At 52.7% G+C, this 137,052-nt stretch overlaps 1 pseudogene; it reads left to right on the forward strand.

The window, feature by feature from the left end:
- Positions 1-18,899: 18,899 nt before the first annotated feature.
- On the forward strand, positions 18,900-59,157 carry LOC141055878 (uncharacterized; annotated as a pseudogene).
- The last annotated feature ends 77,895 nt before the right edge of the window (positions 59,158-137,052 follow it).

Consider the following 137,052-nt stretch of genomic DNA (forward strand, 5'->3'; position numbering starts at 1 on the left):
AGCATTATATCATTAAATACTGGTTCAACAGGTATTTCACTGAATCAGCTGAGCATCAGCCAGGAATACGGTCACCCTCTGACTCATAGTAATAGCCCCTGAATTTGGTAACCTTGCCTTCCACAGTGAACAGTTGCTGATCTTGGTTTTGTCAGACATGAATTAGTTATGCAAGTAATTAGGAAAACACGGCACTTCGGGAATGGTGGTGCACAAGTAGGATAACTAAATCTGTCAGCTGCGATGTAGAATACTTTGCACTCATGTAGGTGTATTCAAGAACTTATATATTGAATGAAGAAATTCCAAAAAATTAAGAGACTTTTTGGTCAATGCCTGACCTTCATCAGTCATCTGGATAGAGGAGATCTGTGTGGAAGCGCTTCCTGTCTCGGTAGTGGACACTGCAGACTTTCACACAGCGCGCTTCAACACAGATCTCCTCTATCCAGATGACTGATGTTCTTCAATCAATAAATTAGTTCTTGATTACACCTATATGAGTGCCATGAATTAGTTGTGTAACCGGTACCTTTACAATGAGGCATACGAGGCCCAAAGGAGTCCCAAGGCATAGAAACACCGTGAGAGGCACCATAAGGAACTATGAAATACTGTGAGGCGCTAATGGTACCAAATTGAGAGGAGGACACATCCTAGAAGAGGCTGAAGAATCATCAACTTTACAGGAGCTCCGCTGACTAGACCTGCTAATCTTCGAAGTACTCAGTTTCTCACCGACACTGCCGCTCCTTGGGCTTCCCTTCAGGGTACAACTGCACATGCTGCTGTTCGGTGTCTAGCTCCCATCTTTTCTGGAGGGTACAACTGGAGCATGGAAGTGCTCACCCATTGGTCTTGCCGCACCTAAATGTGGAACCTGCACTACTGCACCAGAAGATCCGGGACACCTGGCTCCTGCGCATTATCTAGTCTGCCTCCTGGCATGTGCACATATCAAGCCGCTCCAGAGTTGGCTATCACTGCCCTGGAGATGCCGCTCATGTGCATCCTCACACAAGCGAAAGTTCCCCTGGACCACACTGTGGTGCTGCCAAGGACCCTATACCGACCGAGGCGTGGAAAGGACCGCTGACTGGCCAGGCCTGGGAAAGGATCAAATTCTTCCATCCTCTATCTTCAGGTGTGCTGACTCTTCTAAAAGCTTCCCCAAGGACCGGAAACTAGCTGAGGTCGTGGAGAGGCACCACCCTTTTATTCTGTAGGTTTTCTGTCCTGGAAGGGAAGATCCCTGTCTCAGCATGCTCATGTGCTAATAGAGTATCTTCGGCGTGCTTGAATACTGTGTTTGAGTCATCATAGCTGCATGTCTAGCAGCTCTTCGACAGCCATAACAGATGCAGGGTTTGCCTGTTTGTTAGGCAATCTCTGCATGTGTTGCGACTGTTGTACAGCCATGGCTACTCCAATATTATCTTTCGGTGTGCTTGAATATTGTCTATTAGCTCACGAGTGTGCTTGGATAACACCTTATCCGAGCATGTTCGCTCATCACTAACCAAATCCAAAGCCTTATAGAGGACCTTTCACTAAATGTTTCATGTTGAACTGAACAAATGATGTAATAGAGCCTGCAGAGCACAAAATACGTTAAATTTTGATAAGCCCAGTGGGTTTTAATTAAATAGCAACTCATACATAAAGTACACACCCTCAGTTGTAAGTATCTAATAACATTCACATGGACTACACTAAAGTTAACTCATTAGGTTTACATACCAAATACTTTGAATGCTAATATATTCACATAGTAGAGGCAAACATTTTTAAAGAAACCTTTTATTTCCCTCTTATGTCACTATTATTACCTCGTGTGTCGGGCTAAATGTGAAAAATTTGGTGAAAAGGTCCTCTTTAAACATCAGTCTCCCCAAAAATCAAACTTGCTTAAGCTTACTTTTGACTTCAGGTGAGCTTCTTTATTTCTTCCATATCCTTCTATGGATTCAGCTTATACATTTATGTTCAATCTGATGTTATTAGAATTAACAGCAAAAACAAGAACACACATTTGTAATACAAACTTAGAAAAAGAAAGCAAAAAGGCAAGATCAAATTGCAGCAGTGAAAATAAAAAGAGCTTAAAGTGGTTTAACCCTATATTCATGTACACCTCGCCTGACTATTTAGAAATATAGTGGATAACCTCCAATCACAAAATCATCTCGTGATATCAAAATCTAGCTGATGATAGCTCAAAATCTCTTGAAAATCCATTCAAGGTGCGAACAAATGCATGCTCTTTTGTTTAATCATCTGCCCTAAGTTCCTTCATCCACATTACTCCATTCAACTTGAGAGTCCACTCATAAATAGTTGGGATAGTCAATGATCTCCAATGATGTTGAATAACAGCTCGAGCAGCAGCCAATAAGAAACATAACACTGATTTTGAAATTTTTGTTATAGAATGATGGATAATGGAAAAAAATGTATTACTATTTATTTTAGAGCACCATTGATTCCATGATGTTGTACATGAGGTGGGGTTGTATATAAAATACAAATATAAATTACAATGAACAAAACAACTGACAGACTGGTACAGAAAGGAAAGTGCAGGCTACAGGGTAAAGAGGAAATAGACAGTAGTTTGGGGTATTTGGCAGTTCCGGAGGTGTTCCGATGGTGTTGAGCTGTTATTGCAGGCTTTAAGCTTTCTCAAGGAGACTGGTTTTCAAGTTCCATTTGAACATTTCAAATGTGGTGGATAATCGGACGTATTATGGCACAGAATTCCAAAGGATGGGGGATACTCGGGAGAAGTCTTGGAGGTGATTGGATGAGGAATGTATGAGTGTGGAGGAGAGAAGGGGGTGTTGGGACGACCGGAGATTACATGTGGGAAGATATCAGAAGATTATTTCACAGATATATGGAGGAGACCGATTATGGACGCCTTTGTAGGTCAATGTCTATAGTTTGAACGGGATACATTTGGGAACTGGGAGCCAATGAAGAAATTTGCAGAGGAAGAGCGAGGAGAGAGATGGATTAGTCGGGCAGCAGAGTTCAGGATGGACTGGAGAGCTATGAGACTGTTAGCAGGAAGGCCATAGAAGATGATATAGCAAGTAGTTGAGTTGGGAGATGATGAGGGCATGCACTTGCATTTTATTTGATTCAGGGTTGAGGAAAGGTTGGATTATGTTAATATTTTTGAGTTGGAGGTAGTAAGAGTTTAGATGTGTGGTGTTGTTAGGCGTCGGATTTCTGTCGCTGCACAGTGAGAATCCCGAGCCTTACTTCCAGCGGTCTCCCATTCCTCTCCAGCCGCAGAGGAGGTTGCTCAGTAAACTCGTCGGTCCAGGCGCTCTGCCCAGACCAGCTCCGTGGGTTTGCTTGCTGCTGCCACTTCTGGCGCAGCTATGACAATGCATGCTGCTCAGGAGCAAGATTCTCCAGGGACTAAGTCCCCATGTCGGGCCACTGAGCATGCCCGTGGAGTGATCTCCCATTGGAGATCAAAGGTCACGTGCTCAGGTCCTGCTCCTGTTCGGATTGGCCCATCCGAGAAGCCAGGAAGGTCCCTGACGCTCGCGGCTATAAAAGGTTCGCATGGCCGCTCGGCCATGCGCTAGGATAAGACTGTATTTACAGACTATGTGGAGTGAGTGATGTATGCACGTATGAATGTCTCTGGTGAATGACTCGCTAAGAAACCCCTACCCTTGGTACGCATGTGTTGTGGCCGTACACTGTGTGCTCTATTGGCCGAGCTCTGTGAGCTAAACAGGCTTCGGCATTTACGTTCAGCAGTTGTGCGACTCTGTGCATTAACAGAGTTCGCACTTGTTCACATTGGGTGATGTAACCCACGTGTGACTGTTTTTACACCACACTATTCTTCCGCCATTACTTAGCAGCAGTGTACCACCTCTGCACGGTGGACCCCGGGCTGCGAACGCACCTACTATTATTTTGTGCGTTCCACCAGCCCTAACAGGTGTGAAGGACAAAGCAGAATCGAGGGTTACTCTAAGACAGTGGACTTCTGGTACAGTGGATAGCGTGATGTCATTTATTGTGATAATCAGGTAGAGAAGTTAGGTGAGCTGGAGGAAAGATGGTGATGGTGAGAGGAGAAGAAGAAGGATATGGCTGATATGACACTCTGGGATTCTGGACAGCAGAGAGGTGACATCTGGGCCAGAGAGGCATTAGTGTATTGGTGGCACTGGAAGCCATGGGATTTTTTTATGAGTTGTCCCAGGCCAAAGGTATAGATGGAGAAGATTAGGGGTTCCAAGACATAGCTTTGAGGGACACTGACAGAGAAGACTGGATCAAGAGATCATATGAGAATGAAAAATGCTATATGTGCGGTTAGAAAAGTACAATGGGTACCGAAAGTATTCAAACCCCTTTAAATTTTTCACTCTGTTTCATTGCAGCCATTTGGGCCGGGATAAGCGTGTTAGTCAGGATGGGGAGGAGCTGGAGTCAAGTGCATTTGTGGTGAGGTGCAAGGAGATGGGTAAGTTCTCTTTCAATGATGGTGGGTTGGAAGGTTATGGGGAAAGGCAGTAGTCTATCATATATAAGAGTTGTGGTGGTTGAGTAATAAAGACTTGTCTGATTTGGTTAGTCTTATTTTTGAAATGTGTGGCAAAGTTTTCTGCAGAGATGAGGGAGGTTGGAGGGGGCAGTAGTTGTTGGAGGAGGGAATTTAAAGTGTTGAATCACTGTTTGGGGTTGTGGAATAACAAAGTGAGGTAGTCTTGCTTACAAGAGGTGAGGGAAGACTTGAATGTGAATGTTGCTTGCTTGAATGTGGTGAATTTTTTCAGCAAGTGCATTCTCTTCCAGCACAGATCAGCAGCCCTGATCAGGTGCTGAAGTTTTAGTGAGGTCTGTGTGCCAGGGTTGTCTATTGATTGGTCACACTGTACCATGTAGAGAGGGACCAAATCAATATCTGATGGGAGTGTGGAGTTGTAGAAAACAGTGGTACTGTCAGTGTAATGGAATGAAGAGATGGATGACAACAGTAGAAGAAAGAGTGTGTGAATGTCTAGATGTGCAAGGTTTCTGCAAAGGTGTACTAGTTGCTGATCCTGTTGGGGTAGAGGACAGGGATGAGAATGTCAGTAGGTGGTGGTCAGATAGGGGGAGAGGTGAGGTTGTGAGGTTAAATAGGAAGCAGAAGTGGGTAAAGATAAGGTCTAATGTATGTCTTTCTGTGTGGGTGGCTAAGGAGGATCACTGATTAAGAGCAAGGAATGAAGCACGCAACAGGAATTTGTAGGCTGACGACTAATGGGTGTCAGTGGGGATATTGAAGTCATTAATGATGATGGTGGGAATGTCAGCAGAGAGAAAGTGCAGGAGCCAGGCAGAAAAATGGTTGATAAAGTCAGTGGCTGGGCCTGGGGGTCATTATATAATGGCCATTTGGAGGTTGTAGGGAGAGTGGATAGAGTTCACTTCAAAAGAAGGGAAGATAAGGGAGGGTAAAGGTGGGATTGTATTGAAGTGGTAGTTGTTAGAAAGGTGAAGACCAACATCTCCACGATGTCTATTGCCAGGCCAAAGAGTTTGGTTGAAGTGAAGGTCACCGTAACACAGCACAGCAGTTGATGCTGTATTGGAGGGTATCAACCATGCTTTAGTGAGACCCAGAAGGATAGTTGCGAGACGTAAAGGGATTGTGAATAACGTGGAGCTTATTGCAGATGGAACGGGCATTTCAAAGCACTCCAGAGAGAGGGAGCATCAAAGTGTGGGTCAAGGGACTGGGCTTTATGTTGGAGAGATTGCAATAGTTTCAGCAGTCAGGAAGTGATAGAAGGGAGAAATAATTAGGGGTATCAGCTGTTGAGGTCCAGGTTTGAGAGATACAGTGGGTGCGCAAAGTATTCAGACTCCTTTAAATTTTTCACTCTTTGTTTCATTGCAGCCATTTGCTAAACTCAAAAAAAGTTCATTTTTTTCTCATTAATATACACTCTGCACCCCATTTTGACTGAAAAAAACAGAAATGGAGAAATTTTTGCAAAATAATTAAAAAAGAAAAACTGAAATATCACATGGTCATAAGTATTCAGACCCTTTGCTGAGTATTTAGTAGAAGCACCCTTTTGAGCTAGTACAGTCATGAGTCTTCATTGGAATGATTCAACAAATTTTTCACACCTGGATTTGGGAATCCTCAGCCATTCTTCCTTGCAGATTCTCTCCAGCTACGTAAGGTTGGATGGTGAATGTTGGTGGACAGCCATTTTCAGGTCTCTCCAGAGATGCTCAGCTGGGTTTAGGTCAGGGCTTTGGTTGGGCCAGTCAAGAATGGTCACATAGTTGTTCTGAAGCCACTCCTTTGTTATTTTAGCTGTGTGCTTAGGGTCATTGTCTTGTTGGATGGAAGGTAAACCTTCGGCCAAGTCTGAGGTCCAGAGCACGCTGGAAGAGGTATTCATCCGGGATATTGCTATACTTGGCTGCATTCATGTTTCCTTCAGTTGCAACCAGTCATCCTGTCCCTGCAGCTGAAAAACACTCTCATAGCATGATGCTGCCACCACCATGTTTCACTGTTGGGATTGTATTGGGCAGGTGATGACCAGTGCCTGGTTTTCTCTACATATACTGTTTAGAAGTATCACCAAAAAGTTCTATCTTTGTCTCATCAGACCAGAGAATTTTATTTCTCATAGTCTGGGAGTCCTTCGTGTGTTTTTTAGCATACTCTGTGCAGGATTTCAATTCTGTCTCTGAGCTCCTTGGCCAGTTCCTTTGACCTCATGATTCTCATTTGGTCTGACATGCACTGTGAGCTGTGAGGTCTATATTTCTGTTTTTTTTTCAGTCAAGCTGCGGTGCAGAGTGTACACTCCCTGACAGAAGTTATGTCGCCTATTCTAGTTAAGTAAATAAAAGCTTATAACCTGACGTTAAATTCATCCATTGGTTGTATAAATTATTCTTTTGAAAGTTGAAACCCTCCGAAATGTGGTTTAGGTTAAGAAAATAAATTGGCATCAATGCAGAAATATTGATCATTTAATGGACACATTAAATCCACATCCATCTCTACAACAAAGTTCCTCCAGGCAAAAAAGATCAAGGTGCTCAAGGACTGGCCAGCCCAGTAACCAGACATGAACATCATTGAGCATGTTTGGGGTAGGATGAAAGAGGAAGCTTGGAAGACAAAACCAAAGAATCTAGGTGAACTCTGGGAGGCATGTAAGACTGCATTCTTGGCTATTCCTGATGACTTCATTAATAAATTGTATGAATCATTGTTGAACCGCATGGATGCAGTCCTTCAAGCTCATGGAAGTCACACAAAATATTAAATATGACTCTAATAGCACCACAACTTCATTCACCAATGTTATGCAACGTATATTTGTATTTTAAGTTAATTATTTGTTTGAATATCACATTACTTTCTGTGGGTGACAAAACTTCTGTCTTGCCAAAATCTGACCATTCTGTGTCCATGAAATGATCAATATTTCTGCATTGATGGCAATTTATTTTCTTAACCTAAACCACATTTCGGAGGGTTTCAGCTTTCAAAAGAATAATTTATACAACCAATGGATGAATTTAACGTCAGGTTATTAGCTTGGGACGTGGGAGAAGGAGAGCATCCGGCTTATTTTGTGTTTTAGCAGGAATGTTATGAGGTTAAGGAGCAGGTCTGTGGATGTGGTCAGGTGAAATAATTATTTGGAGCGTGCTGAGGTTTGGGGGAAGTGAAGGTAGTGTGAGCAATAGTGGGAATAGTGGGAAGCTAAAGAGGTAGAGGCATCCAGCAAACAATTGTAGCTCCTACCTTCTTGTCCATTTATGTTAGATTTCTAATCGGCACTTAATAAGCTGCACTTAAAACTGCACAGACCACAGTCATCAAATTTATACACCTTTAATTGCACATGAAAGATACCAGGTTTGAGTAGAAGGGAAGAGCCACAGAGAGAGAGGTCAGAGATTCAAAGGAGGGGATGAATTAGGAGCTACATGAATAGTTTGTTAGTTACACAGCACAGGATTAAAACACATACCAAAAAAGACAGATCTACTGGTGTGAACTGGAATCAAAAGGACACAATCAGATTTGAGAAAAATTCTAATCAGGAAGCAGGAGACATACAAAAAAGACAGATATACAATGTCCACCGAATATGTAACATGGCGCCTTTATCAGACCAGCATCTCCAGCAAAAAGGATCCAGCTTATAAATGGGGCAGTACGGTGGCTTAGAGGTTAGCACTACAGCCTTGTAGTGATGGGGTCCTGGGCTCAAATCCCACCAAGGACAACATCTGCAAGGAGTTTGTATGTTCTCCCCGTGTTTGCGTGGGTTTCCTCCGGGTTCTCCGGTTTCCTCCCACATTCCAAAGATAGGGATTCTAGAGTGTGAGCCCCATCGGGGACAGCGATGATAATGTGTGCAAACTGTAAAGCGCTGCGGAATATGTTGGCGCTATATGAAAATAACGATTATTATTATTAAATGTAATTATTTTCCTGGTGGAAGACATCCAGTCACGGGCTACATACCAAACCTCCCGAACTGGTCTACTGACTCTTTTGATTAAAATCATTTATCTTTTCAGGACCTTTACATCACAGATCCGAAAAGAAAGCTTTGTTCACTGCAGTCTCAACTCCTAAAATTTATCTGGCAGGGTGAAATGACGCCTCCCCTCCATGTGACCCTGACTCCTCCCCTCCTGTGACCTCATCTCAGGTCCTGTGCGCACAGAGCAGCCATATATATGGTGAGCGGCGCAGCCGGTGGAGGTAGGTGCTGGAGGTTCTCATGTTCGTGTCCATTTCCGCTCACATAAATATTGGGTCACTTTTCCTTTCCTCCTCGTCATTGTCCGGTTTTCATCCATTTGCGTTCCATGATCTGGGTCCTTACTATTCAGGTGTAATTATTCCTCACCTACATAAATCCGTATTGTATGGAGGCCCAAAAAGAAGTTTCCGAAGTGTCTTCTAGCAACCAGTTTATAAATAATGGATATCACACAGAAAATCCATGTGCTGCCATTTTGTTTGTGGATCCATTCAAAAGATACATTTAATTAAGAATGAAATATAACGCAGTATTTTTGTAGTTCACAATTATTTAAAATTACGTTTTATTCAAAATATTGCAAACTTCCATCTTCTATACATCAGTAATGTTGCTTAAATGTCACATATTTGATGCAAAACATGCAAAACACAAGCCCCGGAGACACCATCACATGTTTCTCAACGCAAGCAATGACTAGCCAGGTCTTTCACCGGGAAGGAACAACCACGGGAAGGGCAGTCTCCAATGAAGGAAACCACCTATGCCAAAACATGGTATCCATCCACAGACAGCTGTTTCGGGGTATTGCCCCTCATCAGTGTGGAGTAGGAAACTGGCTAGTAGGAGCAATGCCTAGTAGAAGACTGTGAAAAATGAGGAGACACAGCGCTAACGTGCCTTTCTAACCAGCGCGTCCTCTCCTCCCGTGGCACACATACCTGGGCAGGACATACTTCCTCAAACAGTACCTGTCCCATATCAGGGACACAAGCCTACTATGCACAACATGTGGCATATTCTCTAATTAAATCTCAGATCATTTTACCAGGACCTTTGTCAGTCTCTTGAAAACAAGGTTATTACCTTCAGTCTCCGCTGCTTACCAGAAGCCTCTTATTCCAGACTTTTAGACCAGATATTCAGTACTGAATATTACCACACAGGCCAGCTGTGTCTTTAATGATATATGGAATTTTCCATTACAGCTCCTTTCAGTTAAATCAACTGTGAATTTCCTTTTCTGATGAAGGTCGATGGTACGGCCGAAAACGTTCAAAGAATTTTCGAACTGGATGCTTTGTACAATAAAAGAACTGTTAAATTCCACATTAGACGACCAGGTGTTGGGCAAAGCTAAAAATTAGACTCATCAGAGAAGATTACCTTACTCTAGTCCCTACGGTCCAATCCTTATGGTCTTTGGCAAACTTCAGCCTGGCTCTCCTTTGCTTCTCATTAATGAAAGGCTTTTTTCTACCTTTACATAACTTGAGACCTGCTTCTAGGAGCCTGTTACGAACTGTTCTTGCTGTGCACTTCACCCCAGCTGCCATTTGCCATTCAGTTTATAGGTCACTTGATGTCATCCTGTGGTTGCTGAGTGACATTCGAATAAGGTGACTGTCATCCTGGTCAGTGAAGAGTCTTTTCACCCTCTGATGGTCTGTAGCTTTGTTGTCCCCAATGTCTGCTGCTTGACCCTGCTGTAATGGACTGCCGTCTTAGAAATTTTAAGGATGGAGGCAACATGACGCTCACTGTATCCCTCTGCTAGTAATGCCAGAATGGAGCTCTTCTTTTCCTCACTCAAGATTTTTCTTTTCAACTCCTTTGACATGGTTAAAAGTTATTTTTTCATTCCTATTACTTTTGGGATATTACTAGCACTTGTTTTGCCATCCAGCTTGTCCTATTGCAAGAGGATTGTGAACACCACGCCAGGGTTTTTTATACTTTCCTTCATTAAATAAGATTTGGTTCAGGTGATCATTGTTGGCGCGGGTGGTCAGGAGCGGGAACTCTGAGAGTGGACCCTCTGGACCGTGGCACCGAGGGACCCCGGGCGAGCTGCCAGGTGGAACCGACCCCTATACAGGGACCTTTTAGGAGCAGGCCCAGGGGTTCGAGTACCACAGGCTTCAGGAGAGAGACGTGAAAGGTGTTCGGGATCCGGAGTGAAGCAGGCAACCTCAATTTGTAGGCAACTTCGTTAATACGTCCCAGAATTTCAAACGGACCGATGTAGCGTGGACCCAACTTGTAGGAGGGCAGTTTTAGTCGGACGAATTAGGAGGAGAGCCAGACCTTGTCGCCAACACGATACGGAGGAGAATCCAACCTCTTTTTGTCTGCATAGTTCTTCATCTGATCAGCGGATCTCTTGAGTGATGTGTTGGTCTCAGCCCAAATCTTAGAAAATTCCGAGGACAAGGCATTGGCCGCGGGTACCTCAGAGGCAGGGGTTATCGGAAGAGGAACACCAGGATGTCTGCCAAAAACAATGAAAAACGGAGACTTGGCCGAAGACTCACCAGCATGGTTGTTATAAGCGAACTCCGCCCAGGGGAGTAAGTTGACCCAATCGTTCTGGTGGGCGTTAGAGAAGTGGCGTAAGTATCCCGTAAGCGTCTGGTTGGTACACTCTACTTGTCCGTTGGACTGTGGATGGTAGGCCGAGGAGAAGTCGAGGGAAACGTTCATGAGCTTACAAAGCGAAAGCCAGAACTTGGAGGTAAACTGAACCCCTCGGTCAGACACAATGCGTCGAGGTAGTCCATGAAGCCTGAAGACTTGATGAATGAAGATTTCGGCCAGCTCTGGCGCTGAGGGAAGACCGGGCAGAGGGATGAAGTGAGCCATCTTGGAAAAATGATCCACCACCACCAGGATGACTGTGCAGCCCGCAGAGCAGGGTAGGTCGGTGATGAAATCCATGGCGATGTTCTCCCAAGGAACCGTAGGGACAGGCAACGGAAGCAACAAGCCGGACGGAGATCTCCGTGGCACCTTGTTTTTTGCACAGGATGGACAAGAAGCCACAAAGTCGAGTACATCTTGGCGAAGAGAGGGCCACCAGTAGTGACGTTTGATAAGGTCAAGAGTCTTCTTAGTTCCGGCATGGCCGGCCAGTTTGGAGGAGTGCCCCCATAGAAGAACCTTTTGCTTGAGATTCTCTGGCACAAGCGTCTTGCCAGGCGGAGGAGTAAGCCAGTTCACTGGAGCCACGGTGATGATCCTAGTGGGATCAATGATATGTGACGGTTCCTCCGTGGATTCGTGTGGTTGGAAGACCCTGGACAGGGCGTCGGCTTTGGAATTCTTGTTGCCGGCATGGAATCGGAGCTCGAAATCAAATCGGGCAAAAAATAAAGACCATCTGGCCTGGCGAGGGTTTAGTCTCTGGGCAGACTGGAGATAGGCCAGATTCTTGTGGTCTGAGAAGATGACAAAAGGATGGACAGCTCCTTCCAGGAGGTGGCGCCATTCCTCCAAGGCCAACTTGATGGCCAAAAGTTCCCGGTCACCGATCGAGTAGTTACACTCGGATGGAGAAAAGGCCTTCGAGAAGAAGCCACAAGGGTGCAGGCGACCGGAGGCAGTTCTCTGGGACAGCACCGCCCCGGCACCAGTCGAGGAAGCGTCCACCTCGATTACAAAAGGTCGATCGCTCTCAGGGCGATGCAGGACCGGAGCCGTGGAGAAAGCCCGTTTTAGGGTCAGAAAGGCCTCCTCTGCCTCAGGGGACCAATCCTTGGAAGTAGACCCTTTACGGGTGAGCACAGAAATGGGTCTTGTGATCGCGGAGAAGTGGGAGACAAATTGCCGGTAATAGTTGGCGAACCCGAGGAATCGTTGTATCGCCTTTAATCCGACGGGGCGAGGCCATTTGAGGATGGCAGACAACTTCTCGGGATCCATCCTTAGACCAGCTTCGGAGATAATGTATCCCAGAAATGGCAGAGAGGTCTGTTCGAAGAGACATTTCTCGATCTTTGCATACAGACGGTTCTCCCGAAGACGCTGAAACACCAGGCGGACACTCTTTCTGTGGGACGAGAGGTCCGGCGAGAAGACGAGGATGTCGTCTAAGTACACGACCACACAGGAGTACAAGAGATCCCGGAAGATCTCATTGACGAACTCTTGAAAGACTGCAGGAGCATTGCAAAGACAGAAGGGCATGACCAGGTACTCGTAATGGCCATCTTGAGTGTTGAAAGCGGTCTTCCACTCGTCACCTGCACGGATACGGACCAGATTGTAGGCTCCTCTGAGGTCCAGCTTGGTAAAGACCCGAGCCCCTCTGAGACGGTCAAACAGTTCCGGAATGTGTGGAAGAGGGCACCTGTTCTTGATGGTAAGCTCATTCAAGCCCCTATAGTCAATGCATGGCCGTAGAGTCCCGTCCTTCTTTTTGACGAAGAAGAACCCGGCTCCCGCGGGCGAAGAGGATTTCCGTATAAAGCCTTTGGCGAGGTTCTCTCGGACGTACTCGGACATGTCGGTGGTCTCCGCGGGAGACAGAGGGTAGATTCTGCCCCTTGGGGGGGTTGAACCAGGAACAAGTTCAATTGGGCAGTCAAACGGCCGGTGTGGAGGGAGGACCTCCGCTTCCTTCTTATCAAAAACATCGGCGTAGGAGCTGTAAGCTGGAGGAAGACCCGGGAGGTCTGGAGGTGACCGTGGAGCGGCCGCCAGGCAGACAGGAGTCAGACAGCGAGCTTGGCACGGGTACCCCCAGCAGATTATCTCCCCAAAAGACCAGTCGAGAACAGGATGATGAGTCCTTAACCATGGAAGACCGAGTAGAATGGCGTGAGAGAGCTTAGGTAAAACGTAAAAGGCTATCTTCTCTCGATGTAAGGCTCCGATTTGCAATTCCACCTCTTCAGTGACCAAGGTGACGGTCACCTGTAGCGGTTTGCCATCCATGGTGGCAATCTGAATTGGGTTAGATAGAGTGACTACAGGAATTTGGTATTTGTCTACCTCTTCCGGCCGAATGAAGTTACCCGCTGAGCCCGAATCCACGTAGGCCACCTCGGAACCACGCCTCCCTCCTGAAACCAAAAGCACAGAAATCGTAAGGGGTTGAGAGGAATCATCATCATCACCTAGGAAGGCCTCTCTTACCTGACCTAGGTGGAGTCGTTTCCCTGTCTCTTAGGACAGGTGCGGATATAGTGTGACGAATGACCGCAATAGAGGCACAGACCTTGTGCCCGTCTCTCTCTCTGACGTAACTCGGCCAACCTGAGATGATCTATCTGCATGGGCTCACCCGAAGAGAGGGAAGAAGATCCGACTGAACGTGAGCTGGCCGACTGAGTGAAAGGAGAAACTGACCTGGAGGAGCGCCTGTCTCTCACTGACTCCCGAGCGCGCTCCAGGAAGCGCAGGTCAATGCGGGTAGCCAGCGAGATAAGGTCCTCTAAAGTGGATGGGGTATCTCGACCTGCGAGTTCATCCTTTATTTTACTAGAAAGACCGCGCCAGAATGCCCCCACCAAAGCTGCGTTATTCCAGCCGAGCTCGGAGGAAATAGTGCGAAAGCAAATAGCGTACTGTCCGGCCGTGAGAGAGCCCTGGTGTAAGTTAAAGAGTGACTCAGTGAGAGAGGCTAACCGGCCCGGCTCATCGAAAACCTTACGAAACGTATCCAGGAAAACCGGGAGACTCGAAACGACCGGGTCGTCACGTTCCCAGAGCGGGTTTACCCAAGAAAGGGCCTCTCCCTCCAGATGGGACATGATGAAGGCCACTTTGGCCCGGTCCGAGGGATATTGCTGCGACAGCCATTCAAAGTGGAGACTACACTGATTTAAGAACCCCCTACAGAGCTTGGGATCCCCGGTGAAACGAGGCGGCTTGGCGAGGCGGGGCGTCGGAGCAGTAGAGGCAGGGGGAGGAGTCGGCACTGCAGCGGCAGCCTGGAGGGCCGACAAGCGACTATCAAAGGAGGCCATGTAGGACAAAATGTGGGTTTGAGTATCTTTCTGCTGACCCAGCTCCTGTTGGAGACTGGCCAGCTGAGTGGCATTTCCAGGATCGGCCACCTGTAAGGCCGACAAACGGGTGTCCATCGACTTCATGATTGACATAATGCGCCCCTGATTCTCCCGTAGGAATAGCAACTCTTTCTGGGTAGCAGCCGTAGTACCGGCGGAGTCCATGGCCTGATCGTACTGTTGGCGCGGGAGGTCAGGAGCGGGAACTCCGAGAGTGGACCCTCTGGACCGTGGCACCGAGGGACCCCGGGCGAGCTGCCAGGTGGAACCGACCCCTATACAGGGACCGTTAGGAGCAGGCCCAGGGGTTCGAGTACCACGGTAGCCGATACCGAGAGGGGCGGCTCAGGATGGACCGGAGTAAGACTGAGACTGGAGTAGGACGGCAGGAGCACTGAAGACAGGACTGGAGTAGGACGACAGGAACACTGAAGGCAGGACTGGAGTAGGACGGCAGGAACACTGAAGGCAGGACTGGAGTAGGACGGCAGGAACACAAGGCAGGACTGGAGTAGGATGGCAGGAACACAAGGCAGGACTGGAGTAGGACGGCAGGAACACTGAAGGCAGGACTGGAGTAGGTAACCAGGAACACGGGTAGCAGGACTGAGAAGCTGCTGTGAGGAGCAGCCGAGACAGGAACTGCAGGAGCAGAGTGTGCACGATGGAGCGAGGCCAGAGTGTCAGGAAACACAACGATCAGGCGCCTCCCTCAGGGGGAAGCGGCCTGATATGGCCCCGTCTGGTCAGCCATTGGTCCAAAGGTGCTTCCGGGTCAGGGCACAGCCGGAGCATAAGAAGCAGGGAGGAGGCGCGGCCGCGGCCTATGGCGCATGCGCATAGCATGCAGGGAAGGCATCGGTCGCGGCCCTGTCTCAGGTGACCGCCGCGGCCGTCGGGTGGAGAGAGGCTGCGGCGTGGGAGCGGAGGCCGGGTGAGTATGGCGGAGCGGTGTAACCAGCGTCGGACTGGAGCACCTTGGGCCCACCAGAGAAAATCATTCTTGGGGCCCACTATGTAGCTACATAGAAAGAAATACAAGACCACCAATTGTGCGGTAAAACGCGCTAATATCAGGGTATAATATAAGGCAGTACAGGTCTTAGTTATGTAGCAGGAGTTGGGGTAGCCTCCCTAATAGAATATAAAGCAGCCCCCTCATAGAATATAATGCAGCCATCTCATAGAATATAATGTAGCCCCCTCATAGGGTATAATGCACCCCCTCTTAGGGTATAATGCTGCCCCCCTCATAGGGTATAATGCTTCCCCCACTCATAGGGTATAATGCACCCCCACATAGGGTATAACGCTGCCCCCTCATAGGGAATAATGTACCTCCTCATAGAATATAATGCTGCCCCCTCATAGGGTATAACACTAGATAGATAGATAGATAGATAGATAGAAGATAGATAATGGATAAATAGATAGATATAGAGATAGATATATAGAAATAGATAGCTATAAATAGATACAGATAGATAGATAGAGATAGATAGAGAGATTGCTATAGGGATAGATATAGAGATAGATAGATATAGAGATAGACAGACAGACAGAGATAGATAGATAGATAGATAGACACAGATAGATAGATATAGAGAGAGATATAGATAGCTAGAGATAGAAATAGATAGAGATAGATAGATATAGATAGATAGATAGATAGATAGATATAGCGATAGATAGATAGATAGATAGATAGATAGATAGATAGATAGATATAGAGATAGATATAGAGATAGACAGATAGATAGAGAGATAGATATAGAGATTAATAGATATAGGGATAGAGATAGATAGATATACAGATAGAGATAGATAGAGATAGATAGATATAGAGATAGATAGATATAGAGATAGATAGAGCTAGATAGAGCTAGATAGATTGCTATAGGGATAGATATAGAGATAGATAGATATAGAGATAGACAGACAGACAGATAGATATAGAGAGAGATAGATAGATAGAGATAGATAGATATAGAGATAGATATAGATAGATATACAGATAGAGATAGATAGATATAGAGAGAGATATAGATAGATAGCGATAGATAGATAGATAGATATAGAGATAGATATAGAGATAGATAGATAGATATAGAGATGAGATAGATAGATAGATAGATACATATAGAGATAGACAGATAGATAGATAGAGAGATAGATAGAGATAGGTAGATATAGAGATAGATAGATATAGATAGATATACAGATAGAGATAGATAGATATAGAGAGAGATATAGATAGATAGAGATAGATATAAGATAGATATAGAGATAGATAGATATAGAGATAGATAGAGAGAGAGATAGATAGATAGACAGATATAGAGATAGATAGATAGATATAGATAGCTAGAGAGATAGATATAGAGATAGATAAATAGAGATAGATAGATATAGAGATAGATATACAGATAGAAATAGATAGATAGATATAGAGAGAGATATAGCTAGATAGAGATAGATATAGAGATAGAGAGATAGATAGATAGATAGATAGATAGAGAGATAGATATAGATATAGAGATACTGTAGATATAGAGATAGACAGATATAGAGATAGATAGATAGAGAGATAGATATAGAGATAGATAGATATAGAGATAGATATACAGATAGAAATAGATAGATAGATAGATAGATATAGAGAGAGATATAGAGATAGATAGAGAGATAGACAGATATAGAGATAGATAGATAGATATAGAGATAGATAGACATATAGAGATAGACAGATATAGAGATAGATAGATAGATGGATATAGAGATAGATAGATAGATAGATAGATAGATAAAAAAAATCACAATACTCACCTCTCCTCCTAACTCCCATGCTGATGCCGGCTTCAGACTCAGGAGCTGTCCCATCTGCCAGACACACAGCGGGTGCACGATGGTGACGTCATCGCGCACCGGCTGTGAGTCAGGAGCAGAGGGGACTGATGGGAGAGAGACGCTCTCTCTTCCCTTGCAATTGAGGGCGGGGCCGGCTGCCTAGGCTGGGGGGCGGGGCCCCGGGGAGTGGAGACCGAGAGTGAAATGATATTCACTGCTTCGCAGTGAATATTCATTTCTCTTTAGTAGCGGGGACAGGGGCTCCTGCCTCCTGTCACCCGCTGCTGCTCCTCTGGCACGGGCCCCCATAGCAGCTGTGTGGCACTGGCTGGGAGCCCCTGGAGCAGTGGGGGCCCAAGGCAACTGCTGGCCCTGTATGCCAGCAGGTGCCAGGGGCCAGGGCCCACCAGATGCCAGGGCCCACCGGAGAATCCTCCGGCTCCCCGGTGGGCCAGTCCGACGCTGGGTGTAACAATCATCTAATCAGACGCACATTAAGTAGAATGAGGTGTACTCTGGTTAGAATTCAACTGACACTGGAATGGAATGGCTGTCAGAGATGTAGAGAAGTTGATTCTTATAAAACTGTGCAGTGGTCTCTTAATTTTTGCCAGAGCTGTATATTTGATGGAGCTGTGTTGTGCAGCTCCAAAACTGATCCCATCCATCCACTGTTGGAGCCATGAACAGCTAATTGTCAGAGGTGGCCCAAGGATAGTCTATCAATGTAAAAACGCCGAAAAACCCCTCAGTTGAACTTTGAAGGTACGATTTGATTACGTGGGAATGTCTGAATAGTTAAGTTGTAGATTCAGCAATTATAGTCTTTTTTTTACATCTGTGCATTATATAATGAGCTACATGACTTCTTTGCTATATAGGCTTGTGTAACTCTAAAGTTTTGCGAACCCTTTATATTTACACCTGACTCTCATGTGTGGGGGTATTGTTTCCTCTAATTGCACCATTCTCTAGTTACACAGAATAGACTGCTGTAAAACGGGAAAGGCAACTCTGACAACAGCATCTTAGAATCATAGTGGAGACAAACTGAAAATAATACCCAACCGGTTTCACTTTTTCGCTTTATCGGGTCATTTGTACTAATTGAAGTTTGGCTTGAGCAGTGCAGCCATAGTTTACAACAACCAAAAAGAAAAAGTGTAGTTTTATTATGCTGTAACGGGGAGAACCAGCTGGAGTTATAAGCCTTCATCAGAATTCATCATGGACTGATGAGATGTTTGCAAATGAACCATTTTATTTGCTGTAGAAAGACTGTTGTGCTGCGTGTTGAGTTCTTTATATTGTTAAATGTGAGCTCAAGTGATATTACTTGGGTATCTCTATCCAACCACCTTGATGTATAAAGTGCTCTACCACATTATTGCTTTATTCTGGCATCACAATTCTAGTTAATTGTATATACTATATGGTATTTTGTATGTTTTGACATTGACTCATCTTCTATTAATTCAGGTTCCTACACAATATAGGACATTAATAAGTGATCTGCACAAAATTCCTGACCCATCAAGGATGGATAGGGAAAGGGACAAGATGGCAGAGAGGATATTACACCTCACCCTAGAGATCCTCTTCCGGCTTACTGGAGAGGTGAGAGATTCTGATGACATCACATTACTTCATTCTTATCTATGGGAATAACAGATGGACAGAACTGGAGAGGTGAGGACTCTGGAAATGTCTGTAGTGAGATTTATTAATGTGTCTCTCCATAACCAGGATTACACAGTAGTGAAGAAGACCTCTAGTGAGCGCTGTCAGGCCCCTGTGTCTGAGGGATGGGGAAGACCCCTGAGCCCAATCACGGGGCCTCCACCTCACCCCCTGATACATGAGGACATCAATGATCAGAAGATACTAGAACTTACCTACAAGATGATTGAGCTGCTGACTGGAGAGGTGACACTGCTGGGAATGCTGGGACATTATACAGTAACACTATGAAGGGATCGGGGTGATGACGGTATCATTATATGTGTCAGGTTCCTATAAGGTGTCAGGATGTCACCATCTATTTCTCCATGGAGGAGTGGGAGTATTTAGAAAGCCACAAAGATCTGTACAAGGCCATCATGATGGAGGATCTCCAGCCCCTCACATCACCAGGTAATAGACAGGACTAAATACACACGGTCTGTAATTACCTGTGTGTAAAGAATGAATTCAGTCCCTGTATTTGTTTCCTCCAGATCTATCCAGTAAGAGGACAACACCAGAGAGATGTCCCCGTCCTCTTCTTCCACAGGACTGTAAACAAGAAGATCCCAATGTTCCTCAGGATCATCAGGTAGATGGAGAGAAGGTGTCATGAGATCTCCCCTATGATGTGTAGACGGCTGTGAAGGTCTTGTGCTCAGTCTTTTATCCACCAGTATTATATGTTTTATACTTGTGTAATGAGAACGGTGGAGATGGCAGGATTAGAGCTGATCATAGATGTGACTTCTCCATCTGTCTGTGACTTTTACAATATTGGTTTCAGGGTGAAGATCTGACCCATATTAATACTACAGAGACATATGTGAGGGATGATGAGCTGTGTAAAGAGGAGAATTTTACAGATTGCGATCTAGGTGAGTAATCTGTCACCAATTTTGTAAGTAAATCAACGTATCATTTTCTTCAGTTTCCTATAACCTACATGCCCATATAGTCGGCTTAGGCCTAATCTTACTGAGATTCCCTTTGAATGTTTTTCAAGATGTCATGGAGTGTAATCTTACAAGATTATACCAGGAGGTTTGATGGCAAGAAATGTAATGTTACCAGACAACAGAATAGAGCCAGAAAGAATTAAGAAACCATGATTACATTGTCGTCCAGCAAACCGACAAATGTGAGGTCGATTTATAGAAAACAGTATATGACTATGCTGTGTCTTAGGAAATTGTAAAGAAATTTTACCAGTGATTTCAGTAACACTCTACTTGGTTTGGTATGAAAAGTGATAGAGTGAGGTTCTCACTAAAATCATAAGTGAACTTATGCTACCAGACCAACCAATAAGTCTTGTTTTCCACTCATTTACAAAATTGCACAAGTCAGTCTACCTGCTTCCTATGCCAACAATAGTCACTGGAATTGGCTCTTTAAGTTATAATCTTAGTGGGTGTGTAGACCACTTTTTACAATCATCGATATATATCTAGTTACATAAGGAAACGCAAAACTTCTCTTCCAATTGTTGCAGGAAGTGAAATAGTTACCACTTTACAAGTAGATTACATGTGATGCATGTTTTACCAGAATGCGCATTACAAGCTTTTTAATGGGTTTTGGGCAAATATAGTACAAAGATTTGTTGTGGATTCATAAACCTCCCACAATTGACCCCATTTTATATACTAGGCCCCTGAAGGAATTAATTTATTGATGTAGTGAACATTTTGGACTCACAGGTCCTTCATAAATGTTTATAAAATTGGGACACGAAAACTGAAAAATTACATTTTTTTTTCCACTAAAATGCAGCTTTAGCCCCAAATTTTTCATTTTCACAATGGGTAATAGGAGAAAATGTATGCTGCCATTTGTAACTCCTGCCACAAAAGCAAAAAAACCTCCACACTTGACCCCATTTCAGAAACTACACTTCTCAAGAAATTCATCTAGCCGTGTGGTGAGAAATTTGAACCCTCAGTTGCTTCACAAAATTTTGTAATGAGAAAAGGAAAGATTCATTTTTTTTTTCACTGTGCTATTGTTTTAGACCCAAATTCTTCATTTTTACATTTGGGGTGCAAAACATTTTTTTAATCGCTTTTTATTCCAGTTTTTTTTAAATCAATGCCCTGTTAATATATTTTGTTATTTTTGCACTCTAAAAACAGTTTGTTTTTTTTAAAAATGTAGTTTTTGCATCACCGTATTCTTAGAGGTGAAACTGTTTAACTTTTCCGCAAAAAACTGCGCGGCTTCTTTTTTTCAAAGTTTTTATTAGTACCAGTTTGTACTATATAACATTTTTTTATGAATGTGAAAAAGGAGCAGCTCACCTGTCCGGGTGCACTGCAAAATACTCCAGTAGTAGCAACAGTCCAGGTGAAAGCTGGCACTCGTATCTTCTTAAAAGAATTGCTTATTTGATCCAGTGGTTTAAAAGGCACAAGCAATGGTTGAACACAACTACACAAAAACGAAAAAGGCAGAAAAGAGATCTCTGCTGTACTCTCAGGCAACATGTTTCAGACCTACCTATGACAAAGGACCATGTAGGGTTGGAACATGTTGTCTGGGAGCGCAGCGGATATCTCTTTTCTGCCTTTTTAATTTTCATGCTGTTGTGGTCAACCATTTTTTGTGCCTTTTATACTGTGGATCAAATAAGCAATTATTTTAAGAAGATGTGAGTGCTGGCTATTGTTTGGACTTTTAACATTTACTATTACCTTTTTTTTATTTTTTAGTGAACTAAAAAAAAACCCAGTAATTTGTGAATTGGTTTTATTTTTTCTTTTACGCCGCTCACCATGCGGTAAAAGTCATAACAATACTTTTTTCTTTGAATCAGTATATTCAGTGATACCACATTCATATTGTTTTTTACGTTTTGATACTTTTGCACGCTCAAAACTATTTGCTGCAAACAATAATTTGCTTCTTCTTCCCCATTTTCGGAGAGCTATGACTTGTTATATTTTCTCAGACAAAAGCATATGATGAGACGATGTTTTCAGTGATACCATTTTTTATACACCACTTTTTGATCACTTTTTCTTGTGTTTTTTTTGTGTCTGTGTGATTAAAAAAGCTATATTTTTGGCCTGTCTTTAATATATTTTCATTAGTGTACATCTTAGGGAATAATGGTATAGTTTTATAGATTGGATCGTTCCACACATGGTGATACCAACTCTGTGTACATTTTTTTCTTAATAACTGCAATTTTTATTACATTTTACAATTAGAAATAAGACTAAACAATCACAATTTGGTTTACAAATTAGAGGATCAGAAAGAATGGAGTATAATTAGAATGAACTCTTGGACGACGTTTCCCCCTAGTGGAATCAAAACATATTGTGTAATAGAACTGAAAAAGACAGAAAGTCCAACAGCAGTTCTAAATTATGCCTCGTTAAGATGACTCTATTCTCATACACCTACTGTATTACAATTCTTATAAAACCACAATACTAAATAAGAGAGACATACATATAGGGAAGGGAAGGGAAGAAGAAGAAACTTCAAAAACCAACATGCTCCTAACTGTTGTTTTGTGCCCTAAAGTAGTCCCAGGGAGCCCAGATGGTCTCAAATCTGTCCAAACTTGAATTCATTAAGGCTGTCATGTGCTCCATCCTCCATTCTATTCAAAACCTTCTGATAAGAGGGGGAGTAGTCTGTCTCCAATGAAGGGCAATCAAACATCTAGCTGCCGTCAACAGATGTAATAGCAGTCTGGTCGAATTCCTCCCCATCCCTGTAGTGAAAACATTTAGTAGGTATATAGCAGGGTCCAACTTAACCTTCACATATAGAACCTTTTGTATTGAGGTTTTCACCTTTTCCCAAAATCCAGCCAGCCCAGGGCAAGACCAGAAAATGTGGAACTGAGGATTCAGTGTTGAGCAACAACGCCAGCAAATATTTGGGAGCTGGTGGTTCAGTCTATGAAGAACTCCGGAGTGTGATACCAAAACATGAAAATGTTGTATTGGTTTTCCTTTTAATGGGTGCAGATAGAGGATTTGGCCACCTTTTCCTATATATTCTGCCAGCATTTGGGAGACGACGTCCTTCCCAGGAGAAACTCCCATCTAATCATATACGGATGTTTCAAGGGAGGGTCAGTCCAAGGAGAACCCAAGTTCCAGTAAATATCTGATACTAACCCTTTAATTGATGAGCCTTTCTTACAAGGCCTCTCAAATTTCGTTGGTTGAGAAAACGTCAATGAATCTTATAGTGAAGACTCCAGATGCTTAATTGCATGAACTGGGAGAACTCTCTATTAGTTATAGCAAATTTAGATTTTATAGTAACAAACAAGGCAACTTCCAATGTGTTTTCATCCATCAAATCCACAAATCTAAATAATCCTGCCGAAATTCACTGGTGGACCATTGTCGGTTCCAAACTATTTGGTATCAGAGGCTGCTATATAAAAGATATAATTGGGGGAGACCACCCCAAAACGCCTTGCACATGAGAGCCAAAGATTCTGTTAGGGTTGCGGATCGCGCTAAATATAAAATATAATAAAGTGCGATCGCAACCCGGAGTCCACCATGCAGAGATGGCAAACTGCTGCTCTGTAATGGCAGACGCTAACTGAACACTGGCGGAGTAACTGCTGACCCGGTGTGCACAGGAGCGAACTCTGTTACAGCACAGAGCCGCAGAAAGAGACGCCGAAGCCTGTTACCTCACAGACTACGGCTTAGGGAACCGCAACTGCGGCGCCAGGGATTAACCCTAGAGAAACGCTGTGCCCTGTTAGCAATCACAGGGTGCAGCCGACAGTTGTGTTACCGCACTGCATATGTACAGCGCCGCCTTGGCGGATGCCACTAACCAGCCTAAGCTTAGCGCTGGAAAGCGCAGTAACTGCGTACGGCACCGCTGAGATGGACACTGCGGCATATGCGGTACAGAGGTGTCTCGTGCAGATAACACTCTCTGGCTGAACGTGTGAGAGGTGCTGGAAGCACTGCGGTGCTATGCAGTCCCACCGCTTGGTGCTGACTCAGGACTCTAAACCCTACCAACATACGTATCAAAGGGACAGGGTTTCTTAATGAGTCATTCAGCGGTTCACAAGCATCGATTATCACACACAACACTATTCATTAGTGTCTATACTAGCGCATGGCCGTGCAGCCATGCGACTCTTTTATAGCAGCATCCTTCCGGGACCTTCCTAGTGGTCCAATGGGAGCAGCATTAGGACCTGAGCATGTGATTTCAGACCTCCAATGAGAGGACTTCCCACGGGCATGCTCAGTGGACCGAAAGAAGGACTTAGTTTCGGGAGCTGCTTGCTGCTGGCTATTGCAGGTTACCATAGCTGAACCTTGATTAGCAGCAGTAACCAAGCCAACAGTAGTAGGCTGAGCAAGACGCCAAGAACGACGTCTTTGCTGAGCAGGCTCCACTGCGGCCGGAGAGGAATGGGAGACCGCAGACAGCAACGCTCTGGATTCCTGTTGTGCATAGGCAGGAACCCGACACCTAACAGATTCCTTGTAAACTGCATAGGGCCGAACAAAGTAAATGGTATCTTAATAGACTTAATTGATCATAAAAGAGAGTTTGGGTGGATCGGAGCCAACCATATGTTTTCTATTTCCATCCAAATATCGTAAGCCCATAATAAAGCCAACAAGGGAATCCTCCCCAGGTGTGCTGCCCAATGTTATTTAACGATATCTGAAATAGACAAACCTCCTTGTGATCTATGAGATGTGAGAACACTTTTGAATATTCTATGGTGTCTTTCATTCCATATGAACTTCATTATAGCAGCTTGGAGAGACCTAAGTTCCCCAATGGGAACCTTAGTGGGGAGGGTCTCAAAATAAGAAAGTAGTTTAGGCAGCAGAGTCATCTTAACTGAAGCTATCTGGCCAATCAATGAGAGCGAAAGTGGCATCCATTTAGTCAATAGCCTCATCAACTCTCTAAAAAGAGACAGTTACAATTATATAAATTGTTATAAGAAGAGGACAGATTAACCCCCAAGTATTTAATAGCCTCGGTTTTCCATCTAAATTTAAAGTTTGTCTTTAAATAATCAAGGATATTAGAGGAAATGATCAAGGGTAAGGCCTCTGTTTTAGAGGTATTTAATTTATATCCCGACAGCTGTCCATACTCCTTCAAAGTGACTATGAGGCTGGGGAGTGTTATATGAAGTTTAGTGAGAGTCAGTAAAATGTCATCATCAAAAAATTAAATATTAAATACCTTATTATCAACTTCCACCCAAGATATTATGATTTTTTTAAACCAATATTTTTGCTGAATTTCAGAAAATGTTGAACATACAAAAGGTCAAACAAAACCCATAAACACATACAATAGCAAAATATAATAGGTACCTGTACTCATTTTACATATACTCATTATAACATAACATCTTCACCACCCAGCATCAATGTCACGGGAACTCCGAGGTTAAAGCATGATGTCTTAAACGCAGTAATATAAGTTTCAGAGGGCCTAGTAAGGTTTTTTAACTTCAGTGGAGAGCGGCTAACCTCTGGCTAACCAGCCATGGATCCCATATACCTTGATTTCTCTTTTTGGCTGAGATGGAATGAGCCAACGCCAGTTCATATTGGCAATGGATATTAACTTTATCGATCACCTCTTTTATGGAAGGCAAAACTGTCCCCTTCCACTTAGCCGCCAGTGCTAACCTGGCTGCAATCAGAATATGTGAGAGAGAGCCTCTAAGCACCTGCGGTACTTTATCTATGCCAATGTGTAAGACTCCCAGATTGGACTCCAAAACCAACTGCACCCCAAGGACCACTCATATCAGATCACCAATATCCCCCCAAAATTTAGCTACAGCCGGATATGACCACCACATATGACCTAATGTCCCCCTTTGCCCACAACCTCTTCAACACACCTGAGATTGATTAGGACCAAAATGAGCTAACTGCAGCGGACATTGGTACCACCTTAAGTGCACTTTTTTTAACTGTTTCTGGTAATTTAGGCAAGATGACACTCTTTGCACTTCTCTTAAACCCTCCCTCCATGTCTCCGGGTCCAGGGATGTGCCCAGCTCCCCCTCCCAATGAATCATGTATGGTAATTTAGTATCAACACCTGGGGTATTCAAAGCACTGTATAGGATGGAAATTCCTTTAGATTCCGACTCTGGTCTTAGAATATACCCATTAGCACTATGGTCCAAGGGAGTCTTAAAGAATGATGACTCTGGTGATGTGTGGATCAGGTGTCTAAGTTGCAAGTACTGATAGAATAAACGTGGTATACCTGGATGTTTTAAGGACAGTTGGTCAAAGGGGAGGATTAGAGCACCATCCATCAAGTTCTGAAGAGTTTTAACCCCTGCATTGATCCAATTATGAAGACTGATATAAGGGATATGTGGCTCAAGAGCTTTCAAAGACACATCGGTAAGAGGGATTTTTGATAACTTTGAGGCTATTTATCTCCAATAGTCTATAGTAGTCCCCATTGTCGGAAGACATGGGGTATACAAAGTTTTCATGACCGTCTCAATTTCTAGTGTAAGCCGGGTTGAGCCCCTACTAGCATAAAATGCTTCAATCTGTAGCCACTTATGAGCATTATCCAATAACCAACAGTCTCTTGCCCCAACAAGGACTGCCACCCTATGGTATGCAAGCAAGTTAGGGACTCCCATTTCTCCTGAGTCATATGGGTAATACATCAACTTACTGGCCACCCTCGTGATTATCCATGTTTTGAGGAGACGAGCAAAATCTAATAGGAACTTTGACTGGTATTCACCTAAAATAATATAAAATCTTAGGGAGCACCATCATTTTAAAAATATTGATCCTGGCTACCCATGACGCTGGAGTAGACTGAAGTTCTTCTAGTTCTAATTTGGTCTCTTTCAAGAGGTTAGAAAAGTTTCTCTCTCTAAGATGTTTAGAGTGTGTAAGAACTATACCTAAATATGAGATCTCATCATCTACCCATTTAAAAAGGGTATTTACATTCCAATAATCCTTGAGTCGTGGACGGAACCAAAACAATATGATTTTGATGTATGATTTTTATATTTTATTTTTTTCATACTTTTTTTGAAATGTCTTTAGACTTTTATTTTTTGCTTAAAACTTTCACTTGATTTCTGATTAAATACCCTGCAATACTTATAAATTGCAGGGTATAAGAGTTATCTTACACTAACAGAAGGTATTTTGGGCTTTGCTTATGATGGTGACTAACAGGCCACTGTAGTTGGCTGACCCCATGGCCATTACTCAGCCTGGGGTCATCATGGCTACCATCGGCACCTCAAGATAGCAATGACAAGGAGCTGATAGAGATAAAGACGAAGCCCCACACTCAAATAAGTATCTTCCGAAAAAAATATTCATCCTTTGCTCCTTTATAAAAGTATTTTCTACGACATGTCTTATATGCATAAATGAATGCTAATGGTTTTAACCAGTGTGTATATTTTCAGTGATTGATACAGCTCAGTTGGGCAGAATTTGTTATAAAGGGAGTTTGTGGTGTCATAAAAATTACAGCCATGACTGAGATCACTTGATTGACACGCATTGGTTTGTAATCCCGGAAATCACTCTCTTATACTGTATATCCATGTTGTGTATATAAAGACGCCAGTTTTTAAAATTTTAAATCTGAATGCTGGAATTTACCTTTGTCTACATGGTCAAAAAAAAATACAGTTTCATCTTAGACTGTCACTGCTCTTGCGATGATGGCACTGTGATTCCCAGCAGTCACATGACATTGAGGCTGCAGTCTATCGACAGCTACTACAGTCACATGACAAAATGTCATGTGACTGTAGTGGCTGTCGATTAACTGCAGCCTCATGGTTCCACCAGATTTTAAAAAAATGGTACGTGATCGCTAGGATTCGCAGCAGTGACTTTGCAGGAGTGGTTCCTTTCTGAGAGGTCAGTATATGTTTAATTTATTTTCAGGTAATATTATTAAAAAAGAATGAAATATGTTGTGTTCTTGACAGGTGATTATAACAGGAGCACAGAGGGACATCAGATTTCAGCACAATGTAAATCATTTCACTGTGGCAGAACAGGAGATGCATATGAAGAATTTGCCATTATTACAGATGTACCTTCTGCCCATCATGGTCAAGATCGATCATCAGATCCTTTTAAACAAGTCCTATATTCCAAATCATCAAAGATGGTTAAGAAAAAGAAATGTCACAGAAAGAGTATAATAAATCAAACAGTTCACAAAATGGAGAAGCCATATTCATGTTCAGAATGTAAAAAATGTTTTAACCAGAAATCGTGTTTTGTTAGACATCAGAAAATTCACACTGGTGTAAAGCCATTTTCATGTTTAGAATGTGGGAAATGTTTTGTCGATAAATCAGTTCTATTTAAACATCAAAGAAATCATACAGGGGAGAAGCCGTATTCATGTTCAGAATGTGGAAAATGTTTTCTCGAAAAATCATGTCTTATTAAACATGAGAGAAGTCACACAGGGGAGAAGCCATTTTCATGTTTAGAATGTGGGAAATGTTTTAACCAAAAATCATATCTTCTAGAACATGAGAGAATTCATACAGGGGAGAAGCCATATTCATGTTTAGAATGTGGGAAATGTTTTAACTGGAAATCAAATCTTGTTACACATCAAAATACTCACACCAGAGCAAAGTCATATTCATGTTCAGAATGTGGAAAATGTTATACTGCTAAATCAAATCTTGTTAGACATCGCAGAACTCACACAGGAGAAATAGTTTTCTCGTGTTCACAATGCGGGAAATGTTTTAAGCAGAAATCAAGTCTTATTAAACATAAAAAAAGTCACACAGGGGAGAAGCCGTTTGCTTGTGAAGAAAGTGGAAAATACTTTAGCCAGAAATCATCTCTTGTTAATCATCAAAATACTCACAAAAGAGTAAATTCATGATCCGAATGTGAAATGTTAATATTAAAACAAATCATGTTAGTCATCAGAGTGAAGCCAGTTTAATGTTTAGAATTGTGGGAAACTTAAGAGCAATACATTAATATTTCTTAACCCTTTAAACATGCAGTCAGATTTCATTTCCGTGTAGAAGGAAAAAAGACCAGCTATCTATGAAGTCACAACAAGGATTGTCTGAATCTGTGAAAATCACAGACCCTGACGCTATCATGACAGTTGGATCTGTTTGAAAAAATCTCCTTGTGACAGCTTGGCCCTTGAACATAATTTTTAAAGACTCTGTAGTGACTGGCCCTATGTGCCAAGAAACTGATGCAAAACTAATGTGGTGACCATTTTCAAAAAATGATCCAGACCTCTCCTGGGTTCTTCCTTGTCCCTGGCACTCATTAAAACCAAGTCTAAGAGCGCAGCTAGCACTCAAAACGCGTCTGGTGATGAGACCCCCCAAGTCCCCTCCTCTCACCTTAGATTGTGGTGTACAATTGTTCATCTTCTTGTCAAATATATATATATTTTTTGCAATAAAGGAATTTTTTTTTAAGTACTTGGATCGGATTTTGGATCCTTCCTTCTGCAGTTTTATTTCATGACACAACTGCATTTTTCAAACATGACATGTAATTTTATGTGGCAATAAGTTTGGATTGCTTCTACATCTCCCAGTGATTCTGAGATTACACCATGTGCAGAATTATTAGGCAAGTTGTATTTGAAAGGATTCTTTTTATTATTGAATAACAACTATGTTCTCAATCAACCCAAAAGACTCATAGATATCAAAGCTTAATATTTTTGGAAGTTGGAGTGGGGTTTTTTTTAGATTTGGCTATCTTAGGAGGATATCTGTTTGTGCAGGTAACGATTACAGTGCAGAATTATTAGGCAACTTAATAAAAACCAAATATATACCCATCTCACTTGTTTATTTTCACCAGGTAAACCAATAGAGCAACACAAAATTTAGAATTAAACATTTCTGACATTCAAAAACAACACAAAATCAGTGACCAATATAGCCACCTTTCTTTATGATGACACTCAAAAGCCTTCCATCCATAGATTCTGTCAGTTGCTTGATCTGTTTACGATCAACATTGCGTGCCGCAGCCACCACAGCCTCCCAGACACTGTTCGGAGAGGTGTAATGTTTTCACTCCCTGTAGATCTCACATTTTATGAGGGACCACAGGTTCTCTATGGGGTTCAGATCAGGTGAACAAGGGGGCCATGTCATTATTTTTTCTTTTTTTAGACCTTTACTGGCCAGCCATGCTGTGGAGTATTTGGATGCATGTGATGGAGCATTGTCCTGCATGAAAATCATGTTTTTCTTGAACGATACCGACTTCTTCCTGTACCACTGCTTCAAGAAGGTGTCTTCCAGAAACTGCCAGTAGGTCTGGGAGTTGAGCTTCACTCCATCCTCAACCCGAAAAGGTCCAACAAGTTCATCTTTAATGATACCAGCCAATACCAGTACCCCACCTCCACCTTGCTGGCGTCTGAGTCAGAGTGGAGCTCTCTGCCCTTTACTGATCCAGCCTTGGGCCCATCCATCTGGCCAATCAAGAGTCGCTCTCATTTCATCAGTCCATAAAACCTTAGAAAAATCAGTCTTAAGATATTTCTTGGCCCAGTCTTGATGTTTTATCTTATGTTTCTTGCTGAAAGGTGGTCGTTTTTCAGCCTTCCTTAGCTTGGCCATGTCCCTGAGTATGGCACACCTTGAGCTTTTTGATACTCCAGTAACGTTGCAGCTCTGAAATATGGCAAAACTGGTGGTAAATGGCATCTTGGCAGCTTCACGCTTGATTTTCTTCAATTCATGGGCGGTTATTTTGTGCCTTTTTTAATCAACACGCTTCTTGTGACCCTGTTGGATATTTGCCATGAAACACTTGATTGTTTGGTGATCACGCTTCGAAAGTTTGGCAATTTCAAGACTGCTGCATCCCTCTGCAAGACATCTCACAATTTTTGACATTTCAGAGTCCGTCAAATCTTTCTTCGGACTCATTTTGCCAAAGGAAAGGAAGTTGTCTAATAATTAAGCATACCTCATATAGGGTGTTGCTGTCATTAGACCACACCCCTCCTCATTACAGAGATGCAAATCACCTGATTTACATAATTGGCAGTTGGCTTTCAAGCCTATACAGCTTGCAGTAGGACAACATGTGTAAAAAGGATGATGTGATCAAAATACACATTTGCCTAATAATTCTGCTTCCAGTGTATATTTTCATGACAAATTTTACTTTGTCAGTGGTAATTTTAGTTAAATTTGTTTTACATTTACCCTATATACTCGTGTATAAGCCGAGTTTTTCAGCATATTTTTTTGTGCTGAAAACACCCCCCCCTTGACTTATTCATGAGTCATTGTGACTGAAGACAGTGGGGAGGGGGTGCAGTGGGTCACAGGAGGCAGGACCCAGCAGCTGCGGCTAAAGCCTATGCCCGCTGTTAAAAAGAGATATTAATATTCGCTCCACTGGCAATGAATATTCATTTTTCTTATAGTGCGCACAGTTACAGTTATGAATATTCACCTCTCTCCACTCCCATAGACGCCAGAACAAGATTCTGCGAGGGCATGCAGGGAAGGTAAGTCGGATGTTTTTTGAACATGCTTTTCTCATGGGGGCCACGCATGCAAGGTTAGGGATAATGAGCCACGCATACAAGGATGGGGATAAGGAGCCATGCGTACAAGGCCCATCCTTGTCTGTGTGGCTCCTTATCCCCATCCTTGTCTGCGTGGCTCCTTATTCCCACCCTTGTCTGCTTGGCTTCTTATTCCCACCCTTGTCTGCGTGGCTCCTTATTCCCATCCTTGTATGCATGGCTCCTAATCCCTATCTTTGCATGCGTGGCAAGCTTGGGAATAAAGAACCAAGCAGACAAGGATGGGGATGAGAAACCATGCATTCCAGGATGGGGATGAGGGGACAATGCATACCCAGCTTATACTCGAGTCAATAAGTTTTCCCATTTTTTTGTGACAGAATTAGGTGCCTCGACTTATACTCGGGTCGGCTTATACACAAGTATATATGTTGAAACATGTCTAATTTGGAAAATGTATACATTTTCTAACTTTTAATGACCATGTCGATCCAAAAGCTAGTGGGATCACTCACAATAGTTGATAAAGAACATTTAACAGATGTTTAGGGTGTTAGAAAACATGAACATTTTGCTGGTGTTCATTTTTTCAAAGAAACCTACAGAACGTATTTCTTTAGAGACCAATACACTTTTGAATTTATTTTTCGGGGTACTGATATTGGACACACAGGGGAGAAGCCATTTTCATGTTCAGAATGTGGAAAAAGTTTTATTTAGAAATCAAGTCTTGTTAAACATCAAAGAACTCACACAGGAGCAAAGCCATATTCATGTTCAGAATGTGGGAAATGTTATGCTAATAAATCACATCTTATGAAAGCTTTTGCTTCCTGACTGTAAAATCACATTTAATCTATATGTAAATGAGGCTTAAGTGCTGTAGACATATCAAAGCCCTTTTATCAGGAGGAAAAAAGAGATCAGTAGTGCTCACTTCTTCCGGATGTAAGCGACTTGTCCAAAGGCGGGTAAGGTAAAGCCAGTGCCAATTGGCTGCAAGGTTCGCATGACGTTACACTGTTATGCAATCGCTTCGATCGACATTGCCAACAGCGTCGAAATGGCGCTGGCACCGGAGGTGAATATAAGCATAGATTTTTCAAAAGATAAAAACGTATGGATTGAGAGGGGTTTTCCAAGTAGTGGACAACCCCTTTAACTTAATTCCCATTTGAACTAAATTGTATAAGTGAAGATATGAATGGCATTATTTTTCAGAGAACAACATGACCATACTGTAGGGAAAATAAGTATTTGCCACAGTGCCAATTTTACAAGTTTCCCCACCTACAAAGAATGGAGAGGTCAGTATTTTTTGTCTTAGGTACACTTAATCTGTGAGACTGAATCTGAAATAAATTCACATTGTATGATTTTTACATAATTAATTAGCATTTTATTGCATGAAATAAGTATTTGATACCATAGAAAAACAGAACTTAAGATTTGGTACAGAAACCTTTGTTTGCAATCACAGAGGTCTGAAGTCTCCTGTAGTTCTTGACCAAATTTGCACACACTGCAACAGGGATTTTAGCCCATTCCTCCTACAAAATACCGTATTTTTCGGATTATAAGGAGCTTCACCTGTAATGTATCTAAGAGAGATTTCTAATCATTTACTTACAATGATTCTTGCCCTCAAATCTGCCTGTCGTTAATATGGCCGCATTGATGCTGTGCGCATTGCTTCCTTCTGCTGATGGCGCATTCTCAGTCGGAGGCCTCGCCTGTGAAGTCATGGACGGCGCCATCGCGCCTTCTGGTGACGTGACCGCGAGACCTCCGGCGGGAGCGCCATGTATGCATCAGCTGGCAATGTGCCATATGGTGCCTATGATTGGCTTACAATTTAATCATGCCCATTATATAGGGCTGCTCTGCTCACCTACCTCATCACTCCCTGAAGAAGCAAACGTGTGAAACGCGCGTTGTAGTGAGAGGCCACAGCGTTCACATGCACAGCATGAATCCAGGTCGGTAGTTTATTTAACCCCTTATCTTTATGGCTTAAATTTACTTTCAAAACATGAAAAATGCACTTTATAGAGTCTCTAATATATAATGATAATATTGTGTAACTTGATATATTATATGATATCTCCATTAGTGTAGATGAAGTATATTAGCAATAGATTGCACATGAGCACTGCACTTTTTCACACTTTTTTTGTCCTCTAACCTCTTGGAGATATCATATAGCCTGGGTCATGATTTATTACATTCTTACAGTGTGTGTTGACCTGTTTCCTCTATTGTATTTTAACAATTTTTTTAAAAAAAATCTCTTGTTGGTGTCTATAATTAATAAAAATTGTCTATTTGAAGAGCATTATGAAAAAGTCTGATTTTTAAGTAGTTTCTTTTGGGTATATGAGATGAGAGGGTGTCCATGTGGTGCTGCGGGTGCCCGGCGGTGCTACGGGGGTGTCCGGCAGTGCTGCCTGATGATGCAGGTGCCTCCGGTGATGCGGGGGCGCTGCTAACATTTTGTGAAAGGCCAGATCCCCCGCAGTTCCACGATTTCCACCAGTGCGGTGGACTCCGGGAAAATGGCCGCCGGGGGCGCCACATGCGAAGATGGAGATCTTGGGAGATGAGATCTCAGAACACCCCTCATCCCAGCCTGCTGTACTCCTGCTTCCAACAGCAGCAGACCCTGGTACCCCGCTTTAACGCAGCCACCACCCCCTGTAAGCAATAAGACGTATGGATTATATGAATCACAAGCATTTTATTAAAAAAAAAATCCTATTTTTCTCCTCAAAATTTGGGGTGCATCTTATAATCCGGAGCATCTTATAATCTGAAAATTGCAGTACACCCCTTATTGAATTAATCAAGGCGTGTAGTTAGCATTTTGATCAAACAGTTGTAAAACATAACTTTTATAACATTGGGCCATGAAGGTTAAGAATGTATATTTTTCCATAAAAATGTTGTTTTCATTTTCTCAACTTGTAATAGGAGAAATTTAGTCTGACAATTTGATACGTAATTTCTACAGAATGCAGGAATACCCCAAACGTGGCCAGAAGCTATTGTGTTGGCACATTTTGGCTTGCAGAGTTTTTCTGGAATAGATTGTAGATAACATACAGTGGGTGAAATAAATATAGAACACGTCACCAATTTTTAAGTAAATATATTTCTAAAGGTGCTATTGTTACCGACATCTGGTGAGAATTTCATGTCAGTAGAAAATTGGTGACGTGTTCAATACTTTTTTCACCCTCTGTATAACATATGCAGAAATCCTGAGGTGCGAAACAGCAGAAACCCTAAAGTGATCCTATTTTATAACCTATACCCTTTCATGAATTCACCTATGCATGTATTGAAATGCATCATAGAATTTTATAACAATTGGTTGTGAAAATTTAAAAAAAAAAAAAAAAAAAATTAAAAAAATTCCACTTCACTGTTGGTTTTTATTTTCACTGAACCACAAGAGGAAAGAACCTCATAATTTGAAATGAAGTTTCTCCTGAGCATTCAATTTTGTAGTGCAGATTATGCTGAAATAGTTTGTGGGCATCAAGTAGCAGTAGCATTGCTCCCAAAGTGCCAAAATAGCAGAAACGTTCCTAAAGCAACCACATTTTGCAAACTCATTGATGTGCCAAGATCTCAGTCTGCGCATGCGCCGCCTTTAGCAACAATTTTCTAAAAGCCCACCTCTGGGAAATAAGCAGAGCGGAACCTCCCGTCCTGTCTCATCGCCAACATTTTCTTGAAGCCCAGGGCCTGCAGCCTCGCACCACCGGGACACCCTCTCCTTCCAGCCAACAGAATCGCCTCACTCCTGTTGCTGCCGGTTTCCTGCAGCATGCCGCCTTCCTGCAGCAGTGATCCTTACTCCTGTAACCCAGCTCTACCGCTCCCATAATCTACCATATATATGGACTATAAGACCCCCATTTCATTAAAAAACATTTTTTCCTATTTTCCTCCCAAAAATTTGGGGTCCATCTTATGGTTCGGTGTGTCTTATAGTCCGCAAAACACAGTTGTTTGGTCTTTTCTGTGGTGACATATGGATGCAAAACCTGGACGTTAAAGAAACAAGACAGAAGAATCCACACCTTTGAAATGTGGTGCTGGAGAAGGATGTTATCAATACCATAGATGGCAACAAGAACAAACAAATCAATTGTGGACCCAATCAAGCCAAACATGTCACTCAGTGCAAGGATCACCAAGCTATGACTTGCCTACTTTGGACACATCACATGAAAAAAAATCAATCACTGGAGAAAGACATCATGGTGGGAAAAATAGAGGAAGCAAGGCAAAGAGAAAGACCAGTAACCTGATGGCTTGATACTATGAAGATAACTGTGGAGAAGACACTGATAGACCAATCTAGGCACAAGATCAATCTTCCTACATATGGTTCATCCATCAAGTCATGGCTCAAGAACGAGCTGAAGGTCGTTAAAGACAAAAAACACCATTAACCATACATTACTACTCCTACCAATGGGATATTTTTACCAAAAACATTGATACCGCTGTTGAATAGAGCTGGAGTTAGAGAGACTTTAGCTCTACCATACCAATTTACAGTACATATACAGTACAGACCAAAAGTTTGGACACACCTTCTCATTCAAAGAGTTTTCTTTATTTTCATGACTATGAAAATTGTAGATTCACTCTGAAGGCAACAAAACTATGATTTAACACATGTGGAATTATATAATTAACAAAAAAAAGTGTGAAACAACTGAAAATATGTCTTATATTCTAGGTTCTTCAAAGTAGCCACCTTTTGCTTTGATTACTGTTTTGCACACTCTTGGCATTCTCTTAGACTCAGGAGGTACTGTATAATATCTATATTTTTGCCTATGGAAAAGCTATTTTTATGAAAATATTTTTTTATTAATAAACGGATAAACTTTCATCCACAATTTAATAAGAATTCTCCCTCTTTTCCTCGTCAAGGCTCAAAATCTTTCACAAATTATCTTCTTCAGCCCTTGTATCATATGGCGATACATGTTCAATATAAGGCTCGATTCATACTTCCGTGTTACCATCAGAGAAACTGATTGATTTTTTTCCTCAGGTGTCATCCTAGTTACATTAGTTTTTTTTCTTATCCCTTTTTTTCACTGAAGCAGATAGACTGCCTGAACGTTTTTAACTATTGACTTTTAACTAGAGTTGAACGAAACAGGTCGGTCAGATTCAAAAGTCGCCGACTTTCGCCAAAGTCAGGTTTCATGAAACGAAACCCGACCACAGTGTGAAGTTGGCCATGCGGTCGGCGACCCAAGCGTCAAAGTCGGGTTTCGCCGAATGCTTGCACGTGACTTTTTTCAGCCAATGAGAGAAGTGGAGCGTAGCGGGAGCGTAGCTGGAGTGGGAGAGAGAGAGGGAGAAGAGAGAGAGAATAGAGAGAGAGAGATTTTGCTGCCTCTGGGGTTAAAATTCATGCCAGGTGTGTTTACAGTCCTCCACTCCCTGCCGACTTTTCTCCCCATTGACTTGCATTGGGTTTCGTGTTTCCCGACTTTTCCCTATAGTCGGCCGATTTCGTTCGACTCGACCCTAAAAAAGGCAAAGTCGCTCATCTCTACTCTTAACAATGTTTCAGTCTTCCTACTTTCATTCATTTCTCAAGGATCCCAATAGACTTTAATGGCCAAGTCCGAAAAATCGGTGAGAAGATGGCATGCTCTGAGTGCCATGGGCCAAAACATTGACCCATTTTTAAAACTGATATATGTAATCAAAGTCTATAGACGGCACGCTGTACAAGAAAAAAAATAAGGACAGCACTAGGACGTCTCACAAAGATGTGTGAAGGCGCTGTCCTACACTCCACAGAACCAAACAATCAGAACCTGCTGCCCCACACTCCACAGAATCAAACACTCACAGCGTGCCGCCCCACACTCCACAGAACCAAACACTAACAACAAACTGCTCCACATGCCACAGAACCAAACACTATCAACGTGCTGTTCCACACTTCAATGAACCAAACACATTGCACTGCCCCACTCCACGTAGAACACTCAACGATCTGCCCCACATCACACAGAAGACTCACAACACACTGCCACACACTCCACAGAACAATCACAACACGCTACCCCATATTCCACAGAACCAAACACAACGCGGTGTGCCACAGCACACAAAATACCCGCAATTCACTGTAGTTGACATTGAGAAATGCTCATTCCAAATACATCACACACAGCTCCACACAACCAAACACCACAGAACCAAATAACGTGCTGCTCCACACTCCACAGGACCAAACCCTCAGAACAAGATTCAGCACACACCACAGAACCAAACCCTCACAACATGCTGCCCCACACCACAGAACTAAACACAACGTGCTGCCCCACACTCCACAGGACCAAACACAACGTGCTGCCCCACACTCCACAGAACCAAACCCTCAGAACGAGCTTTGGCACACACCACAGAACCAAACACTTACAATGTGGTGTCCCCACACTCCACAGAACCAAACCCTCACAACATGCTGCCCCACACCACAGAACTAAACACAACGTGCTGCCCCACACTCCACAGGACCAAACACAATGTGCTGCCCCACACTCCACAGAACCAAACCCTCAGAACGAGCTTTGGCACACACCACAGAACCAAACACTCACAACGTGCTGTCCCACACTCCACAGAACCAAACACTCACAACGTGCTGCCCCACACCACAGAACCAAACAACATGCTGCACCACACTCCACAGGACTAAACCCTCAGAACAAGATTCAGCACACACCACAGAACCAAACCCTCAGTATGAGCTTCGGCACACTCCACAGAACCAAACACTTAGGGTACCGTTACACATAGCGATGCACCAGCGATCCTGACAACGATATGGATGGCTGGTGCATCGCTAAGTGGTCGCTAGTGAGCTGCCACACAGGCAGATCTCACCAGCGACATCGCAGGGGTCGGGGGTCGCTACATACCTGTCAGACGCGGCGATCCTGACGTCTTCCCGCCCGCGTCCACGCGTCGCTCGTCGTCACAGCAGGAAGCTGACGACGAGAAATGGTCCAGGACCTTCTCGCGCGATCAGCTATAACCAGCGGGGGAGCCGGTAGGAGGTAAGTATCACATGTAGCGATATCGCTAGCAATATCGCTGCTACGTCACAAAATCGGTGACTTTACAGCGATATTGCTAGCGATATCGCAGTGTGTAACGGGGGCTTAACAACGTGCTGTCCCACACTTCAATGAACCTAACACATTGCACTGCCCCACTGTAGTTGACATTGAGAAATGCTCACTCCAAACACATCACAGAAACACACCTCCACACAACCAAAGACCACAGAACCAAACAACGTGCTGCTCCACACTCCACAGAACCAAACCCTCAGAGCAAGATTCAGCACACACTATAAAACCAAACCCTCACAACATGCTGCCCCACACCAAAGAACTAAACACAACATGCTGCCCCACGTAAGAAAATGTTCTTATCGGGAGAGTTGGAAGAGCCGGACAAAATTGCAGACAATTCTTCTCGAAGCTGAGGTTGAAGTTTATTCGGAGATACACGGCAAAACAGATACAGAATAACAGAGGAGTCGGAATATGCGGGCAAAAACAGGGATGCAGACGGGCAGAGATTCGCTAGGAAGTCTGGCGGTGATAAGGCCTCGTGCAAGATCATGCTGTGGCGCGACGGCATGATGGCGATGGAATGGCAACAAGCAACAAGAACAGGAGCTTCTTATACATTATGAGAACAAAGAAAGCTGCATTTTGCCGCAGAGGGCGTTAACATTATAATTCTAAGATGTTTACATGGTAATTCTAGAGAAACGTGGTTTAGAACAGAGAATACAATGACATAATACGAAGATATTAATTAACGTTTCTCCAAGCAACACTAAAACCCATAAGTCATTGGTATCTATGGCTACTGTCCTAAAATCTTATCACTGCTTTCAGACTTGATCCATAAATTCATGCATTTGACATTTTAATGATTCTCTCTACCAACAATATCACATAAACACACATTGACCATATATTTGGTGACTCTATTCCCCTATTGATCCAATCTTCCTCTATGCACATCTACTAAGGTTGGTAGGAGAAATGATCTCGTTTTCCATCCTCCATTTAGTACATTTTATTAGCTCTTTTGTAAAATTTGAATCTTCTCTAACTTTCGACAAGATGGCTGCTAGAGACAACATGGCCGCTCAGTATATTATGGCTGACCATTCTCTTACACCCCACACTCTACAGAACCAAACCCTCAAAACGTGCTGCTCCACACCACAGGACTACGGTAAACACTACGCACTGCCGCTGCCCCACACTCCACAGGACCAAACCCTCAGTATGAGCTTTGGCACACACCACAGAATCAAATCCTCACAACGTGCTGCCCCACACCACATAACTAAACACAACGTGCTGCCCCACACTCCACAGAACCAAAGACAACGTGGTGTGCCACACCACACAAAACATTCACCCACAATTCACTGTAGATGACATTGAGAAATGCATACTACAAATACATCACAAACAGTTCCGCACTGTGCACATCATACACATACTGCTCCAATCCATACACAAGGCGGCTCTGCTCCGTACACCTTGTACACACTGCTCCACTCCATACACATCGTACACACATGGCTCCTCTCCGTACACACATGGCTCTGCTCCATACACCTTGTACACACACGGCTCCTCTCCGTACACCTCGTACACACACGGCTCCTCTCCGTACACCTCGTACACACACGGCTCCGCTCCGTACACCTCGTACACACACGGCTCCGCTCCGTACAGCTCGTACACACACGGCTCCTCTCCGTACACCTCGTACACACATGGCTCCTCTCCGTACACACACGGCTCTGCTCCATACACCTTGTACATACACGGCTCCTCTCCGTACACCTCGTACACACACGGCTCCTCTCCGTACACCTCGTACACACACGGCTCCGCTCCGTACACCTCGTACACACGTGGCTCCTCTCCGTACACCTCGTACACACACGGCTCCTCTCCGTACACCTCGTACACACACGGCTCCGCTCCGTATACCTCGTACACACACGGCTCCGCTCCGTACACCTCGTACACACGCGGCTCTGCTCCGTACACCTTGTACACACGCGGCTCTGCTCCGTACACCTCGTACACACACTGCTCCGCTCTGTACACCTTATACACACACGGCTCTGCTCTGTACACCTCGCACACGCGGCTCCGCTCCGTACACCTCGTACACACGCGGCTCCGCTCCGTATACCTCGTACACACACGGCTCCGCTCCGTACACCTCGTACACACGCGGCTCCTCTCCGTACACCTCGTACACACACGGCTCCGCTCCGTACACCTCGTACACACACGGCTCCGCTCACCTCATACACACACGGCTCCTCTCCGTACACCTCGTACACACATGGCTCCTCTCCGTACACACACGGCTCTGCTCCATACACCTTGTACACACACGGCTCCTCTCCGTACACCTCGTACACACACGGCTCCTCTCCGTACACCTCGTACACACACGGCTCCGCTCCGTACACCTCGTACACACGTGGCTCCTCTCCGTACACCTCGTACACACACGGCTCCTCTCCGTACACCTCGTACACACACGGCTCCGCTCCGTATACCTCATACACACACGGCTCTGCTCCGTACACCTCGTACACACGCGGCTCTGCTCCGTACACCTCGTACACACACGGCTCCGCTCCGTACACCTCGTACACACGGCTCCGCTCCGTACACCTCGTACACACACGGCTCCTCTCCGTACACCTCGTACACACACGGCTCCGCTCCGTACACCTCGTACACACGTGGCTCCTCTCCGTACACCTCGTACACACACGGCTCCTCTCCGTACACCTCGTACACACACGGCTCCGCTCCGTATACCTCATACACACGCGGCTCTGCTCCGTACACCTCGTACACACGCGGCTCTGCTCCGTACACCTCGTACACACACGGCTCCGCTCCGTACACCTCGTACACACGCGGCTCTGCTCCGTACACCTTGTAAACACGCGGCTCCGCTCCGTACACCTCATACACACACAGCTCTGCTACATCCCCCCTGTAAACCCCTCCTGACCCAAACAGAAACTTCCCCTCATCCAGCACCATGACAACCAGCACAGCAGCGTCCTGCATACACTGAGGCCCCTGATCATGTGACCCCTGACTCCTCCCCTCCTGTGACCTCATCCCAGGTCCTGTGCGCACAGAGCAGCCATATATGTGGAGTGCGGCTCTGCAGGTGGAGGTAGGTGCTGGAGTGTCCTGTTATTCTCTCTCAGGATTATGTGATTTATATCGTACAGGCATGTTCTGTTTTTTTTTTACTAATCTTGACTTATACACTGTGCGGAGGCTGAAGAGGAAGTTTCCAGTGTCTCCAAGTAACCAGTCTGTGGATAATGGATGTCATTCTTGTGCTTCCATTTCTTTCAGGGCCATTCACATGTAGAGTAACGGTTAGCGATTAGCGGATGTGCTCGGACAATGTGTTATCAGAGCTCTTCCTGTGCTAACCACGTGTCTTTGGCGTGCTCGAATAGTATGTTCGCGTCCCCGCGGCTGCTTGTTAGCCAATCCCTGCGTGTGTTATGGCTGTTGGACAGCTGTGAGACATGCCGCCGCGGGGACCTGAACATATTTTTCAAGCACGCCAAAGACACTCGGTTAGCACACGAGCATGCTCAGATAACGCTCAGCACTAGTGCATACAGTGAGCTTTCAGAATAGTCTCCTGTGTGCTGGTGATGAATGCTACTCCATTTTTCTGGCCATTGTATCACTTATTTTCTGCCTTGCACCTATTTTTCCCTTAGGGAGACAATATGTGTTAGGGCTCAGGTTGGGCATTGATTTTGGCAGCGACACATGTCACTCAACCAAAGATCTCTATGGGTATCTGCCACTTTGCAGCATAATGGTCACCTTTATCAGAGACCACAGGGTTAAAAAGGCTACCTTGGACAGCCTGGGCATAAGGCACTCCGTCTGGCAGGTTCAAGAGGTTCTCCAGCCTTCACCCTGTAAACCCAAGGGTCTGGTCTTACAACAGGGCCCACTGGATTGCTTACTCTGAAGGAGAAAGCCGGAGGCAGGAAGGGTTACCAAGCCGAGTCAGAGCCAAGAAATCACATCTGGAACAGAAAAGTAAGACAAGAGGATGGTCAAAATTCACGCCAAGCTTAGAAAAAGGAGGAATAAGGAAACCAGCAGAAGCAAGGACAAGAGCATAGTCAGGTATCAAAGCTAACTGACTAGCAGTGGAAGTCAGAGACCCAGGGGTTTAAATAGCAGGCAGACTTAGGCTAGTTTCACACTAGCGTTTATTTCCTGCAGCGCACGGCGCCGCCTACTAGCGCACATGGGCGCTTGCGATCTGTGCACCCTATCTTTAGCATAGGGTGCGCAGATCATGCGCTGGCCGTGCGCTAGCAGGATTTTGCCGTGCGCTGCGCACTTTTGAAGGTGCGCCGAGCGCGGCGAGATGCAACATGCTGCGTTCGGCGCACATGGGCACACCTTCAAAAGTGCGCAGCGCACGCCAAAATCCTGCTAGCGCACGGCCAGCGCACGATCTGCGCACCCTATGCTAAAGATAGGGTGCGCAGATCGCAAGCGCCCATGTGCGCTAGTAGGCAGCGATGACCGGATGGGGCGAGCAGGGAGCCGGCAGGGGGCGGGGCTTAGCGGCGCCGCGTGCTGCAGGAAATAAACGCTAGTGTGAAATTAGCCTTAGGCAATATAAGAAAATCCTGAGAACATGACCTCTGGGGGCTGTGAGGCCTGGAGTTTGGAAAACACTTATCTACTGGCACCAAAACTTCCAGGAATGAAACAAAACCTTTTGCGTCACTTGCAACAAAGTAGCGCCACCTAGCGGCCGAAGCGGGAGTAAAAGGGACAGGAACTCGGCACAGGTGTTACAATACTGAAGAAGATTGGGGTCCCATTGACACTCCAGGCGTAACATAACAATGAAGATGTAGAAAAGTCAGGGTCAGTTTAATTTTGTTACCTGTTGTGATACCTTGTGGGTCACATTTTGACTTCATTACCTTACACGTAGCCGCTACATTGATATTTGGCCGCACAGCCTCTTTCCTGGTCAAAATAGCCATGTAGCCTAAACTAGTTTGCAGTTGACTCTGAGCTAGTGGAAAGAAATCATAGCAGATTGTATCTCCCATACAGAACACATACCTATATTACTAAGTCAGCACAGAGACAGTAAGAGGCGCACGAGTGAAATTATACAGCAGTTCTGGACAGATTTCTCACTATGCTCCTCATGCCTCCATCCCTCACCACGGAGTATAATAGGAGATGTAACCTGATGCCTCACTTTCCTGGCAGATGCCAAACATTTATAGGTTTTTTATATATATATATATATATATATATATATATATATATATATATATATATATAGTGAATCAGAAATCCAAATTTTGATTTTGTTAAAAAAAAAAAAAAAAGTGACAAAAGTTGTTGCCTTCTCACCAAGCTGCTTGCCTATTTTCCTGTAGCCCATCCCAGTTTTGTGCAGGTTTATAATTTTGTCCCTGACAGCTCTTTGGTCTTGGCCATGGTGGAGAGGTTGGCGTGTGATTAATTGAGTGTGTGGACAGGTGTCTTTTATACAGGTAACATGTTCAAACATGGGAATTTAATACAGGTAATGAGTGCAGAGTAGGAGGACGTCTTAAAGGAAAACTAACAGGTCTGTGAGAGCCAAAATTCTTGCTGGTTGGCAGGGGATCAAACACTTATTCCATACAATAAAATGCAATTTAATTATTTAAAAATCATACAATGTGATTTTCTGGTTTCTATTTGTAGATTCTGTCTCTCACAGGTGAAGTGTACCTACGATAAAAATTACAGACCTCTCCATTCTTTGTAGGTGGGAAAACGTGCAAAATTGGCAGTGTATCAAATACTTATTTTCCCCACTGTATCTGTATGAAACCGTGGTTACTTCTGGGAAAAGCTGAATTGTTCAATGTTGCCATTTTGGGACACATGTTATGTATTTTTAAAGGGGTGAGTTGTGTCTATAGTTATGGCATTCCTCCAAAAAGAAAATCGCCTAATTAAATGATAAAAGGTAATGAGGTGCCAACAAACTATCATGGACAAGTAGGGGGTTGAGTACATTGAAACTGCATCATATAAAGAAATATATACACGAGAACCAATGATTGACCCCTTTCTGCCATTGGACGTACTATCCCGTCCATGTGCCCCGGGACTTAATGCCCATGGATGGGATAGTACGTCATAGCGATCAGCGGCGCTCACGGGGGGGAGCGCCGCTGATCGCGGCCGGGTGTCAGCTGATTATCACAGCTGACACCCGGCACTATGTGTCAGGGGTGGTCACAGACCGCCCCGGCACGTTAACCCCTGGCACACTGCGATCATCCACGATCGCAATGTACTGGGGGTTTAGGGAAGCATCGGCAGCAGGCATGAGGAAGCCTTGTGCAGCGCCTGTCAGATCGCTGATCTGACACAGCACTGTGTAATGTGTCTTATCAGCGATCTCACACATGACAGTGATGTCCTCCCCTGGGACAATGTAAGAAAGTAAAAAAAAAAAAAAAAAAGTGTAAAAATAATTTATAAAAAATCGCTAAATAAAAGAAAAATAATATTCCCTAATAAATTCATTTTTTGGAAATAAAAAAACCCCAAAACAATAAAAGTAAACATATTTAGTATCGCCGCGTCCGTAATGATCCGCCCTGTAAAACTGTCCCATTAGTTAACCCCTTTAGCGAACCCCTTAAAAAATAAAATTAAAAAACAAAGCAAAAAAAACCAATGTTTTATTATCATACTGCCGAACAAAAAGTGCAATAAAGCGCGATCAAAAAGACGCATATAAATATCCATGGTACCACTTAAAACGTCATCTTGTCCCGCAAAAAACGAGCTGCCATACAGCATCATCAGTGAAAAATAAAAAAGTTATAGCTCGCAGAATAAAGCGATGCAAAAATAATTATAATTAATATAAATTATATTATTATAATGTGATTTAATCTATAATAATAAATGCCCTAAGCAACTTCCGGTTGTAACAACTTCCGTCCAGTTGTAACCGGTGACGTCACCGCACACCTCTTTCCATGTTAACCCTCAACACACACAGTCCTCTCACCTTTCACCATCTCCACTCACTCTTTCACTCCACATACGACCCTTTCTCTTACTCCGTCTCTCATACTCACGCCGTCATCGCCGCTGATCCACGATCCCCGACATCATCTTCCGCCGGCGCCATCCTGGATGCAGACGTCCTCCACGCCGGCGACATGTTCTTGCGGCGACGCCATTTTGGATCGGCAAAATCCCGCGATAGTCAAGATGGCGTCGCCGCAAGAACATGTCGCCGGTGTGGAGGACGTCGGGATCCAAAATGGCGTCGGCGAAATCTCGCGAGATTTCGCCGACGCCATTTTGGATCCCGACGTCGTCCACGTCGGCGACATGTTCCTGCGACGACGCTATTTTGGATCCGCGAAATCCCGCGATACTCAAGATGGCGTCGCCGCAAGAACATGTCGCCGGCGAGGACGACGTCGGGATCCAAAATGGCGTCGGCGAAAACTCGCGAGATTTCGCCGACGCCATTTTGGATCCCGACGTCGTCCACGCCGGCGACATGTTCTTCTGGCGATGCCATCTTGACTATCGCGGGATTTCACGATACTCAAGATGGCGTCGCCGCAAGAACATGTCGCCGGCGTGGACAACGTCTGGATCCAGGATGGCGCCGGCGGAAGAAGATGTCGGGGATCGTGGAGCAGCGGCGATGAAGGCGTGAGTATGAGAGACGGAGTGAGAGAAGGGGTCGTATGTGGAGTGAAAGAGTGAGTGGAGATGGTGAAAGGTGAGAGGAGTGTGTGTGTTGAGGGTTAACATGGCAAAGGGTTGTGATGCTATCGCATCCTCACGATGCGATAGCATCGGGCCATAATCTAGTATAATATAAATATAATATAGTAATAAAATAAAGATATAAAATATAAAAATATAAAATATAATATAAATTATAATATAAAAATAATTATTTTTTATAGAAAATTGTTTTCATTGCATAAAAGCGCCAAAACATAAAAAAATGACATAAATGAGGTATAACCGTATAACCGTACTGACCCGAATAATAAAACCGCTTTATCAATTTGACCACACGCGGAACAGTATAAACTCGCCCCCCAAAAGAATTTCATGAAACGCTGGTTTTTGTTCATTCTGCGTCCCAAAAATCGGAATAAAAAGCGATCAAAAAATGTCACGTGCCCGAAAATGGTACCAATAAACACGTCAACTCGTCCCGCAAAAAATAAGACCTCACATGACTCGGTGGGTCAAAATATGGAAAAATTATAGGTCTCAAAACGTGGTGATGCAAAAAGTATTTTTACAATAAAAAGTGTCTTTTAGCGTGTGACAGCTGCCAAATATAAAAACCGGCCATAAACAGTAAATCAAACCCCCATTTATCACCCCCTTAGTTAGGGAAAAATAATAAAATTAAAAAAATGTATTTATTTCCATTTTCCCATTAGGGTTAGGGGTGTGTTGGGGTTAGGGCTGAGATTACGTTTAGGGTGTGTTGGGGTTAGGGTTGGAGTTAGAATTGGGGGTTTCCACTGTTTGGGCACATCAGGGGCTCTCCAAACGCAACATGGCGTCTGATCTCAATTCCAGCCAATTCTGTGTTGAAAAAGTCAAACGGTGCTCCTTCCCTTCCAGGCTCTGCCATGCGCCCAAACAGTGTTTTACCCCCACATATAGGGTATCAGCCTACTCAGGACAAATTGCAAAACAACTTTAGGGGTCCAATGTCTCCTGTTACCCTTAGGAAAATAAAAAAATTGGGGGCAAAAATATCATTTTTGTGGAAAATAAATTATTTTTTATTTTCACGCCCGGGCGTTATAAACTTCTGTGAAGCACTTGGGGGTTCAAAGTGCTCACCACACATCTAGGTAAGTTCCTTGGGGGGTCTAGTTTCCAAAATGGGGTCACGTGTGGGGAGTTTCAACAGTTTAGGCACATCAGAGGCTCTCCAAACACGACAAGACACCCGCAGACCATTCCATCAAAGTCTGCATTCCAAAACGTCACTACTTCCCTTCCGAGCCCCGACGTGTGCCCATACAGTAGTTTTCTCCCACACATGGGGTATCAGCGTACTCGGGACAAATTGGACAACAACTTTTGGGGTCCAATTTCTCCTGTTACCCTTAGCAAAATAAAAAAATTGGGAGCAAAAATATCATTTTTGTGGAAAATAAATTATTTTTTATTTTCACGCCCGGGCGTTATAAACTTCTGTGAAGCCCTGGGAGGTTCAAAGTTCTCATCACCATCTAGATAAGTTCCTTGGGGGGTCTAGTTTCCAAAATGGTGTCATTTGTGGGGGTTTCCACTGTTTTGGCACATCAGTGGCTTTCCAAACGCGACATGGCGTCCAATCTCAATTCCAGCCATAAAAGTCAAATGGCGCTGTTTCCCTTCCAAGCTCTGCCATGTGCTCAAATAGTGGTTTACGCCCACATATGGGGTATTAGCGTACTCAGGACAAATTGCACAATAACTTTTGGGGTCATGTTACCCTTGGAAAAATAAGAATTGAGGGTGAAAAGATCATTTTTGTGGAAAAAATTTGATTTTTTAATTGTACGGCTGTACGTTATAAACTTCTGTGAAGCCCTTGGGGGTTCAAAGTTCTCACCACATATCTAGATAAGTTCCTTGGGGGGTCTAGTTTCCAAAATGCGGTCACTTATGGGGGGTTTCCACTGTTTAGGTACATCAGGGGCTCTACAAACATGACATGGCGTCCGATCTCAATTCTTGCCAATTTTGCATTGAAAAAGTCAAACGGCGCTCCTTCCTTTCTGAGCTCTGTCATGCACCCAAACAGTGGTTCCCTCCCACATATCAGGTATCAGCGTACTCAGGACAAATTGCACAATAACTTTTGGCATCCAATTTCTCCTGTTACCCTTGATAAAATAAAAAAAATTGGACCTGAAGTAATTTTTTTGTGAAAAAAGTTAAATGTTCATTTTTTTTAAAACATTCAAAAAATTCCTGTGAAGCACCTGAAGGGTTAATAAACTTCTTGAATGTGGTTTTAAGCACCTTGAGGGGTGCAGTTTTTAGAATGGTGTCAGTTTTGGGTATTTTCTGGGTATTTTCTATCATATAGACCCCTCAGAGTGACTTTAAATGTGATGTGGTCCGTAAAAAAAAAATGGTGTTGCAAAAATGAGGAATCGCTGGTCAACTTTTAACCCTTATAACTTTCTAACAAAAAAAAATATTGGTTCCAAAATTGTGCTGATGTAAAGTAAACGTGGGAAATGTTACTTATTAGGTTTTTTGTGTGCCGTATCGCTGTGATTTAAGGGCATAAAAATTCAAAGTTGGAAAATTGCAAAATTTTCGCCAAATTTCCATTTTTTTCACAAATAAACGCAAGTTATATCAATGAAATTTTATAACTAACATGAAATACAATATGTCACGAGAAAACATTGTCAGAATTACCGGGATCCATGGAAGCGTTCCAGAGTTATTACCTCATAAATGGACAGTGGTCAGAATTGTAAAAATTGGCCCTGTCATGAACGTGCAAACCACTCTTGGGGGTTAAAAGATACAAATTTTATCAACATAAAGAAAGTATAAAAAAAAAGTTGCTAAAATGTGGGAGACCACAAGATGGCACCATACACCCAACATAAAATCTACGTAGAGGCTGTCCAGTAGAGGTGTAATGTAAACTTCCTGAGTACTACAAATAGACAGTGTCTTTGAGTCAGAGAGAGGACTCTAGATGGGAAAGGAAACATTGTATTCGGTACATAAAAAACACAACCTCTTGTGGGTGGTGGTGTCTGCTCCAACGTACGTTTCGGCTACTGCCTTCTACTGGGGGTGTCATCACATGAACAAGAGCAAGGTTGCCCCAGAAGAAGGCAGTAGCCGAAACGTGTGTTGGAGCAGGCACCACCACCCACAAGAGGTAATGCCTTTAATGTACTGAATACTTACCGTATTTTGCGGATTATAAGACGCACCCCAAATTTTGAGGAGAAAAATAGGAATTTTTTTTTTTTAATAAAATGGTGGTGCTTCTTATAATCCATGCGTCTTATTGCTTTCCGGGGGTGGTGGCTGCGGTGAATCGGGGTCCCAGAGTCGCTGCTGGAGGAGGCAAGAGTGGAGCATTGCTGCAGGCCACAGGCTGGGATGAGGGGGCGTTCAGATGTGCGGTGCGCCGCTATGGGTGTCCGGTGCTGCTGCGGGTGTCCGGTGCTGTGGGAGCTCTGCCAACATTTTGTGAAAGACCAGAGCTCCCGCAGTTCCATGGTTTCCTATGCGGCGGACTCCGGGAAAATGGCTGCCGAGGGTGGTGCATTTGCAGATATTTCCGTGCTGTTTTGTGTATAAATATGTGATTCTTTAGATGTTGTATTAGTCTAGCCTGATGAAGAGACCTGAATAGTCTCGAAAGCTTGCAATTTGTTACCTTTTAATGGCTAACTGAAAAGATGGTATCAACCAATGAGGACTCTCAATTCTGAATATTTTTCTATCTACTGGCTAACACGGTACAAAAATATATTTCTTTCCTGTATCCAATTTTAATGAGGAGTCAAACATGAATAGAGATGCCAGAGAGGATATTATACCTCACCGGTGCTCTACAATATTGTTTTATACTGACATCACAACTGTATTTTTTACTTGGTATTTTGTATGTTTTTAAACTGGTTCATCTTCTTACCATTTAGGTTTCTACATTATTGAATTCTAGTGCTTGAGATCTTCAAAATTTTCCTAACTTTTCAAGGATGGATAGGGAAAGGGACAAGATGGCGGAGAGGATATTACACCTCACCCTAGAGATCCTCTTCCGGCTTACTGGAGAGGTGAGAGATTCTGATGACGTCACATTGCATCATTCTTATCTATGGGAATAACAGATGGACAGAACTGCAGAGGTGAGGACTCTGGAAAGGTCTGTAGTGAGATTTATTAATGTGTCTCTCCATAACCAGGATTACACAGTAGTGAAGAAGACCCCTAGTGAGCGCTGTCAGGACCCTGTGTCTGAGGGATGGGGAAGACCCCTGAGACCAATCATGGGGCCTCCACCTCACCTCCTGATACATGAGGACATCAATGACCAGAAGATCCTAGAACTCACCTACAAGATAATTGAGCTGCTGACTGGAGAGGTGACACTGCTGGGAATGCTGGGACATTATACAGTAACACTATGAAGGGATCGGGGGATGACGGTATCATTGTATGTGTCAGGTTCCTATAAGGTGTCAGGATGTTGCTGTCTATTTCTCCATGGAGGAGTGGGAGTATTTAGAAGGACACAAAGATATGTACAAGGACGTCATGATGGAGGATCCCCAGCCGCTCACATCACCAGGTAATAGACAGGACTAAATACACACGGCCTATAATTACCTGTATGTAAAGAATGAATTCAGTCCCTGTATGTGTTTCCTCCAGTTGTATCCAGTAAGAGGACAACACCAGAGAGATGTCCCCGTCCTCTTCTTCCACAGGACTGTAATCAAGAAGATCCCAATGTTCCTCAGGATCATCAGGTAGATGGGGAGAAGGTGTCATGAGATCTCCCCTATGATGTGCAGACGGCTGTGAAGGTCTTGTGTTCAGTCTTGTTTTATCCACAAGGATTATATGACACAAAACATGTTTAATACAATTCAAATTTTATTATTAAATTATTTCACAAATAGTCACATGATTTAGTCATGTGACTATTTGTGAAATAATTTAATAAAATTTGAATTGTATTACAGTGGGGAAAAAGAATTTAGTCAGCCACCAATTGTGCAAGTTCTCCCACTAAAAAAGATGAGAGGCCTGTAATTGACTTCATAGGTAGACCACAACTATGAGAGTCAAAATGAGAAAACAAATCCAGAAAATCACCTTGTCTGATTTGGCAAGATTTATTTTGCAAATTATGATGGAAAATAAGTATTTGGTCATTAACAAAAGTTCATCCATATTTTGTTATATATCCTTTGTTGGCAATAACAGAGGTCAATCGTTTTCTGTAAGTCTTCACAAGGTTGGTACACACTGTTGGTGGTATGTTGGCCCATTCCTCCATGCAGATCTCTAGAGCAGTGATGTTTTGGGCCTGTCGCTGGGCAACACGGACTTTCAAATCTCTCCGAAGGTTTTCTATGGGGTTGCGATCTGGAGACTGGCTAGGCAACTCCAGGACCTTCATATGCTACTTGCAAAGCCACTCCTTCGTTGCCTGGCAATGTGCTTGGGATCATTATCATGCTGAAAGACCCATACACGTTTCATCTTCAATGCCCTTGCTGATGGTAGGAGGTTTGCACTCAAAAGCTCATGATACATGGCCCCATTCATTCTTTCATCTATCAGTCATCCTGGTCCCTTTGCAAAAGAAGCCCCTAAGCATGATGTTGCCACTTCCATGCTTCACAGTAGGTATGGTGTTCTTTGGATGCAACTCAGCGTTCTGTCACCTCCAAACACGATGAGTTTTGTTTCTACCAAACAGTTCTACTTTGGTTTCATCAGACCATATGACATTCTCCCAATACTCGTCTGGATAATCCAAATGTTTTCTAACAAACTTTAGACGGGCCCAGACATGTACTGGCTGAAGCAGGGGGACACATCTGGCACTGCAGTATCTGAGTCCCTGACTGCGTAGTGTGTTACTGATGGTAGCCTTTGTTACGGTGGTCCCAGCTCTGTGCAGGTCATTCACTAGGTCCCCCCATGTGGTTGTGGGATTTTTGCTCACCTTTTTCGTGATCATTTTGACCCCACCGGGTGAGATCTTGCGTGGAGCCCCAGATCGAGGGAGATTATCAGTGGTCTTGTATGTCTTCCATTTTCTTATTATTGCTCCCACAGTTGATGTCATCACTCCAAACTGCTTGCCTATTGCAGATTCTGTCTTCCCAGCCTGGTGCAGGGCTACAATTTTGTTTCTGGTGTCCTTCGACAGCTCTTTAGTCTTCACCATAGTGGAGTTTGGAGTGTGACTGTTAGAGGTTGTGGACAGGTGTCTTTTATCCTGATAAGTTCAAACAGGTGCCATTACTACAGGTAATGAGTGGAGGACAGAGGAGCCTCTTAAAGAAGATTTTACAGGTCTGTGAGAGCCAGAAATCTTGCATGTTTTTAGGTGACCAAATACTTATTTTCCACCATAATTTGCAAAATAAATCTTGCCAAATCAGACAAGATGATTTTCTGGATTTGTTTTCTCATTTGACTCTCATAGTTGTGGTGTACCTATGATGTCAATTACCGGCCTCGCTCATCTTTTTAAGTGAGAGAACTTGCACAATTGGTGGCTGACTAAATACTTTCTTTCCCCACTGTATATGTTGTGTGTCATGCTATAGGTTTTATTCCATTGAGGTTACACAACAAATTCATTATTGTTTAATTATTGGTTTATATTGACCACCAGTATTATATGTTTTATACTTGTGTAATGAGAACGGTGGAGATGGCAGGATTAGAGCTGATCATAGATGTGACTTCTCCATCTATCTGTGACTTTTACAATATTTGTTTCAGGGTGAAGATCTGACCCATATTAATACTACAGAGACATATGTGAGGGGTGATGAGCGGTGTAAAGAAGAAATTCTTACAGATGTGGACTCAGGTGAGTAGTAACCACTAATTGCAGAGAAGTCACAGATTCTTCTCCTGGGAATATGTATGCCATGGCAGAAATAATTCTTAACATGTAAATAAACATTGGTGTCTTGTCATTCTTTAAAAAAAACATGATAAAAGGGTAAGACAAAATTACTCGGGATCTTCAGAAATGAAACACAGTAATTAGAAAACTGAAAGGAACCATATTATTTAAAAATTCCCATGTGTCCCTTATGATTATTTCTCGTGGGAGGCCATCATTCACTGACTGCTACAGTTTGTGGTTAATTGTTTTGAATTCTGTGCGCTGTTATTTTTTCCTCGTTCACCCAAAATACACAATGCAGAAGGATTAGGCTTGTGTTCAAGGTTTGGGAAATATTGAGTTCCAGTGGTTTCATTTCTTCTCATATTTATTAATGCAGCCATTGATCATAGCGAATTTGAGATCCATTTGAGATCCATTTGAGACGTGTAGTCTGTCGACAACGTCAGAGATTCGTGGGACGTCTGGTTGTTTCCAGCGGAAGTTGATCATGTTGTTGACTGTTAAGGCCCTGTCACACACAGTGAGATCGCTAGCGAGATCGCTGATTTTGTGACGCATCAGCGATCTCGCTGTGTGTGACAGGCATCAGCGACCGCCCCCCGGGTATCGCTGATCGTGCAGGAACGTCTTGGGCCATTTTTTGATCGTTGGCCTCCCGCTGGCCAGCGTACATCGCTGCGTGTGGCGGTGGGAGACCATCGATCAGCGAGCTCCCAGCGCTGTAAGCAGACACTGGGAGCTGGTATCCAAGGTAAATATCGGGTAACCAAGCGCGCTTAGTTACCTGATATTTACCTTGGATACCAGCGTCCTTGCTGGTCCTGATCGCTGGTGAGATCTGCCTGTTTGACAGCTCCCCAGCGATCATGTAGCGAGGCACCAGCGATCCTGACAAGGTCGTATCGTTTTCGGGATCGCTGGTGCATCGTTTAGTGTAACAGGACCCTTAGAAGGATATGTATTATAACTTATCTCAGTGAAGGATGAATGTTTTCTAATCCTACGGAGAGCAAGGCTGTTTGTGGGGTGAGAGGGTAGCCATTGTTAAGGAGATTATTGATAAATCGGGAAACCTGACTCCATAATGGTGCAATCTTTGGGCAAGTCCAGAAGATGTAGAGCAGGTCTGCTTTGAATCCACATCCTCTGCAATATAAGGATGAATAGTTGCTGTTGATGCGTGATAGTCTTGCTGGAGTGAATTACCATCTAGTTAGCATCTTATAAAAAGATCTGCAGGTCTGTTTCCCATCTGGACATATAGACAATTTTTGGAAGTTGTTGTCATTGTTGATAAGGTTATATAGTATTTGGTGCTCCAGAAGACCCTATGCCCTACAATACTGAGAAGTAAATGTACAGCTTCTGCCTTTGGAGGTACTTTATGGATGAAGGATCAATTTTCAAATGAGGCGCATGACTTTATAAAAAGAGCACATTAGAGAGGCAGAGTCTCTCAGAAGCAAATATGATTAAAGGTCACCAATCTATGAACGACTGCTTCTAAAAATTGAGGAACAATTTCAGAAAAATGTTCCGCAATGCAACACTTTAAATATCCCACCATCTACAAATATCATCAGAGATTTGGGGGAAATCCACATGCCCAGGGGCCAAGACTGACAATCAATATTAAAAGCTCATGAGCTACAGACCCTAAGACTCTGGTGCAATAAAGACGGGCATGATACAGTCATGCAAATCACTACATGGTATCAGGAAAACTTCCAGAAATCATTGTTTGCAAATGCAGTTCTCATTGTGCAATCCATAAATGCGAGTTAAAATTGTATCATGTATATTGTGTGCAGAATTATTAGCCAATTTGTATTTTTGATTAATTGTAGCATTGAACATCTATAGTGTTGTTGTCAGTCCGAAAGGTTAATTATTCTGAATATTTAGAAAGTACAAGTGTGGCTATGACTTTTTTTAGGAGAATATCTGTGTGCAGAATTATTTTGCAACTAAGTGAAAACCATAAGTTGTTTATTTTCTTATATTAAAGTGAGAATACTAACCAAACAGCTGAAAATGTAAAAAAAACTACATTTCTGACTTTTCCAAAATTCATTTTAGTAACAATCATAATCCATCTGTCCATAGAGTCTGTCACTTTCTTAATATATTGCTGATCAACTTTTTGGACAGCATCAACCACAGCCTGCCAGCCATTGATTAGAGAGGGGACTGTTTTCCTTCACCGTAAATCTCCCATGTAGGATGGGGAACACAAGTCCTCAGTAGGGTTTTGGTCTGGTGAGGAAGGGTCATTACATTATTCTTCATGTTTAAGTTCTTTCGTGGCATCAAGCAGTGGAGACTTCAATACCACGATGGATAATTGTTCTGCAGGTTTAATTATACCAGCCCATAGCAGTGCCCACCTCCACCTCGCTGACAACTGTGGAAGTGGAGATCTGTGCCCATTACTGATCCAGCCACGGCTCCATCCATCTGATCCATAAAGAGTCATTCTGATCTCATCAATCTATATAATTTGAATAATCTGTCTTCAGATATTTTTTGGCCCAGTTGCAACATTTCACCATTGTCTTGCACTGGGGTGGTCTGGGTTCAGCCTCCTCACCTCGACTGTGTTTGAACACCTTGTACTTCTCTGTCTTGCTATGTGGTGGTCGGGATCAGCCTCTTCAGCTCGGTCATGTCTCTGTGCACATTGTACTTCGGTGTCTCGCTCAGTAGTGGTCGAGTTCAGCCTCTTCACCTTGGCTGTGTCTCTGAGCACTGAGCACCTTGTACTTCAGGACCTCCTGGGGAGGTTGCAGTTCTGGAATATTACATCACTGGAGGATAATGGATTCCTGGTCGCTAGGCATTTGATTCTTCTCACAAATTTTCAGTTAATCTGCTTTTTTTCTAAACACATTTTTGTGACCCTGTTGACTATTTGCAAAAAAAAAACTTCTGATGGTTTTGTGATTGACCCAATAACTGAGCAAATTCAGGAGCTGCATCCCTGTGTCAGACATTTAACAATTTTAAAGTTAAGTTTTTGATCCATTTTTGCCTAAGGAAAACAAGCTGCTAATAATTCTGTACACCTTGATAAAAAGTGATGATATCCTTTGACCAAACCCTGCATTATTACACAAATGCTCATCACCTGATCTGCTTCATCCAATAAGCATTCAAGTTTATACTGGTTTGGAGAATCTGCATAAAATGATGATATAGTCAAAATACTCACTGCCTGATAATTATGCACTCGGTGTAGAGAAGAAGACATTAATCAACACAATCCAGGATCTCTGCTGTCTTCTCTGGGCCAAAACCCCTTTATAATGGACTGAGGCAAAATGGAAATTCATTCTGCGGATGGTTGGATGAATCAAAATGTGAAATTCTTTATGTAGGCCGTGTCCTTCAGACTCAAGCGGAGAGGGACCATTCAACTTATCAGCGCACAGTTCTCCATCTCTGATAATAGGGGGGCATTAATGCCTTACACATTGGGCACCTTACACTTGAAAGGCACTAACAATGCTGAGGATTTAGAACAATATATACTCCCATCCAGACAACATCTATTTTAGGGATGGCCTTGAATATTTCAGCAAGACCATGCTAAATCACAGACTGCATCTATCATAACATCATGACTTTCAGAAGAAGATTTCAGGGAATAAACTGGTCACCTGCAGTCCAGAACTTTCACCAATAGAAAACATTTTGCGCAATATGAAATTAAAAATCCAGCAAAGATGACCCCGGGCTGTGGAGCAGCAAGAATCCTACAGCTTGAGATCCTTGGTATAAGTTAATAATCAAATTTTGCATTTTACGGCATGACTTATAATTTGTATAGAAATGTTTGTTATAAAATATCAGTACAGTTTACAGGTGGTTATTAAAAAATGTTTTATTCTTGGCAGATAACTGCACCAGGTGCTCAGAGGGATCTCCAATATCTTTACATTGTAAATTAGATGATCCTAGTATTACACAAGATCCATATGAAGAGCATGTCATTATCCAAGTTATACCTCCATTCCTTGACAGCAATGAACTATCATCTTGTACTTTGAATGAGGTTCCAACATTTGATTCATCACAGACTGTTAAAAAAAATAAATCTCACAAAAGGATTTTTATAAATCAAAGCAGTCATACGATGGAGACACCATATTCATGTCCAGAATGTGGAAAGTGTTTTAATCAGAAGTCAAATCTTATGAAACATAATAAAGTTCACACAGGGGAGAAGCCATTTTCTTGCGGAGAATGTGGGAAATGTTTTAGCGAGAAATCGGATCTTTTTAGACATCAGAGAATTCACACAGGGGAGAAGCCATATTGTTGTTCAGAATGTGGAAAATGTTTTAACCAGAAATCTGGTCTTGATAGACATCAAAGTATACACACAGGTGCAAAGCCATATGCATGTTCAGAGTGTGGGAAATGTTACGCTGCTAAATCCAATCTTGTTAGACATTTGAGCACTCACAGAGAATCAAATATGTTCTCATGCTCTGAATGTGGAAAATGTTATATTGCTAAATCAGATCTTATTAGACATCTGGGAATTCACACAGAAGCAAAAATGTTCTCATGTTCACAATGTGGAAAATGTTGTAATACTAAATTAGATCTTGTTAGACATCTGGGAATCCATAAAGAAGCAAAGATATTAACATGTTCTGAATGTGGGAAATATTTTAATCAAAAATCATATCTTCTTAAACATGAGCGAAGTCACACTGGGGAGAGGCCATATTCATGTTCAGAATGTGGAAAATGTTTTAGGCAAACATCAGATCTTGTTAAACATAAGAAAATTCACACAGGGGAGAAGCCACATGTATGCTCGGAATGTGGGAAATGTTTTAACCGGAAATCAAACCTCATTAAACATAAAAACATTCATATAGGTATAAAGCCATTTTTTTGTGAAGAATGTGGGAAGTGGTTTAGCGAGAAATCAGTTCTACTTAGACATCAGAGAATCCACACGGGCACAAAACCATTTTCATGTTCAGAATGTGGAAAATGTTTTAACCAGAAATCAACTCTTGTTAAACATCAAAATACTTTTAAACATCAAATTACATTAAAATATTAATGTAAAATCTAATCTTGTTAGGCATAACGCCTCATTCGATTGTCTGTTTCTGACTCGTGGTTTTCACAGGACACGTATTCATTAAAGTCTACAGTGCTATCTACATGTCTGTGCTTTTTGTGGACTGTATGTCCACAAACAAATCAAGGAGACCTGTTCCATTTTGATCGGAATTAAGGAGTCAAAACTATCCATACAAGTCTATGAGTCTGTGAAAATCTGTGCTGTTTGTGAACAACATTGCAGTTGCATTAAAAATCAAAAAGTCATGAAACCGCTCATGGTGAAAATGGACCACTGACTAGAAACTGATGAAACTCCGAGCCAAATCTCTGATGAATGATGGCCCACGTTGTTATGTACCATAAAAATCATGGACATCTGACTGAAGCCTAGGAAGGTTCACATAGGCGTAAAGCTATTTTAATGTTTTGAATGTAAGAAACTTTATAGTGATAAATTAAGTATTGTTAACCTCTTAAGTTATGGACTTCATTATGCATATAAAATCAATAAACACATGTGAGAATAAGTTTCTTTAGTTAATAAAGTTGAACTTATCTGTGTTTTTTTTTTTTTTTTCTTTCAAATACCTTCATAGCTGTTTTTTCACCTTTCCATCTTTACATTTTTTGGTTAGGGGGCTTGTCGCAGGTCCGGGTCTGGTGCCTCCCATCTTCTTGCGCCACCGCCCTCCTGCTTGCTTCATCCCTCCCCGGCCTTGTGCTTCTGCGCAGGCGTACTTCTCTGCCCTGTTGAGGGCAGACCAAAGTACTGCAGTGCGCAGGCGCTGGGAAAGGTCAGAGGCCTATCACCTGCGCATTGCAGGAACTTGCTCTGCCCTCAACAAGGCAGAGAAGTACGCCTGCGCAGGAGCTTGATGCTGGGGAGCGATGAAGCAAGCAGGAGGACTTGGATCTGCGACACCCATCGGACCGGACCGCCCCCCCCCGGGTGAGTATAATAAAACTTATTTTTCTTCTCTTGCAGTTTGGACCGGGCTTATCTATAGCATTATAGAATGCTGTAGATAAGCCCTGAAAGGCTGTGGCCGCATCTTATAGGGGACAAAACAGGTGACAGGTTTCTTTTAAATATGAATGTCTGAGCTAAGGGTCTGAATACTTAAGACCATGTGATATTTCAGTTTTTATTTTTTCATAAATTTGCAAAAATGTCAATATTTCTGTTTTTTTCAGTCAAGATAGGGTGCAGAGTGTACATTATTGAGAAAAAAATGACGTTTTTTGAATTTACCAAGTGGCTCCAATGAAACAAAGAGGGAAAAATTTATAGGGGTCTGAATACTTTCCGTACCCACTGTATGTAACAGAGGAATGCACCAGGGAGTGAAGGTAGGGGAATAAATAAAAAAACAGCATAAGGAATTACCACGCATACACACCAAGCAATAGTCAATAATAATGTTTTCAACTCTCTTCATATGTGCTCCTTTCCCACCCTTAGCCATACAGCAAATGCTAGCTCTGACAAGGATTAGTAAAAGAGCCCACATTATAAAGGGAAAAGGAGTGGTTACCTAGCACAGCTGAGCATAGAAATTTCCAACATGGCTGATTAACCCCTGTACTGCCAGAAGAAATAAACCCATTTGAAATGAAGAAGTGCTTCTTCTCAGATCCGAAGTAGGAGCAATCAGACGCTGAGGCCTTCTGGCTCCACACTGTCGCGGTAACAACATGACACCCTCCTTTTATGTCTAATACAGAATGCATACCAGTCCCTCTTTTTCCATGAAATTTTTGGCACTTCTTGCTTCCTTCATAAATTACAGTGAAATTTCCAAATTTTTAATGATGATCTCAATTTTGGTTTAATTAAATTATTTTCTTTTTAATTTTGCCTGATATACAAGTCATTATACAGTCAAGAATGTTTCTTAATATTGTTTTTCCTGTAAACTCCCATTTCTCATTTATTTTGAATGTTTTACTGTTTGAATGTTTTACTGTCAGTCCTTAAAGTGGAGTAAAAGTGTGACATAATTGTCCTCAGCATCTGGGAGACAGAGAGGCTTCCAGGGGCCTTCCCCATCCTGTTCTTCCATTCAGCACTTTTTCCATCCATTTCAACGTTTTCACTCCCCCCCCCCCCCCCCCCAGACCTCCATGTAGGGTCTGTATAAAAATGCTTGGATTTCCCATTGACTCTCATTATACTCGATACTCGGAATAAGCATCCGAGCATTAGGAATTGCTTGCTCATCCCTATTAAATGCTTTGTGCATCTACATAGCTTTCCGGGAAGTATTGTCTCTGAGCGAGGAACTCAGCTTGTGTCCATATTCTGGAGTGCGTTCTATACTAAGAATAAAATAGAATTGTCCTTTTCTTCTGATTACCATTCAGACACCAACGGTCAGACTGAACATACCAATCGGTATTTTGACACTAACCATTAGCTCCGCTCTGTACACATCGTGCACACATGGCTCTGCTCTGCACACATTGCACACACTGATTTGCTCCTTGCACATTACACATACACGGCTTCACTCCATACCCATGGCTCCATTCTGCACACGTTCAGAGCTTTGTCCTGTACACTCATGGCTCCTCATATCATACATGCACATGGATTTGTAGCATAAACACACTGCTTAGCTCTATACACTTTACGTTGGAATACGTTATACACATGGCTCTAATGCATACATACCGACCACTCAGCTCTGTACACCTCCACAACACACGCGGCTCCGCTCCATACACCTCATACATAAATGGCTTTGCTCCATACACCATGTACACGCACAGCTCTGCTCCATACACTTATGGCTTCACTCCGTATACCTACGGCTCCATTCCGTACACCCCGTACGCATGCGGCTCTGCTCTGTACACCTTATACACACACTGCTCCGCTCCGTACACCTCGTACACACAGCTCTGCTCTGTACACCTCGTACACACCCATCTCCGCTCCGTACACCTCGTACACACACGGCTCCACTCTGTACACCTCGTACACACGCGGCTCTGCTCCGTACACCTCGTACACACACGGCTCTGCTCTGTACACCTTGTACACACCCAGCTCCGCTGCGTACACCTCGTACACACGCGGCTCCACTCCGTACACCTCGTACACACACGGCTCCGCTCCGTACACCTTGTACACACACGGCTCCGCTCCGTACACCTCGTACACAAACGGCTCCGCTCCGTACACCTCGTACACAAACCGCTCCGCTCTGTACACCTCGTACACACCCGGCTCTGCTCCGTACACCTCGTATACACACGGCTCCGCTATGTACACCTCGTACAAATGCAGCTCCGCTCCGTACACACACGGCTCTGCTCCGTACACCTCGTACACACGCGGATCTGCTCCGTACACCTCGTACACATGCGGCTCTGCTCCGTACACCTCGTACACACACGGCTCCGCTCCGTACACCTCATACACACGGCTCTGCTCCGTACACCTCGTACACACACGACTCCGCTCCGTACACCCCGTACACACGGCTCCGCTCCGTACACCGTACACACGCGGCTCTGCTCCGTACACATTGTACACACTCGGCTTCGCTCCGTACACCTCGTACGCACACGGCTCCGCACACCTCGTACACACGCGGCTCCGCTCCGTACACCTCGTACACACACGGATCCGCTCCGTACACCTCGTACACACACGGCTCTGCTCCGTACACCTCGTACACACGCGGCTCTGCTCCGTGCACATCGTACACACACAGCTCCGCTCCGTACACCTCGTACACACGGCTCCTCTCCGTACACCTCGTACACACACGGCTCCGCTCCGTACAGCCTGTACACACGGCTCCGCTCCGTACACCTCATACACACACGGCTCTGCCCCGTACACCTCGTACACACACGGCCCTGCTCCGTAAACCTCGTACACACACGGCTCCGCTCCGTACACCTCGTACACACGGCTCTGCTCCGTACACCTCGTACACACACGGCTCCGCTCCGTACACCCCGTACACACACGGCTCCGCTCCGTACACCCCGTACACACGGCTCCGCTCCGTACACCTCGTACACACGCGGCTCTGCTCCGTACACATTGTACACACTCGGCTCCGCTCCGTACACCTCGTACGCACATGGCTCCGCACACCTCGTACACACGCGGCTCCGTACACATTGTACACACTCGGCTTCGCTCCGTACACCTCGTACGCACACGGCTCCGCACACCTCGTACACACGCGGCTCCGCTCCGTACACCTCGTACACACACGGCTCCGCTCCGTACACCTCGTACACACACGGCTCTGCCCCGTACACCTTGTACACACGCGGCTCCGCTCCGTACACCTTGTACACACGCGGCTCCGCTCCGTACACCTCGTACACACGCGGCTCCGCTCCGTACACCTCGTACACACGCGGCTCCGCTCCGTACACCTCGTACACACGCGGCTCCGCTCCGTACACCTCGTACAGACGCGGCTCCGCTCCGTACACCTCGTACAGACGCGGCTCCGCTCCGTACACCTCGTACAGACGCGTCTACGCCCCGTACACCTCGTACAGACGCGGCTCCGCCCCGTACACCTCGTACACACGCGGCTCCGCCCCGTACACCTCGTACACACGCGGCTCCGCCCCGTACACCTCGTACACACGCGGCTCCGCCCCGTACACCTCGCACACACGCTGCTCCGCTCCGTACACCTCGCACACACGCGGCTCCGCTCCGTACACCTCGCACACACGCGGCTCCGCTCCGTACACCTCGCACACACGCGGCTCCGCTCCGTACACCTCGCACACACGCGGCTCCGCTCCGTACACCTCGCACACACGCGGCTCCGCTCCGTACACCTCGCACACACGCGGCTCTGCTCCGTACACCTCGCACACACGCGGCTCTGCTCCGTACACCTTGTACAGACACGGCTCTGCTCCGTACACCTCGTACACACGGCTCTGCTCTGTACACCTCGCACACACACGGCTCCCCTCCGTACACCTCGTACACACACGGCTCCGCTATGTACACCTCGAACAAATGCGGCTCTGCTCCGTACACATGCGCCTCTGCTCCGTACACCTAGTACACACACGGCTCCGCTCCGTACACCTCATACACGGTTCTGCTCCGTACACCTCGTACACACGCGGCTCTGCTCCGTACACCTCGTACACACACGGCTCCGCTCCGTACACCTCGTACACACGGCTCCGCTCCGTACACACACGGCTCCGCTCCGTACAGCCTGTACACACACGGCTCCGCTCCGTACACCTCATACACACACGGCTCTGCCCCGTACACCTCGTACACACACGGCTCTGCTCCGTACACCTCGTACACACACGGCTCCGCTCCGTACACCTCGTACACACACGGCTCTGCTCCGTACACCTCGTACACACGGCTCCGCTCCGTACACCTCGTACACACGGCTCCGCTCCGTACACACACGGCTCCGCTCCGTACAGCCTGTACACACACGGCTCCGCTCCGTACACCTCATACACACACGGCTCTGCCCCGTACACCTCGTACACACACGGCTCTGCTCCGTACACATTGTACACACTCGGCTCCGCTCCGTACACCTCGTACGCACACGGCTCCGCACACCTCGTACACACGCGGCTCCGCTCCGTACACATTGTACACACACGGCTCCGCTCCGTACACCTCGTACACACGCGGCTCTGCTCCGTACACATTGTACACACTCGGCTTCGCTCCGTACACCTCGTATGCACACGGCTTCGCACACCTCGTACACACGCGGCTCCGCTCCGTACACCTCGTACACACGCGGCTCCGCTCCGTACACCTCGTACACACGCGGCTCCGCTCCGTACACCTCGTACACACGCGGCTCCGCTCTGTACACCTCGTACACACACGGCTCCGCTCTGTACACCTCGTACACACACGGCTCCGCTATGTACACCTCGTACACACACGGCTCTGCCCCGTACACCTCGTACACACACGGCTCCGCTCCGTACACCTTGTACACACGCGGTTCTGCTCCGTACACCTCGTAAACACACGGCTCAGCTCCGTACACCTCGTACACACACGGCTCAGCTCCGTACACCTCGTACACACACGGCTCCGCTCTGTACACCTCGTACACACACGGCTCCGATCCGTACACCTCGTACACACACGGCTCCGCTACGTACACCTCGCACACACACTGCTCCGCTACGTACACCTCGCACACACACTGCTCCGCTCCGTACACCTCGCACACACACACGGCTCAGCTCCGTACACCTCGCGCACACACACGGCTCCGCTCCGTACACCTCGCACACACACGGCTCTGCTCCGTACACCTTGTACAGACACGGCTCTGCTCCGTACACCTCGTACACACGCGGCTCTGCTCTGTACACCTTGTACACACGCAGCTCTGCTCTTTACACCTTGTACACACACAGCTCTGCTCCGTACACCTCGTACACACACGGCTCTGCTCCGTACACCTCGCACACACACGGCTCTGCTCTCTACACCTTGTACACACACGGTTCTGCTCCGTACACACACGGCTCCGCTCCGTACACACACGGCTCTGCTCCGTACACCTCGTACACACACGGCTCCGCTCCGTACACCTCGTACACACACGGCTCCGCTCCGCACACCTCATACACACACGGCTCCGCTCCGTACACCTCGTACACACATGGCTCTGCTCCGTACACCTCGTACACACACGGCTCTGCTCCGTACACCTCGTACACACACGGCTCCGCTCCGTACACCTCGTACACACGGCTCTGCTCCGTACACCTCGAACACACACGGCTCCGCTCCGCACACCTCGTACACACACGGCTCCGCTCCGTACACCTCGTACTCATGGCTCTGCTCCGTACACCTCGTACACACACGGCTCCGCTCCGTACACCTCGTACACACACGGCTCTGCTCCGTACACACGCGGCTCTGCTCTGTACACCTTGTACACACGCAGCTCTGCTCTTTACACCTTGTACACACACAGCTCTGCTCCGTACACCTCGTACACACACGGCTCTGCTCCGTACACCTCGCACACACACGGCTCTGCTCTGTACACCTTGTACACACACGGTTCTGCTCCGTACACACACGGCTCCGCTCCGTACACACACGGCTCCGCTCCGTACACCTCGTACACACACGGCTCCGCTCCGTACACCTCGTACACACACGGCTCCGCTCCGTACACCTCGTACACACACGGCTCCGCTCCGCACACCTCATACACACACGGCTCCGCTCCGTACACCTCGTACACATGGCTCTGCTCCGTACACCTCGTACACACACGGCTCTGCTCCGTACACCTCGTACACACGGCTCTGCTCCGTACACCTCGTACACACACGGCTCCGCTCCGTACACCTCGTACACACGGCTCTGCTCCATACACCTCGTACACACACGGCTCCGCTCCGTACACCTCGTACACACGGCTCTGCTCCGTACACCTCGTACACACACGGCTCTGCTCCGTACACCTCGCTCACACACGGCTCTGCTCTGTACACCTTGTACACACACGGCTCCGCTCCATACACACACGGCTCTGCTCCGTACACCTCGTACACACGGCTCCGCTCCGTACACACACGGCTCTGCTCCGTACACCTCGTACACACACGGCTCCGCTCCGTACACCTCATACACACGCGTCTCCGCTCCGTACACCTCGTACACACGCGTCTCCGCTCCGTACACCTCGTACACACGCGTCTCCGCTCCGTACACCTCGTACACACGCGGCTCCGCTCCGTACACCTCGTACACACGCGGCTCCGCTCCGTACACCTCGTACACACGGCTCCGCTCCGTACACCTCGTACACACACGGCTGTGCTCCGTACACCTCGTACACACACGGCTGTGCTCCGTACACCTCGTACACACGGCTCTGCTCCGTACACCTCGCACACACACGGCTCTGTGCTCTGTACAACTTGTACACACACGGCTCTGCTCCGTACACACACGGCTCCGCTCCGTACACACGGCTCCGCTCCGTACACCTCGTACACACACGGCTCCGCTCCGTACACCTCGAACACACACGGCTCCACTCCGCACACCTCGTACACACACGGCTACGCTCCGTACACTTCGTACACACGGCTCTCCTCCGTACACCTCTTACACACACGGCTCCGCTCCGTACACCTCGTACACACGGCTCTGCTCCGTACACCTCGTACACACACGGCTCCGCTCCGTACACCTCGTACACACGGCTCTGCTCCGTACACCTCGTACACACACGGCTCTGCTCCGTACACCTCGCACACACACGGCTCTGCTCTGTACACCTTGTACACACACTTCTCTGATCCGTACACACACGGCTCCGCTCCGTACACACACGGCTCCGCTCCGTACACATTGTACACACTCGGCTTCGCTCCGTACACCTCGTACGCACACGGCTCCGCACACCTCGTACACACGCGGCTCCGCTCCGTACACCTCGTACAAACACGCGGCTCCGCTCCGTACACCTTGTACACACGGCTCCGCTCTGTACACCTCCTACACACGGCTCCGCTCTGTACACCTCGTACACACACGACTCTGCCCCGTACACCTCGTACACACACGGCTCCGCTCCGTACACCTTGTACACACGCGGTTCTGCTCCGTACACCTCGTAAACACACGGCTCAGCTCCGTATACCTCGTACACACACGGCTCCGCTCCGTACACCTCGCACACACACTGCTCCGCTCTGTACACCTCGCACACACACGGCTCAGCTCCGTACACCTCGCACACACACGGCTCCGCTCCGTACACCTCGCACACACACGGCTCTGCTCCGTACACCTTGTACAGACACGGCTCTGCTCCGTACACCTCGTACACACGCGGCTCTTCTCTGTACACCTTGTACACACGCAGCTCTGCTCTTTACACCTTGTACACACACAGCTCTGCTCCGTACACCTCATACACACACGGCTCTGCTCCTTACACCTCGCACACACACGGCTCTGCTCTGTACACCTTGTACACACACGGTTCTGCTCCGTACACACACGGCTCCGCTCCGTACACACACGGCTCCGCTCCGTACACCTCGTACACACACGGCTCCGCTCCGTACACCTCGTACACACACGGCTCCGCTCCGCACACCTCGTACACACACGGCTCCGCTCCGTACACCTCGTACACATGGCTCTGCTCCGTACACCTCGTACACACACGGCTCTGCTCCGTACACCTCGTACACACACGGCTCCGCTCCGTACACCTCGTACACACACGGCTCCGCTCCGTACACCTCGTACACACGGCTCTGCTCCGTACACCTCGTACACACACGGCTCCGCTCCGTACACCTCGTACACACGGCTCTGCTCCGTACACCTCGTACACACACGGCTCTGCTCCGTACACCTCGCACACACACGGATCTGCTCTGTACACCTTGTACACACACGGCTCTGCTCCGTACACACACGGCTCCGATCCGTACACACACGGCTCCGCTCCGTACACACACGGCTCCGCTCCGTACACCTCGTACACACACGGCTCCGCTCCGTACACCTCGAACACACACGGCTCCGCTCCGCACACCTCGTACACACACGGCTCCGCTCCGTACACCTCGTACTCATGGCTCTGCTCCGTACACCTCGTACACACACGGCTCCGCTCCGTACACCTCGTACACACGGCTCTGCTCCGTACACCTCGTACACACACGGCTCTGCTCCGTACACACGCGGCTCTGCTCTGTACACCTTGTACACACGCAGCTCTGCTCTTTACACCTTGTACACACACAGCTCTGCGCCGTACACCTCGTACACACACGGCTCTGCTCCGTACACCTCGCACACACACGGCTCTGCTCTGTACACCTTGTACACACACGGTTCTGCTCCGGACACACACGGCTCCGCTCCGTACACACACGGCTCCGCTCCGTACACCTCGTACACACACGGCTCCGCTCCGTACACCTCGTACACACACGGCTCCGCTCCGCACACCTCGTACACACACGGCTCCGCTCCGTACACCTCGTACACATGGCTCTGCTCCGTACACCTCGTACACACACGGCTCCGCTCCGTACACCTCGTACACACACGGCTCTGCTCCGTACACCTCGTACACACACGGCTCCGCTCCGTACACCTCGTACACACGGCTCTGCTCCGTACACCTCGTACACACACGGCTACGCTCCGTACACCTCGTACACACGGCTCTGCTCCGTACACCTCGTACACACACGGCTCTGCTCCGTACACCTCGCACACACACGGCTCTGCTCTGTACACCTTGTACACACACGGCTCCGCTCCGTACACACACGGCTCCGCTCCGTACACCTCGAACACACACGGCTCCGCACACCTCGTACACACACGGCTCCGCTCCGTACATCTTGTACTCATGGCTCCGCTCCGTACACCTCGTACACACACGGCTCCGCTCCGTACACCTCGCACACACACTGCTCCGCTCTGTACACCTCGCACACACACGGCTCAGCTCCGTACACCTCGCACACACACGGCTCCGCTCCGTACACCTCGCACACACACGGCTCTGCTCCGTACACCTTGTACAGACACGGCTCTGCTCCGTACACCTCGTACACACGCGGCTCTGCTCTGTACACCTTGTACGCACGCAGCTCTGCTCTTTACACCTTGTACACACACAGCTCTGCTCCGTACACCTCATACACACACGGCTCTACTCCTTACACCTCGCACACACACGGCTCTGCTCTGTACACCTTGTACACACACGGTTCTGCTCCGTACACACACGGCTCCGCTCCGTACACACACGGCTCCGCTCCGTACACCTCGTACACACACGGCTCCGCTCCGTACACCTCGTACACACACGGCTCCGCTCCGCACACCTCATACACACACGGCTCCGCTCCGTACACCTCGTACACATGGCTCTGCTCCGTACACCTCGTACACACACGGCTCTGCTCCGTACACCTCGTACACACACGGCTCCGCTCCGTACACCTCGTACACACGGCTCTGCTCCGTACACCTCGTACACACACGGCTCCGCTCCGTACACCTCGTACACACGGCTCTGCTCCGTACACCTCGTACACACACGGCTCTGCTCCGTACACCTCGCACACACACGGATCTGCTCTGTACACCTTGTACACACACGGCTCTGCTCCGTACACACACGGCTCCGCTCCGTACACACACGGCTCCGCTCCGTACACCTCGTACACACACGGCTCCGCTCCGTACACCTCGAACCCACACGCCTCCGCTCCGCACACCTCGTACACACACGGCTCCGCTCCGTACACCTCGTACTCATGGCTCTGCTCCGTACACCTCGTACACACACGGCTCCGCTCCGTACACCTCGTACACACGGCTCTGCTCCGTACACCTCGTACACACACGGCTCTGCTCCGTACACACGCGGCTCTGCTCTGTACACCTTGTACACACGCAGCTCTGCTCTTTACACCTTGAACACACACAGCTCTGCGCCGTACACCTCGTACACACACGGCTCTGCTCCGTACACCTCGCACACACACGGCTCTGCTCTGTACACCTTGTACACACACGGTTCTGCTCCGTACACACACGGCTCCGCTCCGTACACACACGGCTCCGCTCCGTACACCTCGTACACACACGGCTCCGCTCCGTACACCTCGTACACACACGGCTCCGCTCCGTACACCTCGTACACACGGCTCTGCACCGTACACCTCGTACACACACGGCTCTGCTCCGTACACCTCGCACACACGGCTCTGCTCTGTACACCTTGTACACACACGGCTCTGCTCCGTGGCTCCGCTCCGTACACACACGGCTCCGCTCCTTACACACACGGCTCCGCTCCGTACACCTCGTACACACACGGCTCCGCTCCGTACACCTCGAACACACACGGCTCCGCTCCGTACACCTCGTACACACGGCTCCGCTCTGTACACCTCGTACACACACGGCTCCGCTCCGTACACCTCGTACACACGGCTCTGCTCCGTACACCTCGTACACACACGGCTCCGCTCCGTACACCTCGTACACACGGCTCTTCTCCGTACACCTCGTACACACACGGCTCTGCTCCGTACACCTCGCACACACGGCTCTGCTCTGTACACCTTGTACACACACTTCTCTGCTCCGTACACACACGGCTCCGCTCCGTACACACACGGCTCCGCTCCGTACACACACGGCTCCGCTCCGTACACCTCATACACACACGGCTCCGCTGCGTACACCTCGAACACACACGGCTCCGCTCCGCACACCTCGTACACACACGGCTCCGCTCCGTACACCTCGTACACATGGCTCTGCTCCGTACACCTCGTACACACACGGCTCCGCTCCGTACACCTCGTACACACGGCTCTGCTCCGTACACCTCGTACACACACGGCTCTGCTCCGTACACACGCGGCTCTGCTCTGTACACCTTGTACACACGCAGCTCTGCTCTTTACACCTTGTACACACACAGCTCTGCTCCGTACACCTCGTACACACACGGCTCTGCTCCGTACACCTCGCACACACACGGCTCTGCTCTGTACACCTTGTACACACACGGTTCTGCTCCGTACACACACGGCTCCGCTCAGTACACACACGGCTCCGCTCCGTACACCTCGTACACACACGGCTCCGCTCCGTACACCTCGTACACACACGGCTCCGCTCCGCACACCTCATACGCACACGGCTCCGCTCCGTACACCTCGTACACATTGCTCTGCTCCGTACACCTCGTACACACACTGCTCTGCTCCGTACACCTCGTACACACACGGCTCTGCTCCGTACACCTCGTACACACACGGCTCTGCTCCGTACACCTCGTACACACACGGCTCTGCTCCGCACACCTCGTACACACGCGGCTCCGCTCCGTACACATTGTACACACATGGCTCCGCTCCGTACACCCCGTACACACACGGCTCCGCTCCGTACACCTCGTACACACGCGGCTCTGCTCCGTACACATTGTACACACTCGGCTTCGCTCCGTACACCTCGTACGCACACGGCTCCGCACACCTCGTACACACGCGGCTCCGCTCCGTACACCTCGTACACACGCGGCTCCGCTCCGTACACCTTGTACACACGGCTCCGCTCCGTACACCTCGTACACATGGCTCCGCTCTGTACACCTCGTACACACACGGCTCTGCCCCGTACACCTCGTACACACACGGCTCCGCTCCGTACACCTTGTACACACGCGGTTCTGCTCCGTACACCTCGTAAACACACGGCTCAGCTCCGTACACCTCGTACACACAGGGCTCCGCTCCGTACACCTCGTACACACACGGCTCCGCTCTGTACACCTCGCACACACACGGCTCCGCTCCGTACACCTAGTACACACACGTCTCCGCTCCGTACACCTCGCACACACACTGCTCCGCTCCGTACACCTCGCACACACACGGCTCAGCTCCGTACACCTCGCACACACACGGCTCCGCTCCGTACACCTCGCACACACACGGCTCCGCTCCGTACACCTTGTACAGACACGGCTCTGCTCCGTACACCTCGTACACACGCGGCTCTGCTCTGTACACCTTGTACACACGCAGCTCTGCTCTTTACACCTTGTACACACACAGCTCTTCTCCGTACACCTCGTACACACACGGCTATGCTCCGTACACCTCGCACACACACGGCTCTGCTCTGTACACCTTGTACACACACGGTTCTGCTCCGTACACACACGGCTCCGCTCCGTACACACACGGCTCCGCTCCGTACACCTCGTACACACACGGCTCCGCTCCGACCACCTCGTACACACACGGCTCCGCTCCGCACACCTCATACACACACGGCTCCGCCCCGTACACCTCGTACAGACAGCTCCGCCCCGTACACCTCGTACACACACGGCTCCGCCCCGTACACCTCGTACACACACGGCTCCGCCCCGTACACCTCGTACACACACGGCTCCGCTCCGTACACCTCGCACACACACTGCTCCGCTCCGTGCACCTCGCACACACGCGGCTCCGCTCCGTACACCTCGCACACACACGGCTCCGCTCCGTACACCTCGCACACACACACGGCTCTGCTCCGTACACCTCGCACACACACGCCTCTGCTCCGTACACCTTGTACAGACACGGCTCTGCTCCGTACACCTCGTACACACGCGGCTCTGCTCTGTACACCTTGTACACACGCAGCTCTGCTCTGTACACCTTGTACACACACGGCTCTGCTCCGTACACCTCGTACACACGGCTCTGCTCCGTACACCTCGCACACACACGGCTCTGCTCTGTACAACTTGTACACACGGCTCCGCTCCGCACACACACGGCTCCGCTCCGCACACACACGGCTCCGCTCCGTACACCTCGTACACACACGGCTCCGCTCCGTTCACCTCGTACACACAAGGCTCCGCTCCGCACACCTCGTACACACACGGCTCTGCTCCGTACACCTTGTACACATGGCTCCGCTCCGTACACCTCGTCCACACACGGCTCTGCTCCGTACACCTCGTACAAACACGGCTCCGCTCCGTACACCTCGTACACACGGCTCTGCTCCGTACACCTCGTACACACGGCTCCGCTCCGTACACCTCGTACACACGGCTCTGCTCCGTACACCTCTTACACACACGGCTCTGCTCCGTACACCTCGTACACACACGGCTCTGCTCCGTACACCTCGTACACACACGGCTCTGCTCCGTACACCTCGTACACACGGCTCTGCTCCGTACACCTCTTACACACACGGCTCTGCTCCGTACACCTCGTACACACACGGCTCTGCTCCGTACACCTCGTACACACACGGCTCTGCTCCGTACACCTCGTACACACACGGCTCTGCTCCGTACACCTCGTACACACACGGCTCTGCTCCGCACACCTCATACACACACGGCTCCGCCCCGTACACCTCGTACAGACAGCTCCGCCCCGTACACCTCGTACACACACGGCTCCGCCCCGTACACCTCGTACACACACGGCTCCGCCCCGTACACCTCGTACACACACGGCTCCACTCCGTACACCTCGCACACACACTGCTCCGCTCCGTGCACCTCGCACACACGCGGCTCCGCTCCGTACACCTCGCACACACACGGCTCCGCTCCGTACACCTTACACACACACGGCTCTGCTCCGTACACCTTACACACACACGGCTCTGCTCCGTACACCTTGTACAGACACGGCTCTGCTCCGTACACCTCGTACACACGCGGCTCTGCTCTGTACACCTTGTACACACGCAGCTCTGCTCTGTACACCTTGTACACACGCAGCTCTGCTCTGTACACCTTGTACACACACGGCTCTGCTCCGTACACCTCGTACACACGGCTCTGCTCCGTACACCTCGCACACACACGGCTCTGCTCTGTACAACTTGTACACACGGCTCCGCTCCGCACACACACGGCTCCGCTCCGCACACACACGGTTCCGCTCCGCACACACACGGCTCCGCTCCGTACACCTCGTACACACACGGCTCCGCTCCGTTCACCTCGTACACACAAGGCTCCGCTCCGCACACCTCGTACACACACGGCTCCGCTCCGTACACCTCGTACACATGGCTCCGCTCCGTACACCTCGTCCACACACGGCTCTGCTCCGTACACCTCGTACACACACGGCTCCGCTCCGTACACCTCGTACACACGGCTCTGCTCCGTACACCTCGTACACACGGCTCCGCTCCGTACACCTCGTACACACGGCTCTGCTCCGTACACCTCGTACACACACGGCTCTGCTCCGTACACCTCGTACACACACGGCTCTGCTCCGTACACCTCGTACACACACGGCTCTGCTCCGTACACCTCGTACACACACGGCTCTGCTCTGTACACCTCGCACACACACGGCTCCCCTCCATACACCTCGTACACACACGGCTCCGCTATGTACACCGTACAAATGCGGCTCTGCTCCGTACACATGCGGCTCTGCTCCGTACACCTCGTACACACACGGCTCCGCTCCGTACACCTCATACACACACGGCTCTGCTCCGTACACCTCGTACACACGCGGCTCTGCTCCGTACACCTCGTACACACACGGCTCCGCTCCGTACACCTCGAACACACACGGCTCCGCTCCGTACACCTCGTACACACGGCTCCGCTCTGTACACCTCGTACACACACGGCTCCGCTCCGTACACCTCGTACACACGGCTCTGCTCCGTACACCTCGTACACACACGGCTCCGCTCCGTACACCTCGTACACACGGCTCTTCTCCGTACACCTCGTACACACACGGCTCTGCTCCGTACACCTCGCACACACGGCTCTGCTCTGTACACCTTGTACACACACTTCTCTGCTCCGTACACACACGGCTCCGCTCCGTACACACACGGCTCCGCTCCGTACACACACGGCTCCGCTCCGTACACCTCATACACACACGGCTCCGCTGCGTACACCTCGAACACACACGGCTCCGCTCCGCACACCTCGTACACACACGGCTCCGCTCCGTACACCTCGTACACATGGCTCTGCTCCGTACACCTCGTACACACACGGCTCCGCTCCGTACACCTCGTACACACGGCTCTGCTCCGTACACCTCGTACACACACGGCTCTGCTCCGTACACACGCGGCTCTGCTCTGTACACCTTGTACACACGCAGCTCTGCTCTTTACACCTTGTACACACACAGCTCTGCTCCGTACACCTCGTACACACACGGCTCTGCTCCGTACACCTCGCACACACACGGCTCTGCTCTGTACACCTTGTACACACACGGTTCTGCTCCGTACACACACGGCTCCGCTCAGTACACACACGGCTCCGCTCCGTACACCTCGTACACACACGGCTCCGCTCCGTACACCTCGTACACACACGGCTCCGCTCCGCACACCTCATACGCACACGGCTCCGCTCCGTACACCTCGTACACATTGCTCTGCTCCGTACACCTCGTACACACACTGCTCTGCTCCGTACACCTCGTACACACACGGCTCTGCTCCGTACACCTCGTACACACACGGCTCTGCTCCGTACACCTCGTACACACACGGCTCTGCTCCGCACACCTCGTACACACGCGGCTCCGCTCCGTACACATTGTACACACATGGCTCCGCTCCGTACACCCCGTACACACACGGCTCCGCTCCGTACACCTCGTACACACGCGGCTCTGCTCCGTACACATTGTACACACTCGGCTTCGCTCCGTACACCTCGTACGCACACGGCTCCGCACACCTCGTACACACGCGGCTCCGCTCCGTACACCTCGTACACACGCGGCTCCGCTCCGTACACCTTGTACACACGGCTCCGCTCCGTACACCTCGTACACATGGCTCCACTCTGTACACCTCGTACACACACGGCTCTGCCCCGTACACCTCGTACACACACGGCTCCGCTCCGTACACCTTGTACACACGCGGTTCTGCTCCGTACACCTCGTAAACACACGGCTCAGCTCCGTACACCTCGTACACACAGGGCTCCGCTCCGTACACCTCGTACACACACGGCTCCGCTCTGTACACCTCGCACACACACGGCTCCGCTCCGTACACCTAGTACACACACGTCTCCGCTCCGTACACCTCGCACACACACTGCTCCGCTCCGTACACCTTGCACACACACGGCTCAGCTCCGTACACCTCGCACACACACGGCTCCGCTCCGTACACCTCGCACACACACGGCTCCGCTCCGTACACCTTGTACAGACACGGCTCTGCTCCGTACACCTCGTACACACGCGGCTCTGCTCTGTACACCTTGTACACACGCAGCTCTGCTCTTTACACCTTGTACACACACAGCTCTTCTCCGTACACCTCGTACACACACGGCTATGCTCCGTACACCTCGCACACACACGGCTCTGCTCTGTACACCTTGTACACACACGGTTCTGCTCCGTACACACACGGCTCCGCTCCGTACACACACGGCTCCGCTCCGTACACCTCGTACACACACGGCTCCGCTCCGACCACCTCGTACACACACGGCTCCGCTCCGCACACCTCATACACACACGGCTCCGCCCCGTACACCTCGTACAGACAGCTCCGCCCCGTACACCTCGTACACACACGGCTCCGCCCCGTACACCTCGTACACACACGGCTCCGCCCCGTACACCTCGTACACACACGGCTCCGCTCCGTACACCTCGCACACACACTGCTCCGCTCCGTGCACCTCGCACACACGCGGCTCCGCTCCGTACACCTCGCACACACACGGCTCCGCTCCGTACACCTCGCACACACACACGGCTCTGCTCCGTACACCTCGCACACACACGCCTCTGCTCCGTACACCTTGTACAGACACGGCTCTGCTCCGTACACCTCGTACACACGCGGCTCTGCTCTGTACACCTTGTACACACGCAGCTCTGCTCTGTACACCTTGTACACACACGGCTCTGCTCCGTACACCTCGTACACACGGCTCTGCTCCGTACACCTCGCACACACACGGCTCTGCTCTGTACAACTTGTACACACGGCTCCGCTCCGCACACACACGGCTCCGCTCCGCACACACACGGCTCCGCTCCGTACACCTCGTACACACACGGCTCCGCTCCGTTCACCTCGTACACACACGGCACCGCTCCGCACACCTCGTACACACACGGCTCTGCTCCGTACACCTTGTACACATGGCTCCGCTCCGTACACCTCGTCCACACACGGCTCTGCTCCGTACACCTCGTACACACATGGCTCCGCTCCGTACACCTCGTACACACGGCTCTGCTCCGTACACCTCGTACACACGGCTCCGCTCCGTACACCTCGTACACACGGCTCTGCTCCGTACACCTCTTACACACACGGCTCTGCTCCGTACACCTCGTACACACACGGCTCTGCTCCGTACACCTCGTACACACACGGCTCTGCTCCGTACACCTCGTACACACGGCTCTGCTCCGTACACCTCTTACACACACGGCTCTGCTCCGTACACCTCGTACACACACGGCTCTGCTCCGTACACCTCGTACACACACGGCTCTGCTCCGTACACCTCGTACACACACGGCTCTGCTCCGTACACCTCGTACACACACGGCTCTGCTCCGCACACCTCATACACACACGGCTCCGCCCCGTACACCTCGTACAGACAGCTCCGCCCCGTACACCTCGTACACACACGGCTCCGCCCCGTACACCTCGTACACACACGTCTCCGCCCCGTACACCTCGTACACACACGGCTCCACTCCGTACACCTCGCACACACACTGCTCCGCTCCGTGCACCTCGCACACACGCGGCTCCGCTCCGTACACCTCGCACACACACGGCTCCGCTCCGTACACCTTACACACACACGGCTCTGCTCCGTACACCTTACACACACACGGCTCTGCTCCGTACACCTTGTACAGACACGGCTCTGCTCCGTACACCTCGTACACACGCGGCTCTGCTCTGTACACCTTGTACACACGCAGCTCTGCTCTGTACACCTTGTACACACGCAGCTCTGCTCTGTACACCTTGTACACACACGGCTCTGCTCCGTACACCTCGTACACACGGCTCTGCTCCGTACACCTCGCACACACACGGCTCTGCTCTGTACAACTTGTACACACGGCTCCGCTCCGCACACACACGGCTCCGCTCCGCACACACACGGTTCCGCTCCGCACACACACGGCTCCGCTCCGTACACCTCGTACACACACGGCTCCGCTCCGTTCACCTCGTACACACAAGGCTCCGCTCCGCACACCTCGTACACACACGGCTCCGCTCCGTACACCTCGTACACATGGCTCCGCTCCGTACACCTCGTCCACACACGGCTCTGCTCCGTACACCTCGTACACACACGGCTCCGCTCCGTACACCTCGTACACACGGCTCTGCTCCGTACACCTCGTACACACGGCTCCGCTCCGTACACCTCGTACACACGGCTCTGCTCCGTACACCTCGTACACACACGGCTCTGCTCCGTACACCTCGTACACACACGGCTCTGCTCCGTACACCTCGTACACACACGGCTCTGCTCCGTACACCTCGTACACACACGGCTCTGCTCTGTACACCTCGCACACACACGGCTCCCCTCCATACACCTCGTACACACACGGCTCCGCTATGTACACCTCGTACAAATGCGGCTCTGCTCCGTACACATGCGGCTCTGCTCCGTACACCTCGTACACACACGGCTCCGCTCCGTACACCTCATACACACACGGCTCTGCTCCGTACACCTCGTACACACGCGGCTCTGCTCCGTACACCTCGTACACACACGGCTCCGCTCCGTACACCTCGTACACACGGCTCCGCTCCGTACACACACGGCTCCGCTCCGTACAGCCTGTACACACACGACTCCGCTCCGTACACCTCATACACACACGGCTCTGCCCCGTACACCTCGTACACACACGGCTCTGCTCAGTACACCTCGTACACACACGGCTCCGCTCCGTACACCTCGTACACACACTGCTCTGCTCCGTACATCTCGTACACACACGGCTCCGCTCCGTACACCCCGTACACACACGGCTCCGCTCCGTACACCCCGTACACACGGCTCTGCTCCGTACACCTCGTACACACGCGGCTCTGCTCCGTACACATTGTACACACTCGGCTCCGCTCCGTACACCTCGTACGCACACGGCTCCGCACACCTCGTACACACGCGGCTCCGCTCCGTACACATTGTACACACACGGCTCCGCTCCGTACACCCCGTACACACACGGCTCCGCTCCGTACACCTCGTACACACGCGGCTCTGCTCCGTACACATTGTACACACTCGGCTCCGCTCCGTACACCTCGTACACACGCGGCTCCACTCCGTACAGCTCGTACACACACGGCTCCGCTCCGTACACCTCGTACACACACGGCTCCGCTCCGTACACCTCGTACACACACGGCTCTGCCCCGTACACCTCGTACACACACGGCTCCGCTCCGTACACCTCGTACACACGCGGTTCTGCTCCGTACACCTCGTAAACACACGGCTCCGCTCCGTACACCTCGTACACACACGGCTCCGCTCCGTACACCTCGTACACACACGGCTCCGCTCCGTACACCTCGTACACACACTGCTCCGCTCCGTACACCTCGTACACACACGGCTCCGCTCCGTACACCTCGCACACACACTGCTCCGCTCCGTACACCTCGCACACACACACGGCTCAGCTCCGTACACCTCGCACACACACGGCTCCGCTCCGTACCCCTCGCACACACACGGCTCTGCTCCGTACACCTTGTACAGACACGGCTCTGCTCCGTACACCTCGTACACACGCGGCTCTGCTCTGTACACCTTGTACACACGCAGCTCTGCTCTTTACACCTTGTACACACAGCTCTGCTCCGTACACCTCGTACACACACGGCTCTGCTCCGTACACCTCGCACACACACGGCTCTGCTCTCTACACCTTGTACACACACGGTTCTGCTCCGTACACACACGGCTCCGCTCCGTACACAGACGGCTCCGCTCCGTACACCTCGTACACACACGGCTCCGCTCCGTACACCTCGTACACACACGGCTCCGCTCCGCACACCTCATACACACACGGCTCCGCTCCGTACACCTCGTACACATGGCTCTGCTCTGTACACCTCGTACACACACGGCTCTGCTCCGTACACCTCGTACACACGGCTCCGCTCCGTACACCTCGTACACACGGCTCTGCTCCGTACACCTCGTACACACACTGCTCCGCTCCGTACACCTCGTACACACGGCTCTGCACCGTACACCTCGTACACACACGGCTCTGCTCCGTACACCTCGCACACATGGATCTGCTCTGTACACCTTGTACACACACGGCTCTGCTCCGTGGCTCCGCTCCGTACACACACGGCTCTGCTCCGTACACACACGGCTCCGCTCCGTACACCTCGTACACACACGGCTCCGCTCCGTACACCTCGAACACACACGGCTCCGCTCCGTACACCTCGTACACACGGCTCCGCGCCGTACACCTCATACACACACGGCTCCGCTCCGTACACCTCGTACACACGGCTCTGCTCCGTACACCTCGTACACACACGGCTCCGCTCCGTACACCTCGTACACACGCGGCTCCGCTCCGTACACCTCGTACACACGGCTCCGCTCCGTACACCTCGTACACACACGGCTCCGCTCCGTACACCTCGTACACACGGCTCTGCTCCGTACACCTCGTACACACACGGCTCTGCTCCGTACACCTCGTACACACACGGCTCCGCTCCGTACACCTCGAACACACACGGCTCCGCTCCGTACACCTCGTACACACGGCTCCGCGCCGTACACCTCATACACACACGGCTCCGCTCCGTACACCTCGTACACACGGCTCTGCTCCGTACACCTCGTACACACACGGCTCCGCTCCGTACACCTCGTACACACGCGGCTCCGCTCCGTACACCTCGTACACACGGCTCCGCTCCGTACACCTCGTACACACACGGCTCCGCTCCGTACACCTCGTACACACGGCTCTGCTCCGTACACCTCGTACACACACGGCTCTGCTCCGTACACCTCGTACACACACGGCTCTGCTCCGTACACCTCGCACACACACGGCTCTGTGCTCTGTACACCTTGTACACACACGGCTCTGCTCCGTACACACACGGCTCCGCTCCGTACACACGGCTCCGCTCCGTACACCTCGTACACACACGGCTCCGCTCCGTACACCTCGAACACACACGGCTCCACTCCGCACACCTCGTACACACACGGCTCCGCTCCGTACACCTCGTACACACACGGCTCCGCTCCGTACACCTCGAACACATACGGCTCCGCTCCGCACACCTCGTACACACACGGCTCCGCTCCGTACACCTCGTACTCATGGCTCTGCTCCGTACACCTCGTACACACACGGCTCCGCTCCGTACACCTTGTACACACGGCTCTGCTCCGTACACCTCGTAGACACACGTCTCTGCTCCGTACACACGCGGCTCTGCTCTGTACACCTTGTACACACGCAGCTCTGCTCTTTACACCTTGTACACAGACAGCTCTGCGCCGTACACCTCGTACACACACGGCTCTGCTCCGTACACCTCGCACACACACGGCTCTGCTCTGTACACCTTGTACACACACGGTTCTGCTCCGTACACACACGGCTCCGCTCCGTACACACACGGCTCCGCTCCGTACACCTCGTACACACACGGCTCCGCTCCGTACACCTCATACACACACGGCTCCGCTCCGTACACCTCGTACACATGGCTCTGCTCCGTACACCTCGTACACACACGGCTCTGCTCCGTACACCTCGTACACTCACGGCTCTGTTCCGTACACCTCGTACACACACGGCTCCGCTCCGTACACCTCGTACACACGGCTCTGCTCCGTACACCTCGTACACACACGGCTCCGCTCCGTACACCTCGTACAAACGGCTCTGCTCCGTACACCTCGTACACACACGGCTCTGCTCCGTACACCTCGCACACACACGGCTCTGCTCTGTACACCTTGTACACACACGGCTCCGCTCCGCACACCTCGTACACACACGGCTCCGCTCCGTACACCTCGTACTCATGGCTCTGCTCAGTACACCTCGTACACACACGGCTCCGCTCCGTACACCTCGTACATAAGGCTCTGCTCCGTACATCTCGTACACACAAGGCTCTGCTCCGTACACCTCGTACACACGGCTCCGCTCCGTACACCTTGTTCACACACAGCTCTGCTCCGTACACCTCGTACACACACAGCTCCGCTCCGTACACCTCGTACACACACGGCTCTGCTCCGTACACACACGGCTCCGCTCCGTACACACACGGCTCCGCTCCGTACACACACGGCTCCGCTCCGTACACCTCGTGCACACACGGCTCCGCTCCGTACACCTCGAACACACACGGCTCCGCTCCGCACACCTCGTACACACACGGCTCCGCTCCGTACACCTCGTACTCATGGCTCTGCTCCGTACACCTCGTACACACGGCTCTGCTCTGTACACCTCGTACACACACGGCTCTGGTCCGTACACACGCGGCTCTGCTCTGTACACCTTGTACACGCAGCTCTGCTCTTTACACCTTGTACACACACAGCTCTGCTCCGTACACCTCGTACACACACGGCTCTGCTCCGTACACCTCGCACACACACGGCTCTGCTCTGTACACCTTGTACACACACGGTTCTGCTCCGTACACACACGGCTCCGCTCCGTACACACACGGCTCCGCTCCGTACACTTCGTACACACACGGCTCCGCTCCGTACACCTCGTACACACACGGCTCCGCTCCGCACACCTCATATACACACGGCTCCGCTCCGTACACCTCGTACACATGGCTCTGCTCCGTACACCTCGTACACACACGGCTCTGCTCCGTACACCTCGTACACACACGGCTGTGCTCCGTACACCTCGTACACACACGGCTCTGCTCCGCACACCTCATACACACACGGCTCTGCTCCGTACACCCCGTACACACACGGCTCCGCTCCGTACACCTCGTACACACGCGGCTCTGCTCCGTACACATTGTACACACTCGGCTTCGCTCTGTACACCTCGTACGCACACGGCTCCGCACACCTCGTACACACGCGGCTCCGCTCCGTACACCTCGTACACACGCGGCTCCGCTCCGTACACCTCGTACACACACGGCTCCGCTCCGTACACCTCGTACACACACGGCTCCGCTCTGTACACCTCGTACACACAGGGCTGTGCCCCGTACACCTCGTACACACACGGCTCCGCTGTGTACACCTTGTAAACACGCGGTTCTGCTCCGTACACCTAGTAAACACACGGCTCAGCTCCGTACACCTCGTACACACACGGCTCCGCTCCGTACACCTCGTACACACACGGCTCCGCTCCGTACACCTCGTACACACACGGCTCCGCTCCGTACACCTCGTACACACAAGGCTCCGCTCCGTACACCTCGCACACACACTGCTCCGCTCCGTACACCTCGCACACACACGGCTCAGCTCCGTACACCTTGCACACACACGGCTCCGCTCCGTACACCTCGCACACACACGGCTCTGCTCCGTACACCTTGTATAGACACGGCTCTGCTCCGTACACCTCGTACACACGCAGCTCTGCTCTGTACACCTTGTACACACGCAGCTCTGCTCTTTACACCTTGTAATCACACAGCTCTGCTCCGTACACCTCGTACACACACGGCTCTGCTCCGTACACCTCGCACACACACGGCTCTGCTCTGTACACCTTGTACACACACGGTTCTGCTCCGTACACACACGGCTCCGCTCCGTACACACACGGCTCCGCTCCGTACACCTCGTACACACACGGCTCCGCTCCGTACACCTCGTACACACGGCTCCGCTCCGTACACCTCATACACACACGGCTCCGCTCCGTACAGCCTGTACACACACGGCTCCGCTCCGTACACCTCATACACACACGGCTCTGCCCCGTACACCTCGTACACACACGGCTCTGCTCCGTACACCTCGTACACACGGCTCTGCTCCGTACACCTCGTACTCACACTGCTCTGCTCCGTACACCTCGTACACACACGGCTCCGCTCCGTACACCCCGTACACACATGGCTCCGCTCCGTACACACGGCTCCGCTCCGTACACCTCGTACACACGCGGCTCTGCTCCGTACACATTGTACACACTCGGCTCCGCTCCGTACACCTCGTACGCACACGGCTCCGCACACCTCGTACACACGCGGCTCCGCTCCGTACACATTGTACACACACGGCTCCGCTCCGTACACCCCGTACACACACGGCTCCGCTCCGTACACCTCGTACACACGCGGCTCTGCTCCGTACACATTGTACACACTCGGCTTCGCTCCGTACACCTCGTACGCACACGGCTCCGCACACCTCGTACACACGCGGCTCCGCTCCGTACACCTCGTACACATACGGCTCAGCTCCGCACACCTCGTACACACACGGCTCTGCCCCGTACACCTCGTACACACACGGCTCTGCCCCGTACACCTCGTACACACACGGCTCCGCTCCGTACACCTTGTACACACGCGGTTCTGCTCCGTACACCTCGTACACATGCGGCTCCGCCCCATACACCTCGTACACACACGGCTCCGCTCCGTACACCTCGTACACACACGGCTCCGCTCCGTACACCTCGCACACACACGGCTCCGCTCCGTACACCTCGCACACACACTACTCCACTCCGTACACCTCGCACACACACGGCTCCGCTCCGTACACCTCGCACACACACGGCTCTGCTCTGTACACCTGGTACACACACGGTTCTGCTCCGTACACACACGGCTCCGCTCCGTACACCTCGTACACACACGGCTCCGCTCCGTACACCTCGTACACACACGGCTCCGCTCCGCACACCTCGTACACACGGCTCCACTCCGTACACCTCGTACACATGGCTCTGCTCCGTACACCTCGTACACACACGGCTCTGCTCCGTACACCTCGTACACACGCGGCTCTGCTCCGTACACCTCGTACACACGGCTCTGCTCCGTACACCTCGTACACACACGGCTCCGCTCCGTACACCTCGTACACACGGCTCCGCTCCGTACACCTCGTACACACGCGGCTCTGCTCCGTATACCTCGCACACACAAGGCTCTGCTCTGTACACCTTGTACACACACGGCTCCGCTCCGTACACAAACGGCTCCGCTCCGTACACACGCGGCTCCGCTCCGTACACCTCGAACACACACGGCTCCGCTCCGTACACCTCGAACACACACGGCTCCGCTCCGCACACCTCGTACACACCTCGTACACATGACTCTGCTCCGTACACATGGCTCTGCTCCGTACACCTCGTACACACACGGCTCCGCTCCGTACACCTCGTACACACACGGCTCCGCTCCGTACACCTCGTACACACGGCTCTGCTCCGTACACCTCGTACACACACGGCTCCACTCCGTACACCTCGTACACATGGCTCTGCTCCGTACACCTCGTACACACACGGCTCTGCTCCGTACACCTCGTACACACACGGCTCTGCTCCGTACACCTCGCACACACACGGCTCTGCTCTGTACACCTTGTACACACACGGCTCTGCTCCGTACACACACGGCTCCGCTCCGTACACACACGGCTCCGCTCCGTACACCTCGAACACACACGGCTCCGCTTCGCACACCTCGTACACACATGGCTCCGCTCCGTACACCTCGTACACATGGCTCTGCTCCGTACACCTCGTTCACACACGGCTCCGCTCCGTACACCTCGTACACACACGGCTCCGCTCCGTACACCTCGTACACACGGCTCTGCTCCGTACATCTCGTACACACACGGCTCCGCTCCGTACACCTTGTACACACACGGCTCCGCTCCGTACACCTCGTACACACACGGCTCTGCTCCGTACATCTCGTACACACACGGCTCCGCTCCGTACACCTCGTACACACGGCTCTGCTCCGTACACCTCGTACACACGCGGCTCCGCTCCTTACACCTCGTACACACACGGCTCCGCTCCGTACACCTCGTACACACGGCTCTGCTCCGTACACCTCGTACACACACGGCTCTGCTCCGTACACCTCGTACACACACGGCTCTGCTCCGTACACCTCGCACACACGGCTCTGTGCTCTGTACACCTTGTACACACACGGCTCTGCTCCGTACACACACGGCTCCGCTCCGTACACACGGCTCCGCTCCGTACACCTCGTACACACACGGCTCCGCTCCGTACACCTCGAACACACACGGCTCCACTCCGCACACCTCGTACACACACGGCTCCGCTCCGTACACCTCGTACACACACGGCTCCGCTCCGTACACCTCGAACACATACGGCTCCGCTCCGCACACCTCGTACACACACGGCTCCGCTCCGTACACCTCGTACTCATGGCTCTGCTCCGTACACCTCGTACACACACGGCTCCGCTCCGTACACCTTGTACACACGGCTCTGCTCCGTACACCTCGTAGACACACGTCTCTGCTCCGTACACACGCGGCTCTGCTCTGTACACCTTGTACACACGCAGCTCTGCTCTTTACACCTTGTACACAGACAGCTCTGCGCCGTACACCTCGTACACACACGGCTCTGCTCCGTACACCTCGCACACACACGGCTCTGCTCTGTACACCTTGTACACACACGGTTCTGCTCCGTACACACACGGCTCCGCTCCGTACACACACGGCTCCGCTCCGTACACCTCGTACACACACGGCTCCGCTCCGTACACCTCATACACACACGGCTCCGCTCCGTACACCTCGTACACATGGCTCTGCTCCGTACACCTCGTACACACACGGCTCTGCTCCGTACACCTCGTACACTCACGGCTCTGTTCCGTACACCTCGTACACACACGGCTCCGCTCCGTACACCTCGTACACACACGGCTCCGCTCCGTACACCTCGTACACACGGCTCTGCTCCGTACACCTCGTACACACACGGCTCCACTCCGTACACCTCGTACACATGGCTCTGCTCCGTACACCTCGTACACACACGGCTCTGCTCCGTACACCTCGTACACACACGGCTCTGCTCCGTACACCTCGCACACACACGGCTCTGCTCTGTACACCTTGTACACACACGGCTCTGCTCCGTACACACACGGCTCCGCTCCGTACACACACGGCTCCGCTCCGTACACCTCGAACACACACGGCTCCGCTTCGCACACCTCGTACACACATGGCTCCGCTCCGTACACCTCGTACACATGGCTCTGCTCCGTACACCTCGTTCACACACGGCTCCGCTCCGTACACCTCGTACACACACGGCTCCGCTCCGTACACCTCGTACACACGGCTCTGCTCCGTACATCTCGTACACACACGGCTCCGCTCCGTACACCTTGTACACACACGGCTCCGCTCCGTACACCTCGTACACACACGGCTCTGCTCCGTACATCTCGTACACACACGGCTCCGCTCCGTACACCTCGTACACACGGCTCTGCTCCGTACACCTCGTACACACGCGGCTCCGCTCCTTACACCTCGTACACACACGGCTCCGCTCCGTACACCTCGTACACACGGCTCTGCTCCGTACACCTCGTACACACACGGCTCTGCTCCGTACACCTCGTACACACACGGCTCTGCTCCGTACACCTCGCACACACGGCTCTGTGCTCTGTACACCTTGTACACACACGGCTCTGCTCCGTACACACACGGCTCCGCTCCGTACACACGGCTCCGCTCCGTACACCTCGTACACACACGGCTCCGCTCCGTACACCTCGAACACACACGGCTCCACTCCGCACACCTCGTACACACACGGCTCCGCTCCGTACACCTCGTACACACACGGCTCCGCTCCGTACACCTCGAACACATACGGCTCCGCTCCGCACACCTCGTACACACACGGCTCCGCTCCGTACACCTCGTACTCATGGCTCTGCTCCGTACACCTCGTACACACACGGCTCCGCTCCGTACACCTTGTACACACGGCTCTGCTCCGTACACCTCGTAGACACACGTCTCTGCTCCGTACACACGCGGCTCTGCTCTGTACACCTTGTACACACGCAGCTCTGCTCTTTACACCTTGTACACAGACAGCTCTGCGCCGTACACCTCGTACACACACGGCTCTGCTCCGTACACCTCGCACACACACGGCTCTGCTCTGTACACCTTGTACACACACGGTTCTGCTCCGTACACACACGGCTCCGCTCCGTACACACACGGCTCCGCTCCGTACACCTCGTACACACACGGCTCCGCTCCGTACACCTCATACACACACGGCTCCGCTCCGTACACCTCGTACACATGGCTCTGCTCCGTACACCTCGTACACACACGGCTCTGCTCCGTACACCTCGTACACTCACGGCTCTGTTCCGTACACCTCGTACACACACGGCTCCGCTCCGTACACCTCGTACACACGGCTCTGCTCCGTACACCTCGTACACACACGGCTCCGCTCCGTACACCTCGTACAAACGGCTCTGCTCCGTACACCTCGTACACACACGGCTCTGCTCCGTACACCTCGCACACACACAGCTCTGCTCTGTACACCTTGTACACACACGGCTCCGCTCCGCACACCTCGTACACACACGGCTCCGCTCCGTACACCTCGTACTCATGGCTCTGCTCAGTACACCTCGTACACACACGGCTCCGCTCCGTACACCTCGTACATAAGGCTCTGCTCCGTACATCTCGTACACACACGGCTCTGCTCCGTACACCTCGTACACACGGCTCCGCTCCGTACACCTTGTTCACACACAGCTCTGCTCCGTACACCTCGTACACACACAGCTCCGCTCCGTACACCTCGTACACACACGGCTCCGCTCCGTACACCTCGTACACACGCGGCTCCGCTCCGTACACCTCGTACACACGCGTCTCCGCTCCGTACACCTCTTACACACGCGGCTCCGCTCCGTACACCTCGTACACACTCGGCTCCGCTCCGTACACCTCGTACACACGCGGGTCCGCTCCGTACACCTCGTACACACGGCTCCGCTCCGTACACCTCGTACACACACGGCTCCGCTCCGTACACCTCGTACACACGGCTCTGCTCCGTACACCTCGTACACACACGGCTCTGCTCCATACACCTCGTACACACACGGCTCTGCTCCGTACACCTCGCTCACACACGGCTCTGCTCTGTACACCTTGTACACACACGGCTCTGCTCCGTACACACACGGCTCCGCTCCGTACACACGGCTCCGCTCCGTACACCTCATACACACACGGCTCCGCTCCGTACACCTCGAACACACACGGCTCCACTCCGCACACCTCGTACACACACGGCTCCGCTCCGTACACCTCGTACACACTGCTCTGCTCCGTACACCTCGTACACACACGGCTCCGCTCCGTACACCTCGTACACACGGCTCTGCTCCGTACACCTCGTACACACACGGCTCCGCTCCGTACACCTCGTACACACGGCTCTGCTCCGTACACCTCGTACACACACGGCTCTGCTCCGTACACCTTGCACACACACGGCTCTGCTCTGTACACCTTGTACACACACGGCTCTGCTCCGTACACACACGGCTCCGCTCCGTACACACACGGCTCCGCTCCGTACACACACGGCTCCGCTCCGTACACCTCGTGCACACACGGCTCCGCTCCGTACACCTCGAACACACACGGCTCCGCTCCGCACACCTCGTACACACACGGCTCCGCTCCGTACACCTCGTACTCATGGCTCTGCTCCGTACACCTCGTACACACGGCTCTGCTCCGTACACCTCGTACACACACGGCTCTGGTCCGTACACACGCGGCTCTGCTCTGTACACCTTGTACACGCAGCTCTGCTCTTTACACCTTGTACACACACAGCTCTGCTCCGTACACCTCGTACACACACGGCTCTGCTCCGTACACCTCGCACACACACGGCTCTGCTCTGTACACCTTGTACACACACAGTTCTGCTCCGTACACACACGGCTCCGCTCCGTACACACACGGCTCCGCTCCGTACACTTCGTACACACACGGCTCCGCTCCGTACACCTCGTACACACACGGCTCCGCTCCGCACACCTCATATACACACGGCTCCGCTCCGTACACCTCGTACACATGGATCTGCTCCGTACACCTCGTACACACACGGCTCTGCTCCGTACACCTCGTACACACACGGCTGTGCTCCGTACACCTCGTACACACACGGCTCTGCTCCGCACACCTCATACACACACGGCTCTGCTCCGTACACCCCGTACACACACGGCTCCGCTCCGTACACCTCGTACACACGCGGCTCTGCTCCGTACACATTGTACACACTCGGCTTCGCTCTGTACACCTCGTACGCACACGGCTCCGCACACCTCGTACACACGCGGCTCCGCTCCGTACACCTCGTACACACGCGGCTCCGCTCCGTACACCTCGTACACACACGGCTCCGCTCCGTACACCTCGTACACACACGGCTCCGCTCTGTACACCTCGTACACACACGGCTGTGCCCCGTACACCTCGTACACACACGGCTCCGCTGTGTACACCTTGTAAACACGCGGTTCTGCTCCGTACACCTAGTAAACACACGGCTCAGCTCCGTACACCTCGTACACACACGGCTCCGCTCCGTACACCTCGTACACACACGGCTCCGCTCCGTACACCTCGTACACACACGGCTCCGCTCCGTACACCTCGTACACACACGGCTCCGCTCCGTACACCTCGCACACACACTGCTCCGCTCCGTACACCTCGCACACACACGGCTCAGCTCCGTACACCTTGCACACACACGGCTCCGCTCCGTACACCTCGCACACACACGGCTCTGCTCCGTACACCTTGTATAGACACGGCTCTGCTCCGTACACCTCGTACACACGCGGCTCTGCTCTGTACACCTTGTACACACGCAGCTCTGCTCTTTACACCTTGTAATCACACAGCTCTGCTCCGTACACCTCGTACACACACGGCTCTGCTCCGTACACCTCGCACACACACGGCTCTGCTCTGTACACCTTGTACACACACGGTTCTGCTCCGTACACACACGGCTCCGCTCCGTACACACACGGCTCCGCTCCGTACACCTCGTACACACACGGCTCCGCTCCGTACACCTCGTACACACGGCTCCGCTCCGTACACCTCATACACACACGGCTCCGCTCCGTACAGCCTGTACACACACGGCTCCGCTCCGTACACCTCATACACACACGGCTCTGCCCCGTACACCTCGTACACACACGGCTCTGCTCCGTACACCTCGTACACACGGCTCTGCTCCGTACACCTCGTACTCACACTGCTCTGCTCCGTACACCTCGTACACACACGGCTCCGCTCCGTACACCCCGTACACACATGGCTCCGCTCCGTACACACGGCTCCGCTCCGTACACCTCGTACACACGCGGCTCTGCTCCGTACACATTGTACACACTCGGCTCCGCTCCGTACACCTCGTACGCACACGGCTCCGCACACCTCGTACACACGCCGCTCCGCTCCGTACACATTGTACACACACGGCTCCGCTCCGTACACCCCGTACACACACGGCTCCGCTCCGTACACCTCGTACACACGCGGCTCTGCTCCGTACACATTGTACACACTCGGCTTCGCTCCGTACACCTCGTACGCACACGGCTCCGCACACCTCGTACACACGCGGCTCCGCTCCGTACACCTCGTACACATACGGCTCAGCTCCGCACACCTCGTACACACACGGCTCTGCCCCGTACACCTCGTACACACACGGCTCTGCCCCGTACACCTCGTACACACACGGCTCCGCTCCGTAAACCTTGTACACACGCGGTTCTGCTCCGTACACCTCGTACACATGCGGCTCCGCCCCATACACCTCGTACACACACGGCTCCGCTCCGTACACCTCGTACACACACGGCTCCGCTCCGTACACCTCGCACACACACGGCTCCGCTCCGTACACCTCGCACACACACTGCTCCACTCCGTACACCTCGCACACACACGGCTCCGCTCCGTACACCTCGCACACACACGGCTCTGCTCTGTACACCTGGTACACACACGGTTCTGCTCCGTACACACACGGCTCCGCTCCGTACACCTCGTACACACACGGCTCCGCTCCGTACACCTCGTACACACACGGCTCCGCTCCGCACACCTCGTACACACGGCTCCACTCCGTACACCTCGTACACATGGCTCTGCTCCGTACACCTCGTACACACACGGCTCTGCTCCGTACACCTCGTACACACACGGCTCTGCTCCGTACACCTCGTACACACGGCTCTGCTCCGTACACCTCGTGCACACACGGCTCCGCTCCGTACACCTCGTACACACGGCTCCGCTCCGTACACCTCGTACACACGCGGCTCTGCTCCGTATACCTCGCACACACAAGGCTCTGCTCTGTACACCTTGTACACACACGGCTCCGCTCCGTACACCTCGAACACACACGGCTACGCTCCGTACACCTCGAACACACACGGCTCCGCTCCGCACACCTCGTACACACCTCGTACACATGACTCTGCTCCGTAAACATGGCTCTGCTCCGTACACCTCGTACACACACGGCTCCGCTCCGTACACCTCGTACACACACGGCTCCGCTCCGTACACCTCGTACACACGGCTCTGCTCCGTACACCTCGTACACACACGGCTCCACTCCGTACACCTCGTACACATGGCTCTGCTCCGTACACCTCGTACACACACGGCTCTGCTCCGTACACCTCGTACACACACGGCTCTGCTCCGTACACCTCGCACACACACGGCTCTGCTCTGTACACCTTGTACACACACGGCTCTGCTCCGTACACACACGGCTCCGCTCCGTACACACACGGCTCCGCTCCGTACACCTCGAACACACACGGCTCCGCTTCGCACACCTCGTACACACATGGCTCCGCTCCGTACACCTCGTACACATGGCTCTGCTCCGTACACCTCGTTCACACACGGCTCCGCTCCGTACACCTCGTACACACACGGCTCCGCTCCGTACACCTCGTACACACGGCTCTGCTCCGTACATCTCGTACACACACGGCTCCGCTCCGTACACCTTGTACACACACGGCTCCGCTCCGTACACCTCGTACACACACGGCTCTGCTCCGTACATCTCGTACACACACGGCTCCGCTCCGTACACCTCGTACACACGGCTCTGCTCCGTACACCTCGTACACACGCGGCTCCGCTCCTTACACCTCGTACACACACGGCTCTGCTCCATACACCTCGTACACACAGCTTTGCTCCGTACACCTCGTACACACACGGCTCCGCTCCGTACACCTCGTACACACGGCTCCGCTCCGTACACCTCGTACACACACGGCTCTGCTCCGTACGCCTCGTACACACACGGCTCCGCTCCGTACACCTCGTACACACGGCTCTGCTCCGTACACCTCGTACACACGCGGCTCTGCTCCGTACACCTCGTACACACGCGGCTCTGCTCCGTACACCTCGTACACACACGGCTCCGCTCCGTACACCTCGTACACACGGCTCCGTTCCGTACACCTCGTACACACACGGCTCTGCTCCGTACACCTCGTACACACACGACTCCGCTCCGTACACCTCGTACACACACGACTCCGCTCCGTACACCTCGTACACACGCGGCTCTGCTCCGTACTCCTCGTACACACGCGGCTCCGCTCCTTACACCTCGTACACACACGGCTCTGCTCCATACACCTCGTACACACAGCTCTGCTCCGCACACCTCGTACACACACGGCTCCGCTCCGTACACCTCGTACACACGGCTCCGCTCCGTACACCTCGTACACACACGGCTCCGCTCCGTACACCTCGTACACACACGGCTCCGCTCCATACGCCTCGTACACACACGGCTCCGCTCCGTACACCTCGTACACACACGGCTCCGCTCCGTACACCTCGTACACACACGGCTCCGCTCCGTACACCTCGTACACACACGGCTCCGCTCCGTACACCTCGTACACACGCGGCTCTGCTCCGTACACCTCGTACACACACGGCTCCGCTCCGTACGCCTCGTACACATACGACTCCGCTCCGTACACCTCGTACACACGCGGCTCCGCTCCTTACACCTCGTACACACACGACTCCGCTCCGTACACCTCGTACACACGCGGCTCCGCTCCTTACACCTCGTACACATGGCTCTGCTCCGTACACCTCGTACACACACGGCTCTGTTCCGTACACCTCGTACACACGCGGCTCCGCTCCTTACACCTCGTACACACGCGGCTCTGCTCCTTACACCTCGTACACACACGGCTCCGCTCCGTACACCTCGTACACACGGCTCTGCTCCGTACACCTCGTACACACACGGCTCTGCCCCGTACACCTCGTACACACACGGCTCTGCCGCGTACACCTCGTACACACACGGCTCCGCTTCGTACACCTCGTACACACACGGCTCCGCTATGTACACCTCGTACACACACGGCTCCGCTATGTACACCTCGTACAAATGCGGCTCCGCTCCGTACACACACGGCTCTGCTCCGTACACCTCGCACACACGCGGCTCCGCTCCGTACACCTCGTACACATGCGGCTCTGCTCCGTACACCTCGTACACACACGGCTCCGCTCCGTACACCTCATACACACACGGCTCTGCTCCGTACACCTCGTACACACGCGGCTCTGCTCCGTGCACATCGTACACACACGGCTCCGCTCCGTACACCTCGTACACACACGGCTCCTCTCCGTACACCTCGTACACACACGGCTCCGCTCCGTACAGCCTGTACACACACGGCTCCGCTCCGTACACCTCATACACACACGGCTCTGCCCCGTACACCTCGTACACACACGGCCCTGCTCCGTAAACCTCGTACACACACGGCTCCGCTCCGTACACCTCGTACACACGGCTCTGCTCCGTACACCTCGTACACACACGGCTCCGCTCCGTACACCCCGTACACACACGGCTCCGCTCCGTACACCTCGTATACACGGCTCCGCTCCGTACACCTCGTACACACGCGGCTCTGCTCCGTACACATTGTACACACTCGGCTCCGCTCCGTACACCTCGTACGCACACGGCTCCGCACACCTCGTACACACGCGGCTCCGCTCCGTACACATTGTACACACTCGGCTTCGCTCCGTACACCTTGTACGCACACGGCTCCGCACACCTCGTACACACGCGGCTCCGCTCCGTACACCTCGTACACACGGCTCCGCTCCGTACACCTCGTACACACACGGCTCCGCTCTGTACACCTCGTACACACATGGCTCTGCCCCGTACACCTTGTACACACGCGGCTCCGCTCCGTACACCTTGTACACACGCGGCTCTGCTCCGTACACCTCGTACACACGCGGCTCCGCTCCGTACACCACACTAGGCTCCGCTCCGTACACCTCGTACACACACGGCTCAGCTCCGTACACCTCGTACACACACGGCTCCGCTCCGTACACCTCGTACACACACGGCTCTGCTCCGTACACCTCGTACACACACGGCTCCGCTCCGTACACCTCGTACAGACACGGCTCCGCTCCGTACACCTCGTACAGACACGGCTCCGCCCCGTACACCTCGTACAGACACGGCTCCGCCCCGTACACCTCGTACAGACACGGCTCCGCCCCGTACACCTCGTACAGACACGGCTCCGCCCCGTACACCTCGTACACACACGGCTCCGCCCCGTACACCTCGTACACACACTGCTCCGCTCCGTACACCTCGCACACACACTGCTCCGCTCCGTACACCTCGCACACACACGGCTCCGCTCCGTACACCTCGCACACACACGGCTCTGCTCCGTACACCTCGCACACACACGCCTCTGCTCCGTACACCTTGTACAGACACGGCTCTGCTCCGTACACCTCGTACACACGCGGCTCTGCTCTGTACACCTTGTACACACGCGGCTCTGCTCTGTACACCTTGTACACACACGGCTCTGCTCCGTACACCTCGTACACACACGGCTCTGCTCCGTACACCTCGCACACACACGGCTCTGCTCTGTACAACTTGTACACACGGCTCCGCTCCGCACACACACGGCTCCGCTCCGCACACACACGGCTCCGCTCCGTACACCTCGTACACACACGACTCCGCTCCGTTCACCTCGTACACACACGGCTCTGCTCCGCACACCTCGTACACACACGGCTCCGCTCCGTACACCTCGTACACATGGCTCTGCTCCGTACACCTCGTACACACACGGCTCTGCTCCGTACACCTCGTACACACACGGCTCCGCTCCGTACACCTCGTACACACGGCTCTGCTCCGTACACCTCGTACACACGGCTCCGCTCCGTACACCTTGTACACACGGCTCTGCTCCGTACACCTCGTACACACACGGCTCTGCTCCGTACACCTCGTACACACACGGCTCTGCTCCGTACACCTCGTACACACACGGCTCTGCTTCATACACCTCGTACACACACGGCTCTGCTCCGTACACCTCGTACACACACGGCTCTGCTCTGTACACCTCGCACACACACGGCTCCCCTCCGTACACCTCGTACACACACGGCTCCGCTCCGTACACCTCGTACACACACGGCTCCGCTCCGTACACCTCGTACACACACGGCTCCGCTCCGTACACCTCTTACACACACGGCTCCGCTCTGTACACCTCGTACACACGGCTCCGCTCCGTACACCTCGTACACACACGGCTCCGCTCCGTACACCTCGTACACACACGGCTCCGCTCCGTACACCTCGTACACACACGGCTCCGCCCCGTACACCTCGTACACACACGGCTCCGCCCCGTACACCTTGTACACACACGGCTCTGCCCCTTACACCTCGTACACACACGGCTCTGCCGCGTACACCTCGTACACACACGGCTCCGCTCCGTACACCTCGTACATACACGGCTCTGCCGCGTACACCTCGTACACACACGGCTCCGCTCCGTACACCTCGTACACACACGGCTCCGCTATGTACACCTCGTACACACACGGCTCCGCTATGTACACCTCGTACAAATGCGGCTCCGCTCCGTACACACACAGTTCTGCTCCGTACACCTCGCACACACGCGGCTCCGCTCCGTACACCTCGTACACATGCGGCTCTGCTCCGTACACCTCGCGGCTCCGCTCCGTACACCTCATACACACACGGCTCTGCTCCCTACACCTCGTACACACGCGGCTCTGCTCCGTGCACATCGTACACACACGGCTCCGCTCCGTACACCTCGTACACACGGCTCCTCTCCGTACACCTCGTACACACACGGCTCCGCTCCGTACAGCCTGTACACACACGGCTCTGCTCCGTACACCTCATACACACACGGCTCTGCCCCGTACACCTCGTACACACACGGCCCTGCTCCGTAAACCTCGTACACACACGGCTCCGCTCCGTACACCTCGTACACACGGCTCTGCTCCGTACACCTCGTACACACACGGCTCCGCTCCGTACACCCCGTACACACACGGCTCCGCTCCGTACACCCCGTATACACGGCTCCGCTCCGTACACCTCGTACACACGCGGCTCTGCTCCGTACACATTGTACACACTCGGCTCCGCTCCGTACACCTCGTACGCACACGGCTCCGCACACCTCGTACACACGCGGCTCCGCTCCGTACACATTGTACACACTCGGCTTCGCTCCGTACACCTCGTACGCACACGGCTCCGCACAACTCGTACACACGCGGCTCCGCTCCGTACACCTCGTACACACGGCTCCGCTCCGTACACCTCGTACACACACGGCTCCGCTCTGTACACCTCGTACACACACGGCTCTGCCCCGTACACCTTGTACACACGCAGCTCCGCTCCGTACACCTTGTACACACGCGGCTCTGCTCCGTACACCTCGTACACACGCGGCTCCGCTCCGTACACCACACGCGGCTCCGCTCCGTACACCTCGTACACACACGGCTCCGCTCCGTACACCTCGTACACACACGGCTCCGCTCCGTACACCTCGTACACACACGGCTCCGCTCCGTACACCTCGTACAGACACGGCTCCGCTCCGTACACCTCGTACAGACACGGCTCCGCTCCGTACACCTCGTACAGACACGGCTCCGCTCCGTACACCTCGTACAGACACGGCTCCGCCCCGTACACCTCGTACAGACACGGCTCCACCCCGTACACCTCGTACACACACGGCTCCGCCCCGTACACCTCGTACACACACGGCTCCGCCCCGTACACCTCGTACACACACTGCTCCGCTCCGTACACCTCGCACACACACTGCTCCGCTCCGTACACCTCGCACACACACGGCTCGTACACCTCGCACACACGCGGCTCCGCTCCGTACACCTCGCACACACACGGCTCCGCTCCGTACACCTCGCACACACGCGGCTCCGCTCCGTACACCTCGCACACACACGGCTCTGCTCCGTACACCTCGCACACACACGCCTCTGCTCCGTACACCTTGTACAGACACGGCTCTGCTCCGTACACCTCGTACACACGCGGCTCTGCTCTGTACACCTTGTACACACGCGGCTCTGCTCTGTACACCTTGTACACACACGGCTCTGCTCCGTACACCTCGTACACACACGGCTCTGCTCCGTACACCTCGCACACACACGGCTCTGCTCTGTTCAACTTGTACACACGGCTCCGCTCCGCACACACAAGGCTCCGCTCCGCACACACACGGCTCCGCTCCGCACACACACGGCTCCGCTCCGTACACCTCGTACACACACGGCTCCGCTCCGTTCACCTCGTACACACACGGCTCCGCTCCGCACACCTCGTACACACACGGCTCCGCTCCGTACACCTCGTACACATGGCTCCGCTCCGTACACCTCGTACACACACGGCTCTGCTCCGTACACCTCGTACACACACGGCTCCGCTCCGTACACCTCGTACACACGGCTCTGCTCCGTACACCTCGTACACACGGCTCCGCTCCGTACACCTCGTACACACGGCTCTGCTCCGTACACCTCGTACACACACGGCTCTGCTCCGTACACCTCGTACACACACGGCTCTGCTCCGTACACCTCGTACACACACGGCTCTGCTCCGTACACCTCGTACTCATGGCTCTGCTCCGTACACTTCGTACACACACGGCTCCGCTCCGTACACCTCGTACATACGGCTCTGCTCCGTACATCTCGTACACACACGGCTCTGCTCCGTACACGTCGTACACACGGCTCCGCTCCGTACACCTTGTACACACACGGCTCTGCTCCGTACACCTCGTACACACACAGCTCCGCTCTGTACACCTCGTACACACACGGCTCCGCTCCGTACACCTCGTACACACGCGGCTCCGCTCCGTACACCTCGTACACACGCGTCTCCGCTCCGTACACCTCTTACACACACGGCTCCGCTCTGTACACCTCGTACACACACGGCTCTGCCCCGTACACCTCGTACACACACGGCTCCGCTGTGTACACCTTGTACACACGCGGTTCTGCTCCGTACACCTAGTAAACACACGGCTCAGCTCCGTACACCTCGTACACACGGCTCCGCTCCGTACACCTCGTACACACACGGCTCTGCTCCGTACACCTCGCACACACACGGCTCTGCTCTGTACACCTTTTACATACACGGGTCTGCTCCGTACACACACGGCTCCGCTCCGTACACACACGGCTCCGCTCCATACACCTCGTACACACACGGCTCCGCTCCGTACACCTCGTACACACACGGCTCCGCTCCGCACACCTCATACACACACGGCTCCGCTCCGTACACCTCGTACACATGGCTCTGCTCCGTACACCTCGTACACACACGGCTCTGCTCCGTACACCTCGTACACACACGGCTCTGCTCCGTACACCTCGTACACACATGGCTCTGCTCCGCACACCTCATACACACGCGGCTCCGCTCCGTACACATTGTACACACACGGCTCTGCTCCGTACACCCCGTACATACACGGCTCCGCTCCGTACACCTCGTACACACGCGGCTCTGCTCCGTACACATTGTACACACTCGGCTTCGCTCTGTACACCTCGTACGCACACGGCTCCGCACACCTCGTACACACGCGGCTCCGCTCCGTACACCTCGTGCACACACGGCTCCGCTCCGTACACCTCGTACTCATGGCTCTGCTCCGTACACCTCGTACACACACGGCTCCGCTCCGTACACCTCGTACACACGCGGCTCCGCTCCGTACACCTCGTACACACGCGTCTCCGCTCCGTACACCTCTTACACACGCGGCTCCGCTCCGTACACCTCGTACACACGCGGCTCCGCTCCGTACACCTCGTACACACACGGCTCCGCTCCGTACACCCCGTACACACACGGCTCCGCTCCGTACACCCCGTATACACGGCTCCGCTCCGTACACCTCGTACACACGCGGCTCTGCTCCGTACACATTGTACACACTCGGCTCCGCTCCGTACACCTCGTACGCACACGGCTCCGCACACCTCGTACACACGCGGCTCCGCTCCGTACACATTGTACACACTCGGCTTCGCTCCGTACACCTCGTACGCACACGGCTCCGCACAACTCGTACACACGCGGCTCCGCTCCGTACACCTCGTACACACGGCTCCGCTCCGTACACCTCGTACACACACGGCTCCGCTCTGTACACCTCGTACACACACGGCTCTGCCCCGTACACCTTGTACACACGCAGCTCCGCTCCGTACACCTTGTACACACGCGGCTCTGCTCCGTACACCTCGTACACACGCGGCTCCGCTCCGTACACCACACGCGGCTCCGCTCCGTACACCTCGTACACACACGGCTCCGCTCCGTACACCTCGTACACACACGGCTCCGCTCCGTACACCTCGTACACACACGGCTCCGCTCCGTACACCTCGTACACACACGGCTCCGCCCCGTACACCTCGTACACACACGGCTCCGCCCCGTACACCTCGTACACACACTGCTCCACTCCGTACACCTCGCACACACACTGCTCCGCTCTGTACACCTCGCACACACACGGCTCGTACACCTCGCACACACGCGGCTCCGCTCCGTACACCTCGCACACACACGGCTCCGCTCCGTACACCGCGCACACACGCGGCTCCGCTCCGTACACCTCGCACACACACGGCTCTGCTCCGTACACCTCGCACACACACGCCTCTGCTCCGTACACCTTGTACAGACACGGCTCTGCTCCGTACACCTCGTACACACGCGGCTCTGCTCTGTACACCTTGTACACTCGCGGCTCTGCTCTGTACACCTTGTACACACACGGCTCTGCTCCGTACACCTCGTACACACACGGCTCTGCTCCGTACACCTCGCACACACACGGCTCTGCTCTGTTCAACTTGTACACACGGCTCCGCTCCGCACACACAAGGCTCCGCTCCGCACACACACGGCTCCGCTCCGCACACACACGGCTCCGCTCCGTACACCTCGTACACACACGGCTCCGCTCCGTTCACCTCGTACACACACGGCTCCGCTCCGCACACCTCGTACACACACGGCTCCGCTCCGTACACCTCGTACACATGGCTCCGCTCCGTACACCTCGTACACACACGGCTCTGCTCCGTACACCTCGTACACACACGGCTCCGCTCCGTACACCTCGTACACACGGCTCTGCTCCGTACACCTCGTACACACGGCTCCGCTCCGTACACCTCGTACACACGGCTCTGCTCCGTACACCTCGTACACACACGGCTCTGCTCCGTACACCTCGTACACACACGGCTCTGCTCCGTACACCTCGTACACACACGGCTCTGCTCCGTACACCTCGTACACACACGGCTCTGCTCCGTACACCTCATACACACACGGCTCTGCTCTGTACACCTTGCACACACACGGCTCCCCTCCGTACACCTCGTACACACACGGCTCCGCTATGTACACCTCGTACAAATGCGGCTCTGCTCCGTACACATGCGGCTCCGCTCCGTACACCTCGTACACACACGGCTCCGCTCCGTACACCTCATACACACACGGCTCTGCTCCGTACACCTCGTACACACGCGGCTCTGCTCCGTACACCTCGTACACACACGGCTCCGCTCCGTACACCTCGTACACACGGCTCCGCTCCGTACACACACGGCTCCACTCCGTACAGCCTGTACACACACGGCTCCGCTCCGTACACCTCATACACACACGGCTCTGCCCCGTACACCTCGTACACACACGGCTCTGCTCCGTACACCTCGTACACACACGGCTCCGCTCCGTACACCTCGTACACACACTGCTCTGCTCCGTACACCTCGTACACACACGGCTCCGCTTCGTACACCCCGTACACACACGGCTCCGCTCCGTACACCCCGTACACACGGCTCTGCTCCGTACACCTCGTACACACGCGGCTCTGCTCCGTACACATTGTACACACTCGGCTCCGCTCCGTACACCTCGTACGCACACGGCTCCGCACACCTCGTACACACGCGGCTCCGCTCCGTACACCTCGCACACACACGGCTCCCCTCCGTACACTTCGTACACACACGGCTCTGCTCCGTACACCTCGTACACACACGGCTCCGCTCCGTACACCTCGTACACACGGCTCTGCTCCGTACACCTCGTACACACGGCTCTGCTCCGTACACCTCGTACACACGGCTCCGCTCCGTACACCTTGTACACACGGCTCTGCTCCGTACACCTCGTACACACACGGCTCTGCTCCGTACACCTCGCACACACACACGGATCTGCTCTGTACACCTTGTACACACACGGCTCTGCTCCGTACACACACGGCTCCGCTCCGTACACACACGGCTCCGCTCCGTACACCTCGTACACACACGGCTCCGCTCCGTACACCTCGAACACACACGGCTCCGCTCCGCACACCTCGTACACACACGGCTCCGCTCCGTACACCTCGTACTCACGGCTCTGCTCCGTACACCTCGTACACACACGGCTCCGCTCCGTACACCTCGTACACACGGCTCTGCTCCGTACACCTCGTACACACACGTCTCTGCTCCGTACACACGCGGCTCTGCTCTGTACACCTTGTACACACGCAGCTCTGCTCTTTACACCTTGTACACAGACAGCTCTGCGCCGTACACCTCGTACACACACGGCTCTGCTCCGTACACCTCGCACACACACGGCTCTGCTCTGTACACCTTGTACACACACGGTTCTACTCCGTACACACACGGCTCCGCTCCGTACACACACGGCTCCGCTCCGTACACCTCGTACACACACGGCTCCGCTCCGTACACCTCGTACACACACGGCTCTGCTCCGCACACCTCATACACACACTGCTCCGCTCCGTACACCTCGTACACACGGCTCCGCTCCGTACACCTCGTACACACGGCTCTGCTCCGTACACCTCGTACACACGGCTCTGCTCCGTACACCTCGTACACACACGGCTCTGCTCCGTACACCTCGTACACACACGGCTCTGCTCCGTACACCTCGTACACACACGGCTCTGGTCTGTACACCTCGCACACACACGGCTCCCCTCCGTACACCTCGTACACACACGGCTCCGCTATGTACACCTCGTACAAATGCGGCTCTGCTCCGTACACATGCGGCTCTGCTCCGTACACCTCGTACACACACGGCTCCGCTCCGTACACCTCATACACACACGGCTCTGCTCCGTACACCTCGTACACGCGGCTCTGCTCCGTACACCTCGTACACACACGGCTCCGCTCCGTACACCTCGTACACACGGCTCCGCTCCGTACACACAAGGCTCCACTCCGTACAGCCTGTACACACACGGCTCCGCTCCGTACACCTCATACACACGCGGCTCTGCCCCGTACACCTCGTACACACACGGCTCTGCTCCGTACACCTCGTACACACACGGCTCCGCTCCGTACACCTCGTACACACACTGCTCTGCTCCGTACACCTCGTACACACATGGCTCCGCTCCGTACACCCCGTACACACACGGCTCCGCTCCGTACACCCCGTACACACGGCTCTGCTCCGTACACCTCGTACACACGCGGCTCGGCTCCGTACACATTGTACACACTCGGCTCCGCTCCGTACACCTCGTATGCACACGGCTCCGCACACCTCGTACACACGCGGCTCCGCTCCGTACACATTGTACACACACGGCTCCGCTCCGCACACACACGGCTCCGCTCCGCACACACACGGCTCCGCTCCGTACACCTCGTACACACACGGCTCCGCTCCGTTCACCTCGTACACACGGCTCCGCTCCGCACACCTCGTACACACACGGCTCCGCTCCGTACACCTCGTACACATGGCTCCGCTCCGTACACCTCGTACACACACGGCTCTGCTCCGTACACCTCGTACACACACGGCTCCGCTCCGTACACCTCGTACACACGGCTCTGCTCCGTACACCTCGTACACACGGCTCCGCTCCGTACACCTCGTACACACGGCTCTGCTCCGTACACCTCGTACACACACGGCTCTGCTCCGTACACCTCGTACACACACGGCTCTGCTCCGTACACCTCGTACACACACGGCTCTGCTCCGTACACCTCGTACACACACGGCTCTGCTCCGTACACCTCGTACACACACGGCTCTGCTCTGTACACCTCGCACACACACGGCTCCCCTCCGTACACCTCGTACACACACGGCTCCGCTATGTACACCTCGTACAAATGCGGCTCTGCTCCGTACACATGCGGCTCTGCTCCGTACACCTCGTACACACACGGCTCCGCTCCGTACACCTCATACACACACGGCTCTGCTCCGTACACCTCGTACACACGCGGCTCTGCTCCGTACACCTCGTACACACACGGCTCCACTCCGTACACCTCGTACACACGGCTCCGCTCCGTACACACACGGCTCCGCTCCGTACAGCCTGTACACACACGGCTCCGCTCCGTACACCTCATACACACACGGCTCTGCCCCGTACACCTCGTACACACACGGCTCTGCTCCGTACACCTCGTACACACACGGCTCCGCTCCGTACACCTCGTACACACACGGCTCCGCTCCGTACACCTCGTACACACACGGCTCCGCTCCGTACACCTCGTACACACACGGCTCCGCTCCGTACACCCCGTACACACACGGCTCCGCTCCGTACACCCCGTACACATGGCTCTGCTCCGTACACCTCGTACACACGCGGCTCTGCTCCGTACACATTGTACACACTCGGCTCCGCTCCGTACACCTCGTACGCACACGGCTCCGCACACCTCGTACACACGCGGCTCCGCTCCGTACACATTGTACACACACGGCTCCGCTCTGTACACCCCGTACACACACGCCTCCGCTCCGTACACCTCGTACACACGCGGCTCTGCTCCGTACACATTGTACACACTCGGCTCCGCTCCGTACACCTCGTACACACGCGGCTCCACTCCGTACACCTCGTACACACACGGCTCCGCTCCGTACACCTCGTACACACAGCTCTGCACCGTACACCTTGTACACACACGGCTCTGCTCCGTACACCTCGCACACAAGGCTCTGCTCTGTACACCTTGTACACACACGGCTCTGCTCCGTGGCTCCGCTCCGTACACACACGGCTCCGCTCCGTACACACACGGCTCTGCTCCGTACACCTCGTACACACACGGCTCCGCTCCGTACACCTCGTACACACGGCTCTGCTCCGTACACCTCGTACACACACGGCTCCGCTCCGTACACCTCGTACACACGGCTCTGCACCGTACACCTTGTACACACACGGCTCTGCTCCGTACACCTCGCACACACGGCTCTGCTCTGTACACCTTGTACACACACGGCTCTGCTCCGTGGCTCCGCTCCGTACACACACGGCTCCGCTCCGTACACACACGGCTCCGCTCCGTACACCTCGTACACACACGGCTCCGCTCCGTACACCTCGAACACACACGGCTCCGCTCCGTACACCTCGTACACACGGCTCCGCTCCGTACACCTCGTACACACACGGCTCCGCTCCGTACACCTCGTACACACGGCTCTGCTCCGTACACCTCGTACACACACGGCTCCGCTCCGTACACCTCGTACACACGCGGCTCCGCTCCGTACACCTTGTACACACGGCTCCGCTCCGTACACCTCGAACACACATGGCTCCGCTCCGTACACCTCGTACACACGGCTCTGCTCCGTACACCTCGTACACACACGGCTCTGCTCCGTACACCTCGTACACACACGGCTCTGCTCCGTACACCTCGCACACACACGGCTCTGTGCTCTGTACACCTTGTACACACACGGCTCTGCTCCGTACACACACGGCTCCGCTCCGTACACACGGCTCCGCTCCGTACACCTCGTACACACACGGCTCCGCTCCGTACACCTCGAACACACACGGCTCCACTCCGCACACCTCGTACACACACGGCTCCGCTCCGTACACCTCGTACACACGGCTCTCCTCCGTACACCTCGCACACACACGGCTCCGCTCCGTACACCTCGTACACACGGCTCTGCTCCGTACACCTCGTACACACACGGCTCCGCTCCGTACACCTCGTACACACGGCTCTGCTCCGTACACCTCGTACACACACGGCTCTGCTCCGTACACCTCGCACACACACGGCTCTGCTCTGTACACCTTGTACACACACTTCTCTGCTCCGTACACACACGGCTCCCCTCCGTACACACACGGCTCCGCTCCGTACACACACGGCTCCGCTCCGTACACCTCGTACACACACGGCTCCGCTCCGTACACCACGAACACACACGGCTCCGCTCCGCACACCTCGTACACACACGGCTCCGCTCCGTACACCTCGTACACATGGCTCTGCTCCGTACACCTCGTACACACACGGCTCCGCTCCGTACACCTCGTACACACGACTCTGCTCCGTACACCTCGTACACACACGGCTCTGCTCCGTACACACGCGGCTCTGCTCTGTACACCTTGTACACACGCAGCTCTGCTCTTTACACCTTGTACACACACAGCTCTGCTCCGTACACCTCGTACACACACGGCTCTGCTCTGTACACCTCGCATACACACGGCTCTGCTCTGTACACCTTGTACACACACGGTTCTGCTCCGTACACACACGGCTCCGCTCAGTACACACACGGCTCCGCTCAGTACACACACGGCTCCGCTCCGTACACCTCGTACACACACGGCTCCGCTCCGTACACCTCGTACACACACGGCTCCGCTCCGCACACCTCATACACACACGGCTCCGCTCCGTACACCTCGTACACATGGCTCTGCTCCGTACACCTCGTACACACACGGCTCTGCTCCGTACACCTCGTACACACACGGCTCTGCTCCGTACACCTCGTACACACACGGCTCTGCTCCGCACACCTCGTACACACGCGGCTCCGCTCCGTACACATTGTACACACACGGCTCCGCTCCGTACACCCCCGGCTCCGCTCCGTACACCTCGTACACACGCGGCTCTGCTCCGTACACATTGTACACACTCGGCTTCGCTCCGTACACCTCGTACGCACACGGCTCCGCACACCTCGTACACCCGCGGCTCCGCTCCGTACACCTTGTACACACGGCTCCGCTCCGTACACCTCGTACACATGGCTCCGCTCTGTACACCTTGTACACACACGGCTCTGCCCCGTACACCTCATACACACACGGCTCCGCTCCGTACACCTTGTACACACGCGGTTCTGCTCCGTACACCTCGTAAACACACGGCTCAGCTCCGTACACCTCGTACACACAGGGCTCCGCTCCGTACACCTCGTACACACACGGCTCCGCTCTGTACACCTCGCACACACACGGCTCCGCTCCGTACACCTCGTACACACACGGCTCCGCTCCGTACACCTCGCACACACACTGCTCCGCTCCGTACACCTCGCACACACACGGCTCAGCTCCGTACACCTCGCACACACACGGCTCCGCTCCGTACACCTCGCACACACACGGCTCCGCTCCGTACACCTTGTACAGACACGGCTCTGCTCCGTACACCTCGTACACACGCGGCTCTGCTCTGTACACCTTGTACACACGCAGCTCTGCTCTTTACACCTTGTACACACACAGCTCTGCTCCGTACACCTCGTACACACACGGCTCTGATCCGTACACTTCGCACTCACACGGCTCTGCTCTGTACACCTTGTACACACACGGTTCTGCTCCGTACACACACGGCTCCGCTCCGTACACACACGGCTCCGCTCCGTACACCTCGTACACACACGGCTCCGCTCCGTACACCTCGTACACACACGGCTCCGCTCCGCACACCTCATACACACACTGCTCCGCTTCGTACACCTCGTACACACGGCTCTGCTCCTTACACCTCGTACACACACGGCTCTGCTCCGTACACCTCGTACACACACGGCTCTGCTCCGTACACCTCGTACACACACGGCTCCGCTCCGTACACCTCATACACACGGCTCCGCTCCGTACACCTCGTACACACACGGCTCCGCTCCGTACACCTTGTACACACACGGCTCTGCTCCGTACACCTCGCACACACACGGATCTGCTCTGTACACCTTGTACACACACGGCTCTGCTCCGTACACACACGGCTCCGCTCCGTACACACACGGCTCCGCTCCGTACACCTCGTACACACAAGGCTCCGCTCCGTACACCTCGAACACACACGGCTCCGCTCCGCACACCTCGTACACACACGGCTCCGCTCCGTACACCTCGTACTCATGGCTCTGCTCCGTACACCTCGTACACACACGGCTCCGCTCCGTACACCTCGTACACACGGCTCTGCTCCGTACACCTCGTACACACACGTCTCTGCTCCGTACACACGCGGCTCTGCTCTGTACACCTTGTACACACGCAGCTCTGCTCTTTACACCTTGTACACAGACAGCTCTGCGCCGTACACCTCGTACACACATGGCTCTGCTCCGTACACCTCGCACACACACGGCTCTGCTCTGTACACCTTGTACACACACGGTTCTGCTCCGTACACACACGGCTCCGCTCCGTACACACACGGCTCCGCTCCGGTCACCTCGTACACACACGGCTCCGCTCCGTACACCTCGTACACACACGGCTCCGCTCCGCACACCTCATACACACACGGCTCCGCTCCGTACACCTCGTACACATGGCTCTGCTCCGTACACCTCGTACACACACGGCTCTGCTCCGTACACCTCGTACACTCACGGCTCTGCTCCGTACACCTCGTACACACACGGCTCTGCTCCGTACACCTCGTACACACGGCTCTGCTCCGTACACCTCGTACACACACGGCTCCGCTCCGTACACCTCGTACAAACGGCTCTGCTCCGTACACCTCGTACACACACGGCTCTGCTCCGTACACCTCGCACACACACGGCTCTGCTCTGTACACCTTGTACACACACGGCCCTGCTCCGTACACACACGGCTCCGCTCCGTACACCTCGAACACACACGGCTCCGCTCCGCACACCTCGTACACACACGGCTCCGCTCCGTACACCTCGTACTCATGGCTCTGCTCCGTACACTTCGTACACACACGGCTCCGCTCCGTACACCTCGTACATACGGCTCTGCTCCGTACATCTCGTACACACACGGCTCTGCTCCGTACACGTCGTACACACGGCTCCGCTCCGTACACCTTGTACACACACGGCTCTGCTCCGTACACCTCGTACACACACAGCTCCGCTCTGTACACCTCGTACACACACGGCTCCGCTCCGTACACCTCGTACACACGCGGCTCCGCTCCGTACACCTCGTACACACGCGTCTCCGCTCCGTACACCTCTTACACACGGCTCCGCTCTGTACACCTCGTACACACACGGCTCTGCCCCGTACACCTCGTACACACACGGCTCCGCTGTGTACACCTTGTACACACGCGGTTCTGCTCCGTACACCTAGTAAACACACGGCTCAGCTCCGTACACCTCGTACACACACGGCTCCGCTCCGTACACCTCGTACACACACGGCTCTGCTCCGTACACCTCGCACACACACGGCTCTGCTCTGTACACCTTTTACATACACGGGTCTGCTCCGTACACACACGGCTCCGCTCCGTACACACACGGCTCCGCTCCATACACCTCGTACACACACGGCTCCGCTCCGTACACCTCGTACACACACGGCTCCGCTCCGCACACCTCATACACACACGGCTCCGCTCCGTACACCTCGTACACATGGCTCTGCTCCGTACACCTCGTACACACACGGCTCTGCTCCGTACACCTCGTACACACACGGCTCTGCTCCGTACACCTCGTACACACATGGCTCTGCTCCGCACACCTCATACACACGCGGCTCCGCTCCGTACACATTGTACACACACGGCTCTGCTCCGTACACCCCGTACATACACGGCTCCGCTCCGTACACCTCGTACACACGCAGCTCTGCTCCGTACACATTGTACACACTCGGCTTCGCTCTGTACACCTCGTACGCACACGGCTCCGCACACCTCGTACACACGCGGCTCCGCTCCGTACACCTCGTGCACACACGGCTCCGCTCCGTACACCTCGTACTCATGGCTCTGCTCCGTACACTTCGTACACACACGGCTCCGCTCCGTACACCTCGTACATACGGCTCTGCTCCGTACATCTCGTACACACACGGCTCTGCTCCGTACACCTCGTACACACGGCTCCGCTCCGTACACCTTGTACACACACGGCTCTGCTCCGTACACCTCGTACATACACAGCTCCGCTCCGTACACCTCGTACACACACGGCTCCGCTCCGTACACCTCGTACACACGCGGCTCCTCTCCGTACACCTCGTACACACGCGTCTCCGCTCCGTACACCTCTTACACACGCGGCTCCGCTCCGTACACCTCGTACACACGCGGCTCCGCTCCGTACACCTCGTACACACGCGGCTCCGCTCCGTACACCTCGTACACACGGCTCCGCTCCGTACACCTCGTACACACACGGCTCCGCTCCGTACACCTCGTACACACGGCTCTGCTCCGTACACCTCGTACACACACGGCTCTGCTCCATACACCTCGTACACACACGGCTCTGCTCCGTACACCTCGCACACACACGGCTCTGCTCTGTACACCTTGTACACACACGGCTCTGCTCCATACACACACGGCTCCGCTCCGTACACACGGCTCCGCTCCGTACACCTCATACACACACGGCTCCGCTCCGTACACCTCGAACACACACGGCTCCACTCCGCACACCTCGTACACACACGGCTCCGCTCCGTACACCTCGTACACACGGCTCTGCTCCGTACACCTCGTACACACACGGCTCCGCTCCGTACACCTCGTACACACGGCTCTGCTCCGTACACCTCGTACACACACGGCTCCGCTCCGTACACGTCGTACACACGGCTCTGCTCCGTACACCTCGTACACACACGGCTCTGCTCCGTACACCTTGCACACACACGGCTCTGCTCTGTACACCTTGTACACACACGGCTCCGCTCCGTACACCCCGTACACACATGGCTCCGCTCCGTACACCCCGTACACACGGCTCCGCTCCGTACACCTCGTACACACGCGGCTCTGCTCCGTACACATTGTACACACTCGGCTCCGCTCCGTACACCTCGTACGCACACGGCTCCGCACACCTCGTACACACGCGGCTCCGCTCCGTACACATTGTACACACACGGCTCCGCTCCGTACACCCCGTACACACACGGCTCCGCTCCGTACATCTCGTACACACGCGGCTCTGCTCCGTACACATTGTACACACTCGGCTTCGCTCCGTACACCTCGTACGCACACGGCTCCGCACACCTCGTACACACGCGGCTCCGCTCCGTACACCTCGTACACATACGGCTCCGCTCCGCACACCTCGTACACACACGGCTCTGCCCCGTACACCTCGTACACACACGGCTCTGCCCCGTACACCTCGTACACACAAGGCTCCGCTCCGTACACCTTGTACACACGCGGTTCTGCTCCGTACACCTCGTACACATGCGGCTCCGCCCCATACACCTCGTACACACACGGCTCCGCTCCGTACACCTCGTACACACAGGGCTCCGCTCCGTACACCTCGCACACACACGGCTCCGCTCCGTACACCTCGCACACACACTGCTCCACTCCGTACACCTCGCACACACACGGCTCCGCTCCGTACACCTCGCACACACACGGCTCTGCTCTGTACACCTTGTACACACACGGTTCTGCTCTGTACACACACGGCTCCGCTCCGTACACCTCGTACACACACGGCTCCGCTCCGTACACCTCGTACACACACGGCTCCGCTCCGCACACCTCGTACACACGGCTCCGCTCCGTACACCTCGTACACACACGGCTCTGCTCCGTACACCTCGTACACACGGCTCTGCTCCGTACACCTCGTACACACACGGCTCCGCTCCGTACACCTCGTACACACGGCTCCGCTCCGTACACCTCGTACACACACGGCTCTGCTCCGTACACCTCGTACACACGCGGCTCTGCTCCGTACACCTCGCACACACACGGCTCTGTTCTGTACACCTTGTACACACACGGCTCCGCTCCGTACACACACGGCTCCGCTCCGTACACCTCGTACACACACGGCTCCGCTCCGTACACCTCGAACACACACGGCTCCGCTCCGCACACCTCGTACACACCTCGTACACATGGCTCTGCTCCGTACACATGGCTCTGCTCCGTACACCTCGTACACACACGGCTCCGCTCCGTACACCTCGTACACACACGGCTCCACTCCGCACACCTCGTACACACGGCTCTGCTCCGTACACCTCGTACACACACGGCTCTGCTCCGTACACCTCGTACACACACGGCTCTGCTCCGTACACCTCGCACACACACGGCTCTGCTCTGTACACCTTGTACACACACGGCTCTGCTCCGTACACACACGGCTCCGCTCCGTACACACACGGCTCCGCTCCGTACACCTCGAACACACACGGCTCCGCTTCGCACACCTCGTACACACACGGCTCCGCTCCGTACACCTCGTACACATGGCTCTGCTCCGTACACCTCGTACACACACGACTCCGCTCCGTACACCTCGTACACACACGGCTCCGCTCCGTACACCTCGTACACACGGCTCTGCTCCGTACATCTCGTACACACACGGCTCTGCTCCGTACACCTTGTACACACACGGCTCCGCTCCGTACACCTCGTACACACACGGCTCCGCTCCGTACATCTCGTACACACACGGCTCCGCTCCGTACACCTCGTACACACGGCTCTGCTCCGTACACCTCGTACACACGCGGCTCCGCTCCTTACACCTCGTACACACACGGCTCTGCTCCATACACCTCGTACACACAGCTTTGCTCCGTACACCTCGTACACACGGCTCCGCTCCGTACACCTCGTACACACGGCTCCTCTCCGTACACCTCGTACACACACGGCTCTGCTCTGTACGCCTCGTACACACACGGCTCCGCTCCGTACACCTCGTACACACGGCTCTGCTCCGTACACCTCGTACACACGCGGCTCTGCTCCGTACACCTCGTACACACACGGCTCTGCTCCGTACACCTCGTACACACACGGCTCCGCTCCGTACACCTCGTACACACACGGCTCTGCTCCATACACCTCGTACACACACGGCTCCGCTCCGTACACCTCGTACACACACGGCTCCACTCCGCACACCTCGTACACACACGGCTCCGCTCCGTACACCTCGTACACACACGGCTCCACTCCGCACACCTCGTACACACGGCTCTGCTCCGTACACCTCGTACACACACGGCTCTGCTCCGTACACCTCGTACACACACGGCTCTGCTCCGTACACCTCGCACACACACGGCTCTGCTCTGTACACCTTGTACACACACGGCTCTGCTCCGTACACACACGGCTCCGCTCCGTACACACACGGCTCCGCTCCGTACACCTCGAACACACACGGCTCCGCTTCGCACACCTCGTACACACACGGCTCCGCTCCGTACACCTCGTACACATGGCTCTGCTCCGTACACCTCGTACACACACGACTCCGCTCCGTACACCTCGTACACACACGGCTCCGCTCCGTACACCTCGTACACACGGCTCTGCTCCGTACATCTCGTACACACACGGCTCTGCTCCGTACACCTTGTACACACACGGCTCCGCTCCGTACACCTCGTACACACACGGCTCCGCTCCGTACATCTCGTACACACACGGCTCCGCTCCGTACACCTCGTACACACGGCTCTGCTCCGTACACCTCGTACACACGCGGCTCCGCTCCTTACACCTCGTACACACACGGCTCTGCTCCATACACCTCGTACACACAGCTTTGCTCCGTACACCTCGTACACACACGGCTCCGCTCCGTACACCTCGTACACACGGCTCCTCTCCGTACACCTCGTACACACATGGCTCTGCTCTGTACGCCTCGTACACACACGGCTCCGCTCCGTACACCTCGTACACACGGCTCTGCTCCGTACACCTCGTACACACGCGGCTCTGCTCCGTACACCTCGTACACACACGGCTCTGCTCCGTACACCTCGTACACACGGCTCTGCTCCGTACACCTCGTACACACGCGGCTCTGCTCCGTACACCTCGTACACACACGGCTCTGCTCCGTACACCTCGTACACACGGCTCCGCTCCGTACACCTCGTACACACACGGCTCCGCTCCGTACACCTCGTACACACACGGCTCCGCTCCATACGCCTCGTACACACACGGCTCCGCTCCGTACACCTCGTACACACACGGCTCCGCTCCGTACACCTCGTACACACACGGCTCCGCTCCGTACACCTCGTACACACACGGCTCCGCTCCGTACACCTCGTACACACACGGCTCCGCTCCGTACACCTCGTACACACGCGGCTCTGCTCCGTACACCTCGTACACACACGGCTCCGCTCCATACGCCTCGTACACACACGACTCCTCTCCGTACACCTCGTACACACGCGGCTCCGCTCCTTACACCTCGTACACACACGACTCCGCTCCGTACACCTCGTACACACGCGGCTCCGCTCCTTACACCTCTTACACATGGCTCTGCTCCGTACACCTCGTACACACACGGCTCTGTTCCGTACACCTCGTACACACGCGGCTCCGCTCCTTACACCTCGTACACACGCGGCTCTGCTCCGTACACCTCGTACACACGGCTCCGCTCCGTACACCTCGTAAACACACGGCTCCGCTCCGTACACCTCGTACACACGCTGCTCTGCTCCGTACACCTCGTACACACGGCTCCGCTCCGTACACCTCGTAAACACACGGCTCTGCTCCGTACACCTCGTACACACACGGCTCCGCTCCGTACACCTCGTACACATGGCTCTGCTCCGTACACCTCGTACACACACGGCTCCGCTCCGTACACCTCGTACAAACGGCTCTGCTCTGTACACCTCGTACACACACGGCTCTGCTCCGTACACCTCGCACACACACGGCTCTGCTCTGTACACCTTGTACACACACGGCTCTGCTCCGTACACACACGGCTCCGCTCCGTACACCTCGAACACACACGGCTCCGCTCCGCACACCTCGTACACACACGGCTCCGCTCCGTACACCTCGTACTCATGGCTCTGCTCCGTACACTTCGTACACACACGGCTCCGCTCCGTACACCTCGTACACACACAGCTCCGCTCCGTACACCTCGTACACACACGGCTCCGCTCCGTACACCTCGTACACACGCGGCTCCGCTCCGTACACCTCGTACACACGCGTCTCCGCTCCGTACACCTCTTACACACGCGGCTCCGCTCCGTACACCTCGTACACACGCGGCTCCGCTCCGTACACCTCGTACACACGCGGCTCCGCTCCGTACACCTCGTACACACGGCTCTGCTCCGTACACCTCGTACACACACGGCCCCGCTCCGTACACCTCGTACACACACGGCTCCGCTCCGTACACCTCGTACACACGGCTCTGCTCCGTACACCTCGTACACACACGGCTCTGCTCCATACACCTCGTACACACACGGCTCTGCTCCGTACACCTCGCACACACACGGCTCTGCTCTGTACACCTTGTACACACACGGCTCTGCTCCGTACACACACGGCTCCGCTCCGTACACCTCATACACACACGGCTCCGCTCCGTACACCTCGAACACACACGGCTCCACTACGCACACCTCGTACACACACGGCTCCGCTCCGTACACCTCGTACACACGGCTCTGCTCCGTACACCTCGTACACACACGGCTCCGCTCCGTACACCTCGTACACACGGCTCTGCTCCGTACACCTCGTACACACACGGCTCTGCTCCGTACACCTTGCACACACACGGCTCTGCTCTGTACACCTTGTACACACACGGCTCTGCTCCGTACACACACGGCTCCGCTCCGTACACACACGGCTCCGCTCCGTACACACACGGCTCCGCTCCGTACACCTCGTGCACACACGGCTCCGCTCCGTACACCTCGAACACACACGGCTCCGCTCCGCACACCTCGTACACACACGGCTCCGCTCCGTACACCTCGTACTCATGGCTCTGCTCCGTACACCTCGTACACACGGCTCTGCTCCGTACACCTCGTACATACACGGCTCTGGTCCGTACACACGCGGCTCTGCTCTGTACACCTTGTACACGCAGCTCTGCTCTTTACACCTTGTACACACACAGCTCTGCTCCGTACACCTCGTACACACACGGCTCTGCTCCGTACACCTCGTACACACACGGCTCTGCTCCGTACACCTCGCACACACACGGCTCTGCTCTGTACACCTTGTACACACACGGTTCTGCTCCGTACACACACGGCTCCGCTCCGTACACACACGGCTCCGCTCCGTACACCTCGTACACACACGGCTCCGCTCCGTACACCTCGTACACACACGGCTCCGCTCCGCACACCTCATACACACATGGCTCCGCTCCGTACACCTCGTACACATGGCTCTGCTCCGTACACCTCGTACACACACGGCTCTGCTCCGTACACCTCGTACACACACGGCTCTGCTCCGTACACCTCGTACACACACGGCTCTGCTCCGCACACCTCATACACACGCGGCTCCGCTCCGTACACATTGTACACACACGGCTCTGCTCCGTACACCCCGTACATACACGGCTCCGCTCCGTACACCTCGTACACACGCGGCTCTGCTCCATACACATTGTACACACTCGGCTTCGCTCTGTACACCTCGTACGCACACGGCTCCGCACACCTCGTACACACGCGGCTCCGCTCCGTACACCTCGTACACACGCGGCTCCGCTCCGTACACCTCGTACACACACGGCTCCGCTCCGTACACCTCGTACACACACGGCTCCGCTCTGTACACCTCGTACACACACGGCTCTGCCCCGTACTCCTCGTACACACACGGCTCCGCTGTGTACACCTTGTACACACGCGGTTCTGCTCCGTACACCTAGTAAACACACGGCTCCGCTCCGTACACCTCGTACACACACGGCTCCGCTCCGTACACCTCGTACACACACGGCTCCGCTCCGTACACCTCGTACACCACGGCTCCGCTCCGTACACCTCGTACACACACGGCTCCGCTCCGTACACCTCGCACACACACTGCTCCGCTCCGTACACCTCGCACACACACGGCTCAGCTCCGTACACCTCGCACACACACGGCTCAGCTCCGTACACCTCGCACACACGGCTCAGCTCCGTACACCTCGCACACACACGGCTCTGCTCCGTACACCTTGTACAGACACGGCTCTGCTCCGTACACCTCGTTCACACGCGGCTCTGCTCTGTACACCTTGTACACACGCAGCTCTGCTCTTTACACCTTGTAATCACACAGCTCTGCTCCGTACACCTCGTACACACACGGCTCTGCTCCGTACACCTCGCACACACACGGCTCTGCTCTGTACACCTTGTACACACACGGTTCTGCTCCGTACACACACGGCTCCGCTCCGTACACACACGGCTCCGCTCCGTACACCTCGTACACACACGGCTCCGCTCCGTACACCTCGTACACACGGCTCCGCTCCGTACACCTCATACACACACGGCTCCGCTCCTTACAGCCTGTACACACACGGCTCCGCTCCGTACACCTCATACACACACGGCTCTGCCCCGTACACCTCGTACACACACGGCTCTGCTCCGTACACCTCGTACACACACGGCTCCGCTCCGTACACCTCGTACACACACTGCTCTGCTCCGTACACCTCGTACACACACGGCTCCGCTCCGTACACCCCGTACACACATGGCTCCGCTCCGTACACCCCGTACACACGGCTCCGCTCCGTACACCTCGTACACACGCGGCTCTGCTCCGTACACATTGTACACACTCGGCTCCGCTCCGTACACCTCGTACGCACACGGCTCCGCACACCTCGTACACACGCGGCTCCGCTCCGTACACATTGTACACACACGGCTCCGCTCCGTACACCCCGTACACACACGGCTCCGCTCCGTACACCTCGTACACACGCGGCTCTGCTCCGTACACATTGTACACACTCGGCTTCGCTCCGTACACCTCGTACGCACACGGCTCCGCACACCTCGTACACACGCGGCTCCGCTCCGTACACCTCGTACACATACGGCTCCGCTCCGCACACCTCGTACACACACGGCTCTGCCCCGTACACCTCGTACACACACGGCTCTGCCCCGTACACCTCGTACACACACGGCTCTGCTCCGTACACCTTGTACACACGCGGTTCTGCTCCGTACACCTCGTACACATGCGGCTCCGCCCCATAACCTCGTACACACACGGCTCCGCTCCGTACACCTCGTACACACACGGCTCCGCTCCGTACACCTCGCACACACACGGCTCCGCTCCGTACACCTCGCACACACACTGCTCCACTCCGTACACCTCGCACACACACGGCTCCGCTCCGTACACCTCGCTCACACACGGCTCTGCTCTGTACACCTTGTACACACACGGTTCTGCTCCGTACACACACGGCTCCGCTCCGTACACCTCGTACACACACGGCTCCGCTCCGTACACCTCGTACACACACGGCTCCGCTCCGCACACCTCGTACACACGGCTCCGCTCCGTACACCTCGTACACACACGGCTCTGCTCCGTACACCTCGTACACACGGCTCTGCTCCGTACACCTCGTACACACACGGCTCCGCTCCGTACACCTCGTACACACGGCTCCGCTCCGTACACCTCGTACACACACGGCTCTGCTCCGTACACCTCGTACACACGCGGCTCTGCTCCGTACACCTCGCACACACACGGCTCTGCTCTGTACACCTTGTACACACACTGCTCCGCTCCGTACACACACGGCTCCGCTCCGTACACCTCGTACACACACGGCTCCGCTCCGTACACCTCGTACACACATGGCTCTGCTCCGTACACCTCGTACACACCTCGTACACATGGCTCTGCTCCGTACACATGGCTCTGCTCCGTACACCTCGTACACACACGGCTCCGCTCCGTACACCTCGTACACACACGGCTCCGCTCCGTACACCTCGTACACACGGCTCTGCTCTGTACACCTTGTACACACACGGCTCCGCTCCGTACACCTCACACACACACGGCTCCGCTCCGTACACCTCGTACACACGCGGCTCCGCTCCGTACACCTCGTACACACACGGCTCCGCTCCGTACACCTCGTACACACGCTGCTCTGCTCCGTACACCTCGTACACACCCGGCTCCGCTCCGTACACCTCGTAAACACACGGCTCCGCTCCGTACACCTCGTACACACACGGCTCCGCTCCGTACACCTCGTACACACACGGCTCCGCTCCGTACACCTCGTACACACACGACTCTGCTCCGTACGCCTCACACACACGGCTCTGCTCCGTACACCTCGTACACACACACGACTCCGCTCCGTACACCTCGTACACACGCGGCTCCGCTCCGTACACCTCGTACACACTCGGCTCCGCTCCTTACACCTCGTACACACACGGCTCTGCTCCATACACCTCGTACACACAGCTCTGCTCCGCACACCTCGTACACACACGGCTCCGCTCCGTACACCTCGTACACACGGCTCCGCTCCGTACACCTCGTACACACACGGCTCTGCTCCGTACACCTTGTACACACACGGCTCTGCTCCATACGCCTCGTACACACACGGCTCCGCTCCGTACACCTCGTACACACACGGCTCCGCTCCGTACACCTCGTACACACACGGCTCCGCTCCGTACACCTCGTACACACACGGCTCCGCTCCATACGCCTCGTACACACACGACTCCGCTCCGTACACCTCGTACACACGCGGCTCCGCTCCTTACACCTCGTACACACACGACTCCGCTCCGTACACCTCGTACACACGCGGCTCCGCTCCTTACACCTCGTACACATGGCTCTGCTCCGTACACCTCGTACACACACGGCTCTGTTCCGTACACCTCGTACACACGCGGCTCCGCTCCTTACACCTCGTACACACGCGGCTCTGCTCCGTACACCTCGTACACACGGTTCCGCTCCGTACACCTCGTAAACACACGGCTCCGCTCCGTACACCTCGTACACACATGGCTCCGCTCCGTACACCTCGTACACACGCTGCTCTGCTCCGTACACCTCGTACACACGGCTCCGCTCCGTACACCTCGTAAACACACGGCTCCGCTCCTTACACCTCGTTCACACGCGGCTCTGCTCCGTACACCTCGTACACACGGCTCCGCTCCGTACACCTCGTAAACACACGGCTCCGCTCCGTACACCTCGTACACACATGGCTCCGCTCTGTACACCTCGTACACACGCTGCTCTGCTCCGTACACCTCGTACACACGGCTCCGCTCCGTACACCTCGTAAACACACGGCTCCGCTCCTTACACCTCGTACACACGCGGCTCTGCTCCGTACACCTCGTACACACACGGCTCCGCTCCGTACACCTCGTAAACACACGGCTCCGCTCCGTACACCTCGTACACACATGGCTCCGCTCCGTACACCTCGTACACACGCTGCTCTGCTCCGTACACCTTGTACACACGGCTCCGCTCCGTACACCTCGTACACACACGGTGTGATGTACAATGTCTGTGAGGTATGGGGTTTTGTCTACAAAATATGATGTTTTCTGTTGTAACTTTCCAGAAAGATCCGGCACATATGACAATCCAGGCTGCTAGCTCTGCAGCTTCACCCCTCCTCCCTTCACACACACACAGAGCAGTGCCACCCCCCTCCTCTACAGCCTGTGTTCGCACTAGTAATAGGAGACCCCCTGCTGTTACAACCATTTGTTTCCTCTCCACAGCTGAGAGAAAAAAGTGCGGGATGGTTCTTTGTTTGAAACAAAGAGGTTTGAATAAAACTATAAGAGCCTGCCCTGCGAAAACCGTACCAAGCAGAGATATAAAAATCATATTTCTGCGATCCGAGCAGACCCAGCTTCGCTGTGGTGCCTGTTGCAAAACTCTCGGATGTCCAGAACCTGAGATATGATTTGCGCCCAAATGGACGGTCATATCGCATAGATGTTTGATGTTTTCTTGATGGGCTCATTACGCTGGGAAACATGATACCACTGATGAGTCCATACCAGCTTCTCCCATAAAGTTATAGCTAATCTAAGTTTTGTAGCCAAAACATAACTTGGATAAGAGAGGTGGGATCAACCCAGAATGCACCTCTCTGTGATGTCACATAGGAAAGTCTATAAGGCATTCCCTGGCAGAACCAGCTCAGAACAGCTGCAGAGTCGGTGCTGACAAGAACTCCAGATGAATGGAGACGTGTGGCTCCTCCCCCCTTAAAGCCGCATGGTCTGCCTAAGGAACAATATGGAACTGTGAGTGTAATCTCTTTGTTTTCTCCACTTTTATTTTATACCTGTACTGTACATATTTTATGTCTCAATTTTATAGCAACTTTTATCTGTAATCACTGTCCTCTTTCGGAAAATAAATGAAATTATTTAGATCTGTCTCCATGCTCTAAGAATCGAACTATACGCCTTTGATAGATAATCGCTACTAATTCAAGGGGTTTGCCACGGACCCTCTTAATTTAACACTGTGAATTAAGTAACCGTGACTGGTGGCAGCGCGTTGTGTACGGCTATTACGGCTTGCTGGCAGTACAGAAGGGTCTTATATTGCTGAATAAGGGTCTGCAGCCACAGCATTGATAATTCCCTTACTGCAGAAGCCTAATTGCCGGTTCACAACAGGCAGCCCGTCCGGCGACCAATTATCCTAGGTGCAGTTCCCTGACTGACCTGAGGGTAAGGGGGGCGCCGGAGAGCTGTGAGTTCCAAAGTGGAACTGAGAAAGTGGGATATACATAAATCCCCGCAGTACTTGGAAGATTGATAGCAGTGGTGGGGCATCCAAATTAAACTCCCCCTGCGGCAAATTGTAGAGCGAGATTAGCTTGCTGGATATTTTTTGGTCACATGGTGCCAGTGTTGGGATAACTAAGATAAGCCCCACTGCGCCTGTGATAGCCGTGTGCCGGCATTGTGCCACGTCCCTCCGTCCGCTGATCCACCCGTGTCAGTGGTGGGATTGTGACATAGTGGTGACACAGGGTCCGCTGTCCGTCGCGTTTTGGTGGCAGCGGGACCCCCGTTAGTGTCGCCCGTAAGTAGACGAACGGCGGTGGGCTGTTCGTCACATATTGGTGGCAGAGCGGTGGGATAATCCTAGAGCATTAGTGATTTGGTTTGAGCAATCATTCCTCTCACTAAAAACCTGCACGGTTCCTGCGGGAATCCTGCATCATAGGTTTTGGAGAACAGACTCAGTGGTTACTAGTTCTGAGACATTTGTGTGTACATACAAGTATTCCCTCCCATTTCTTCGTTTTTCTTTTTCTATCTTTTATTTGGCAACCATGGCGGCAAAAGGAGAACCTTGGTACAACCGGCAGACAAAGGAAGTTCTTGCTGGGTTATGCACGTACCAAGGCCTTGACGCCACGAACAAAAACAGAGCTCAAATGATCGCGGCTCTAGTGCAGCTGGACAACGACCAGAATCCAGCGAGCGCAGAAGTTGGCCCAAGTGGCAATGGGGCTGCAGCAGAGGCTCCACTCCTGAGCGCTGGCCCCACATTCAACCAGGACGGGGTGGACCCCTATCTGCAAATGGCCTTGGACGCACTCCCCGCCGAAGACAGTGATGGGCGGGTGAGGCTGATCCAGCAATATCGGCAGGAGGCCCAAGCCGAGCGTCAAGCCCAGGCTGAGAGAGCTGAGCGCCGAGCGGAGGCTGAGAGAGCAGAGCAGCGAGCCGAGAGGGAGGCGCAGAGGGCCCATGAACTGGAGGTACTCCAGCGGGGTGGGAATGCCCCCACAGCCCGAAGCAGTGAGCCCAGCAGCGTCCAGACTCCTAAACCCCGGCCAGAGCATTTTCCCGTGATGGAAAAGGATGGGGACTTGGACACATTTCTGCGAGCCTTTGAGAAAGCCTGCAGACAGTACCAGCTGCCTAGAGACCAATGGGCAAGGTACTTGACCCCAGGGCTAAAAGGCAAAGCCCTGGAGGCATTTGCTTCTCTTCCGCCAGAAGCCGATGACGACTATGACGCCATAAAGCAGGCGCTGATCGCCAAATACCGGCTGACACCTGAGGTATACCGGAAGAAGTTCCGACACCTCCAACGTGGCCCACACGATAGCTACAGTGATGTGGTGCAAGGACTCAGGACCCACTTTGACCAGTGGATCCATGGACTGTCCGTTGAAACCTTTGAGCAGCTACGGGACCTGATGATCAAAGACCAGTTCCTGCATCTCTGCCCAGCTGAGGTCCGACAGTTCATCCTGGACCGCGAACCAACGAACGCGGACAAAGCGGCGCAGATCGCCGACAACCACGAGGCCAACCGGAAGCCCGAGACGCGGAGGCCAGTCGCCACCAGCTGGAAAGGGGGTAAGCCAGCAACCAACCCCAATGCCCCAGCTAGCCGTCCCTCCGGAGGCCCAGTCCCTGTTGCCAACAGCAGGCCGGCTACTGACAGTCGCCTGTGTCACCACTGCCAGCGGCCTGGTCACTTCTTTTACACCTGTCCGAATAGGCCGAAGAACCCCCCAGCCAAGGCCCCCGGGCCCAACGCCTCTGTTCTTTTGGTGGGAGGTGTGGTTGGGAGGGCTGACGACAACGTTCAACCTGTTCAGGTGGGGGCCCGTCTTGCTACAGGCCTCAAGGACACCGGGGCTGAACGAACCCTCATCCGTCCTGGACTGGCGGCCCCTGAAGAGTTTGTTGAGGGGAAAACCTTGACTGTCACCGGGATTGGAGGCACCCGTTGTCCCTTGCCAGTGGCACGAGTTTTTCTTGATTGGGGTGCCGGGAGCGGGTTGAGGGAGGTGGGAGTGTCTGAAAACCTGCCCACTGATGTTTTATTGGGGACTGACTTAGGGCGGATGGTTGCATACTACGTCCCTGACACCCTTCCCCAAACTGATAATAAGGGTAACGTTAACCCTGATGATGATGTTGATGATGGGAAACTGAATGTGTTACCTGCTAATGCCTTGATGAGTAATGATGCAACTAACAACCATTCTTTCCCAAGGTATGATGCTGATGTGATTGTACCAAAGCAAACTGATAACCATTCTTTTCCTAGGAATGATGATGTTGATGTATCTGTGCCGACTGAACCCGTTAACCCTTTCTTTGAAGCGGTAGATGTGTCCACAGGTACCGAAGTGCTCAGCCCCGTCACTCTGCGGAGTGAGACGGCTGAGGAACCCCTGGCAGGAGTAAGCAACGGTGCTCAAGGAAATGGGGAGGTGCATGGGGACCATGAGGAAGGTAATGCCATGCAGCTGACCAGTGCCACCGAGGAAGGTAACTGGCCCATAAGTAGCACTGCTCCTAAAGTGTTGGGGGTGGATGGGGAGGTAGAGCCCAGGGCAGCACCAGCTGGTGGGTCTGCAGAAATCCCCAGGGAGACAGCATACATAGCAGCTGTCACACGCAGTCAGAGTGCCCAGATCGCAGGTAACGCACTGTCTTCTGGACCCTCTGCTGCTACAGGAGAGACTGAACCAGAGGTGAACCCAGAGCCGGTTCCAGAGGGTCCCAGTAAAGAGGGGACCCTGACGTCACTTCTGGCAGCCTCCAGCATGGAGTTCCAGGCTGCTCTGCACTCAGATGCCAGCCTGGAGAAATTGAGAGGTCTCGCCGAGACGCCCACCTCCAAGTCTGATAAGGAGAGGGTGTTCTGGGAACGAGGAAGGTTGTACCGGGAGACAGTACCCGGAGATCCTAAAAAGGAGTGGTTGAGGGAAAGACAGCTGGTCGTCCCCTATCAGTTCAGAACTGAGTTGTTGCGGATTGCCCATGAGATTCCACTCGCTGGACACTTGGGGATCAGCAAAACAAAGGCACGGCTGTCTCAACACTTCTATTGGCCCAAGATGGGGACAGATGTAACACACTACTGCCGCTCCTGTGCCACCTGTCAAAAAGTGGGTAAGGCGGGGCCTGCTCTTAAGGCTCCCCTTATTCCTTTGCCGGTGATAGAGGAGCCTTTCCAGAGAATCGCGGTGGACATTGTAGGACCGCTGTCCGTCCCCAGCAGCTCCGGAAAGCGATACATTCTCACCGTGGTAGACTACGCTACCCGGTACCCAGAGGCAGTAGCTCTGTCTTCAACCAGGGCAGATAAGGTGGCTGACGCACTGGTGACCATCTTTTCAAGAGTAGGATTTCCCAGGGAGATGCTTACCGATCAAGGGCCCCAATTCATGTCTCGCCTAATGGAGGCTCTCTGTGAGAAAATGCAGGTGACGCAGCTGGTATCGAGTCCGTATCACCCACAGACTAATGGTTTGTGTGAACGTTTCAACGGTACCCTCAAACAGATGCTCCGCATACTGGTTGAGACCCAAGGGCGCGACTGGGAGCGGTACCTCCCACACCTGCTGTTCGCTTACAGAGAAGTTCCGCAGGCTTCGACCGGGTTCTCCCCCTTCGAGCTCCTGTATGGCAGGCGAGTCCGGGGACCCCTTGGGTTGATAAGAGAATCCTGGGAAGATGAGCCAAACCCCACAGAAGTGTCCATCGTGGATTATGTCATGCGCTTCCGTGACAAGATGCAGACCTTGACGCAGTTGGTGCATGACAACATGACGCAGGCTCAGGCTGACCAGAAGCACTGGTACGACCAGAACGCCCGGGAACGGACCTACCAGGTGGGTCAAAAGGTGTGGGCGCTGGTCCCTGTACCAACGGATAAGCTTCAGGCAGCCTGGGAAGGCCCGTACGTCGTCCACCAACAGCTCAACCCGGTCACCTACGTGGTCACGCTTGACCATGCTCGGGGTAGGCGCAAGGCCTTTCACGTCAACATGCTGAAGGCGCACTACGAACGTGAAGCTTGCATCCTACCGGTCTGCAATCTGCCAGAGGATGGGGAGGAAGATTCCCTCCTGGACATGCTGGCCCAGGCCAAGGCCAATGGGTCCATTGAGGACATGGAGATAAGTGGTTCGCTCACCGTGTCCCAGCGGTTGCAGTTGATGGCCACCCTGGAACTCTTCCGGCCCGTGTTCACCAACCGTCCTGGGAGGACGGAGTTAGCGGTTCATGAGGTGGACACCGGGAATCACGCCCCATTACGGCGAACACCTTATCGGATCTCTGAAACGGTGCAACAAGTCATGCGCCGAGAGGTCGATGAGATGTTAAGGCTGGGAGTGATTCGACGGTCAAAAGGTGCGTGGGCTTCACCTGTAGTCCTCGTGCCTAAAAAGGATCGAACCACCCGGTTCTGCGTGGACTACAGGGGGCTCAACGCCATCACAACCTCTGATGCCCACCCGATGCCGCGCATCGAGGATCTGCTCGAGCGGTTGACAAACGCCAACTACATATCCATCATGGATTTGAGTCGGGGATACTGGCAGATTCCCCTGAGCCCTGAGGCGCAGGAGAAATCCGCCTTTATCACCCCCTTTGGACTGTACGAGTCCACGGTCATGCCCTTCGGCATGAAGAATGCCCCTGCCACTTTCCAGCGGATGGTCAACCACCTGCTTCGGGGACTGGAGGAGTACACCGTGGCGTACTTAGACGATATTGCCGTCTTCAGTTCCACCTGGGAGGAACACCTTCAGCACCTCCAGGAGGTGCTCAAGCGTCTTCACCAGGCAGGCCTGACCATCAAGCCGGGGAAGTGCCAGATAGGCATGCGCAAGGTCCACTACCTGGGGCACCGGGTAGGCGGGGGTTCCATGAGTCCGGAGCCAGAAAAAGTGGACGCAATCGTGTCCTGGCCCACCCCCAGGACCAAGAAACAGGTGAAGTCCTTCTTGGGCACTGCAGGGTACTATAGGCGGTTCGTACAGGACTATAGCGCCCTTGCCAAACCCTTGACTGACCTCACCAAGCAGAGGCTACCCCAAACAGTCAACTGGACAGATGACTGTGAGGCGGCTTTCCAAGCTTTGAAAGCAGCCCTGTGCAACTCTCCAGTGTTGAGAGCAGTCGACAGCAGTCGCCCGTTTCTGGTACAGACCGACGCCAGCGAGTTTGGCCTCGGTGCTGTGCTTAGCCAGGTCGACTCGGGGGACCAAGAGCACCCCGTGTTGTACCTGAGCCGGAAACTTTTGCCGAGGGAAGTGGCATACTCGACCATCGAGAAGGAGTGTCTGGCCATGGTGTGGGCACTGCAGCGTTTGCAGCCCTACCTGTATGGGCGCGCCTTCACGGTGGTAACCGACCACAACCCACTGAGCTGGTTGCACACCGTGTCGGGAACCAATGGAAGATTGCTCCGCTGGAGCCTTGCCCTTCAACAGTACGATTTTACTGTAAAACACAGGAAGGGCAGTGAAAACGGCAATGCCGATGGGTTGTCCCGCCGGGGCAAACCCGCTGAGGTGCGCATGGCCGATTACCGAGAGGTAATGCCTCCTTAGCGCCCTCTTAAGGGGGGAGGTGTGATGTACAATGTCTGTGAGGTATGGGGTTTTGTCTACAAAATATGATGTTTTCTGTTGTAACTTTCCAGAAAGATCCGGCACATATGACAATCCAGGCTGCTAGCTCTGCAGCTTCACCCCTCCTCCCTTCACACACACACAGAGCAGTGCCACCCCCCTCCTCTACAGCCTGTGTTCGCACTAGTAATAGGAGACCCCCTGCTGTTACAACCATTTGTTTCCTCTCCACAGCTGAGAGAAAAAAGTGCGGGATGGTTCTTTGTTTGAAACAAAGAGGTTTGAATAAAACTATAAGAGCCTGCCCTGCGAAAACCGTACCAAGCAGAGATATAAAAATCATATTTCTGCGATCCGAGCAGACCCAGCTTCGCTGTGGTGCCTGTTGCAAAACTCTCGGATGTCCAGAACCTGAGATATGATTTGCGCCCAAATGGACGGTCATATCGCATAGATGTTTGATGTTTTCTTGATGGGCTCATTACGCTGGGAAACATGATACCACTGATGAGTCCATACCAGCTTCTCCCATAAAGTTATAGCTAATCTAAGTTTTGTAGCCAAAACATAACTTGGATAAGAGAGGTGGGATCAACCCAGAATGCACCTCTCTGTGATGTCACATAGGAAAGTCTATAAGGCATTCCCTGGCAGAACCAGCTCAGAACAGCTGCAGAGTCGGTGCTGACAAGAACTCCAGATGAATGGAGACGTGTGGCTCCTCCCCCCTTAAAGCCGCATGGTCTGCCTAAGGAACAATATGGAACTGTGAGTGTAATCTCTTTGTTTTCTCCACTTTTATTTTATACCTGTACTGTACATATTTTATGTCTCAATTTTATAGCAACTTTTATCTGTAATCACTGTCCTCTTTCGGAAAATAAATGAAATTATTTAGATCTGTCTCCATGCTCTAAGAATCGAACTATACGCCTTTGATAGATAATCGCTACTAATTCAAGGGGTTTGCCACGGACCCTCTTAATTTAACACTGTGAATTAAGTAACCGTGACTGGTGGCAGCGCGTTGTGTACGGCTATTACGGCTTGCTGGCAGTACAGAAGGGTCTTATATTGCTGAATAAGGGTCTGCAGCCACAGCATTGATAATTCCCTTACTGCAGAAGCCTAATTGCCGGTTCACAACAGGCAGCCCGTCCGGCGACCAATTATCCTAGGTGCAGTTCCCTGACTGACCTGAGGGTAAGGGGGGCGCCGGAGAGCTGTGAGTTCCAAAGTGGAACTGAGAAAGTGGGATATACATAAATCCCCGCAGTACTTGGAAGATTGATAGCAGTGGTGGGGCATCCAAATTAAACTCCCCCTGCGGCAAATTGTAGAGCGAGATTAGCTTGCTGGATATTTTTTGGTCACATGGTGCCAGTGTTGGGATAACTAAGATAAGCCCCACTGCGCCTGTGATAGCCGTGTGCCGGCATTGTGCCACGTCCCTCCGTCCGCTGATCCACCCGTGTCAGTGGTGGGATTGTGACATAGTGGTGACACAGGGTCCGCTGTCCGTCGCGTTTTGGTGGCAGCGGGACCCCCGTTAGTGTCGCCCGTAAGTAGACGAACGGCGGTGGGCTGTTCGTCACACACGGCTCTGCTCCGTACACCTCGTACACACACGGCTCTGCTCCGTACACCTCGTACACACACGGCTCTGCTCCGTACACCTCGTACACACACGGCTCCGCTCCGTACACCTCGTACACACGCGGCTCTGCTCCGTACACCTCGTACACACGCGGCTCCGCTCCGTACACCTCGTACACACATGGCTCCGCTCCGTACACCTCGTACACATGCGGCTCCGCCCCATAACCTCGTACACACACGGCTCCGCTCCGTACACCTCGTACACACACGGCTCCGCTCCGTACACCTCGCACACACACGGCTCCGCTCCGTACACCTCGCACACACACTGCTCCACTCCGTACACCTCGCACACACACTGCTCCGCTCAGTACACCTCGCACACACACGGCTCTGCTCTGTACACCTTGTACACACACGGTTCTGCTCCGTACACACACGGCTCCGCTCCGTACACCTCGGACACACACGGCTCTGCTCCGTACACCTCGTACACACACGGCTCCGCTCCGCACACCTCGTACACACGGCTCCGCTCCGTACACCTCGTACACACACGGCTCTGCTCCGTACACCTCGTACACACGGCTCTGCTCCGTACACCTCGTACACACACGGCTCCGCTCCGTACACCTCGTACACACGGCTCCGCTCCGTACACCTCGTACACACATGGCTCTGCTCCGTACACCTCGTACACACGCGGCTCTGCTCCGTACACCTCGCACACACACGGCTCTGCTCTGTACACCTTGTACACACACGGCTCCGCTCCGTACACACACGGCTCCGCTCCGTACACCTCGTACACACACGGCTCCGCTCCGTACACCTCGTACACACATGGCTCTGCTCCGTACACCTCGTACACACCTCGTACACATGGCTCTGCTCCGTACACATGGCTCTGCTCCGTACACCTCGTACACACACGGCTCCGCTCCGTACACCTCGTACACACACGGCTCCGCTCCGTACACCTCGTACACACGTCTCTGCTCTGTACACCTTGTACACACACGGCTCCGCTCCGTACACCTCACACACACACGGCTCCGCTCCGTACACCTCGTACACACGCGGCTCCGCTCCGTACACCTCGTACACACACGGCTCCGCTCCGTACACCTCGTACACACGCTGCTCTGCTCCGTACACCTCGTACACACCCGGCTCCGCTCCGTACACCTCGTAAACACACGGCTCCGCTCCGTACACCTCGTACACACACGGCTCCGCTCCGTACACCTCGTACACACACGGCTCCGCTCCGTACACCTCGTACACACACGACTCTGCTCCGTACACCTCACACACACGGCTCTGCTCCGTACACCTCGTACACACACACGACTCCGCTCCGTACACCTCGTACACACGCGGCTCCGCTCCGTACACCTCGTACACACTCGGCTCCGCTCCTTACACCTCGTACACACACGGCTCTGCTCCATACACCTCGTACACACAGCTCTGCTCCGCACACCTCGTACACACACGGCTCCGCTCCGTACACCTCGTACACACGGCTCCGCTCCGTACACCTCGTACACACACGGCTCTGCTCCGTACACCTTGTACACACACGGCTCTGCTCCATACGCCTCGTACACACACGGCTCCGCTCCGTACCCCTCGTACACACACGGCTCCGCTCCGTACACCTCGTACACACACGGCTCCGCTCCGTACACCTCGTACACACACGGCTCCGCTCCGTACACCTCGTACACACACGGCTCCGCTCCGTACACCTCGTACACACGCGGCTCTGCTCCGTACACCTCGTACACACGCGGCTCCGCTCCATACGCCTCGTACACACACGACTCCGCTCCGTACACCTCGTACACACGCGGCTCCGCTCCTTACACCTCGTACACACACGACTCCGCTCCGTACACCTCGTACACACGCGGCTCCGCTCCTTACACCTCGTACACACGCGGCTCTGCTCCGTACACCTCGTACACACGCGGCTCCGCTCCTTACACCTCGTACACATGGCTCTGCTCCGTACACCTCGTACACACACGGCTCTGTTCCGTACACCTCGTACACACGCGGCTCCGCTCCTTACACCTCGTACACACGCGGCTCTGCTCCGTACACCTCGTACACACGGTTCCGCTCCGTACACCTCGTAAACACACGGCTCCGCTCCGTACACCTCGTACACACATGGCTCCGCTCCGTACACCTCGTACACACGCTGCTCTGCTCCGTACACCTCGTACACACGGCTCCGCTCCGTACACCTCGTAAACACACGGCTCCGCTCCTTACACCTCGTACACACACGGCTCCGCTCCGTACACCTCGTACACACGCGGCTCCGCTCCGTACACCTCGTACACACGCGTCTCCGCTCCGTACACCTCTTACACACACGGCTCCGCTCTGTACACCTCGTACACACACGGCTCTGCCCCGTACACCTCGTACACACACGGCTCCGCTGTGTACACCTTGTACACACGCGGTTCTGCTCCGTACACCTAGTAAACACACGGCTCAGCTCCGTACACCTCGTACACACACGGCTCCGCTCCGTACACCTCGTACACACACGGCTCTGCTCCGTACACCTCGCACACACATGGCTCTGCTCTGTACACCTTTTACATACACGGGTCTGCTCCGTACACACACGGCTCCGCTCCGTACACACACGGCTCCGCTCCATACACCTCGTACACACACGGCTCCGCTCCGTACACCTCGTACACACACGGCTCCGCTCCGCACACCTCATACACACACGGCTCCGCTCCGTACTCCTCGTACACATGGCTCTGCTCCGTACACCTCGTACACACACGGCTCTGCTCCGTACACCTCGTACACACACGGCTCTGCTCCGTACACCTCGTACACACATGGCTCTGCTCCGCACACCTCATACACACGCGGCTCCGCTCCGTACACATTGTACACACACGGCTCTGCTCCGTACACCCCGTACATACACGGCTCCGCTCCGTACACCTCGTACACACGCGGCTCTGCTCCGTACACATTGTACACACTCGGCTTCGCTCTGTACACCTCGTACGCACACGGCTCCGCACACCTCGTACACACGCGGCTCCGCTCCGTACACCTCGTGCACACACGGCTCCGCTCCGTACACCTCGTACTCATGGCTCTGCTCCGTACACTTCGTACACACACGGCTCCGCTCCGTACACCTCGTACATACGGCTCTGCTCCGTACATCTCGTACACACACGGCTCTGCTCCGTACACCTCGTACACACGGCTCCGCTCCGTACACCTTGTACACACACGGCTCTGCTCCGTACACCTCGTACACACACAGCTCCGCTCCGTACACCTCGTACACACACGGCTCCGCTCCGTACACCTCGTACACACGCGGCTCCGCTCCGTACACCTCGTACACACGCGTCTCCGCTCCGTACACCTCTTACACACGCGGCTCCGCTCCGTACACCTCGTACACACGCGGCTCCGCTCCGTACACCTCGTACACACGCGGCTCCGCTCCGTACACCTCGTACACACGGCTCCGCTCCGTACACCTCGTACACACACGGCTCCGCTCCGTACACCTCGTACACACGGCTCTGCTCCGTACACCTCATACACACACGGCTCTGCTCCATACACCTCGTACACACACGGCTCTGTTCCGTACACCTCGTACACACGCGGCTCCGCTCCTTACACCTCGTACACACGCGGCTCTGCTCCGTACACCTCGTACACACGGTTCCGCTCCGTACACCTCGTAAACACACGGCTCCGCTCCGTACACCTCGTACACACATGGCTCCGCTCCGTACACCTCGTACACACGCTGCTCTGCTCCGTACACCTCGTACACACGGCTCCGCTCCGTACACCTCGTAAACACACGGCTCCGCTCCTTACACCTCGTACACACACGGCTCCGCTCCGTACACCACGTACACACGCGGCTCCGCTCCGTACACCTCGTACACACGCGTCTCCGCTCCGTACACCTCTTACACACACGGCTCCGCTCTGTACACCTCGTACACACACGGCTCTGCCCCGTACACCTCGTACACACACGGCTCCGCTGTGTACACCTTGTACACACGCGGTTCTGCTCCGTACACCTAGTAAACACACGGCTCAGCTCCGTACACCTCGTACACACACGGCTCCGCTCCGTACACCTCGTACACACACGGCTCTGCTCCGTACACCTCGCACACACATGGCTCTGCTCTGTACACCTTTTACATACACGGGTCTGCTCCGTACACACACGGCTCCGCTCCGTACACACACGGCTCCGCTCCATACACCTCGTACACACACGGCTCCGCTCCGTACACCTCGTACACACACGGCTCCGCTCCGCACACCTCATACACACACGGCTCCGCTCCGTACACCTCGTACACATGGCTCTGCTCCGTACACCTCGTACACACACGGCTCTGCTCCGTACACCTCGTACACACACGGCTCTGCTCCGTACACCTCGTACACACATGGCTCTGCTCCGCACACCTCATACACACGCGGCTCCGCTCCGTACACATTGTACACACACGGCTCTGCTCCGTACACCCCGTACATACACGGCTCCGCTCCGTACACCTCGTACACACGCGGCTCTGCTCCGTACACATTGTACACACTCGGCTTCGCTCTGTACACCTCGTACGCACACGGCTCCGCACACCTCGTACACACGCGGCTCCGCTCCGTACACCTCGTGCACACACGGCTCCGCTCCGTACACCTCGTACTCATGGCTCTGCTCCGTACACTTCGTACACACACGGCTCCGCTCCGTACACCTCGTACATACGGCTCTGCTCCGTACATCTCGTACACACACGGCTCTGCTCCGTACACCTCGTACACACGGCTCCGCTCCGTACACCTTGTACACACACGGCTCTGCTCCGTACACCTCGTACACACACAGCTCCGCTCCGTACACCTCGTACACACACGGCTCCGCTCCGTACACCTCGTACACACGCGGCTCCGCTCCGTACACCTCGTACACACGCGTCTCCGCTCCGTACACCTCTTACACACGCGGCTCCGCTCCGTACACCTCGTACACACGCGGCTCCGCTCCGTACACCTCGTACACACGCGGCTCCGCTCCGTACACCTCGTACACACGGCTCCGCTCCGTACACCTCGTACACACACGGCTCCGCTCCGTACACCTCGTACACACGGCTCTGCTCCCTACACCTCGTACACACACGGCTCTGCTCCATACACCTCGTACACACACGGCTCTGCTCCGTACACCTCGCACACACACGGCTCTGCTCTGTACACCTTGTACACACACGGCTCTGCTCCATACACACACGGCTCCGCTCCGTACACACGGCTCCGCTCCGTACACCTCATACACACACGGCTCCGCTCCGTACACCTCGAACACACACGGCTCCACTCCGCACACCTCGTACACACACGGCTCCGCTCCGTACACCTCGTACACACGGCTCTGCTCCGTACACCTCGTACACACACGGCTCCGCTCCGTACACCTCGTACACACGGCTCTGCTCCGTACACCTCGTACACACACGGCTCCGCTCCGTACACGTCGTACACACGGCTCTGCTCCGTACACCTCGTACACACACGGCTCTGCTCCGTACACCTTGCACACACACGGCTCTGCTCTGTACACCTTGTACACACACAGCTCCGCTCCGTACACCCCGTACACACATGGCTCCGCTCCGTACACCCCGTACACACGGCTCCGCTCCGTACACCTCGTACACACGCGGCTCTGCTCCGTACACATTGTACACACTCGGCTCCGCTCCGTACACCTCGTACGCACACGGCTCCGCACACTTCGTACACACGCGGCTCCGCTCCGTACACCTCGTACACATACGGCTCCGCTCCGCACACCTCGTACACACACGGCTCTGCCCCGTACACCTCGTACACACACGGCTCTGCCCCGTACACCTCGTACACACAAGGCTCCTCTCCGTACACCTTGTACACACGCGGTTCTGCTCCGTACACCTCGTACACATGCGGCTCCGCCCCATACACCTCGTACACACACGGCTCCGCTCCGTACACCTCGTACACACAGGGCTCCGCTCCGTACACCTCGCACACACACGGCTCCGCTCCGTACACCTCGCACACACACTGCTCCACTCCGTACACCTCGCACACACACGGCTCCGCTCCGTACACCTCGCACACACACGGCTCTGCTCTGTACACCTTGTACACACATGGTTCTGCTCTGTACACACACGGCTCCGCTCCGTACACCTCGTACACACACGGCTCCGCTCCGTACACCTCGTACACACACGGCTCCGCTCCGCACACCTCGTACACACGGCTCCGCTCCGTACACCTCGTACACACACGGCTCTGCTCCGTACACCTCGTACACACGGCTCTGCTCCGTACACCTCGTACACACACGGCTCCGCTCCGTACACCTCGTACACACGGCTCCGCTCCGTACACCTCGTACACACACGGCTCTGCTCCGTACACCTCGTACACACGCGGCTCTGCTCCGTACACCTCGCACACACACGGCTCTGTTCTGTACACCTTGTACACACACGGCTCCGCTCCGTACACACACGGCTCCGCTCCGTACACCTCGTACACACACGGCTCCGCTCCGTACACCTCGAACACACACGGCTCCGCTCCGCACACCTCGTACACACCTCGTACACATGGCTCTGCTCCGTACACATGGCTCTGCTCCGTACACCTCGTACACACACGGCTCCGCTCCGTACACCTCGTACACACACGGCTCCGCTCCGTACACCTCGTACACACGTCTCTGCTCCGTACACCTCGTACACACACGGCTCCACTCCGCACACCTCGTACACACGGCTCTGCTCCGTACACCTCGTACACACACGGCTCTGCTCCGTACACCTCGTACACACACGGCTCTGCTCCGTACACCTCGCGCACACACGGCTCTGCTCTGTACACCTTGTACACACACGGCTCTGCTCCGTACACACACGGCTCCGCTCCGTACA

Source organism: Dendrobates tinctorius, unplaced genomic scaffold, assembly GCF_039654945.1.
Source record: "Dendrobates tinctorius isolate UK_male_01 unplaced genomic scaffold, ASM3965494v1 ptg000192l, whole genome shotgun sequence".
Taxonomy (NCBI): domain Eukaryota; kingdom Metazoa; phylum Chordata; class Amphibia; order Anura; family Dendrobatidae; genus Dendrobates; species Dendrobates tinctorius.